This window comes from Hyperolius riggenbachi, chromosome 3 (genome assembly GCF_040937935.1).
Source record: "Hyperolius riggenbachi isolate aHypRig1 chromosome 3, aHypRig1.pri, whole genome shotgun sequence".
In the NCBI taxonomy this organism is placed as follows: Eukaryota; Metazoa; Chordata; class Amphibia; order Anura; family Hyperoliidae; genus Hyperolius; species Hyperolius riggenbachi.
In genome coordinates, this window is record NC_090648.1 from 188,365,148 (window position 1) to 188,509,326 (window position 144,179).

At 43.5% G+C, this 144,179-nt stretch overlaps 1 protein-coding gene across 1 annotated transcript; it reads left to right on the forward strand.

Moving 5' to 3' along the window:
• Window positions 1-24,382: 24,382 nt before the first annotated feature.
• TNFAIP8L3 (TNF alpha induced protein 8 like 3) lies at window positions 24,383-110,882 on the forward strand. Its single transcript, XM_068275440.1, has 2 exons — window positions 24,383-24,556; window positions 109,786-110,882. Exons 1-2 carry the CDS (start codon window positions 24,511-24,513, stop codon window positions 110,346-110,348), a joined length of 609 nt encoding a protein of 202 aa, XP_068131541.1. The 5' UTR covers window positions 24,383-24,510; the 3' UTR covers window positions 110,349-110,882.
• The last annotated feature ends 33,297 nt before the right edge of the window (window positions 110,883-144,179 follow it).

Here is a 144,179-nt window from a genome sequence, read left to right on the forward strand (position 1 = left end):
AGCCCAGATCTCTCCTCCTCTACCATGGACAAAGTCTCTGCCTGCCTCACATCCATTTCCTCCTGGATGGCTGCCAGGTACCTGAAGCTTAATTTGGACAAGACTGAGCTTCTAATATTCCCACCCCGCACAGCTGCACCCCTCCCAGATCTGCACGTCACTATTGAAAATACTACTATCCACCCTACCTCCCAAGCCCACTGTCTAGGCGTTACTCTGGACTCTGAACTTTCCTTTACAGCCCACATCCAAGGTATTGCGAGATCCTGCAACTTCCACCTTCGTAACATCTCCAAGATCCGCTCCTACCTGTCCCCTGACACCACTAAACTCCTTATGCACGCCCTTGTCATCTCCTGCCTAGACTACTGCAATTCTCTTTTGTCTGGCCTCCCCTCTAACCGTACTGCCCCACTTCAATTGGTAATGAATGCAGCAGCCAGACTGATACATTCTTCTCACCGCAGCGTCTCTACAACACTGCTCTGTAAAGCACTACACTGGCTCCCCATCAGCTTTAGGATCAATTTCAAAATCCTGTGCTTGGCCTACAAATCAGTGCACAAGACCTGCCCGACCTACATCTCTGATCTGGTCCACAGGCACATACCAGCCCGCCCCCTCCGATCCTCCAATGACCTGCGCCTAGTCGCACCACGCATAACTCAGTCACATGCACGATTGCAGGACTTCACCAGGGCTGCCCCTACTCTCTGGAACTCGCTCCCACCAGCCGTCAGACTCGCCCCCACCTTTAATACCTTCAAACAAGCTCTCAAGACTCACCTCTTCATGCTCGCATACCCCCCTACACCAGCACCATAATATGTTCTGTTAGACACCCTCTCAAAAGATGCACCTATTGTCTCCACCCCACCCTTTAGATTGTAAGCCTCTGGCAGGGCCCTCCTCCCTAATGTATCCAGCTTGATTATGCAATCTTACTCACAACCACCCCTCTTGTAGACTCGAACAGTCTCTATTTTGACCTATGACACTGTATTGTTATCAAATCATTTGCATGATCTTGTTTTGTTGTGAGTTTCCATATGTTCTACCTTGTATGTTAACCCATTTATCTATTGTGCAGCGCTGCGTAATATGTTGGCACTTTATAAATACAATAAATAATAATAATACAGTGCCTTATGGTAAATCTGGCCCTGACAGCAGAGAAACTGCACACAAATCTACAAAACACCACGTACATCTCTGAAATATTTAAGGCTCTCCATCTATAAATTCCATGCAATACTGAAGGAAACTTACTAGTTTAATCCCTCATTGCTGTAAAATAATACTCTCAAAACATTTGCCAAAGGCCCTGTCAGCTATTGTCCTGAAATAAAGAGCAAGCAATGAAAGGGAAAATTAGTTTTCGAGAGAAAAATATCAAGGGTTAGTTGTTTGAAAATGGCTTAATTACTTATAGTCATCTGAAGCAAAAGTTATTTCATGCATCAGTGACACAGGGTGTATTTCTAAACTTCATTGGAAATCTTAAGTTACCGGTATACATATATATTATTATAATAATAATGATGCTAACATTTGTATCTATAGTGATTTTCTCCTGTCAGACTCAAAGCATTTCATAGCTGCCGCCATCCCTTAAAGGGAACCTGAGATGAAAGAAGTCTCAGGTTCCATACTAACCTGGGGCTTCCTTGAGCCCCCTTGAGGCCACTCAATTCCTCCCATCTCCCCGGGTCACTCCTGTGGTAGATCAGTTCCTGTTCTGTTATTATATTGCTCATCGCTGCATTCACTTTGTGCAATTTCTGTCTGTTGTCTGTGGATGGTTCAGGGCATTAGTCTTGCTGTGCCCCACAGCTCCACCTGCTGGCTGGATTTGTTCCTCCCCAGGTGTATTCCATTACTGGGCTCCTCTGTCTGAACGCTTGTGGAGATCTCCTCATAGTCAGCGTACACGCTGTGCGCTGACTGTGGAGGTCGTTCCCGCAATCGTTACATTATGTCGGGCCAAACCCAAATTCCCAGGATGGAGGGAACTCCTGACCTGTATGAATTTGTTGAATATGGGTCTTGTACCTTTAAGCTTTTTAAAAAGCTTAATTCTGAAACCAAAGACGACTTTCTTTCTGAATGTGTAAGATTTGTACTTTTTTTTTTAAAGATTCTTTTTATTGAATTTTAGCAAATAAAAAACACTTAAGACAATAAATCCCCTAGAACAGATGGGGATACCAACATTTACAACCATAAGAAGAAGATTTACATCCATAAACCCATATTTAGAATATAATACACAGCTAACAATGTATTAGGGTATTAAACGCATAGCAATAAGTTTACATCTTGTACATCATAGTGAATAAACAAACTTCCCATGTCACTTAATATTGTTTTAGTTCAATTGCCCCGGATACATTTGCTAAGTAGAAGCACAGACTCACATTGTTCAGTACAGCGGTTAAGTTATGCTTACATCAGTATATCTATAGAGATATGCACTTTGTTGTATGACACCATAGCACAGCAGTTACTATCATTCCTGTAGTAGGTGAGACCCATTGACAACATCTTTTGGCGTTTAACCTTTTTGATATATATAGTTTTAGTCCGAAACAGCTGTGTCCCGATTTTTGACCCATACGTCCCATACCTTATGAAATTTAGAAGCACACCCTCTAGCGATGTATGCGGCTTTGTATAAATGTAGAGAAGAATTGATTAAGTTTTTCCAGTATGGGAGTGACGGGGGGGTCCTGTTGTTTCCATTGTAGCAATATGCATTTTCTATAATAATATAATAATAATCCTACTAAAGATCTCTGGGCTCTTGTTGGGGCCAAAGCTGTTACTTCTCCAAGGAGACAATGTAATGGTTCCGGGTGTACATTTATTTTTGTTGTATGTGTAATGTATTTGCATAATTCAGTCCATTGTGTGGCTATTCTTGGGCATACCCAGAAGATGTGGTCAAAGTCTGCTGACTCTTCCCCACATCTCCAACAGTTACCAGAGTCGGCCAAATTAAATTTAGCTAGTTTAACTGGGGTCATGTAGGCCTTGTGTAGAATTTTAAATTGTATAAGTTTGTCCTTAGTGGCAATTAAGTATTCGAACGGTTTTATAAGGGCATTCTCCCAGTCTTCGTCGTCAATAGTGGGGATTAGGTTAGTCCAAGGCTGTTTATATATAGATGAGTGAGGTTCTGTAAGAAGAATTATGTGTTGGTATAGGGCGGATAAAGCTTTTTGTAGGTCTTCTTTTTTAAGGATGTCTTCTAATTCTGTGGTTTGTAACCTGACTATACCATCTTTATATTGAGTGCGAAAAGCATGTCTTATTTGGATGTATCTAAAGAAGTGTGAGTTGGTTAAGGAAACATTTTCCTTTAAAGTATTAAAGTCAGTTAAGTTATTATTGGAGATAATATGTGACAGTTGAAAGACTCCTTTTTTTTATCCAGATAATTGGATCCGGGATAGTAAAGAATTGGGGAAGGATTGGATTATTCCATAGAGGTGTGTTGGGAGAAATTCGGTTGCATGGGGCTTTGTACCATGCGTGCACAACATTCCAGGCCCTAATAACGACTCTCATATTGGTTAGTAGTGGGTATGGTGCTTTTAGGCCTCTGTATAAAATCTGTGCTAGTGCTTCAAATGAGCCAAGGTGCGCCGCCTCCAGAACCATGGAAGAGTTAGAATGGTCCTGGACCAACCACCAGTGAGCTGTAACTAATTGGCTAGCTATAAAATATTTGTACAAGTTAGGAAAGGCTAAGCCGCCTTCGGTCCATGGCCGTTGTAATTTTGTAAAGCTGATGCGCGAGGTTTTATTATTCCATATAAAAGTGCATATTAATGAGTTAATTTGCATAAAAAAAGTTTTTGGGATCCATATGGGGGAGTTTCTAAATATATACGTGTATTTGGGCAAAAGTTTCATCTTAATTAAGTTGATCCTTCCTATTAGCGAAAGGGGGGACGACATTTCCAGGCAGCAAGTTTTTGCTTGGTATACTGAAGTAAAGGAAGGAGGTTGTCTTGGTAAAAGTCAAGCGAATCATGAGATATCCATATACCTAGGTATTTAATTTTGGTGACTGAGTCCAAAGGGGTTTGTATGGGAGTATTTTGGGTGAGGAGTAATAATTTAGACTTAGTCCAGTTAACATGTAAACCCGATAAAGGGGAATAATTTTTAAAAACGTCAAGTGCACCTTTAATTGAGCTGGTAGGGTCTTCTAAATAGAGTACCATGTCATCGGCGTACAGGGACACCCTCTCCTCCAGCCCCCTCACACGAAAGCCCTTTAGGTGAGTGTGTTGGCGTAAAGCCGCTGCAATCGGTTCTATGGCCATCGCGAAGAGGGCCGGAGAGAGAGGGCATCCCTGCCTTTTGCCTCTGTATAAAAGTATGTCGGGGGAGATCATCTGACCTATTTTAATATTGGACTTAGGGCTATTATATATTAACTTAAGCCAGGAAACAAATTTTGGGCCAAAGCCAAACTTATCTAAAGTTTTCCAAAGATATATCCACTCGACCGAATCGAATGCCCTCTGTATGTCTAGGAAGGCAATTGCTCTCGGAGTAACTATATCAGAGGACATCTGAATGTGAGTATATATACGTCTTATATTTATATCTGTTGTTTTCTGTGGCATGAAGCCTGTTTGGTTGGGGTCTATTATTTCTGTTATATATTTATTAACTCTGGAAGATAAGATTTTAGTAAGTATTTTTAGATCATTGTTTAGCAACGATATGGGGCGATAGGAACTACATTCAAGCGGGTCTTTCTCCGGGTTAGGTATTAAAATTACATGCGCTTGGGAAAAGGAGTCCGGTAATCCGCTGCCCGATAAGCAATAATTGTACAGTTTGGTTAGGTGTGGGGCCAATATTCTTATGTGCCTTTTATAGAATTCGATTGGTAACCCGTCTGGGCCTGGAGATTTCTGGGAAGGGAAGGATAGGGTTGCATCCACCACTTCCTCCTCCGTAATATCTTTATCTAATGCTTGAGATGAATCTATGTCTAGTGTTGGTAGCGTTAACTGGGAAAGGAGACTAGCAAGTTGCGTTTCATCACCTGCGAATTTGGAAGTATATAGGTTCTCGTAGTAACGCTGAAATTGTAACATAATTGCAGAAGGGTTAGCTATCACGTCACCATTCTCCAGCCTAATTTCTGGAATGTTTGATTGATCAGAGGGATTACGGGCTATGTTTGCTAATAATTTCCTGTTTTTGTCTCCTTTTTCAAATACAGCTTGTTGCCATTCTGTGAGAGATATTTTAGTTAAATCCGTCATGTGTAAATTTAATAGTCGCTTGCTTTGCATCATATTAGAATAAGAGTCATCGTCAGGGGTGGATGCATATGTCGTAGTAGCTTGGTCTTCCTTTTGGGTTAGTTGCGTTAGTGTACGATCGTGTTCTTTTCTACAGGCTGAAATCCGATTAATGTATTCCCCTCTAATAGTGGCTTTACAGGCATCCCATGTAATTTGGGGAGTGGCTGTGTCTACATTAATGTCCCAGTAAGTTTGGATGGCTGAAGAAACTGCCTCTCCTATATCTTTATCTGAGATCCATTTTGGATGTAATTTCCATAAAGATTTATTGCGATATGCACCAATGTGAAGAGTGAGCTCAAGTGGCGCATGGTCAGATAGACCACTGGGTAGGTATGCGGCTGAGGAAACATGATTTAATAAATCTGTGTTACCAAATGCCAGATCAATACGGGCCGCAGATCTGTGAGTGGAAGAAAAATGGGAGAAAGCAACTCCCCCAGAGTTCTTCCATCTCCAAACTTCAGTGAGCGACATAGCATCTGCCCATTGTATTAACTCAGCATTCGGCACTCTAGAGCGGTTTGTGGAGTCTTTCTGAGCTTCTAGTATATCATTAAAGTCTCCTATAAGGAGCAGCTTTGCTGGGAGATATTTTTGTAATTTAGTCATTATTTGATGTATTAATGCAGTTTGTAATGGGGGAGGGGCATATATTCCTACTATACAGAAAACAGTTCCAAAGATTGACATGTGCAAAATAATGTATCTTCCCTCCGAGTCAATATACGTGTGCAGCATTTTATATGTTAGTGTTTTACTGATTAGGATTGAAACCCCTCTTGAAAAGGTGGAGTAGGTTGAATGTATAGCCCTGCTCACCCAGGGTTTGTGTAATGTTTTCACCAGGGGACTATCTAAATGTGTTTCCTGTAGAATAAGAATGTGCGGTTTGTATTTATGAATGTACTGAAACATTAATGATCTCTTGAAAGAAGAGCGTAACCCCCTAACGTTCCAAGAGATGACTTTAACCGGTGTTTCCATATTTTAGTAGCAAAATCATCAGTACATGTGAGTTAAATTTAAGAAATATGTTACATATCACAGGCAAATGAACACTAGGATGTTTCAGAATGTATATAGATGTAGCATGGGAATTACGTGCATGGAAAAACTTCTTCTTATACATACAAACATATAAACAATACCCTGCTGCGGTAGTAAAACCAAACATAAACAGAGAAACAATTACCACAGCTTCTTCCCTAACTTATATAACACCCAGGTACCTAGATCCGTTTCAGACCACAGGTATCTATGTAGACCAGGACAACACCTGTGTGTGGGGGTGAGTCGGGTGACGGTAAGAAGAGAGCAGCTCCGCTGCCCAGCAGCACCCGGTTGTGTATTACTACCAGGAGTCAAAAAACTTTAATACTGGCAGTTAACATTTCTGTTGAATCAGGCAGGGGTCACATTTGTCTTTCAGTTTCTACACTTTTCAGAAAACTAAAAGACAAGTGTGACCTCTACCTTACAACAGCTAATGTAATTTATTGAGAAAACTGACAAATTGCGCAAGATGTCAGTTTTTTTTCTGCAAGCGAAATCTGCATTCAAGTGTGACCTAGCTCATTGATTAACATGAGTTCTCAGTTGAAAATAGTTTTTCTGTGCAGAAAACGCGTACGAAAGCTGACAAGTGTGACCCCTGCCTCACTGGGATAACTGTACCTTATGTATATACAATATGTGAGTATACTCTATATTATATAATGTATGTGTGCAGCTGCGTGATGAGCTATGATCACCCCTCCTGCATGAAAGAAGCGCAAATTCAAGGTGACTATCAGCGGGCCCCTGCCGGAGGGGCCCCAGTGACGGGGCCAGGGGAGGGTGTAAGATTTGTACTGATTTGTACTGGCTCTTCAGATAGCTTATAACTTATTGCAAGGAGACCTGTTTCAGTGGGCCTATGAGATTTTGAATAGCAATTATTGGAATGGAAAGCCCCGTCAGTTTCTTACGTTAATTTGTTCACACTGGTTTAAACGGTCTTCCTTACCATCTATTTTCAATGAGTGTTTTCCTGGAAGTCAATCAGCTGTTCTATACACTCCATGCAGAACCATTCAGTTTGCAAAGGACTGCACTGACAGCTCCCTTTCATCCAAACAGCAGCCACCCAAAGCTGCTAAGACTAAAAGGGTAAAGTCTAGGAAGGCTTCCCAGCTGAAAGATCTGTTAGCAACTACAAATAAAAAAATTATTACTGTAAAGTCGGAAATTTTGAACACAGTTGAATGTGATAAATCCAGAGAAATCAATCAGTTTAATGTTTCATTACCCAAAGCAGCTGAATGTGAGATAGCTGATGGTGTGAAGTGTGACTCTGTGCAATCTCAGTTTCCCTTGTCTATGAACATCAGATCTTCCTTTCCCAGCAATTGTTTGAGAAGATCCATTTATGATTCGGTTAAGGGAAAAGTCCCTAGACAGTGCAATCTGCATAAGATCTCTGATTATTCATTACCAAAGGAAACTATACATGTTCCTGTCTCAGTACCAGCTACAAAATTTGTCCAGTATGAATGCTCAGACCTTGCCTGGAGTGAATGGGAACCCCCATTTTAGAGATGTCAGCTCAAAGCTCTGGCGTATAAATTAAAGAATGATTCTAAATCGTTTTGTGATCACTACATTGCCAAGAGTGAATCTGTTTTGAGAGCATGCATAGATTCTGTTTCTGGTTTAATTGAAACTGAGGTATGGGAAACCGACGTTGGGAACTCGCTGATTTGTATGTGGAAGATGATTTTGAATGAACAACGTATACTTCACTCAGCTGACACCAGTGAGGACACTGGCGGCCTGAGGCTGAATGCTTTGTGATACTGGACTGTTGTGAGTACCTGAGTCTGAGATCTTTTTGAACCACGAGAATGGTAACTTGCATGATGATGAAGTGAGCTTGAATTTCAACATTGAGTTCTCTGAGGCTGACCGTGAACCCCTGTTGAGGCTGACCGTGAACCCCTGTCTGAATCCAGTTTACAGCCTGGCAGTGACCAGTTACCTCAGTCTGATTTATGTTCGGACTCTGGTACTCATCAGTTACCCCACACAGAAAATTGTTTGCAACCTGATGTCAATTGTTTGAGCCAATCTAAATCTTATGTGGGTGAGGATATTAGTCATTCCATGCCATATTCTGGTTCTGGTCAGGCTACGGTGGGTTCTGAGGTCCATAGTTCCTCAGCGTGCCCAGAGGTTATTACTGTGCCGGTGTGCCCAGATGTGTTCTGTAACCCAGTGTGCCCAGATGTGCCCTGTGTGGTTATGTGCCCTGATGTTTCCCTGGTGGTATCAAGTCCTGAAGGCGTCGATAGCGCCACATGCCTGGATACGGTTCTGAAATATGTAAACTCTGTTGGTGACAATAGTTTTCCTGAGTCTGGCTTGGGAACTTCTCCTGGTTATGTGGGGGGTTCTGTTGATTTTCCATGTGGCTATTGGGGAGGTTCTCGTCGCTTGGAGTCTCTAGGTGTTCTGGGAGATCTCTGAGGATTCTTGCCTGAGTGCTTGGAACTGGGTCAACAATAAGTGTTTCAGAAAGGACCGTTGTGGAGGGCATAGCTTTGAAAGCTTCTGGTTCTGTGGATATGACCTGAGGGACTGTGGGTATCATGCCAATGGTTTCTGTGGCTTCTGTTATGATGGTTGCAATACTGATGGGTATCACTCTGGGACTTGTGGTGCTGATGGGCATGATTTTTGGGGTTCTGGGACCGACTGTTTCCATCGTGATTTGGCCAGTTCTGGATTTTTCTCTGTTTCCCCTACTCCAGCCTCCATGAAACATCGATCTGATCATTCTACTGAAGGGATTAGTTCTGGCAGGCGTCTAGAATCCGCCTTTAAGGGGGGGGGGGGAGGTAGTCTAATAATCTCCTCTGTGAGGTCTGTTTTGTCTTCAGACACTACTGCAGCCAGACTATGCTGTCTGCTGTCTGCAGAGATTTTCTGACATTTACAATGAACGAATTGTCCATTTGCATCTCATTCGCATTCCATTGTGGTGTGGTCTGCTATTCTGGATTCAAGTGCTATGCTGTTTGCATGGGGATGCATGAACTTATGAGATGCAGATTAAGTGAATGCAGATGGCTGCCTTGTCCTTTTGCATGCTTCTCTCTGATTGGTGTGTTCATCCATAAAAGTCACTTCCTGAGTCTGCCTCCCGGCCCGACATATTGCTAGTCTATAGGACTGCAATCCTGGGTCTTTGTTCATGCGAATACTTATTTAATATATATATATATATATATATATATATATATATATATATATATATATATATATTAATATTTAATATTTTTATGGTGAAAAGCTGCTGTATTACGTGCATTTTCTGGTGAAAGGCCACATTACGTGTATTTTCTGTAGAAACTGCGCAATTATTTTCATGTACTTTATGCTTCATTGTATGTGTCACAACGTACATGTAACACATGATGCATCTTTACCCCTCCTAGTTTTACAGGATGTGCAAAGAAAGGCCCCAGTGTGAAAATAACCTTAAGGTTATTTGTGGATTTTATTTGCATATGATATGCACCCGATTCGATCATTAGATCATATCTGATAGAAACTAATGACACAGACAATTCCAGATTGACCGATTTCCATCCGAAGTTGGTGAGTTCAGTCAATTGTGCAGGATAGAAAATTGTGGTTGATCAGCGGTGGGTCATTAGTGGCATTTGTTTCGATGGCCGACAAAGCTACTCTCACCTGCCCACAACACGGTTACAGTCTCTTCTTTCCCTGCTTCTTCCTCTCTTTGCTTCCAAGTCCCGGGGCACCTGTGTGACATCCCAAATGCTTGAGGCCAAAACTGCATCCGTGTATTGTATGCCGCTGGTGAGCTGGGTGCAGAGTAAGCCAAATGATGGCTCACCCTGCTGCGCCGGGACTTGAATTCCCCTTAGTATAACATTACTGCAATGGCGGTGCCAGGGTTGCCACCTCATCACTTTAAATACCGGCACATATGACTTATACAGGTTTTGGGGCTACTCACACATAACCAGTGCCTAAACTGCATCTAACTAGCCACAAGGCATGTATAATTCATATGTGGCGGTATTTAACCATTTCAGCCCGTGGGTATTTTTCACTTTATGCATCAGAGCAATTTTCACCTCCCATTCATTCGCCAATAACTTTATCACTAATTATCACAATGAATTGATCTATATCTCGTTTGGTCCACCACCAATTAGACTTCCTTTGGGTGGTACATTTTGCTAAGAATTATTTTTTTTCTAAATGCATTTTAACAGGAATATTAAGAAAAAAATTGAAAAAATTCATTATTTCTCAGTTTTCGGCCATTATAGCTTTAAAATAATACATGCTACTGTAATTAAAACCTATGTATTTTATTTGCCCATTTGTCCCGCTTACTACACCATTTAAATTATGTCCCTATCAATATGTATGGCGCCAAGACTTTATTTGGAAATAAAAGTGCATTTTTTCAGTTTTGCGTCCATCACTATTTACAAACTTATCATTTAAAAAATGTTCGCAATATACCGTACCATCTTCACATGCATACTAAAAAAATCAGACCCTTAGGTAACTATTTATGTTTGTTTTTTTGTTTTTTTTATTGTCATTTTTTTTTTCATTAAAAATTTTATTTGGGTAATTTTTGGTGTGGGAGGTAAACATTTAATTTTAAATGTAATAATGTGGGTTTATTTTATTAAAAAATGTATGTAGATGTGTGCCTGCAGTATAGATTAGATAGGTAGGTGCCCCGCAGTATAGATTACATAGGTGCCCTGGAGTATAGATTAGATAGGTAGGTGCCCTGCAGTATGGATTAGATAGGTGCCTGCAGTATAGATTAGATAGGTAGGTGCCCCGCAGTACAGGTTAGATATGAAGGTGGCTGCAGCGGTGGGGAGAGGGCATAGTAGTTAAAACTCACGTGTCTTCCTCCGATCCTCACAGCTACCATCTATTTCCTCTCCCAGCAACTGTGTATTGGTAACAGTGCCCCCCTGTGGTGACATGCGGTCACGTCATCATAGGGGGCGCTGTTACCAATACACAGATGCTGGGAGAGGAAATAGATGGTAGCTGTGAGGATCGGAGGAAGACACGTGAGTTTTAATTACTATGCCCGCTCTCCCCACCGCTGCAGAGGGTGCGGGGCCTCTTCAGGTGCAGGGCCTGGGGCGATTGCCCCACTTGCCACCCCCAAAGGCCGGCTCTGTTCCCATTTATTGATCTCCGGGCTACCGGGGGCGTCGCGAGCACTCGCAAAGCTCTAGAGCAGCCGCCTGGACGTCAATCATGTCCAGGTGGCATAAATGGTTAAAGGGATGAGGTGGCAACCCTAGGCAGCACCTAGTTTTGCCGCTGCGCACCATGCACTGAAACTACCTGCTTTGCAAGTACTAGAGTCCTCTAGTGGTCACGTAAGATACATGCCACACTGCCCCTAGTGTTTGACCTCTGCTTTACATCACACATGTTCCCCGGGACTCAGGAACGAAGAATGAGCAGGATGAGCAGGCTGGGACCGTATGGCAGACAGGTGAGCTGGGGGAAAGGGGGGTTGCAGGGAGACCCGACATGTAGACACAGATTTTCAAAGATTTAATTGGAGAGAGAGCTATCTGTTGGCCATATCAATCAGTGTATTGCCACCTTCTGTCTGTTGTGATGGCTGGGGATAAGTAATGCACTTTGGTACTTCAGCCTTGGGTGCCTCCCAAACCTGGTTCACATCAAAAATCTAATGGTATGGAGGGACAGAATCTCTGTCCATATAATTGAATGTTTGAAGTGAATGTACACATCCTTGCTCCAGTCCTCACTATGCTGCTTCTATAGCAAATTATCCTCCAAACCGCTAAAGCCACTTTCACACTATGGGTTTGATTCACTAAACCCTGATAACTCATATCACGGCCGTTTTCACGCGATCACGAATTATCACGCACAATCGCAAATTACTCCGTGCAAATGCAAATTTTCACGATAAAACAATATCGATATCAAAAACAATTCATGATTGCGTGCAATAATTTGCGATGGTGCGCAAATGCGAAAAGGCGCGCGATTAGTGAATCAAGCCCTATATCCACTGCGCATTCTAAAAAATAGGATGAAAAGTGATAAAAAGTCGCATCTCAAGTGCAGACGTCCCATTAAAATATATTTGTATTGAGCTGTGATTATACTGTGTGTTGTACCAATGGACATAGAGCTCTACTCACAAAGCATTACCGCCTTCGGTAATGCTGATCAGTGTTGATCGGATACCTCATTATCCTATTCGAGTTTGGTCGAATTTGGATAGTAAACTATCCGAATTCACTCGAAGTTCGATATTCGAGTTAATCGAATATCCGACGTCACTATCCGAGTCTGTATTCGAGTAAAATATTCGAGCTGGCCTTAAATAGCTTTTAAAACTTGTATTGGAGGTCAATGATGCATGAAACCACCTTTTTTATGAAGAAAAACATCAAGTGATTATGTGGTGATGTAGTAGTTATAAAAAAGGTATCAAAAATAGTAAATGAACTTCATGAAAAGTGTTTGCATGAGAAGGTGTGTCCAAAATGGTTGTAAGTTGGAAGTCTTCATTTACGTCATCTTCATCTTCTTCTTCTATATCTTCTTCTTCTTCTATTTCTTCTTTTTTTTCTTCTTCTTCTATATCTTCTTCTACTCGAATCTTCTTCATCTTCTACTTCTTGTATCTTCTTCAATTATCTTTTTCTTCTTCTATATCTTTTTCTATATCTTCTTCTTCTTCTATATCTTCTTCTTCTTCTTCTTCTGTATCTTCTTCTTCTTCTTCTATATCTTCTTCTTCTTCGTCTTCTTCTATATCTTCTTCTTCTTCGTCTATATCTTCTTCTTCTTCTATATCTTCTTCATCTTCTATATCTTCTTCATCTTCTTCTATATCTTCTTCTTCTTCTATATCTTCTTCTTCTTCTATATCTTCTTCTTCTATATCTTCTTCTATATCTTCTTCTTCTTTCTTCTTCTTCCTCTTCTTCTCTATCATTATATTATGTGTCTTGGTTTTCCTTTCTTTTGTAATATTTTTTTTTACTTCATTCGTGGAAATATTTTATTTTAATAACACCATAGTTATATTTGTGTTGATGGCATAATAGTACTAGTGGCACATTGCAAGCCACAGCGCCTTTTTCTGTGTACCCTGGTGGTGGTAAAACACAGACATCAGCAGGAGGAGGAAGTAGTTGCAGCTATTGTAGTGTGGTAATAGCTGGTAGGAGAGTGGGTGGCAGCAGAAAATAGTTCTTCTTCTGTTCTCCCTGGCAGTGGTAGCAGCACACAGACAGCAGAAGCTCAATGCAGCTACAGGAGGAGGAGTGTGTGTCAGGCAGTGTGATGTGACTGCTGACATAATAGGCCCTGGTTCCTAGCGGTGGTACCAGGGTCATAAATGAACATCATGAGGTTCCAGACAGCGCTCGTGAAGCCCACATTGTGTCCAATACACAATTGGGACAGCACAGTTTTCAACCCAGAAACCTCTAAAATAGTAAAAAAAAAAATTAAATAATGCAACTATTTGTGAGCGTAAATAGCTGGTGGCGCATGGGCAGAAGCACCTTGTAATGTGTTCCCTGGCAGTGGAGACACAGACAGCAGGAGGAAATACAACAGCAGGCAGCGTGAGGAGGATGAGTGTGTGGCAGACTGGCAGCAGGCAGCAGGAGGGCAGGCAGCGAGACATAATAGGCCCTGGTTCCTAGCGGTGGTACCAGGGCCGTAAATGAACACCATGAAGTTCTAGACAGCGGTCGTGAAGCCCACATTGTGTCCAATACACAATTGGGACAGCACAGTTTTCAACCCGGACACCTCTAAAATAATTAATTTTTTTTTGCAAAATAATGCAGCTATTTTTGATCGTAAATAGCTGGTGGCGCATGGGCAGCAGCACCTTGGGGATCCGTTGAAAAGGGCTCCTGAACTGCCTGTATGAAAAGGGCTCATCCATAGACATCAATGTTATTTCTGCAAATATGGGCTACAAGGTGGTGAAAAGGGCTCCCGAGTTTTGATATAGGCTACAAGTGGCACCCTTTTGTAGCCCCTGTTTTTTTGGGGGGGCTACAAGGTTTTCAGCTACAGTAGGGCACCCCTTTGTAGCCCATATTTTTTATTCGGCTACAAGGTTTTCGGCTACAAAAGGGGATCCCTTTGTAGCCCATATTTTTATTTGGCTACAAGGTTTTTGGCTACAGTAGGGCACCCCTTTGTAGCCCATATTTTTTATTCAGCTACAAGGTTTTAGGCTACAAGGTTTTTGATTCTGCTACAAAAGGGCACCCTTTTATAGCCGAGATTTTTGATTCGAGGGTGCAAGGGAGGTTAGGATTAGGCATCACAAGATGGGGGGGGCTTAGGGTTAGGCACCACCAGGGGAGTCTTAGGGTTAGGAACCACATGGGAGGGTCTTAGGGTTAGGCACCACCTGGGGGGTCTTAGGATTAGGTACCACCTAGGGGGTCTTAGGGTTAGGCACCACCTGGGGAGTCTTAGGGTTAGGCACCACCTGGGGGGGTCTTAGGGTTAGGCACCACCAGGGGAGTCTTAGGGTTAGGCCCCACCTGGGGAGTCTTAGGCACCAAATGGGGGGAGTCTTAGGGTTAGGCACCACCTAGGGGGTTAGGGTTAGGCACCATAAGGGGAGGGTTCTGTGTGAGAGTAGGGAGCAGTTAGGTCATAATAATCACTTTTCTTAGCTATATCAAGAGCCCTTTTATAGCCCAACAAATTTTGCCTACAACAACATCCTTTTAAATAAACTAAAACTAGCTTTTTCGGCTACACCAGGTGCACTTTGTAGCTGAATTTGGCATTTGAGCTAAAGCAGGCGCCCTTTGTAGCCGAAGTTGGCATATGGGCTACACCAGGCACCCTTTTTGTAGCCAAATTTGGTGTATATGGGCTACACCAGGAGCCCTTTTTTCCAGGAGCCCTTTTCAAATAGACCCGCAACTTGTAATGTGTTCCCTGGCAGTGGAGACACAGGCAGCAGGAGGAAATACAACAGCAGGCAGCGTGAGGAGGATGAGTGTGTGGCAGACTGGCAGCAGGCAGCAGGAGGGCAGGCAGCGAGACATAATAATAAAATTCAAAAATAGCTGCATTATTTTGAATTTTTTTTTAAATTATTTTGGAGGTGTCCGGGTTGAAAACTGTGCTGTCCCAATTGTGTATTGGACACAATGTGGGCTTCACGATCGCTGTCTGGAACCTCATGGTGTTTAGTTACGGCCCTGGTACCACCGCTAGGAACCAGGGGGCCCTGGTTCCTAGCGGTGGTACCAGGGCCGTAAATAAACACCATGAGGTTCCAGACAGCGGTCGTGAAGCCCACATTGTGTCCAATACACAATTGGGACAGCACAGTTTTCAACCTGGACACCTCCAAAATAATTAAAAAATGTTTTCAAAATAATGCAGCTATTTTTGAATTTTGAGCGTAAATAGCTGGTGGCGCATGGGCAGCAGCACCTTGTAATATGTTCCCTGGCAGTGGAAACATACAGACAGCAGGAGAAAATACAGCAGCAGGCAGCGTGAGGAGAATGAGTGTGTGGCAGACTGGCAGCAGGCAGGAGGGCAGGCAGCGAGACATAATAGGCCCTGGTTCCTAGCGGTGGACCAGGGTCGTAAATAAACACCATAAGGTTCCAGGCAGCGGTCGTGAAGCCCACAGTGTCCCCAATACACAATTGGGACAGCACAGTTTTCAACCCGGACACCTCTAAAATAATAACACAAAATTATTACATTTTTTTTCAGAAATGCAGCTATTTTTGAGCGTAAATAGCTGGTGGCGCATGGGCAGCAGCACCTTTTAATGTGTTCCCTGGCAGTGGAGACACAGACAGCAGGAAGAAATACAGCAGCAGGTGTTATGTGTTTGTGCCACTTCATGTCCCCCTCTCGCCGACAACAGAGGCCAGGAATTCGCCTTCCACCCAAGCCTGGTTCATTTTGAGAAACATCAGTCTGTCCACAGACTTGTGAGACAGACGAGATCGCTTCTCAGTGACGACTCTACCGGCTGCACTGAAGCAACGCTGACAGTAAGCTAGAAAGGGGGGCAGGAGAGCACTTCCAGGGCGTACTGCGCAAGCTCGCTCCAGATCGGCAGGTGCTTGACCCAATACTCCATGGGATCAACAGGGGCAACGCTGTCAAGCCCGCTTAAGGACCCCATGTAGTCAGCCACCATGCAGGTCAAGCGATGTCTGTGACTGGAGAAGGATGCTGCTGCTGGCACCTCCTCTCTAGTCCCTGGCAGCTCTACACTCATGTAGAGCTCGTTGGTGAGAGACAGCAGGTCTGTGGTGCGCATGCGCTTGCTGCTGGTGGATGCAGGCACCTGCTGCTGCCTCTGTGCTGGCTGGACAGTGGTGGTGGATGGCTGAGGGAAGGCTTCCTCCAAGCGCTCAAAAAGGGACAGCTGCAAATCCCTCATTTGTTGCGCACGGTCTCCTCCTGCAGGCAGGAACTGGCTGAGCTTCCCCTTCAGACGTGGGTCCAGCATCATGCAGATCCAGATGTCCTCCCTCTGCTTCATCTGAATTACCCTTGGGTCCTTGCGCAGGCACCTCAGCATGCGCGCTGCCATTGGGAAGAGTCTGGCCACGTCTGCTGGCACATCATCGGCAGCCCCAGAGCCGACAGTGCTGTCCTCCTCATCCTCTGCCTCCTCCACCTCATCCTCTCTCCACCCCCGCACCAGTCCAGCTGCGCTCTGCTGCTCCCCCTCATCAGCAGCAAGGTCAGGGACCTCCACCAACTCCAAGCCATCCTCCTCAGAGGTGGCCTGTGAAGCTGCCTGCAGCTCCTGCTGGTCCAAGGCTGCCGCTCCCTCTTCTAGCAGTGCATACAGGGCCCTGTCCAGCACACACACCAAGGGGACCCACTCGCACACCATTGCATGGTCCTTGCTTACCATGTTGGTGGCCTGCAGGAAGGGTGCCAGCACTGAGCACACCTGCTGCATGTGCCCCCAGTCCTCCGTGGAGATGATGGACGGGAGGTTGGTGGCGGCACGCCCAGTTGCAGTGATGGCGGCAACTGTTGCTCGTGCAACGTACTGGCTGACAGCCTGCCTCTGTTAAACCAGACACTCCAACATCGCCAGGGTGGAGTTCCAGCGAGTTGGAACATCGATCATGAGCCGGTGCTGTGGCAGGTGCAGCTCCTTCTGCACCTCTTCCAGGCTCGCTACGGCTGCAGCCAAGTGCCGGAAATGACGCACAACCTTCCTTGCCGCTTTAAGGAGTCGGTCCATCCCCTGGTAGGTCCGCAGGAACTTTTGGACTACCAGGTTCAGGACGTGCGCCAGGCAGGGGATGTGGGTCAGGTCTCCCCTGCTGATTGCAGCAACCAGGTTTGCCCCATTGTCGGACACCTCCTCTCCGACTCTGAGGCCTCTGGGGGTCAGCCAATTCCTCTCCTGCTCTCGGAGTTTGGCCAGGGCATGGTTCGCCGTCAGTTTGGACTTCCCTAGGCTGACCAATTTCAGCAGCGCTTGGTAGTGGCGGGGCTTCACACAATGTGGGCTAGTGTGCCGGAGGATGGAAGCGGATCAGAGGAACCTGCTGCAATTCTGCTGACCCTGCATGGTGGCACCACCCACTGCGTTGTTGCTGCTGCTGCTGCTCTGACAGTGCCCGATGCTGCTCCCCCCTCCTCACCCCCTTCCACCAAGCTGACCCAATGCGCGGTGAAGGACAGATAGCGGCCTGTCCCAAACCGGCTGCTCCACGAGTCCATGGTGATGTGGACCCGTTGACCCACCGCGTGATCCAGCCCTCTCCCGACATTGGCTATCACAGAGCGGTGAAGTGCAGAGATGGCCGTGCGTGCAAAAAAATGTCGGCTGGGGATTGGCCAATCGGGGGCTGCACACATCAGGAGCACACGCATGTCGCTCCCCTCCTGCACAAGGGAATAAGGCAGGAGTTGGGAGCACATGGCCTGTGCCAGCAAGCCGTTCAGCTGACGCACGCGACGGCTGCTGTGAGGCAGAACCCTGACCATCCCCTGGAAGGTGTCGCTGAGCACGGTCTGGCGACGCCTTTTGCTGGCACGGGAATCAGTGGAGGGAGCAGAGGAGGCCACTGAGGACTGGCTGCCAGAACAGGCCTCAGTGTCGGCGGCAGGAGTTGCAGAGGGAGGAGGAGCAGTGCGTTTCTGACGCACTCCTGCTGGTGCTGCTGGAGGAGGTGGAGGAGGGCGGGTGGCTTCTGCCGACGACTTCGCAGTGGTGGCGGGTCTGCCACTGCCACTGCCAGCTTCCTTCAACTTCATGAACTCCTCATGCTCATGAAAATGTTTCCCTGCCAGATGGTTCACCAGAGAGGTGGTGCCATATGCAGAGGGCTCCTTCCCTCTGCTGAGCTGCTGGCGGCACTGGTTGCAGGTGGCATACTTGCACTCCACATATGGCAGGGTGAAAAAATTCCAAATTGGGGAGGTGAAGTTGCCCCTTCGGCTGGAAGGTGCTGCTGCCGCTGGTCTCCCTGTGGTGGTTGGGGGGGGGGGGGGGGGGCACTGGCAGAACTCTCCGCCTCCGGATCAGCACGCTGTGTGGCTTGCATACCACGCCAACTTCTGATCCTGCCTATGTCTGCGATGATGATCCTTCTAGCAGACGCATCCTCCTCCTCCTCCTCCTCAGAGCTGATGACATCCCCAGGATCTGCCACCCAGTCTCTGTCCTTCACCCTGTCATCATCATCCTCCCCCTCCGCAAACATGTCCTGCTGGGATGACCCCACAAACTCCCCTTCTGCATGCATGGGCTGAGGGACAGTCACCACTGTCTGACTATCCAAAGCATCCTGCCCCAAAGTGCCCATCAGCATTTCTTCCTCCTCCAATTCTGCCGCAACAGCACTCCATAGCCCCGCTGTGCTTGGGGATAAGAAGGTGCTGAGTGACAGGATGCTGGTGTTGCCCGCTGGGGCTGGAGAACTGCACTCCTCCTCCCCAGGCAGTGCTGGGCGGCTGCTGCTGCTCTTGCGAACAGGAGTGGTGGCGGCGGTGGAGGATTCGGTTCCAGAGCTAATGGTGGCCTGCTCATCCACCATCAGTTCCACCACAGAGTCTGCGTCCTTCTCCTCAATAGGACGGCTACGACCTGGCGGTGGGAGGAACATCTGCGCCACACGCTGCTGCTGCGTATCTGCAGCGTGACTCCCAGCTGTTGGGCGGCCAAGGCGTCCACAGCCAGTGGCTAATGGCGGAATAGCCACTGGTGCAGACGCAGAACTGCGCATGGTGGTGGTGGTGGCGCGGCTGCCACGCCCACGACCTCCTCTCTTGCCGATACCCTTGCTGCCCCTGCCCAAACCGCGGCTGCCAGTGCCAGACATCGTATATTTTTTAATATTATACAAATGAAAAAAAAAAAGTTATGTATAGGCGGGTGGGACAAGTGGGGTACTTTAATGGGGTGGGACTGGTGGTGGTGGTGGGTGTGTGAGGTGACGGACAGGTGTACTCTACAGCAGAGATCGGTGTAGCGCTAACGAGAGAGTGCGCAGTGTGCACACAAAGACCCTAGCTGACGCTGACTGACGGTGTCCCTATACACAGACTACAGTACAGTACAATTCAGCGAATACACAATACAAGTAATATAAACAATAGGACGGGTGTAGCACTAACGAGAGGGTGCGGACAGCGCAGACGTGCACTGCGCACACAAAGACCCTAGGTAACGCGGTGACGGACGGTCCCTATACACAGTGTAAGGGATTAGTAGGTAGCGGGGTGCTGAGCTCCCTGGGATGAACTTGAAACACAGGCACAGCAGGCTCCAATGGTGTTCAACAGCAAACGTGGTGTTTATTTACAGCTTTATACACTATATACAGGCAAGTAGTAAAAATTGTCAAAACAAAACAGTAAATGAAATCCTGCCACTCAGGCTGCTAGTCTAAACACAGGTAACTTCCCTGTCTAATCCACTGTGAAGAGCCTAACACTCCCCACAGTATTATAACTTTCAGTCCAAACAAAGTAGCTTTCCAGATTACCTTGCCTTCAGCAAGCTCTCCAGACCTATCTAGGTCCTTCCCAGGCAGAGAGCAACTTCAAACTGACAGCCTGCAGCCTATCAAGGTTTTTTTTTTTTTTTTTTTCCTCTCTGCAGGAGATCCAGCCCTGCTCAAAAGCTGGCCTGGATCAAGGGAACAGGGATGCAAATGACCTGAACCTAGGTGAGACATAAATCCCGTCCTGGACTTTTCCACCCAAATCCTCCCGATATCTGTCACAACAGACTAGAGTACACTATAGTACTAACTAAACAATAGAAGAATCTAGCTAAACAATAGAACAGGTGTGACTAGATTACAGAGAGCAGATACAGGACAGGTATAGCAGTAAAGCTGGGCCTTGCTAACTACAAAATAGTACAATAATCTATCTAACACAGAAGTAGTAAAGTAGAGTAGGACAGGTGAGAGCACAGGTAACTAGAGCACAGAGCAGGGCAGGCTGCCTTGCCTAGGCCTTGCCTAGGCACAGGGCATAGCTGCTGCAGCTGCAGCAGCACCAGTGACAGTCTCCCTCCCTAGTCCCTAATCACACAAACTAAACTGCCTAAAATACAATCTATCTACAATACAAAGCAATACAGGTGAATATCAAGTGTTGGAGTGTAAAAACGCTTGGTGTATTGAGCAATAAATGCACTTGCACAGACAAAAAGCACTGGAGCAATCTCTCAGTACAGTCAGTCAGAAAGTCGCAAACAGGACGAGTGAGGCAACATGGCGCCCGCTATTTATAGAGGGGGGCTTGGCCACGCTCCCCCTCTGTGATTGGCTGCAGTCAGAGGGCTGGGAGCCCTCTGATTCGCTTGTGAGGACTCGAGGTGACGTCTGACGTGACGCTATCCGAGCTGATGACGCTATCCGAGCTCGGATAGCTAGGATATCTCCGGATAGCTGATTGCTATCCGAGTGCGCTCGGATAGCACAGCCCGGATAGCTAATACTATTCGAGTTCGGTATTCGAGCTCGAATAGTGAAAAAAGAACTAGGATATCCGAGTATCTCGGATATCCTAGCTCGGATGAGCATCACTAAGATAACAGCAGATTTTACCGATCAACTTCCCTAATTACAATTCACTAAACTGATTACCGCACATAAAATGAATTCCACCGACTAGTGAGGTAAATTACCGATGTCAAGAAACTGCGATTCACAAAGATTTCTGCATTTGGTTTAGTGGGCAAAAGTGTTCTGTATTTTTCTCCAGCTCATAGCAGCCGATAACTCGCTCTCCCCATGCTGTCTCTGGGCTGGTGCACACCAGAGCGGTTCTGAAGCCTTTTTTAAAACGCTTGCAGGGGGAAAACCGCTTGGCTAATGAAAGTGAATGGAATGGTGCACACCAGAGCGGTTCGTTTTTTCCACAAACGCAAACTCAGGCACTGCAACCTTTTTTTATATTTCTGAGGCGTTTCTGCCTCAACGTTAAAGTATAGGAAAGTGGAAAACGGCTCTGAAAAACGCTAGATCAGAGCGGTTTTCCAGGCGTTTTTGTTACAGTAGCTGTTCAGTAACAGCTTTACTGTAACAATATATGAAATCTGTTACACAAAAACACTCCAAAAACGCTAGGCATGTTTAGAAAACGTCTCTAAACATGCCTAGAATCGCTCTGAAATCTGTTTCAAAAACCTCTAGCGTTTTGCAGATCTGCTAGCGGTTTTTGGTGTGCACTGGGCCTCTGTGTGGTAAATTTGACAGACAGCATTAGGGGAGAGCCAGGCAGCCAATAGGGAGAGCCACACAGCCCTGCTTCTCACTCTGATTTGATGCGATGGGCCATCAGGTGCGTCTTTCACTGTATCAAGGGAGAGGAATGTGGAAGGTGACATTTTGAGGGCTTTTCTGCATCCCTTTAGATGTGAAAATCTTGTATTCTAACATACAGAAGAGCTCCCCCTGGTGGCTGCAGCACATCTAAAGGAATGACAGGATACACTGCAGAGAAAACCCCCGACTAAGGCTCAACACACACCATACAATCTTGGTTGTTCAATCTTACCACTTTCATGTAGTATAAGAGCTTATCCAATCAATCATTCAAGGTATTTTCAATCTGTTGGCCCTTATACTACATAGATTTGGTAAATCTGTACAACCAAGATTGTATGGTGTGTGTTGTGCTTAACACAGCTCCCTGCCTCACAGCTGACCTGCTCCATGCTGGTAAGTGACATTTACAGAGCAGGGCTTAGTCAATTGAGGCAATAGTGTGAAAGGAACCTACAATTGGGTACACACCTTTGATGGATGTTGCCCATCTGGGAACAGGAAGGATCTGATCCCCTTAGGCGACATCACTGAGCCAGGGTGCACAGACACCAGTCAGCTTTGTAGCTGACATGCTGTGTTGCTATGCAGGGTGGCAGAGGGATGATGGAGTGGCACGTGCATGATGTCACGCGGCAGATGGGGGAGTGGCATAGACAATGGGATCGGCCATCCGCCGGGCAGATTGCTTGCAGGTTGGGAGTTGCGAGCCACTGTACACACGCCTGATTATCGGTTGAGATGGTTATAATCTACTTTCATCAAGCGTGTGTATGAGCCTTACGTAATAAGCAGAACAGCCAGTTGAAACGATCTCGACGTGCCATTCACAAACATGCAGCATTCACATTTCTGTGAGGACAAATTGATTTTAAAAGCTAGCAGACTGCATACAGGAGCAGGGCCGGATTTACCATAAGGCACTGTAGGCACGTGCCTACAGGCGGCTGATGATTGAAAGGCGGCTCACTCCCCTTCCTAAGTGCCTCTCTCACTCCTTCCTTATGCAGAGTCCTGATGAGAGTCTAAATGAGAAGTTACTCACCCTGATCTCAGCATTCTCCTTTCAGTCAGGGGCACCTCTAGCTATACTAAGGTTCCTCTAGCTACCTAATACTTGGGGGCCCCTCTAGCTACTTAATATTGAGCGTACTACTGGCTGTCTAATACTAAGGGGCACCTGTAGCTACCGTTGACGATCAAGGGAAGTAAGGGAGAAGTGACAGTACACTTCTAGCGCAGTTTGGTGGGGATTTGTGGGTTCATAGAGGGTGAAGTCTAGGGTGCCAGGATATCTGTGCCTATAGGCTCCTGTGAGGTAAATCCAGGCCTGTACAGGAGGTTTGCATACAAACGGTTGCCATGGTTTTTGTCAGAAAAATGTGATGTATTAACTTTTGCATTTACTATTCTACTAGAATATTGCTAGATTGCAAGATTGCATGTGTGGGGAAATCTGCTGCCATAAAGATTGCATGTGTGGGGAAATCTGAAATCTTCTGCGAATCTGATTGCATTTTGTGGCTGGCCGGCCCTCCACCATGTGGACTATTGTGCGCCACTGTCATCGGTACGATGTCCTCCTTTTCAGGGTGTGATGTCCTCCTTTTTGGGGTTCTGCAAGTGGCTACCCTATATTCTAGTCACATTACTTAGTTTTTACCATTACTTTAGAATATATTAGTTAAGAACTTAGGACTGACAATAAAATGCCATGTTCAGCAGCTCTTTCACTGCTCGGACACTGCCAACACATCGCTGACTCACTTTTCCTATTTCTGGTAACAATAAGATAGTGTATTTCAAAAGGTATGTGAAGATGGGATTGAATGCTCCCTATCCGAGTGATTTCAGAGCTGGAAAGAGACCCTGTCCTGAATTGGAAGGTTAGTGAGCTAATGATGGAAGTGGCTGCAGCGTGACACGTCTCAGTGCAGGAGTGCAGAGGCTGGAGGGATTTAGCCATCACTAGCGGAGTATAAGGAAGCTGGGAGCACCAGAGACGGGCCAGCCACATACTGAGCACAGCACTGACTTCTCACATTCTGCGGGAAAAGAGCAGACACCGCTACTGCGGCTTCCAGGAGAACAGCGAGCTCTTATTGGCGGGCACCTAAAGGCGGGGACAAATCTCGGGGTTTGATTGGCCTTTGCGTGCTCCCTTGTCTGGATCGTTGCGAAGCTTTGGAGATGCTGGTCGGCACTGCTCAGCCGGAGCCAGAGGCGGCGGAGCTAAGCGCTGTCACTCGCACGCAGGACGGGGCCACCAGTCCGGGGAGGCACAAGCCCGACTCCCAGCCATGGACACGGACTCCGGGGACCTCAGCGAGGGCGAGCTGTCACCAGGTAATGGCCACGAGGGAAACTTGTATAGAGAGTCCCCTGCAGTCTGACAGCTCCCCGTCCCACTCATTGTGTATGGGCGGGACCCTGCCTAATTTTCCTACAGCTTCTTCACGTGTCCACTTACTTTGGTGGTGTTCAGGCGCCCCCCTCACCTCTGTGACACCTGGTGACTCTATGATGGGCTCTAACGGGATTAAAGTTTAGTGTTATAGATGGCAAGGTTGAGCTGGACAGGAGTGCGAGGAGTAGCTTCACTTCTTATTCAGCATAAGGTGGCCACACACACACACACACACACCATACTACTTTTTAAATATGAAAGTGACTATCCTTTTTTCTGATTCATTGTAGCATGTGATGAATTTTTCCTATGAATGTTAAATTTTTCCCCACTTATGAAAAGGGGAAAAAAAGAAAAACTCTGAAAACATTTTTTGGGGGATTTTTCTTAACAACCACTTTTATTTTTTATTGAGTTGGTGTAAGATCGGATCCTTCTGTTGTATGGTGTGTGGCCACCTATAAAGCTCCATCACCTGCTTGCTCACTGGTACCTGTGGCTTGTTTTCTAAAGGGAATCCGACATCTCTCCCATGCTAATGACATTGTCAGCATGCCCATGGCTGCAGGGACTGGGGACACTGTTACAGGGGCCAGCCTTTATTATTGATCCCTTTACTTCTATAACATGGTTCCTGTACAACTAATTACATTCACAACAAGTCCTGTCTAGCCAATTTTTTTTATAATCATGCATTTTTGGCAGTGCTTTACCAGGCACAATGATGAAATGGATGTAGCTAATTGTTCTTTAGAAAAGCAACAATGTAACAAGTTGCCAACACAACATTTATGTACCTACCACAGTCTATGGCCATTTTGCTCCGCAGGAAGCTGAATTCCTGTGGGCAGTACTGGATCCTAGCAGAGGGCTGATCAGTTTTGAAACTATTTTTACCCCTATAGCTCAATCAAGCTGACCAAATCTGATCAGCCCTGTGCAAAGTTCCTATTAAGCCCAGGGCAGTTGACATCTATTGTAGAACAAGGGAAACTGGCTAAATGAATTTCACATCACTTTCAAGGGACAATTTAGGGACAAGACAGTTAACCTGCGACTGTGTACTTCAGATCTGAGAAGAACCCCCTCAAGCGTGGAGACATGCACAAACTCCATGCAGATAGTTTCCTGACTGGGACTCAGGCGGTATCTATGTCATTACCATACTGTCCCCATTGTCAAGTGTATCATTTAGTTATGTTACTAGGAATCAAATCCTTTGCTCAAGTCTAATTGTGATGTATTTAATGTGCTCTGTGAAGCATTGCAGGAAATGTGTAAGCACAATATACATTTTGTAATGACTGAAATAAGAGCAATTATTGTTTTGCATGTGTCTTATCTATTTTGGCTTTTAAAATATAATAGGTCACTGTGTTTTCGACTCCTACTGTATTTGAAATAGACTATTGTAACATTATTGATTTACTACTTTGTGGTGTTCAAAATAGTATTACGGGCACACTTGGCAGAGGGGATCTGGACAAATTACCAGCAGTATAGAACAGCAAGTACAGAGTACGGTAAATAAACCTAATTGTGTTTATACAGAGGAAGACCATATGTTTCAGGACACTTTCAAGTATTTTAGTTTAAACTCCCCTTGCTGTTGATTTTTCTTTTCTGTCCTAAAGTCTAGTGTTGTATGAGTAGTAAATGCACAATTTTTATATATGACAATGGGTTTGTTTTCTCACCACGGAAAGCCTCGTACACACACCTTACTTAAGTCTGTTAAAGCGGTCGATGGTGACTGCTTCAGCCGATAATTAGGCGTGTGTATGGCAGCAGACGACCCCCACCCTGCGAGCGATGAGCGATGACCCCCCCCCCCCCTGAATCAGCAACATTAAAGTCTGGTCACTAGAACTGAATCAGCCACTTGTCATGATCCTGAAACCTTGTACACACACTAGATGGCTCTTGGCTGAGGTGGCCGATAATGGCCGCGCCTACTGAGAATTTAGCAAATGTTCAGCGCCCCTATTCGGCCCCCTTAAAGTATTCTGCTTTTAATCATATTACTGCCACAAACATGAACTGAATCAATTTTATTGGACTTCCATGTGAAAGACCAATACAAAGTGATATACACGTGAGAAGTGGAACGAAAATCATACATGATTCCAAACATTTTTTACAAATAAATTACTGCAAAGTGGGGTGTGTGTAATTATTCAGCCCCCTTTGGTCTGAGTGCAGTCAGTTGCCCATAGACTTTGCCTGATGAGCGCTAATGACAAAATAGAGTGCACCTGTGTGTAATCTAATGTCAGTACAAATACAGCTGCTCTGTGACGGCCTCAGAGGTTGTCTAAGGGCTGGTGCACACCGAGCGGCTTTTTGGGCGTTTTCAGATCCGCTTGCGGCTGCGGATCTGCTTGGTCAATGTATCTCAATGGGGTGGTGCACACCAGAGCGGGAGGCGTTTTGCAGAAACGAAAAATGCCTGGGTGAGGCATTTTTTGGATTTCGGATGCGTTTCTGCCTCAATGTTAAGTATAGGAAAAACGCAAACCGCTCTGAAAAACGCCTGTTCAGAGCGGTTTTGCAGGCGTTTTTGTTACAGAAGCTGTTCAGTAACAGCTTTACTGTAACAATATATGAAATCTACTATACTGAAAACCGCAGCAGCAATCCGCAAAACGCTAGCAAAACGCCATAGAAAAATAAAAAAAAGCGTTTCAAAATCTGCTAGCGTTTTGCGGATCTGCTTGCGGTTTTTGGTGTGCACCAGCCCTAAGAGAATATTGGGAGCAACAACACCATGAAGTCCAAAGAACACACCAGACAGGTCAGGGATAAAGTTATTGAGAAATTTAAAGCAGGCTTGGCTACAAAAAAGATTTCCAAAGCCTTGAGCACTGTTCAAGCGATCATTCAGAAATGGAAGGTGTATGGCAAAACTGTAAACCTACCAAGACAAAGGCGTCCACCTAAACTCACAGGCCAAACAAGGAGAGCGCTGATCAGAAATGCGGTCAAGAGGCCCATGGTGACTCTGGACGAGCTGCAGAGATCTACAGCTCAGGTGGGGGAATCTGTTCATAGGACAACTATAGTCGTGTACTGCACAAAGTTGGCCTTTATGGAAGAGTGGCAAGAAGAAAGCCATTGTTAACAGAAAAGCATAAGAAGTCCCGTTTGCAGTTTGCCACAAGTCATGTGGGGGACACAGCAAACATGTGGAAGAAGGTGCTCTGGTCAGATGGGACCAAAATTTAACTTTTTGGCCAAAATGCAAAACACTATGTGAGGCGGAAAACTAACACTGCACATCACTCTGAACACACCATCCCCACTGTCAAATATGGTGGTGGCAACATCATGTTCTGGGGGTGCTTCTCTTCAGCAGGGACAGGGAAGCTGGTCAGAGTTGATGGGAACATGGATGGAGCCAAATACAGGGCAATCTTGGAAGAAAACATCTTGGAGGTTCACCTTCCAGCAGGACACCGACCCTAAATGTAAAGCTAGGGCAACAGTGAAATGGTTTAAAACAAAACCTATCCATGTGTTAGACTGGCCCAGTCAAAGTCCAGATATAAATCCAATCGAGAATCTGTGGCAAGATCTGAAAACTGCTGTTCACAAACGCTGGTAGAGACATACCCTAAAAGACTGGCAGCTGTAATTGCAGCAAAAGGTGGTTCTACAAAGTATTGACTCGGGGCTGAATAATTACGCCCACCCCACTTTGCAGTTATTTAAAAAAAAAAATGTTCGGAATCCTGTATGATTTTCGTTTCACTTCTCACGTGTACACCACTTTGTATTGGTCTTTCACGTTGAATTCCAATAAAATTGATTCATGTTTGTGGCAGTAATATGACAAAATGTTGAAAACTTCAAGGGACCGAATACTTTTGCAAACCACTGTACATACATACAAACATGACTTCCTGGTTAGCGGCCATGTTTTTTGTTTGTAAACACTGCCTAAAACTGGCGATTAAAAGCCAGCCAGGATTGCGACGGAAATGGCAAAGAGGGACCCAGGAGATCACAGTGACTCAATTGGTGTTTTATTGTACAAATTGGACAGTACAGATTCTCTTTAAGCTATACCAGTTCCCTAGCAGCCAAGCTGATCTAATTGGCTGCAGTACTGTCTTAATCACATCAGAAATAAGCATGCAGCTAATCCTGTCAGATCTGACAATAATGTCAGAAACCCCTAATCTGCGGTATGCTTGTTCAGGGTCTGTGGCTAAAAGTATTAGAGACAGAGGATCAGCAGGGATGCCAGGCAACTGATCTTGCTTAAATGGAAATGGATATGGCAGCCATTCCTTGCGCTTCAGTTGCCCTTTAAGGCTGAAATTCTAATTGCAGCTAGACGTCAATACATTTTAATAGTACTGTAAACAGTAATAATTGGTCACTAACACCTCAGTTGCCCAAGTGACATGATTTCCACTGCCCCCCTGCTACTACTCCAAGATTTGTTCAAGGAGCTCACTGCAGGCCAATTCTCTCCTAGCACATCCCTCGTTGTTCATATTTAATATCATTGTGTTTGCTACTTTTTAAGGCTGGCACTCGTGAGTGGCGAGGCATGGTTGAAAGTAAGCAGACCTGGTGTACTGTCACATGATAGAGGGTGGAGCTAGTACTGCACTTCAGGGTGGGTTTTTCTACGTCTTATGATCACAGATATGCAAATTCTTCCGAGTTGATGCAAATTTGTATGCAAATGTATGCAGCTTGAAAACTGCATTCTTTGAAGAACTATGTTCAACACTGGCATTTTTCTATATACCGGTAGGCCCAATGTATTTGGCAAGTAACCAGTGTGTGTGTATATAGGCACAAAACATAAAACCTTGTAGAAAAAGAAAAAACTGCATATTTAACTAATTAACTTTGATTTTTGCCTGTGGCTCCTCCCCACATTCAGATGCATTGGAGACTAGATATGATCAAAGAGATGCAAATACTTCAGAGTAGATGCACATTTATGCAAAATATTATGCAAATATATGCAGTTTGAAAAAGGACCAATCAGTTTAGATCTGGGTTTAAATTGAATGGTCCTTTTTCAAACTGCATAGATTTACATAATTTGCATACATTTCCATCTACTCTAAAGTATTTGCATCTCTTTGATCATATCTAGTCTCCAATGCATTTGAATGTGGGGAGGAGCCACAGACAAAATCAATTTCATTAGTTAAATATGCAGTTTTTTTTTTCTTTTTTCTCCAAGGTTTTATGTTTTGTGCCTATATATACACACACTAGTTACTTGCCAACAACATTGAGCATACCGGTATATAGAAAAATGCCAGTGTCGAACATAGTTCTACAAAGAATTGGAAAAAGTTAAATTACAGCTGCTGAGACTGTAATGAGTGCCTGTAAGGCTAGTTCGACATTGACCTTGCGTTACATTGCATAATAACCAGGGCTGTGGAGTTGATGCAAAAATCATTGTGATGGCATGCAGTGCAATGCGGACTAAGAAGCAACTGGCCAATGTGCATCCTCATTGACCAACATTTTGCATGGAAATGTGTGCGATTCTAGCAACGTACTGCATGTTCTGCGCTATAACAATGGAATCCGTTACATAGCAGCTGATTAGGTGTGGACTGTTCATAGACTTTAAAGCACACTTGAACTAAGAGGGATATGGAGGCTGACATTTATTTCCTTTTAAACCATGCAAGAGTGCCTTGTTCCCCCGCTCCCCCTCCAGCTATTAGCGCTGTGTGTGTCAGGCAGTGGGCAGGGAAGGAATGACTCTCCTCCTTCCACGTTCCAGGTGCTGCGTTCCACAACTCGTCTCCTCTTCAATGCTGCCCACTGTACTTGCAGAAGTACAGTGGGCGGCATTGCAGGAAGTGATGAGCTGTGGAACGCAGCAGTTGTAACGGAAGGAGGTGAGTAATTCCTTCCCTGCCCACTGCCTGACACACACAGTGCCAGGGGGACCCAGGTGAGGGAGGGGGGTTCCAACACCCCCACCCCACCGCTGTATCCGCTGCCCCCGGCAGGCCAGGCACACTTCCTGGTCCTGCCTGGCACTGCCTGAGGAAGACTCCTCACTTGGCGTCATGGGTGGGCTGGGCCTGCATGTCATTGTCCAAGTTCCCACCTTATACTACTATGCTTAATGCAACAAAAGCTATAGAAAGTGTTGATTGAGCACCACACCGGGGCCCATATGCAATTAACTTTTTCACCTGAGTTTTCTCCAAGGTTATATTTTTAAATTTGTCAATAAAATGCCTTTTAAGCCACCAGAAAGCAAGAAAATACTCAAAATATTTTTCACAGTACCTTTTTTCTTTTACTTGAAGAATGGTCTTACCCGATCAATGGATATCCTATGACATGATCCTAGTTGCCAATAGGTTTTCATTAGGTTCAGTTGTTTTAGGCTGGGTGTACACATAGCAGAAACGCTAGCAGAAACGTTTTATGCAGCAATGCTAGTCAATGGGACGCAGAAAAAAACGCAGAGGCCTGCACTTTACAGTATGCGTTCCGAGAACGCTGGTTTTGTTGTAAATTATGCAAGAACTCTGCAAAAACGGACATAATGGAAGTCAATGGGAATGCAATGGTATGCGTTTGCCTGACGCCCCCCCCCCCCCCCCCTCAAAAAAAAGTGGTTTGCATAAATGGAAATATATTAATGTGCAAACGCATTAAAACGCATTGCAAACGCACCAAAAAATGCTAAAGAAAAGCACACAACATTGACATAAAACGCAGCCTTTCACGCTATGTCATATGTAAACCCAGCCTAACACTTAGGGCTCATTTCCACTAGTGCGGTGCGAATCGCGGGGATTCCACCACTGACGAAATCGCATGCGGATGCGATTCCGCGTGCGTTTTTGCCCCAATTTCGCATGCAATTTCGCATAGGCAGGGTATATGCGAATTTAACCATGTCACTGCCTGGTTCAATTTAGATTACTTTTGGTGCGAATTCGCATGCGAAATCGCGGCAAAAAACGCATGTGCGATTTTCCACTATTAAATACATTGCCTGCGAATCGCCTGCATTCCACACGCAGGCGAATTCTGCAGGCTCTACCATGCAGAAAAATCCTGCACAGAAAAACGCACCAAAAAACTGACAAGTGGAAACAGGGCCATCCACTTGTATTGGTTATGCGAATCTGCATGCAGACAACGCATGCGGATTCGCTCTAGTGGAAACGGGCCCTTACACACTCCGTCGCCCCACATTACGCTTCCCTGCCGCATCCCTGCCACAAGGGCCTTGCAAGTCTATGGGGATCACTTAACGTGATGCATCGAGGTGTGACTGAAGTATTCAAATTGCTGCATTCCTGACGCAAAGTCTGCAGCACCTTGCCTACCGCACGGATTATGAAGCAATGCATAAGTGTAAACGACGGGAATGTGACGCAGCGCACATGCATGGACTGATGGGGATCCCAGTGAGGAAGGTCATAGAGTGGAGGGGGGACAGGAGGGGAGGGGGTTGCTATGCATATGACCCTGTTGTTACACAGTGGTGCAGGGTCATATGAAGGATGGTTTCTGCAGTGCTACTAAAAAGTGTGAAACCAGCCTGAATCTACTGTCTAATCTGTGTATATGATCTAATAGTGTATAGTGGCCTTCTAGAATTTTTATTTATTTTTATTTTTTTACTACTTCTTTTTAAGTCTTCTTTTGCAGATGATTCTTCCCAAAGAGCAAGTTTGGTCTGGAAAGTTGTTTTATTTTAATAAAAGAACAAAAGCAACATGCATTAACTTGTAGTGGCAATCATCTTTCATTGTACCAATTGCTTTAAATTGATGTCAGAGTACCGTGGTTGCTATGGGTCACATATCAGTGCTTGGCTCCCTGCCTTGTTAAATGAGCTTAGTTATTATCTTTCATCTTCCACAATTTCAGGAGGAGCAGCAGCTTTTGCTAGTGCCTTTATGGTCATAGTAGTGCATACCCCATAGTTTCATAGCAATACTAAATGTCTTTGTGGCAGTTTTTTTTTTCAAATCTATCATTAGCACTAATCAGGAAAAAGGAGCCTCTTGCCTGAGCACTACTTGTCTAATTATACACTATGTTTGTAGCTTGACAATGAACATTCTTTCTGTTTCTTATTGAAGAGGCCTGGACTACATAAGATTGTCACACATAACATGCTATCATACAACAAACTTAATTAGTGGTTTATGCAGCAGAATTCCACAGGGGAACCCGGTGCGGTCAGTCTCCGTCATCTAGGAAGATATTGCCGGGGGCATTCGGGGAAATATTTTCTGCAGCTCACTAGATCATTATCTTGTTCAAGTAACTGTTAACCAGTCTAAGCATCTCTCCCATGATAAATAATGCAGTCAGTTTGACAATGTATGGCCATAAGACATAGCCTCCATTTACGTTATGCCTCTGAGCAGGATACAGTTTGAATTGTGTTTTATGTTTGGCTTATTTTCTGTTGGGGAGGTCGGACTGTTCCTATCCTTACTCCAGGAATGATACAATGAGCTTACTATGATGGCAACAGGCAATTTACATGGATAAGGATACTGAGACATATGACACCACTGAAGGCTTGGGATTGACCTATATATTAGTTTCTCCACCTATTTACTGACTGCCCTGCTATTACTAGTGTTTTGTATATAAAATGTTATTTTTTGGCAGATGGAGAAACCGTTCTGAGTAGCCATTCCCAGTTAGGTTCTGTTTTTGTGCTATGCATTAGGGAATGAGGACAAAAAGAGTAGAGTTAATATAATGGCATATCCTACATCCTTTATTTTATAAATTAAACATTACATTAAATAAATCAAATTGAATAAAAGACTATCTAAGCTATGGCCTTTACAATCTACAGTACAGACCAACAGTTTGGACACACCTTCTCATTCAAAGAGTTTTTTTTCTTTATTTTCATGACTATGAACATTGTAGATTCACACTGAAGGCATCCAAATTATGAATTAACACATGTGGAAGTATAGTACATAACCAGAAAGTGTGAAACAACTGAAAATATGTCATATTCTAGGTTCTTCAAAGTAGCCACCTTTTGCTTTGATTACTGCTTTTACTGCTTTGCACACTCTTCGCATTCTCTTGATTCGCTTCAAGAGGTAGCCACCTGAAATGGTCTTCCAACAGTCTTGAAGGAGTTCCCAGAGATGCTTAGCACTTGTTTGCCCTTTTGCCTTCGCTCTGTGGTCCAGCTCACCCCAAACCATCTCGATTGGGTTCAGGTCTGGTGACTGTGGAGGCCAGGTCACCCCATCACACTCCTTCCTGGTCAAATAGCCCTTACACAGCCTGGAGGTGTGTTTGGGGTCATTGTCCTGTTGAAAAATAAATGATGGTCCAACTAAATGCAAACCAGATGGAATAGAATGCTGCAGCAAGATGCTGTGGTAGCCATGCTGGTTCAGTATGCCTACAGTTTTAAATAAATCCCCAACCATGTCACCAGCAAAGCACCCCCACACCTCCTCCTCCATGATTCACGGTGGGAACCAGGCATGTAGAGACCATCCGTTCACCTTTTCTGCATCGCACAAAGACACGGTGGTTGGAACCAAAAATCTCAAATTTAGACTCATCGGACCAAGACTCGTCATGTAGCATTGTAGTGTGTTGTGTTGGTGGTATAATGGTTAGGATAGCAGCCTACAGAGCGGTAGGCCTGGGTTCTATTCCTGGCCAATGTGAGTTAGCTTTTGACATATTACAAATCCTTAAACAATTTTCTCTTGGATATATCATAATGGTACATGCTAGGCTGGCTTCAGCATGTAGTGGTGGTATAGTGGTGAAGTGAGCTACCTACCACGCACTCAGACCTGGGTTCAATTTCCAGCCAAGGTACGTAGGCTGGAAGACGAGACCCTCCTCCCTCCGGGAGGAGGGAGAGAGGGTAATATAAGGAACAACAATCGGCTAGGAACAAACCTACAAGAGCCTAACTAAACTCTCCCTAGCATAGTCTGTCAGCAGCTGTCCCTTAACTAATTACTGTAGGCAGACGAGTGAGTAAAACGACAGGAGAACCTTGCCTTTTTATAAGGGGGGGGGGAGGGGCTCCAGGAGTGAGTACAGTCTGATTGGGGACAATGTGCCTGCTGACTGTGATGTAGAGGGTCAAAGTTCTGCTCAATGGAGCATTATGGGGGCGAATTGAACTTCCGCAAAAGTTCGCCTTCGCCGGTGAACGCGAACCACCTAAAGTTCGCCTGGAACCGTTCGGGCCATCTCTAATGGTGAGTTACTAAGAAGAACTGACAGCGAGATAAGTATTTAATATTCATTTGCAGGTACGTCATGTGTTTATTTTAAATAAGTTTACTCGGTTCAGTTTCAATTTAAATCTACTCAGCCTGTTAAAGTGAACCAAGCACCATTTTTATCACCCAGGGCATCTCAATAATGGGCAGCTAGAAGGGGAGGGGGAACATGGCAGCTCCTATAGCTATTAGAAACCTGGACAAACCGCAGAAAAAAAGTGATGCTTGGTTCCCTTTAAGGTGGCCATACATCTAGCGATTTGGCAGCAGCCCGTTCAACCAACCGATTCAATAATTTTATCGAATCAAGTGTGTTCCAGTATGCGTGATCGACAGTAATTGACCAATATCTGACTGAATCGCATACATTTGTCGAGCGGGATGGAAGCTATCGGTCAGTCATAAAGGAATCGGCTACTGTTCACATGATTTCGATATGCAAAGATTTGATTTTTGGATTCAGAGCAGCCTCCAGCACAACACCCTTTAGATCGATTAGGGAAGGTGAATCGCATGGGCTATCTCTTGTAGTGGGTGGGCCACTGGTCGATCGACTTTTGATCAACCACACTGTAGTTACATCGTCCAATAAAGTTGAGACAGAAGGTTCTGAGTCTTGTAGAGCCTTCCCGTTCCTCTGACTGTCCCCTCGTTCCAGCGATGTCACACTCGTTCAAATCTGCCGCCGTGGGAGGCTTTGGCATCTAGGAGAGTACTAGACATTACGTGGCTAGAAACAGAGGGGCAGTGCTGACATGCCTGAGGCTTTTCCTAAAGGAACATCCATTTAAACCCATTTTTTTAGAAATGCTATGGCTCCTGCCATGTATTATCAGAAGGTTGGGGTTGTGATGTGCTAGAAATTAGGCTTTAAGGTTTTTCTGCACTACTGTTTGCATTTCATTTGCATTTTAATTTAAATGCACAGCGCTTTCTATTACATCTCAAACATGCTGGTGGGTTAATTGGCTTCCTCCAAATTAGCCTAGACTGTGGAAGTGATATTACATTGTAAGCCCTGGTGAAGCACAACTAATGACATCACTTGTTCAATGTCTTCTCTACATCACTTCAAAGAATATATGCAAGTGCTATATAAAGCTTTATTACTATGAAGTAATATTATTACTAATATTTTTAACTATTAATAATGGGCATGCTTGGTGTAGTACAGTTCTTTGTTTATATTGGTGAAGGTATTGGCAGATTTACATTAAACTAGTTAGTGCAACTATGTTTAAAGTAAACCAGAGACCTCCCAAAGTAAAGATATTTTTTTACTTACCCGAGGCTTCCTCCAGCCCCATGAGCACGGATGCGTCCCTCGCCGTCCTCCCGTGGTCCTCTGGCAATCATCCCCGACAACTGAATCAGTCGTGTCAGTCCAGGTATACTGCGCGTGCACAGGAGGTCCGCACATGCACAGAAGATCAGACTGGACCTGACTGAGTCAGTTACTGGGGATGATTGCGGACGAACTGAGGACGGCGAGGGACGCATCCGCCCTTATGGGGCTGGAGGAAGCCCTTGGTAAGTAAAAAATCTTTACAATTGAAGGTCTCTGGTACAATGTAAAGAGGAACTTATAACTTCATGAATAAGATTGCTTAGTTTCAGCATTATTACTTTACAAATTATTTAGTCAGTGTTTGCCCCTTTCCTCATCCATTTACATTCTTAGTGTACCTGACGTATTTTTAAAATGTACCTGAGATGGGGAAGAAAAAAACTATAGACATGCCTGGGGCTTTCTCCAGCCCTCTCAGGCCAACTGCTCTCTAGTCGTCCTCCCAGACCACCTGTATCCTGCGCTAGGCTGCCCGGTAAATCTGCCAGTCGGTGCATGCACAGTTTGGCTGTGCGTGCTCCCGTGGCTGCTTCAGAGCTTTGGTTGGATAGTGTACTGGTTAAGGGCTCTGCCTCTGACACGGGATTAGGGTTCAAATCTCAGCTCTTCCTGTTCAGTAAGCCAGCACCTATTCAGTAGGAAAACTTAGGCAAGTCTCCCTAAGGGCCCGTTCACACTACACGCGTTTCCAGCCGCGTTTTGGAAACGCGTGCGGGTGGCCCGACACGCAGGACATCAGACAGTGCATAGAGTGCACTGTCTGATGTTCACACTGCATGCGTTCTGGACCTGTGCGGTCCGGGAGCGCATGCTGCACGCAGATTTTACAAAAACGCGCGGCTGTCCCATTCACTTTTCAGTGATGGGATCAGCCACGCAATGCATACGAACGTGGATTGCGTGCGTTCGTACGCGTTGCGTTCTGCATGCGTGGCCATCCGCGTTTTGCAGTCTGAACGGGCCCTAACACGGCTACTGCCTATAAAGAGCGTCCTAGTGGCTGCAGCACTGGCGCTTTGAGTTCGCCAAGAGAAAAGGGCGATATAAATGTTTGAAGGAGTCAAAAGGAAACCGAGAGCCCAATATAGTGTAGTATCTCAGTGACAATTAGTCAAGTGTACAACAAAGTAATGGTTATACTCAAACGTGGGTCGCCACAAAGGCAACCACTGAATAAGCGGGCGGGGAGAATTTTATGGGACGTTACTCACAGTATAAAGTAACTTTTTATTAAAGGCTCCAAAGTTGCAATGCGTTTCACGGGACACAATCCCGCTTCATCAGGCAAAAATTTTTGGAGGGTGCAAAATCGGGTCAAAGGCCTGGCTGAGCGCCTCTGTCAGACCATTGACCCGATTTTGTACCCTCCTAAAAATGTTTGCCTGAGGAAGCGGGATTGTGACCCGTGAAATGCGTTGCAACTTTGGAGCTTTTAATAAAAAGTTACTTTGTACTGTGAGTAACTTCCCATTGTCTGGTCTTTCTTTCTTTCTACGAGCGAGGTGAGTCCACCAACTTCCCCCTTTTAAACTGTTTTGACTGTTTTTTGAGTCGATTTTACTCTACTTGGCACCTCTGTGTTAATTCTTTACAAGAAAGCGATATAAATGTTGTTTGTCTTGTCTTCAGAGATGTACCAGGCTGCCCAGTGGGGGATTGGAGTGGCCCGGGGAGACAGCGAGGGATTGAGGGGGCTGGAGGAAGCCTTACATACATATAGCATGTTAGAGATTTTTGCTCATTGCTATTATTATTATTATTATTTATTATTATTATTATTATATATATATATATATATATATATATATATATATATATATATATATATATATATATATATATATATATATATATATATATATATATATATATATATATATATATATATATATATATATATATATATATATATATAATTTTTTTTTTTATTTTTTTGTGTTCTTTTTTTTTTCTTAATTTATAAATTTATATAGCGCCAACATATTCCGCAGCGCTGTACAAAGCACAATAAGTCGACAAGGGGAACATAGATACATACTGCTAGACCTTTCTGCAGCCTTTGACACAGTTGACCATGACATCTTGATAAACAGGCTACAGGAATACTGCGGCATTGATGGCATAGTACTTCAGTGGTTCCAATCCTTCTTGAGTGGCAGAACCCACAAAGTGTCTATGGGGCCCTTCCTGTCCACCCCTGTAACACTTAAGTATGGGGTGCCCCAGGGCTCAATCCTCTCTCCCCTGCTTTTCACGATTTACATGCTACCGTTGGGAAAACTAATCCAAAAACATGGCCTGACATACCACTGCTATGCAGACGACACCCAACTATATCTTTCCTTCAAGCCTGGTGTGACAGACCCAACTCTAACTATAAACGCCTGCTTACGTGAACTACAGCAATGGATGAATGACAACTGGCTGAAACTAAATGCAGACAAAACTGAAGTCCTTCTGATTGGAGGGCAGAGCATGATAACAAAACAACTTAACTTGCAGTCTTCACCACTGGGAATAGGAGGCACGGATCTACGCAGCTCTGATCATGTGCGTAGCCTGGGAGTTCTAATTGATGGGGATTTAAACTTCAGAACTCAAATCTCTGCTGTGGTGAAATCATCCTATTTTCACCTGAAGAACATTGCAAAAATCAAGCACCTCATACCCCCAGAAGATCTGCCAACCTTAGTCCACGCCTTCATCACATCCCGACTGGACTACTGCAATGCTCTCTACACTGGCCTTCCAAAAAAGGCCTTGTACCGCCTACAGCTGATACAGAATACTGCTGCCAGACTGCTAACCAACCAACCCCGTCACTGCCACATAACGCCAGTCCTGCATTCCCTTCACTGGCTACCTATAGAATGGAGGGTCCTATTCAAGATCGGCCTACTGACATTTAAATCCCTGAATAATCTAGGCCCTGGATACATGAAAGATATGTTACAGCTGCGAAGCAATCCCCGCATTCTCAGATCCACAGGTTCTAATAATCTAGTCATACCCAGAGTCCACTTAGAAACTTTTGGTCCCAGAGCCTTCTGTCATGCTGCCCCTACGTTTTGGAACTCCTTACCTCAACAGATCAGGACAGCCCCATCCCTGGCCGTGTTTAAATCCAGACTGAAAACCCACCCGTTCAGTTTGGCATTTGCAGAAATATAACTTTTGTTGTGTGAATACTTCATCCTACTAATTACTGAATCTGAGAGAGCCTAAGCGCTTTGAGTCCTATGGGAGAAAAGCGCTATAGAAATGTTATTGTATTGTATTATTGTATTGTAACTAACAAATGTACAGCAGAGTTCCAAGCAGCACATATATTGTTACAAAACAGTAAACATTAGGAGGATGACCCTGCCCTTGCGAGCTTACAATCTAATGGGTTGTGGGGGACACACTAGGTAAGGGGGTGGAGCCTAATGCCTAATGAATCTCCCTGTTGCATTATGTGACTCTTGAACTGCTTAACTAAACTCAGATTTTAGCAATCCTATAGAGAGCATTTTAATACTGAGAATCTTTATTGAATAAGTACTCTGGAAGCTGGTAGTTATATAAATCTGTACCTTGTGGATTTACAAGATGCCACTTCATATTCATGAGATCAGACATCTGCATACTGGCCCAATCAGAGACACGGGAAACTGCAGCGCAATCAGAGGCTCAGGCAGGTGCTGTTTGCATCTATAAAACTGAGTTTGTGGAAAACGTGTATGCCTGTGGCATGGATTTAGCTGCTCAGTAAAGAGTAAAGCAATGGACACTCCAAACATTGGGAGTCTTTTGTTGCTTTGCTGTTGCGTCTGCCACTGATCACCATTTTTAGCACGGAGAGGGCCCTAAAAAGACTCTTATTGTCAGACACTAAGGCCTCAATTCACGGAGCTTTATTAAACACTTTATAAAACGTTTGATAATTTACCTCATGGCTAAAATCTAATTTTGAATTCACTAAGGTGTTATATATTTCTCGAATGTTTTACCGATAAAACGTTCAATAAATATATAACACCTTAGTGAATTCAAAATTAGATTTTACCCATGAGGTAAATTTTATCAAACGTTTGATAAAGTGTTTGATAAAGCTCCGTGAATTGAGGCCTAAGACCTTCTCAATAATAGCAATAGGATTTAATGCATGGCTTCTATTTTTATGATTTTGAGCACAGACCGGGGTTTCTTTTCACCTTTGCTTCATTCTGTAGAGCAACCTGAGACTGTCCTTTTTGATTTTAAAAAACAAAACAAAAATAGAACATGTCATTACTATATGAATAATTTTGTAATTTATTGCTATAATTGACCTTTCCATGTGTTTCGTCACTTTGCCAAATAAACTGTACGGATTCATCTGTATATATGTCTAGTATTTAACAAGCTGCATTAGAAATGCGTATCTGTCATTGCTTTGGTTTTTGGCCCAACCACAGCTACGAAGCTTTGCATGTTTCACTGTGCATGGCTGTGTCTGTTATGTGAGATTGCAATGACTACTACTAACAGTGCTTATGCAGAGCCAGCATCCCTACAGATAGGATCTCTCATAGTCGATCTCTCCTTAGCCCAGCAAAGCTATTGTGATGAAAAGTATGGCTATACATTTTTTTTGTCCTGCTTTGTGCAGATTTATGAATGGAGAGAAGAAGATACTGGTTATCTTTAGTACCAAGCTGTATACTATTGCCATGGTTATCATACCGCCGGCTCCTCCTAGCAGTTTACCACACTTCCCAGCCACAGAGAAAGGAATTGTCAGTAAGGTAGTGGTAAGAGGTCAGACGTGTGTGTGCCTGGTAGGTACGCGATAGAGACAGGGTATTTGGTAGAGGTTACACGCAGGTTGAGATGAGGGGTGAAGAAGATTTCCATCAGTAGTGTTTGTTGTCAAGTCCATGCAGCAATTGTTTGGCTGGTTATCTGCTTTGAAGGAGCAAGTAAGCCCAATATGTGATTCACAGCACATCTTACAATTGTCTGATTTATCTGCCCAGCAGGTCTAAAGGCGCGATTTCTCCTGCAACCGGTGTGCTGTGTTGACTCTAAACTGTGCAACATGTGCTTTCATATTTTGTTGGGTTCTGGGGTGCATTCCTGTGCTGTGCAGATTGAACTGTGCATCGCTGAGCTATATGTGCTAGATATTGCTGTATCGGGTTGTACCACTGCTTGCGAGGGCATGCTCTCTATGCCATATCACATAGCCCACCTCCCAGAGACATGCCACACAGAACCACCCTGTCCAGAGAGGTGCTCCTAAGATGGGACCCCCTCGCCAAGGATCCCCCCCTCGACAGGGACCCCCCCCAAAGACTCCCCCCTGTGGAAGGCAGTCAGCGCCCACATTACCCATCTGGTCAGGGAGACCAGATACTCCCAAAGTAGACGCCGCCATAGAGGGAGAAGGGCGGGAGCCCAGATGAGACTCAAGAGGAAGGGCCTACGCTCTCCCATCCCTGCCATCCTGCTAGGGAACGTCTGCTCACTCCCCAACAAGGTCGACGAACTGCTCCTACTACTTGGCAGTAAGCCCTCGCTAGGCAGCTGCACCCCGGTTCTCTGCTTCACCGAGACCTGGCTGAATGACGGTATTCCTGACAACTCCATTGGGGTGCCAGGCTATGACCTCCTCCGCGCAGACCACGACCAAGCACTGTCTGGGAAGAGAAAAGGAGGAGGCATATGCTTCTACGTTAACTCCACCTGGTGCTCCAATACCACCACCCTCAGTATATTATGCTCCCCTGATGTGGAGTTTATAGCCATAAACTGCAGGCCTTAGTATTCCCCCAGGGAGTTCACCTCAATCGTACTCTTTGGAGTCTATATCCCTCCGGACGCAAATACAAAGAATGCCCTGAGTGCACTCAGCGACAGCATCATCAAGTGGGAAACTGTCTTTCCAGAGGCCCTTTTCATCATCCTGGGAGACTTTAATAGCGCAAACCTGCGTCAGGAGATGCCCCGCTTCAAGCAACACATATCCTGCCCCACCAGGAACAGCAACACCCTGGATCATTGTTACACGACCATTAAGAATGCGTACAAGGCCACCCAAGGTGCTGCACTGGGGAACTCAGACCACAACCTAATCCACCTGATCCCCACCTACAGAAGGCACCTGGAAACTACAAAGCCCGCTGTAAAGATCGTAAAAAGGTGGACAGCCGAGGCTAAGATGGAGCTACAGGCCTGTTTCGATTGCACTGACTGGGCGGCCGTAGAGGCACCCTCCCTGGAGGACTGGGCAGAGAACATCACCTCCTACATCAGTTTTTGCGAGGAGATGTGCGTTCCTTCAAAGACCTTGAAGATCTTCCCAAATAGCAAGCTGTGGTTCAACAGCAAGCTGCGCCACCTCCGGAAAGTCAAGGAGGAGGCGCACAAGCACGGATCCCCAGACGAGTTCAGGGAGGCAAGGAACGCTCTGAATCGTGAATTGCGGGTCGCGAAGAGGGCCTACTCTGACAAGCTGGGCCACTCCCTCCAGTCAAACAACCCACGCGAGGTGTGGAAAGGCCTCAGAGCAGCTATGAACTTCAAACCACCCCCCCAGCATGCGACCCCCAGCGCCTCACTGGCCGAGGAACTAAACAAGTTTTACTGTCGATTTGAGCACCATCCCGAGCAACTGGCCAAACCGGCACCCTTGGCAAAGCCCTCCCCACAGGGCAAGGTTGACCTAGTGCAAATAGAGGTCCAGGTAGCAGATGTACTTCGTGTTCTCCGCAGACTCAATGCCAGGAAAGCAGCCGGCCCGGACGGCGTGTCACCAACTTGCCTGAGAACCTGCGCAGACCAGCTGGCCCCCACGCTCACCTCCCTTTTTAATAGGTCCCTGGCGGAAAGCAGTGTCCCCTCCTGTCTCAAAAGGGCCATAATCATACCGGTCCCAAAAAAGCCAGGCAACACAGAGCTCAACAACTTCAGACCTGTGGCCCTCACTCCCATAGTCATGAAGGTCCTCGAACGTCTGGTCCTTGCCCACCTGAAGCGCCTCGCCAGCCCCCTCCTCGATCCACACCAGTTCGCATACAGGGCCAACAGATCCGTGGATGATGCCATCAACATCAGTCTGGCGTACATCACGGAACACCTTGAAAGACCAAACTCCTACGTTAGGATCCTGTTCTTGGACTTCAGCTCGGCATTCAATACAATCTGCCCAAATATATTGATAGACAACCTGGCACATCTTGGAGCCGGCACCACACTCTGTGCGTGGGTAAAGGACTTCCTCTCAAACAGGACACAACTGGTGAAGCTCGGCAACTGCTTCTCAAGTGTGAGTACGACCAACACAGGTGCTCCGCAGGGGTGTGTTCTGTCACCTCTCCTGTTCTCATTGTACACCAACAACTGTACCTCCTCCGTGGACTCCGTAAAGGTCATCAAATTTGCGGACGATACCATTATCATTGGGCTCATAGGGGAGGCGGGGGAACACGATTATCGCAGCGAGACCGAGAGAATCTGCAGATGGTGCGAGGACAACAAGCTCGTCCTAAATGCAGCCAAAACAGTGGAATTGATCTTGGACTTCAGGAGACACCCCTCCCCCCACACACAACAACCAATCTTCTTCATCAATGAGATTGAAGTGTCCAGGGTCTCCAGCGTTAGGTTCCTGGGCACAACCCTAACGAGCGACCTAAGGTGGGCACAGAACACCACCAAAATCCAGAAGAAGGCTCAACAGAGACTATTCTTCTTGCGCCAATTGAAAAAATTTGGTATGCCTCAGAAGCTGCTGTCCAGCTTCTACACTGCCACTATTGAAGCTACTCTTTGTTCCGCCATTATCGTGTGGTATGCAAGAGCAACCGTTAGCGACAAGTACAAGCTTCAAAGAGTTATCAGCTCAGCGGAAAGGATCATCGGCTCTCCTCTGCCGCCGCTAGACCTCCTCTACACCACCAGAATGAAAACAAGGGCTAGCAGGATCTCCCAGGACCCTTCCCACCCAGGCTGCTGCTTCTTTAAGCTCCTCCCATCAGGCCGACGCTACAGGACCACCCGCCCTAAGACTAACAGGCGTAGGGACACCTTTTTTCCCCAAGCAGCCCTCCTGCTGAACTCCTGCCTCTCGTCGGCAAGCCAGTCACTCAGGCCAACTTAGCCAATCAGCCTGGTCAAGGCACACTGGAGCCAGGGCCTGTAAAGAGCCAGCTATCGCCCTGGTGCTCTTCTTGGACTCTTTCATCTAACCTACTTATCCATAGACCGTTAAAAATGTGTAGGCACTGCCTGTCTCATTGTACTATTGCCTGTCTTGCTTGTATTATTGCTATTCTCTATGACTGTCTCGCTTGTTATGTTTGTTATGCTTATGTTACTGTCTATTGTCTGTTGCCATTGCCATGTGTACCACAACCAATTCCGCGTTCGACCTCGGTCACACTTGGCGAAAATAAATGATTCTGATTCTGGTGTTTTGTTTTTTTGTTTGCACGACGAGCGATGGTTTCTGTGAATTTGCAACATGGGTATGTGTGCATGATTTACACGAACAATTTTTTTGTGCGGCGGTTACGACCCTCACGGCAGCTTATATTGCTCAGATCCCCAATGACTTTTGTGATAGTTTGAACTCTTTCATACCCATTGTGTGCCTTTGCGTGTTCCAGGGGTAGGAAGATGGACCGGGGAACACTTGTTCTTCAGGTCGTGCCGCCGTGGGTTCCCCAATCCATTCTCTGGGGAATTTTTTGGTACAGTTGATGCTCAGTGCTCTTTTGATAGATCATGATCTATACCCAGTGCCCTGTTTTTTTTTGTTTTTGTTTTTTTTGTGTGTTTTTTTTTATCTTGTCTATCTGCCTTTTAATGTTGTATTTGTGGATGGTTTTCGGGGGAAGGGGGGGGGGGGATAAAAGTGGGAGGGGTGTCCCACCTATTTAGCTTGGCTTTTGCAGAATAGCCCAGACATTACACATCAATGGCTGCTGATGCAGAGTCTGTCAGCAATGTTTCCCCAGTTTTGTTTTGAAGAAGAAGCAGTGCATGAAGGTTCCTCATTCACGGCCTGATTATGTGGTGTTCAGTGCTAACTTAATATTTAACCCCAAAAAATCTGTTCTGTGATGCCTGGTACACACCATGCAATTTCCTGCCCAATAGATGGGTCGAATTTATTATTTCCAACAGGTTATTTCCAATCGGTTTTCTGATTAATTCTAAACAAAATCAATCAGAGAAACGATTGGAAAACAGATCGGACCTGTCAGAAATAATCGATTCCACTTGTCTGATGGGAAATTGCATGGTGTGTACCAGGCACTAAAAGATCTTTTGTCCAGCAAAAAGAAAGGGCTTTTATTTCAGATAGACAAAACATCTACACAGAGTAGGGACACCAAGAGCCACCTGTGTGCCTGGCTCTTCTACTGACCACATATGCTCTGCGAAACGCGTTGCATTGAACTTTATCCCAATGCGTAACTGATACCCCCTTTCCCTTGAGAAATCTTCACCTTTTTCTCAAATAGATCACCAGAAGGGTCTGTATGGCTGATATTGTGGTGAACAACTCCTACAGTGTGATGTCACGACCTAGGTCCTAACAGTTTCCTGTCTGTGAACTTTGTTGCATTGTGGGAAATACCATCTGTTTCCAACTGCCAAGCAACCAGTATGTGCCTCTTTGCATATATGTATATCTATAAAATAACAACCCTTTAGCCTATCGCAATGTCAGTAAGTGTGTTTTCAAATAATGGCAATTGGTGCTGTCTAGTTTTTGTCTTGTCTGCCAGTAGTAAAGATGACGTGCAGGCTCATTGTAGACCAAACTGTATGAACAAATTACATTACCTCTATTTTTTTAACGTCTCACCTTGCAATGTATTGATTTATTTTTTCCATTTTAAGCCCTGTTTGTCATCATGCCTACATTATCGCCACTACACAACAATAAATCAAGGGTATGTACAAGTAACAAATCTTTCCTGTCAAGCCAACAACTGATGTTCCAAGAAGAAAAAAATCTCTAACTTTGGAACATTTCATATTTTTCCCTTTTGTCAAAAATTCATTTGTTACGAAACATAAAAAAACCCTAAAATTTAAAGAAAAAACCCCAAACTCTTCATATTCCATATGAAAACTCCACGATGCTTAGTTTGCAAACAATGCTGGGCACTGTCTTACAGTGGTACAAGCTTGCTTGAAGATGACAGCTGTGTATTAACTATGCCTGTTCGTTTCCAGACTGTTCTCTGATATTATGACTTTGACAGCAGCATTTCTGCTTTCTCCAGGACCCGTCATGCTAATTGTTTGTGTATGTTTGTCACTTCACTACTTGCTATCTTTTCTGTGCAGTGCTGCAGGATATGTTGGTGTTATTTTAGCTCCGGTCACAGGGTCAAATGAAAGGATTGCTTAGAATACCAAAATATCTAATTTAATAGTCATGATTTCTTCATCCAGTAAGTAAATATGCTGCTGGCTTGACAGCTTGCCTGTAGCATCTCAGTTATGATAACAGGTTATTAAAATCTTCTTCTTATAGAGGCGGAATTCTGCCAGTGCCTCGACAAACACAATTTTTGATTTGTTGAAGATAGACTTAATGTACTTTGTAAATGTGTGGCAGACGGCGTGTTCAGTAATCTCTGTAGGCATTTGTGTAGTGAATGTAGTGGTTTGCCATGCAGGGTGTCCAGCTTATTTCTGTCCTAGCCTGTCTGGCTCAGACTAAGGAAAATTCTCTTCAACTGCAGCTGGAAACGTGACCAACTTGCTAACGTTTGGCAATGTACGAGCCTGTTTTCTTTGTGATGAATCAGATGATGATGTAAGGTTAGAACTGACTGGAGGCTTTATGGTTCTCCTGATCACCTCTTCACACTTCCAGAGAATATGTTCCATGGACCAGCTTCTGGGACCTCTCGTAGCCAACATGCTTAACGAGAATCAAAACAAAAGGCCTGCATCAACTTTGTTATAATCTGGTATATTCACTAAACTGCGGTAAAGTGCAACTCATGAGAGGTGGGTAAGTTATGCACGGTATTTATTTAGATGTGTAAAGCAATACCGCGTGTAACTAATTACTGGTTATTATGAACATGCAGTAATACATTCCTTGTATAAGTAACATGCTATCTGTAACTTAAAGGAATACTATCGATTCACATATTTTTTTTCAATTGACACAGGAATTGTTTGGGAAGTGCTGCTAAGTACTGGTGTATACATTTTAGTAGCAACTTCTTTGTTTACTGTTAGCAAAATACTTTCAAACTTTACTGATGACAAAACTGACGGCTGACTGAGCCATGAGGAGAGGGGAAATTCCCCTCACACTTGATCAGTTAACTTATGTGTAGCTCTGTGTGTGACAGAGAAGAGAGCTCCCAACAGCTGCAGCTCCTGTGTCCTGTGTTTCTGACTGATGTGTCTGAAGAGAGCAGAGGAAATGTAACTAATTGTCACAGCTTTTTCATACTGTTTTTGCTTTCAGAGTTTGATATGTTTGATATTTGCTTTCTGTAGTCTGATATGCAACTCTGGCTGTGCATTGAAGCAGACACCCCTTCTGCAATTGATTTGTCCCAATATAGCTAAATCCTACCCTCAATAAATTACAGCTTTTGCCTCTGATATTTAACATGAAAAGTAGGAAAAGGTTTACACAGCTACATAGACATTATTTGCATATTGTCATTTTAGAACACTTGGGTATCGATCGTATTCCTTTAATTTATGTCTTCATTAGGTGTGCTTGCATCTGTTGCGAATAATTTACATTTGCATTACATATAATATTATGATTGTGTGCGTTAAACCCCATTACCATATTGCATTACCTTCTAATTATGTGTAAAACTTTACGCATGCTGTGCTGATTACTGCAGTTTAGTCTCCCAAGGGATTGAGTCTTGATCTGTGGAGGGCATCAGTTATTGTAAGTCTATATGAGCATTGAAGGGGAGGTTGCGGATATTGGTGAGAAAAAAGTTAGATTGCCCTTTAACCCGATCATGAATAATTGTTTTAAACAATAAAAAGCTGCCTTTTCCAACTACGGACACCAAAATAAGAATGAGGGATTTCACAAAACTCCTGTTTTTTTTAATGATTTTTTTTTTTTTTTTTTTTTTTAGAGATAAAATAATTGTATCTCCTCTAGGGACCTTTTTGAATTGCTAGGGTGGCTAATTTAACATAGGGATCATGAAAAGTGTTGTCCACTATCTCGATTCAATGTTTGCTAAATCACATTCGCTTTTTAGATCGATTTTTGAAGCGATTGTGGCATTGTGCTATACAGTAATGTTTAATGTTAAGTTCAAATTCGCAATCCAAAACAAAATTGATGAGAAAATCGCTATCGCTTGCGTTTTTGTGATTTTTTTTTTTTTTTTTTTTTTTTTTTTTTTTTGTGGTTGCTAGTGGAAAAGGGCCCTTAAAGTCCCTTCGGGTTTACTTTATGGGGAGTGCAAGTTAATGCCTGAGAGTGAGTTCCAGATTATGTACAGACAGTTTACTCTTGGCAGCATGGAAAGCACAAGTGGTGGCCATTCCAGAATTATTTGGGCTATTTGCTTTTATCTCTGGAATTCTGTTTGGTCAAAACTATCATTATTGCTTTGGCTGGCAGATCAGCATCTGTACAGGACTTTAGGCTTAGGGGTAAAGGCAGCCATACATTGGTCGATTGCCACCAGATCGACCAACAGATAGATCCCTCTCTGATCGAATCTGATTAGAGAGGGATCTAATGGCTGCCCATACACTGCAGACACATTTTGAATTGATTTCACCATGTAATCTATTCACAATCTGTGGAGCTGCCGCCTGCCTCCGGTCACTCCTGCACATCCCACCAGCAGCAATACATTACCTGTTCCGCCGGTGCAAGTCCCCAGGTTCCTGCAGTCCCTTTCTCCGGCTGGCCGCTGTCTTCTCGTCACTTCCTGTCCCATCCTGTGAGAAAGGGAAGTTCAAACAGTAGTGCGCCCTCTGTGTATAATCAAGTACTCTTTGATGCATATATTTAAGCGTAAGAAATAATTGTTTATGAAAGGCCCATACACACGTCCGTTTTTTGCGAACGACGGGTCGTTTGAACGTCCAGTCGTTCGCCCGCTAAATCGGGCGTGTGTACAGACTGTCGTTCGCGTGATAAGAGTGAGTCTGGGCGATCCGCCGGGCGGATCACTCAAACTCACTCTTATCACGCGAACGACAGTCTGTACATACGCCCAAAAAACGGATGTGTGTATGGGCCTAAATGCTTACATTCCTTGATGCTTCTATTTAACTATAAATACTTGTTTAACGTGCTTTATCAATTTTTTTTTTAATCACAAAACTAACGTATAAAGGATTGACTCTGACAGTTGCCATCACCCCCTAGGGTATGCAGACCACATGATGAGAACCTAGGATCTAAAAGAGCTAACTGCCTAATTTATTATGCCCTGTGACAGGTTGCATTGTAACAAGATAATCTGTTGTTCTCTTCACCTGCACCTGTCAGTGGTATAGAGGGGGATAACTGAAAACACTGGAGATGAGTGTGCGTATGCTCCCATTTATTTATTTTTTTTATCTTTTTTTTTTGTATTTATGTATATTTAAGGGGCATTTCTATGAGGTTATAAAACTTCCATGAAAGTTATTTTTTTTTATTGCCAATTATCTTTCAATAAGTGCTTTTAAAATTGACAGTCTGTGGCTTTGCGACGGGTCCCGTGGCATTTTACACTTGTTGTGTGGGAAGCTTAACTATAGTGTTATATACTACAGGTTTATGTTAATGAGGAACTTTGCTGTGCATAACTTAATGAATAATATTGCTTATTTTTGCCATATACATTTATGAATTATTTAGTAAATGTTTAGCAATGGCATCATCACATCATGGCTGAAATCTTCCAATAGCCTATTGATATTGGAAATTTCTTCATTATTTCCTGAAAATGGGGTGTTCAGATTAGTGCACAAGTAAGTGTCCCCTCCCGCTTCTGACCTTATCTGTGAGGTGTGCACTGCTATGCTCACCTCTGTGGGGTATCCCTGCATCGTATTTGCTGGTGCCTTTGAGAAATACTTTGAGAAGACTGAGAAAGTCTCTTGAGAGGGATGGAGAGGAAAGGGAACACCTGCAAGACATTTTTTGAAATCTGCGGAGCTCAGGCAGCTGTGAATCGGGGACACAAAAATAGAATTTTAGGTCTGCACTCTTTATCATTAATGTATTTGCATTTGCAATAGTAAGAAAATCTGGGAAACTGTCCTCACTGTGAACTGTTGACACACTTGGGGTCCCCCTTCACACTACACAAAAAAATGCAGCGTTTTCCAGAACGCATGAAAACACAATCGTACAGTGAATGCATCATACGTTAATATATAAATACTGACAAACGTAACACGCATGGACTGGACTGCAAATGCAAAGTCCGGACCTGCTGCATTTTTGCACAAATGTAACTCGATCACACCACAAATTGGATGCAATGTAAGCCTATGGAACTTCGGCTTCTTGCTGTATGCAGAACGCTTACCTGTCCTGTGAATTTTTGGTTTCACTGTCACTGTTCAGTCCACTGCAGGGGATCAGTGACCAGAAGTCTCATGGGGCACCTCACTGGTTTTCCAAAACAAAAACCCCAAAGGGAATCCTGCTGCAACATAAAAAAAATCCTTATCGGTTCATGGTGGACCAATGTGAATCCCCCCTGTTGCTATGTAGGATTCCCATGGACTTTTATTTTCCAACAAAGAAGCCTCAAGCATCCTGGTCTCTGGGACAAGTGGTGGATTATGGGGGATGTCAGCAGACAACAGGAGAGGCGGCAGACCATAACTGAGGATGGGTGGTGACGCAAACACTGCAGGTGGAAATGGTAGGTAATAGGAACGACGCCAGTGCATCTTAAGCAGATTGACTTACCACATTGTTTCCGCATCTGCTGCGTTTCCGTTGCAGTGTGAACCTGTCCTAACACTGTTTGACTTTAGTGGTGATGTCACCACCATGTTGCACACTGCACTGTAGCCCCATAGCGTAATGCTGTATCAGATAGCAGCATCAGATAAGGGCTGTGCACACGTTTGGTCCCTGATCCCTCTGAGCATCACAGCAGCAGATACTATTTATAGTGACTGGATTCACACTTGTAATACAAATGATGATGGCATGTAGCGTAATTAATTCTAGATGTAATTGGCAAAACACAGAAATAGATAGGAGGGAAATGCACTGGGGATATTATGTCAGTAAAACTATAGGGACACATCAAGCGAAAATAGGCCTTTATTTCATTTTTATGTCTGATTTTAAAATCAGAGAAGATGGCACTGAACTATCCCTGGAGCTCTCCAGAAGCTCTACGTATAAAGACAATTACAGTGAAATGATGGAGAACTACCTGGGGTTCGCAACAGCCCAATAAGAACTTAAATTGTAGTCTAGAGGAAACACTGAAACATGCTAGATGCAGTATAGTCATCTTAGGCCAGAAACCCACTAGGAGCGATTTTTATGAGCGATTTGCGATTTGAAAACTTTTGCTAATGTAATGCTATGTGTGTGATCCCACTTAAGCGATTTTGATTTTATAAAAATTCCCCATAGCATTGCATTAGCAAGAGCTTTTTCAAACCGCTAGCCATTAGAAATTTCTCTTAGTGGGTTTCTGGCCTTAAAGTGGACCTAAACTCTTGCACAGGACAGAAGGGAAAACCTAGAGAAATGCACCCTGTGTGTATTTTAGAGAGTTTAGCCTGTTTAATTTCCCCTCATTTGTGTCTAATCCCGTGTCACACGACTGCCAGATAAGCAGTCAAATGAAAATGGCAGATAAGGACATTTGAAAGCACACGTTGGTAACAATATGTCTGCTTCCATGAATCAGGAAGTAGAAACAGTGCAGATTTATTTTAGGATTTGTTTCAGCTGTAACAAAGAAATGTTTTTTGTTTTAAGGCCTCTTTCACAGTGCGATATTAAAGTCGCATGTTAGAAAATGTTTCAACGCAGACTAATGCACAGCAATGCAAAGTCTGTGCGCCATTCACAGTGCACACGTTGCGTTGTAACATGTAGCAATATTTAGAAAGTGCTGCATGCTGTGCGTTTAGCAGTACATTTGCTGCGTTGTGTGTTGCACATGCTCAGTAAGGGTTTTATTTATTTATTTATTTTTTTTGAAGATGGAACATGTTGTTACTAACCCTCCTTTTGGTTGCATTAGGCTTGGTTCACACGGGTGACTGCTGTCGTTCAGGGACGTCATTTACCTCCGTGATTGACCGATGCCCGCATTGAGATGAATGGGAGCATCTCTGACAATCGCTTGCCAGAGATTGTGCAAGCGTTGCGGTTGATCAAAGTTTCTTGGCCACTTCATGTAGTGTCCTACTGCAGTTGTGTTTGGCAGTTCCGTGAATGATGGAAACTAATCCCAACCGCTTTGCAGAAAAGCATTTAGCATTGGCTAAATGCGCCCCCTGTAGAAAGCCCATGTGGACTGGCCCGTATAGTGCAATAGAAGGCGCTGACTCATGGCGATTGGCTAAACACTGTGAAACCCACAGCACCTGAAACTTGACACTCATTTCAGTACTTCCAGTGATGGGATCTAAGGCTTCAAAAGCCTAATTTCACACAAAAAAAAGAGCTTTCTGAATTCAAAGTTTATTAAAGGTTATTTTCAGGTCTGTTACTGGAGATGGGAATGAAATAAAAAAAAAAACACCCATGATTTGCTTCTGGGCAGTAAGTAGAATATTTCTTTATGTCCTTGAGAGCCAGGTACACATCTTAACCGCTTCCAGACCAATTTTATTGACCCCATGATCACTGTGAGCCAATCCCTGTGATCCCTGCTCGTTTCTCAATAGAAAAGTCTCTGGACAACTGTTAGGAGAGGGATATGGAGGCTGACATATTGATTTCCTTTTTAATCGATACCAGTTGCCTGGCTATCCTGCTGATCATCTGCCTCGAATACTTTTAGCTATAGACCCTGAGGAAGCATATGTAGATCAGGTGTTTCTGACATTATTGTCCTATCTGACAAGATTATCTGCATGCTTGTTTATTGTGTGATTCAGATACTACTGCAGCCAAATAGATCAGCAGGACTGCCAGGCAACTGGTATTGATTAACAGAAAATAAATATGGCAGTCTCCATATCCCTCTCCTTACAGTTGTCCTTTAAAGCGGAATATAACCCTGCATTTCAACTTTGCTCTAAAACATTTACAGTATATTATATGCAACCAGCATTTTTTTTTTTTTTTTTACTAGACCAGCATTGGAAGGGTTACACAGGGCTTTAAAGTTCCTGGAGATTTCTGCAGAAGCATCCGAAGCTGACATAGATACATTTTGTTTACATAAATGTATCTAAGTGTGGCATGTGACTCATCTCTGACTGAGAAGGAGCTGGAGGACAGCCAAAGAGTGTGTAACATTTCTCAATAGATACATTTAACTAAATAGAATGTAACAATCTGAACTTCTGCATATCTCTCCACGGAACTTTAAACCTCTGTGTTTAACCCTTCCAATGCTGGTCTAGTAAAAAAAAAATGCTTTTTGCATATAATATGCTGTAAATAATGTTTTAGAGCAAAGTTGAAATGCAGGGTTATATTCCGCTTTAAGGGGCTAGAGACGGCAGGTCTAAATGTGGTGGACAGCAGATTTAAGGCTGATTTAACCTGTGGCATTGCAAGGTATGGTAGGCTTCTGTGATAGTGGGATGTGATAATAGTAATACAGGAGAGTCAGTTAGCCTGTGGCATTTCTTAGATGTTCAATGAACAAACATATCTAAATATAGCATAAATGAATATTTGTTGTAATTAGGTGATCAGTATGGAAGATGGATGAATGGATACGTTAATACAGAGTCTATGTAGAAAATGCAGCACATCAAACCATATAGGAATCGTTTGATAAAATAAACTAAAAATGTATTAGATGCTATGGCTTACAGCAGTCTGTATGTAGTCATTGCATTGTATTATTCCATATGCTTTGTGGCGCGTAGTAAATGGCTACATGCTCTTTTGAGGAATCGCAGACATACGTGTAAACTTCCATGTCAGTTGTAAGCTGCGACGACTTATGAAAACCTTACTTAATGAATTCCAGCCTAGAGGTCAGAGGAAGTCTGTTATACACTGCAGATGTTGCCGTAATGAAAATGTTTATAGTTGGTGCAGCCATTAAGACCCAGTGCATAATATTCTAATTGGCACATGGTGAGTGACTCGTAAACTGTTTTAAGGCTCAGGCTAATCGAGTCTTTGTGACAATTGAATCCATTCAACTTTGTGTTTGTAAAATACTTATGCACAGTGTCATACAGCAGCTGTAAAAGCAAACACCCTTTTGTGCTTGTTATCATATGAGTGCCAGGGGAAACGAGCAGAATAAAAACGCTACTATCACAAGTAATGTATATATTTTAAGAGTGTTCAGTGGCCTATGTATATTTCATATTTCTTTAAAAGGAACTTCATCTATATGGAAAGTACACAAAGCAAATGAACAAAAGTGAATCTGTAGATGGAAATCACATTAAATTTCAGTGTTTATTTGTTCCAGAGTGGTAGTGATAACTTTCTAAGTTATTTAACTGTCCAGCATTCTTATACAGATAGTCTGCCCCCCCCAACTCACGAACGCCTGACTTATGAACTTACCCGCCAATAGGCATGGCCCAAAAATGGAAATTAGTCAAACGATTTTCAAAAATTCAATGAAAAAATTATGTTTTTTGAACCCTGTAAGATTACATTTTGCTGTGGTGCACTATACTATATACTTTAACGAGTTCTGCATATAAGTTTTGTACATTTTAAAGCAAACCTCTGATCCAGAGCTGGGACCCTCTGTAAGTTTGCGTGGATTTCATTACATAAATTTAAAAATCGTAATTGTAGAATTTTACATGAAATTTTGCGCAAGCAAAATTGGTACATTTTTGATCATTGCTAGGACAGCCAAGGGTGACAGAAGGAGGCACTCAGGACAGAGGGACACAGTGTAGGCAGAGTTGGCTCAGAGGGGGACAGTGAGAGACAGGGTGACAGAGGTGACACTTGGGGGACACTGGAGGCACAGAGGGGGACATTGGATGCACAGGATAGCACAGAGGAGGTACAGGGGACAAAGATGGCATTGACTTAAAGGAGTTATCAGGCTTCTATAAGTAAAATAAGGGCTACTTACCCGGGGCTTCGTCCAGGCCCAAGCTCCCAGCACGCCTGCGCGGTATGCTCCGGTCCACGTGGCGGTGATTGACAGCACCGCTCGCGCAGACACAGTACAGGCCGACCTCCAGGTCGGCCTGACGTCATTACCGCGGACCAGGAGGTAGAAGCAGCGAGCGGCTGTGTGCAGAGCTGCGGCGAGGAACGTGCTGGGAGCTTGGGGCTGGTCGAAGCCTCGGGTAGGTAGCCCTTATTTTACTTATAGAAGCCTGATAACTCCTTTAAAGAGAATCTGTATTGTTAAAATCGCTCAAAAGTAAACATACCAGTGCGTTAGGGGACATCTCCTATTACCCTCTGTCACAATTTCGCCGCTCCTCGCCGCATTAAAAGTGGTTAAAAACTGTTTTTAAAAGTTTGTTTGTAAACAAACTGGCCACCAAAACAGGAAGTAGGTTGATGTACAGTATGTCCACACATAGAAAAATACATCCATACACAAGCAGGCTGTATACAGCATTCCTTTTGAATCTCAAGAGATCATTTGTGTGTTTCTTTCCCCCATGCACTGAAGTTTCAGGCTGCTCTTTTCTTCCTGCAAACAGCTTTGCCCTTGTTTGTAATTCCTCAATATGTGAAAGCCCAGCCAGCTCAGAGGACAATTTATCCAGCTTGTAAAAGATAAGAGAGAAGAGAGAAGCTGCTCTAATCCTAAATAACACACAGGCAGTGAACATATAGGGGCCTGGGAGGGGGAGTTCATAGCAGAACCACAACACTGAAGAACTTGGCAGCCTTCCAGACACAGGCTGACAAGTCTGACAGGGGAAAGATACATTGATTTATTACAGAGACAGTGATAGTATAAAGTGCTGCAGTAGCCAGAACACATTAGAATAGCTTTTGGAACTTGTAGGATGATAAAAAACAGGATGCAATTTTTGTTACAGAGTCTCTTTAAAGGGAACCAGAGAGGAAGCACCCTTGTGTATTTTACCATGTATATCAGTAAGAACATTAGAGAAAACACTTACCATGCTCTCTGTTTCCTCCTCACTGCTAAAAGTGTCTGTTAACAGCAGTCACAAGAATCCCAGACTGAGCAATTAAATCTGGCTTTGCTGGGAATGATTATTGCTGAGTCATTATAGCAAAGCCACAAGGGGGCAGGCTTGGGCTTGAAATAACACCACAGAAGACAGACTTAGCTATAATCTTTCTGTAGCAAAGCTAGACAGAGCAGCCTGACTTCTCAGTCGGGGATTCTTATCAGACGTGATAACAGTCGGATTACACAGAGAACAATGAAACAAAGGGCAGATTAGGTGTTTACTGTCATGTTCCCACTGATTTATAAGGTAAAATACAAGAGGGTGCTTCATCTCTGGTTCTCTTTAAGAATTGATTCAGGTTAAAGGGAACCTAAACTGAGAGGGATATGGATGTTTCCTTTTAAACAATACCAGTTTCTTGGCAGTCCTCTTTGGCTGCAATCACACACCTGAAACAAGCATGCTTGTTAAGGGGCTGTGGCTAAAATGATTAGAGACACAGGATCAGTTTAGTTTCCCTTTAAGAACAAACCTACAGTCCCTATCTTGTTTGTTAACCCGGGTAGAGCTTTTATTTTTTTTTATTTTTTTTTTATTTTTGCTGAAATGAACATCTACTACAGCCACTTATAATTAGAACTATGTTTCATAATCTAATGAAAAGAGCTGAGATTTGCTAGTGTGTTGCAATACTAGCCACAACTAAGGAAACTGACTAATAGTGAAAGGTGCAGTTTGAGGAACTTCTACTTCCAGTGGATTTGGCCATACAGCTGCAGGCAGTCATGTGAGCTGGTTGATTTTCAGATTATAATTAAGGCTAACATTACTGTGAAAGTTGTTTTCCTTTGTAGGGCAAGACTGCAGGGATAGATGTAATCCACCAGATTTTGTAGGTTTTAGACAGGGATAGGACAGCGTGATAAACGTGTCCTTAGTTTTGTTATACAAAAAGCAGGCATGGTACTGCTGACGAAGCTAGTTCATGTAGTTAAAGAATGTGTGTAATTAAAGCATCATTATAGTTTATTGCATTTGTCCTATTTGCTCCCTTCATGATCATTCATGCAGTTATACACTATATATGGCATTCACCCCAATTACACTCTCTATAATCTATTATAATATTATTATTATTATTATTATTATTATTGAACGCTGACCTCTTCCGCAGCACTTTGAGTAACCGTAACATGACTATATACTCATCAGAGGAGCTCACAATCAAATCCTTACCTCAGTCAGTCAGTCTGATGTCCCTAACATTGTCTAAGGCCAATGTTTGGGGATCCTTCTAACTTGTTAGTATGTTTTGAGATGTAGGGGTTATGCAGTATTATAATTATTTTTTTTGTTGTTTGTACAGGGCCGACATATGTTACATAGTGCATTATAGCTTCAAAGAATTTATTGCACAAACTATACACTGCATTAAACTTTCCCTCAGTAGTGCTCACAATGTACTGTTTCAGTGCTCATGAGGGCAGGGTTTTGGGTAGCTATGAGTGATTGACAAATATGGGGCTTTGTATTTCGTGGCTCAACAACGGTTCAATTTCAGATAGGTTTTTGCCAAAATGTGATTGAAATTGAGTGGTGCAAGGTGGTAAAACAATAATTACTCACTATAATTTAGTAGTAATCGGCCATTTGCCAGACTTGCTTAGAAGAGAAGCGAGGCTCTGGATGGCATTGCTCTAGCATCGGAGCTTACAGCTTTGGAAATAGATTAGTAATGTTGGTTCCAATATTTTTCTCATCAGACTGAGAGGAGTGTGTTGCCTCTAGGACATTAGTACCATGTATGGAGGATTGTGAAATGGCAAGTATGACGATCTTCACAATTGAAACATGAAGCCCATTGTCTCCAGAAATGTTTGCTAGTGTTCTGTTCATTATTATTTATTTATTTTAGTATTTATATAGCGCCGTCATCTTCCGTAGCAATGTACAGAGTATATTGTCTTGTCACTTAACTGTCTCTCAGAGGAGTTCACAATCTAATCCCTATCATAGTTATTTGTCTATGTATGTATTGTGTAGTGTATATATCGTAGTCCGGGGCCAATTTTAAGGGGAAGCCAATTAACTTATCTGTATGTTTTTGGGATGTGGGAGAAAACCGTAGTGCCAGAGGAAACCCACACAGATACAGGGGGAACATATAAACTCTGTGCAGATGTTGACCTGGCTGGGATTCGAACCGAGGACCCAGCACTGAAAGCTGAGAGCGCTAACCACTACGCCACTGTGCTTCAGTGATTTCAGCTGTGCCCTTAACGCTAGAATTATACCATTGTTACACAGAATCTCTCTCCTGACTATCTGTGGATCTCTTATTTCCTGACTGATGGGAAACCCCAGATTAGGCAGGTGAAGCACATTTCTTGCTCTCAGTGCTGTTGGCTGTCTCCCGCTCTACTCACTCTTCACTAACATCACTACCTCCACAGAGACCGTCTGTGATCATTGAGAAGTTTGCAGACTATACAAACACAGTAACTGAATTTCTTTATAATAATGACGAGTCATACAGGCGTATAGACGAGACAAATAACATTTATATTGCGCTTTTATCCTGGTGGATTCAAAATGATTGAGTAATATACTAGCATACATGGCATTTTGACGCCTGGTCACCCAGTGTGCAGGGTGAGCCAAATGATGGATCACCCGAGCTGCCGCTGAAATACTGGGCAGTGTGCAAGCGGAATATAACCCAGCATTTCAACTTTGCTCTAAAACATTATTTACAGCATATTATATGCAACCAGCATTTTTTTTTTACTAGACCAGCATTGGAAGGATTACACAGAGCTTTAAAGTTCCTGGAGAGAACTGCAGACGCATCCGGAGCTTACATAGATACATTTTGTTTACATAAGTGGGGCAGCACTGTGGTGTAGTGGTTAGCGCTCTCGCCTTGCAGCGCTGGGTCGCCGGTTTGAATCCCAGCCAGGTCAACATCTGCAAGGAGTTTGTATGTTCTCCCCGTGTCTGCGTGGGTTTCCTCCGGGTACTCTGGTTTCATCCCAAAAACATACAGATAAGTTAATTGGCTTTCCCCTAAATTGGCCCTAGACTACAATACATACACTACACAATACATACATAGACATAGGACTATGGTAGGGATTAGATTGTGAGCCCCTCAGAGGGACAGTTAGTGACAAGACAATATACTCTGTACAGCTCTGCGGAAGATGTCGGCGCTATATAAATACTAAATAATAATAATAATAATCTACCGTAAGTGTTGAATGTGACTCACTCTCTCTGACTGAGAAGGAGCTGGAGGACAGCCAAAGAGTGTGTAACATTTATCACTTGCTACATTCTATTTAGTTAAATGTATCTATCTGAACTTCCGCATATCTCTCCACGGAACTTTAAACCTCTGTGTTTAACCCTTCCAATGCTGGTCCAGTAAAAAAAAAAATGCTGGTTGCATATAATATGCTGTAAATAATGTTTTAGAGCAAAGTTGAAATGCAGGGTTATATTCCGCTTTAATTACTGTTCCCTCTGAGTCTTAGCAAATCAGGCGCTGGCACCCGAATTGCACTGCTGTGTGTACATAGACACATTATGTCTATGGCTGCACCCAGGTGGGGTGCAGCATGGGGCAGAGCGTGAGCCAAAATGACCCACCTTGGTATAGTAGACCAGTTAAGTGCCAACCACAGTAATAGTCATGTATGGAACCTTCAATGGTTGCCATGGTACTTCTTTACTGAATATGGAAAATGGAAATCAACTGTTCTTGCATTGTATCAAAAGGAGAACAGTCATAGTAAGTGTCATTGTGCTTTGATATTTAATTTGAAATGCACAATTTAGGTCTTCTTTGATTATAAGAGCAGTAGACCGTTATATCAGCTTTAACACAGCTGTCTGTGACAAGGTCAGCCCATTGCAGTTGCTAAAGATACAGTATTTATTCTGCCATCCTGGAATAAGTATTCACATCTTCAGTGTCTGGTCTGGTTCGAGAACAGTACATATAAAACTGCAGAGCATTATCTGATCAACAGGAAGGGTCATGGTCTACAGCCTGCTCTACCTACAGGACCTCTACAACAGCAGGTTCAGAGAGAAACCACAGGATGTCACTAACCTCTTTCTTTGCCCATGACATCTTACAGCTGCCCTCTTTAGGGGTTCAGAACTGTCAAGATAAAGCGTCCAGACAGTGAGGATTTTTTTTCAACCCAACTTATATCTCTAGTGCAGTTTTACGGATAGCAGATGCATTGTCATATATCCAATATATTAGACCCAAAGACCTGAGGACAGGTTTTACTTCTCTGTTCACACTGGTGGTGCAATCCACTCTTGAGAATAGTTTTTCATAAGACCATACACCCCGGATAGTCCTAACTACTTCACTACAAAGGGCTCCTGTGTCTTTAAATTATGACCTCAAATATAGCAGGCAACACACCACTACACTAGAGAAAGATGCAAGTCAACAGTTTTTTTCAGAAGGATTCTTTATCATTTGGCACCCCTGATAAACATGACGTTTGACCTTTATGCTGTGTGCATGTTAAACAATTAAAAATGCATTAGCACACCGGGCAAGAGAGCAGTCACTTCTAATACTGTGGAGTCAAGGTTCAAGTGAGAAAGCTATAGCAGGGAAAGAAGCATGAAACGGTTACTTGTGGCATTGTTCATGAAATAAAATGTTTAGATCAGGGGAGTCCAAACTTTTTAGGCTAAGTGCCATATTGTCGTTCTTGAGAGCACTAGGGGGCCAAACTAGCGAAATTAAAAACTTTTTTTGGGATGGGGGGAGGAATAGTTATGTTGACTAAACTGAGATATGCCTTTGACATTTTGTCAAAGAAAACTTTTCTATGGAAAATAACCCATATTTAACCAATAACTGCGGTGGCAGCTGCTAATCAGTGGCTGTTACTGCTACATGCACAGCGGCAGCTGCTAATCAGTGGCCGTTACTGCTACAGGCACAGTGGCAGCTGCTAATCAGTGGCCGTTACTGCTACAGGCACAGTGGAGGCTGGTAAGAAAACCTTTCTATGGAAAATAACCCATATTTAACCAATAACTGCGGTGGCAGCTGCTAATCAGTGGCTGTTACTGCTACAGGCACAGTGGCAGCTGCTAATCAGTGGCTGTTACTGCTACAGGCACAGTGGCGGCTGGTAAGAAAACGTTTCTATGGAAAATAACCCATATTTAACCAATAACTGCGGTGGCAGCTGCTAATCAGTGGCTGTTACTGCTACAGGCACAGCGGCAGCTGCTAATCAGTGGCTGTTACTGCTACAAGCACAGTGGCAGCTGCTAATCAGTAGCTGTTACTGCAACAGGCACAGTGGCGGCTGGTAATCAGTGGCTGTGAGGCCCAGTGCACACCAAAACCGCTAGCAGATCCTCAAAACGCTAAAGGTTTTTGGAGCAGATTTCAGAGCGATTCTAGGCATATTTAGAGAGGTTTTCTAAACATGCCTAGCATTTGTGGGAGTGTTTTTGTGTAGCAGATTACAAATACTGTTACAGTAAAAGCTGTTACTGAACAGCTTCTGTAACAAAAACACCTTGAAAACAGCTCTGATCTAGCGTTTTCCAGAGCGGTTTGAGCTTTTCCTATACTTTACATTGAGGTAGAAAAGCTTCTGCAAACCGCAAAAGTGCTGCAGGTCCCACGTTTGCGGTTTGCACCAGTGGTGTGCACCAGCCCATTGAGATACATTAGCCAAGCGTTTTCCAAGGCGGAAGCGGTTTGTGGATCGCTTCAAAAACTGTTTGGTGTGCACCAGCCCTTACTGCTACAGAGTAGACACAGTGGTGGCTGCTAATCAGTGGATGTTACTGCTACAGGCACAGTGGCAGCTGCTAATCAGTGGCTGTTACTGCTACAGGCACAGCGGCAGCTGCTAATCAGTGGCTGTTACTGCTACAGGCTCAGTGGCGGCTGCTATTCAGTGGCTGCTACTGCTACAGTGGTGGCTGATAACCTACAGGCAAAAAGGGGTGGAGACAGAGGGGTGACACAAGGTGGCCCCTGCATGCAGCACCACAACTACAGCCCGCGGGCCACGTGGAATTAATGACTGTAGACAGCTTTAGGGGCCACCAGAAAAGGCTTAGCGGGCCGCATCTGGCCCCCGGGCAGGACTTTGGACATGTCTGGTTTAGATTTTGCATTAGTGTAAGCAGACCTTTACACCTCCAATGAACATTAAAGTAGATCTTGTGCTGCAGCCCTAAGACAACAAGTTATACAGAAGAAAGGGAAGTGGTACTCGGTTGTCCTTCAGAATTCATTACTGTGCTGTTTCTCTGGAAGGCTTCTGCATCGCTCTGGTAACAGTAAAGTTGCATCTCTTATCAGTCTCACAGGAGGCAGCTCTTCTGCACAGAGCAGCTGCTGCCTCACACAACACTCTCACACCGCTGCCTCTGCACAGCAATGTACAGCCTTGACAAAACTAAAACAGACCAGAGACCAGAAATGTATGTAGATATGTAAAGTGATGTTGCTGTGAATTGTCATTTATGTGGCAGGGCAACTATAGCTATGTAGGGCTAGAAAATTTCTATAGCTTATGTAGCTGCTATGAAGCCTTGAGGCAAGTGAGTGGGAGAGCCAGACTCTTCTGTATTACATATGAAGCCTCTTTGTGTCTCTTCTCAGGCAGCTTTTGCCTTGTCAGGAGTAATGAGGAGGTCTATCATCCATCTCTGTGTATTTAAAGTTGTAAATGCACTTACAAACTGCTTTACTTCAAATGATTCAAACTGCAGTCCTGATCAATAGTGCAATATAACTGCATTATTGATTTTGGCACCTTGATTAAATACCAGGATAGAAGCTGCTAAAACGTGTACACTTGCTGTACTGCTCCCTTACATGCTACACCATAATAACATTTTAGTAGAAAGTACCATATGTTTGGAGCATTTAATGAGGGAAATGTTTGCTTTAGCAAAATTATCAGTATGTGCCGCACAAATTGTCATAGCATTAGTAACATAGAAACTGTGCGTGTAGTTGAGGAACACAGGCACATGTATGGTACATATCACAAGGCAGAAGATGCTAGCCTACAGTAGTGGGAAAACCAGTGTGGTAACCCTTAAGCTAGAGTAGTCCTAAAAGCAGATATTTATTTGGAGAGATGTTATTTCAATTAAATGCTGTTTGATCAACAAGTTGTATCACACAGACAATTCACCTCCCTGGCGTTCAGTTTCTGCTGGATTTCTGTGCAAAATAGGAACCAGCTAATTTTCATAACTATTTTTCCTGTAACTTATCACAATTTGTCAAGAAAGGGTCTAGTATACATTTTGAATTTAATGAAAGCTTGAAACACAAAATCAAAACTAAAATTTCAAAATTACTCCCCAAAACATCTGATCAATTATAATTCCAAGCTACAGCTGCTCAACCTGCACTAATACAAATGTGAAGGTAACCATACATCTAGCAATGATGGGCAGATTCGTCAGAGACAAATCTCTCTCTGATCGAATCTCATTAGAGAGAGAGATCTGTCGGATGCCCATACAATGCAGGCCGATTCCCGATCAATTTCAGCATGAAATCTCTCAGGAATTGGCAGAGCTACCCGTATCTATCGCTGCCATCCTAGTGTATAAGTGTACCCCAACCGTGTGTGCATTTATACAGTATCTTCTCAAAAAATTAGCATATTGTGATAAAGTTCATTTATTTTCTGTAATGTACTGATAAACATTAGACTTTTATACTTTTTAGATTCATTACACACAACTGAAGTAGTTCAAGCCTTTTATTGTTTTTTCTTATTGATGATTTTGGCATACAGCTCATGAAAACCCACATTTCCTATCTCAAAAACATTAGCATATTTCATCCGACCATTAAAAGAAAAGTGTTTTTAAAATAAAGTCAACCTTCAAACAATTATGTTCAGTTATGCACTCAATACTTGGTCGAGAATCCTTTTGCAGAAATGACTGCTTCAATGCGGCGTGGCATGGAGGCAATCAGCCTGTGGCACTGCACAGGTGTTATGGAGGTCCAGGATGCTTCGATAGCGGCCTTAAGCTCATCCAGAGTATTGGGTCTTGCGTCTCTCAAATTTCTCTTCACAATATCCCACAGATTCTCTATTGGGTTCAGGTCAGGAGAGTTGGCAGGCTAATTAAACACAGTAATACCAAGGTCAGTAAACCATTTACCAGTGGTTTTGGCACTGTGAGCAGGTGCCAGGTCGTGCTGAAAAATGAAATCTTCATCTCCCTAAAGCTTTTCAGCAGATGGAAGCATGAAGTGCTCCAAAATCTCCTGATAGCTAGCTGCATTGACCCTGCCCTTGATAAAACACAGTGGACCAACACCAGCAGCTGACATGGCACCCCAGACCATCACTGACTGTGGGTACTTGACACTGGACTTCAGGCATTTTGGCATTTCCCTCTCCCCAGTCTTCCTCCAGACTCTGGCACCTTGATTTCCGAATGACATGTAAAAGTTGCTTTCATCCGAAAAAAGTACTTTGGACCACTGAGCAACAGTCCAGTGCTGCTTCTCTGTATCCCAGGTCAGGCGCTTCTGCCGCTGTTTCTGGTTCAAAAGTGGGCTCATGCTCCTGATTATAAGTATGAAGGTATAGGTGCTGCAATATAGATATCCAGGTATAGGTGCCAGCAACATAGATAGCCAGGTATAGGTGCCTGCTGTATAGCTAACCAGGTTTAGGTGCCTGCTGTATAGGTGCCTTCTGTATAGGTAGCCAGGTTTAGGTAACCTGCTGTATAGGTGCCTGCTGTATAGGTGTCCCAAGCATAGCCAGGCATAGGTGCCTGCTGCATAGGTGTCTCCAGCATAGCTAGGTATAGCTGCTCCAGTATAGTCAGCTATAGCTTCCCCAGTACAGGTGCCCCAACCAATTCTCCCCCCCCCCCCCCCCCAGCACTGTGAGTTTCTCACCAGGGCTGTGGAGTCGGAGTCGTGGAGTCGGAGTCGTGGAGTCGGGCAATTTTGGGTGCCTGGAGTCGGAGTCGGGGAAAAATGCACCGACTCCGACTCCTAATGAATTTGTAACTGTAATTAAAATAGAAAATATGATAAAATGTTCTATTTCTCAGATAAAAGTCATTAAAAATAATGTGTATATATACAGTATATATACAGTAATAGCTGTGCTTAGTCTACAAAAATGAAATAAACCAATCAAAATTAGTTACTTGTGCTGCTTCAATAAAGCAGTCCCCGTATTTTTAAAGTCAGATATACATATCTGATTGTGACTGTATATATGATGTGTACACAGGAATCTCTTATATATACTAAATAACATCTATGCTGTAAGAATAAAGCCTGATGTGTAGCTGTGTCACTAATACAGATGGTCAACGAGATGGAAATAATTCTGCATTGATGCTGATTTATGCAAATGTATGCACTCCCTTTGCTGATGAAATCAAATAATTTGATATGTTATTAAAATTTGGTTTGGTGACTACAAATTAAAGGGAAACTGAGACGGATGAAAAGTAAAGTTTTATACATACCTGGGGCTTCCTCCAGCCCCCTTCAGGCTAATCAGTCCCTCACTGTCTTCCACCACCCGGATCTTCTGCTATGAGTCCTGGTAATTCAGCCAGTCAGCGTTGTCCGGCCGCATGCCGCTCCCACAGCCAGGAACATTCTGTACCTGCGCAATAGTGCTGCACAGGTGTAGTATGCTCCTGGCGGCGGAGTGTGTGCATGCGCACTACGCCTCACTGGCTCAAGTACCTGGACTCATAGCAGAAGATCCAGGTGGTGGAGGAGGACGACAACGAGGGACTGATTATCCTGAAGGCGGCTGGAGGAAGCCCCAGGTATGTATAAAACTTTAATTTCATCTGTCTCAGGTTTACTTTGTTACACAGTAGTACTATACTCTACATATGCACTCCCCACAGAGCTGCAGGGAATCCACTGAGAATGCTGTCCACATTGAACACAGATGTGTTGTCTGTTTACAATCTCCTTCTTCCCCTGCAGAGTACCTGCACATCATTCTTACATGTACCCACACTTACATTGCCTAGGGCCTGATAGATGTTCTTTGTTCCGGTTTGTACCTTTTACAAGTACTCTTACCAAGGACTAGTTTTAGTCTAAAGGGAATAAATATAGTAGTCTACATATCCTTCTCACTTCAGTTGTCTTGTAAAATTCCTAAGCGTTGGCAGTTAAGAGACGAATTTCATGTTACATACTTTTAATCAACAAAATTGTAATATGCAAATTAGAGGAGTCGGAGTCGTGGAGTCGGAGTCGGTGGAATCCTAAACTGAGGAGTCGGAGTCGGTGGATTTTTGGACCGACTCCACAGCCCTGTTTCTCACCATGCCTCTAGCCAGCACCGATCACATCCGGCCTAGCCTTAATTTCCCCCCAAAGGTGCCTAACCTTAACATCTTGCATCCCTTTCAGGTGCATGTATGCATTTACAATTGCACAGCCTCTGTTTCACTCCCTTTCCAGTAGTGCTCATTTTAATCTCACAGGCTCTGCACTGCTCTCGAAGTTTAGGAAATCCGAGGAGTGTGTGCCGTTATGTCTTCTGTGGGATTTTATTGTTGACTTCAATGAGCGTGAAATATGTCACAGTGTATATAAGTTTGTGCATATGTCCCTCGAATGCTGAAGGCACTTCCTGAATATGAAATTATGGATAATTTCATAATCCTCCATCACTTTGTGGAAAAACAGAGCTTCTGAGTTTGGGTTAATGAAATGTCGTCTGCTTTAAAGCAGTACATATTATGCCAATGCTTAGTGTTTGGCTCTGCATGCCGACTAGTGCAGAGGCTAAATGTGTGTAAAAATCCCACCATTAATGGTGCTACTCCAAAGTGGCTGCCTGCTATGCAGAATCCTGCTAATCGATGTCCAGGTAGAACATAAAACCCATTTTGAAGATGTTAAAGCCTTCATTTCTGAAGAAAACAGTAACCTTGTAAAATGTTGGAACAAAATAAAATTTACATACTGTATGTATAGCAAAGGAAGTATTGGCAAAGAGTAAAATAGAAGATAAACGGTGGATTTCAGAATTTACATGGAATGAAATTAAAGAAAGATGTTTGAAACCACAAAACCTGAGAACCAACAATGAAAGACCATTGTATAGACAAAACAAGGAGGTGAAAAGAGGCGATAGAAAAGATGACTCTCATTTTATTGAGTCAGTTATTGAAGAAGCTAGGGAAGCAGTGAGGAGAAATAACTTTTAAAAACTTGGATATCGCTAAGAAACTCTAAAGGAGAGGCTTGAAGGGAATAGAACTATTAGAGATAAAGCCAAAAATGTTTGGGAGATGAAAGCAACCAAAGGGAAATCTGATGAGTGAATGTAAACACAATGTAAAAGGAGACATGGAAGATGGCTAACTGGAAAGAGCAGTTGTAGCAAAAGAAAATGACCTTAATATACTGTATATACAGAACATAGAGCAGAAGCCTTTGAAGCCCTAGTGCATGTACATTTTATTATGACCATTAATAGAAATGTAGTTAAAGGACAAATGAACTGAGAGGGATGTGGAGGCTGCCATATTTATTTTGCTTTTTAAACCATATCAGTTGCCTGGCAGCCCTGCTGATGTCTGACTGTTGTAGTGTCTGAATCACCCATGAAACAAGCATGCAGCTAATCTTGTCAGATCTGACAATAATGTGAAACACCTGATCTGCTGCATGCTTGTTCAGGGTCTATGGCTAAAAGTATTAGAGGCAGAGGATCAGCAGGGCTGCCAGGCAACCGCTATTGCTTAAAAGGAAATAAACATGGCAGCCTCCATATCCCTCTCACTTCAGTTGTCCTCTTATAGAACATGGCATTTAAAAGTATATATAACAGAAACTTTAATCTTACATTTTTGGCTTCAAGTTGTTGCCAGTTACCTGCACTATGGGCACTAGGGGCACTATGGCGAAAAATTGTAAAATTTAAAATATGTGCAAACATAAACAAATAAGAAGTACATTTTTTCCAGAGTAAAATGAGCCATAAATTACATTTCTCCTATGTTGCTGTCACTTACAGTAGGCTGTAGAAATCTGACAGAAGTGACAGGTTTTGGACTAGTCCATCTCTTCATAGGGGATTCTCAGCAAGGCTTTTATTATTTATATAGATATTCCCTAAAAAGGGTTTAAACAATGATGCTGGCCAGATTCCCCGCTCCCTACACAGTTTTTTGGCAGTTGGACAGAGCAACTGCCATTCACTAAGTGCTTTTGAAAATAAATAAATCCCTGAGAATCCCCTATAAAGAGATTGACTAGTCCAAAACCTGTCGGTTCTGTCAGATTTCTACAACCTACTGTAAGTGACAGCAACATAGGAGAAAAGTAATTTATGGCTCATTTTACTCTGGAAAAAATGTACTTCTTATTTGTATATGTTTGCATATATTTTCAATTGTACAGTATTTCGCTGTAGTGCCCCTTTTAATGTGTATGTAAATGCAGTCCGAAGCAGTGAATTTGGGTGTGAGTTGTGGCCCAGGAGTTTGGCCACTGACATAGGTGAATTGCCCAGCCACAGTCAGTATTTGGGCGCAATAGTGGTGGAGATGAAGCAGACTTTGCTTCCACTATAGGGAAAGCGCTGGAGTGCACATGTAACGGGGCACCTGGGATCATCTGGGTGCAATAATTATTAGGCTTTGAGGGGGGGGGGTGTGTTAACTATTATAGCCTGGATGGGGAAGGGGGTAAATTATCAGCTTGCATGGGGAGGGGATTATCGTTTTGAATTGCTTTATAGTCGCTCACCATGGTGCAGCAATAGGGGATGCAAAGGTTGCGACCGCACCGGGGCCCTTGGACCAGAGAGGCTCTTCTTAGTGGACAGATAGTGATGCGGCTATGTAAAAAAAGCACTGTGGAAGAGGTCGGCACAATATAAATATCTTTGATTATGGTAGGGAGATTAGATTGTGACTGTGGTGAGGGATTAGATTGTGAGGTCCTCTGAGGGACCAGTTGGTGACATAAATAGTACAATCACCCTTGTAAAGTGCTGTGGAAAATGTCTGTGCTGTATAACAGGATAGAAAGTATACAGGATTTACAGGAAACTCATAAATTTGATTGAAGTGATGCTAATTAAGCTGGAACAGATGTGTTCATTCATAGCGCTGGAAGAAAAATATTGCCAAAGTTTGAGCACTTTCTTCCACTTCATATCAGTGGTATTTGCCTAAAGTCTAAACCAGCTCTAAAACACTTTCAAAAGTCATTAATAATGTGTACGGCATAAAATAAACAGCAATGAGCCAGTTACATCTCCGCCGCCAAGAGATTAATATTTGGAGGAAAGGCCAAGTGTAACTAGTGTCTTCCAGCTGAAATCAGTGGAGTAATAAACCATGCTTTAATGATGAGGATGGCCGGAGCATCCAAGTGGATGTTGAACTGCATTGGGTTGAATTGTTATGGGAATTGAGTAATTCATTGCTACAATGAGTGCATTTATTTTTATGTATGAACTTCAAGTTTCTAGATGGGTTAATTGGTTCCATCTGGAAGTTTTTCAGGTCAAGCATTAAAATCTATTGGAAAGAGTCACAAAACTCCCACTCTGCAATTTCCATGGCTCTGAACTGCTTAACAAGTTTCAGGGCACAGGATATTTAAGGAATAGTGTACCTACCACTGGAAAATCTCACAGTACCATCTATTATCCAAGCATTAGGTGCCATAGTGTGTATCTATCTACTACTGGAAAATCTTACAGTACCATATATTATGAAAATATTAGGTGCTGTTGTGTTTTGCAGTACTTGTGGCTAAACATGTGTGCTACAGTTTTAGAATATAGAATTACAATTAGCTGTATGTTTTGTATCATTTTGTAATAATGCAGTAGTTACAGTGTTCTATATTGTGCTCACTTTAATGGGGTTAAAGTCACTCTTTTACACATAGGGCCTGATCCAATTCATTTATTCTCTTAAAAGATGATCTTTCATTGTCTGTTTCCAATAATGTTTCAGCTCTCTGCAATTGAAAAAGTACTAAAAAGTAGGTGAAAAAGTACTGTTAAAAGTATTCTGTTTTCTTGCTTGCTGGTAGCACAAAGGGCAGTATATCAATAAGAAGTGAAAATATCACTTAGAAAACTTAAAGAGAAACTCCGACCAAGAATTGAACTTTATCCCAATCAGTAGCCGACACCCCCTTTTACATGAGAAATCTATTCCTTTTCACAAACAGACCATCGGGGCGCTGTATGACATTGTGGTGATACCCCTCCCACAAGAAACTCTGCTGAGGACCGTGGTACTCCTGGCAGTTTCCTGTCTGTGAACCTGCCAAAAAAGCATTCAGCAGCTACATCACCTTCTAACAGTAAAAATGTCACCATGTAATGTCTGAATGTAAATCAGGGATTTAAAAGATTTTACAATGGGCAAACACTTACTAAATCATTCATACATAATTATTGTAAAAATGAAGCACTTTTGTTATTACATTATTTTCACTGGAGTTCCTCTTTAAGAGGAAAAGTGAATTGGATCAGGCCCATAATGTGGTAAAATTAAGCAGGCAATCTGCACTTGTAGATCTAGCATGTGTAGGTAACTTAGGATAGAACACTTCCCACAGGTATGTTTAGCTCACCAAACACATTTTTCTGTTTACAATTTCAGACCCAGTAAAAAAGCAGCAAAATGTCAGTTAAAATAAGTTTACAGAGTTTTTACTCCACAGGGCAGAGTGTTCTGACATGGAATGTGCAGCCAAGTTAACCAATGTAAGCCAATCAAAATCTGATGTGTGTGTGCACCCTTAAACAAAGAAAAGGTCATTACTACGTTGATCAAACTGTAACTCCAATGTATTAAATGTAAAATGTTCCAAGATAATATGATTAGTGATGGCTGGTAGACATAACTAGTCTTGATTGACCAATTTTATCACTTCCATGCAGTATGAAGTCCAGCAGAATTTGAATACCTGAAAAGATTGTGTAGGTAAGCTCTCACACCACATGGAAGTAGTTGGAAATTGACCAATCCAGATTCAATGTCTGTACACACCTTTAGGGCTTGTTGACAACTTACAGTATGTGGTGCCGTCAGTTTTGAAGGGTTGCACATGGTATGCAATCGACACCGTAACAGTAATAGTGGCATTTAAAATATGTGGTTCCATTTGGCAGCCATTTGATATCTTTGCCAATAAGTGCTGTTTTCTCCAAACATTCTGGAAATAGGGACTTCATCATGCGTCATGCTCTGGCACTGAATGTATATAATTATTAGATGTGCTCATATTTAGTTTTCCCTCAATGTGTCCTCCCAAACTATGTCTGTGAGTGAGATGGTCATTGTATCCTTCTGCTATATTTAGGAACTAGACCAGGGGTGTCAAACTCAAATACAAAGTGGGCCGAAGTTGTACAGTGGGATCTAGTTGAAGGCCAACCCCAATGTCTACTGGACGTCTTCCTCCCTTGCAAAAGTTCCCTGGTGTTTAATGCCCCCCCCCCCACCTCCAACCCCTGTACAGTTTCCTGTTGTCTAGAAGCCCCCACCCTCCCCTATACAGTTCCCTAATGCTTTCCCCCTACCTTCCCCATGTGGCTTCCCTGGTGTTCTAGGGCTTCACCTCCACTATTGCTTCCCTGGTGGTCTAGAGTGGGCCAAACATAATGCAAAGTGGGAAATGCACTTGAGGGCCAAATTTAATAGCTCTCAGGGCCAGATTTGCTCTGCGGGATGGCGTTTGATATGTATGAACTAAACTAAGCACTGTTACCATATAACCTTATCACCATATACCATTTAAATAGATGTTTATTGGTAATAAGCAAAAACTTCTCCCAGCATCCAAATATCCACTGACCATGGGCACGATCTGCTGATTAATTAACTAGCTGTCATTTGATTGGCTGTTGTTGGCTTTGATAGGCATAGTCGGTGGAAGTATCATGTTTGGACTTTTTTTTTTTTTCTTAACACTACTGCTTACTTTTATGTTAACATTAATAATATTATCATTGTCATAAGAATTATGGCTGCTGCTTGTATGGCCTGAATGAAGTGCCAGTGATTGCAGGACTACTGTCTATCACTATAGTGTAAAGAGACGGCACACACTTTGTTGTAGGATTCTGCTCCAAGAATAAAAGGTGCATCCAGCTGTTTTGAATGGGTTTTGTGTGTGAGAAAGGTGCTTTCCCTGTCAAAGGATAACAGGACAACATCCCCTTTGTAGCAAATCCACACATCAAAATACAGAGACGGGAATCCATTTCTTTCCCTTTTCTTATATTGCACTGCAGGTTTCAAGAGCACAGCTAGAGTGGCTCTAAAAAGAAGACTTTGTATCTGGATGGTGAAATCCCACATCTGCTGTAATGCGGATTTGGCTTAAACTGTTAATTATAGCATAATCAAATGGAGGTGGTCCAGTTTCTGCTCAGAATGTCTTCTTTGTAGCAATATTGTACTATACATGGCATGGAAAAAGAGGATCAGAATCAAACGTCCATAGTCTAGACAAATCCAATTGATTGCCCTATGCTAAATCTGTACCTGCCCTTTAACGTGCTGCTAATTATATTTGTGTGACTTTGTGAAGGGTGAGCCTCACCCAATGTCATTGTCACATTATAGAAGGCACGGATGATAGAAAGACAATACTTTTCAGTAGCAGGTGATGTGTTGCTGCTTGCTTGTTAATGTTAATCTGAAAGCTGTTCACCTAGTTTTTGATGCTAATGCTTTTATTCATATTTTTTAACTGTGTATTAGTGTTTTCCAAATTTTCGGGCACCACTATTACAGCTTTTACTCCGCCCTCCTGGTGGTCCTAATGCATTCTGCAATTCACAATGACGTCCTTACACTGTGCATCTATCTGCCAGCCATCCTCTCAGCAGTGAATGGCTTCTGTATTTCAGTAGTTCTGCTAGAATACAGAGCACCCAACACAAATACAGAGGAATATTTTACTAAAGGACACTTGACAAGAGAGCGATATGGAGGCTGACGTATTTATTTTCATTTTAACAAGTCTTATTGCCTTGCTTACCTGCTGATTCTATACCTCTAATACTTATAGCCACAGACCCTGAACAAGCATGCAGATTAGATGTATCTGACTGAAAGTCTGAGGGCTCATTTCCACTATCGCGAATTCGCATGCGTTTTTCGCATGCAAATTCGCATAGCAATACAAGTGAATGGGACTGTTTCCACTTGTCAGGATTCCTGTGCGTTTTTCTGTGCAGAAAAAAATCGGATGGCAGAGCCATCAGAATTCGCATACCGCATACCGCTATGCGAATCGCATGCAATGCATTTAATAGGAAATTCGCATGCGGTTTAGGTATGCAAATTTTCATGCGAATTCGCATAGAAACAATGGAAAAAGCACTCCAGCACTGCCAAGGTTAAATTCGCATGCATCGCCATCCATGCGAATTCGCATGCGACCTCGCATGAAAATTCGCATACACCCGCATGCGAAATTCGCATCCGCATGCGAATTTTTACCGCGGCGATTCGCACCGCACAAGTGGAAATGCAGCCTAACTGGATTAACTGCATGCTTGTGATTTAGACACAACGGCAGCCAGGTCAGTAAGACTACCGGGCAACTGGAATTGCTTAAAAGGAAATATGGCAGCCTCCATAGCCCTCTCACTTTAGGCGTACTACTTTTTATTAAATAGACTCTGAAGTCTCCAAAAAATCAGGTTTTTACTTTAAAAACTTCTTTAACATAATTGCCCCACCTGAAACGCTGCATACCGGCGGCTGAAAACTCTATTAATCACCCCAAACTCCCTGAGGCTGATTTTGGGGCTCCTTCCGTGCAGAGGCAGAGCTTTGGGCAGTAGCTCTGCCTCTACTTGCGTCCATCTGCGCTAATCGAAATAGAGAAGGCACACCAATGGCTCAGCAATAAACATTGGAGCAATAAAAATGGTGCACTACATGTTTCTAGCATAGCTTTCTCAGGTGTGCTTGAAACATGTTATGTACCATTTTGCTTGTTACAATACAAGCCTATTGCTAAGCCATTGTTGAGCCGCCTCCATATTTTCATTTTGTGAAAGTGTTGCAGGAGTCTGACCCCAGTAAACTGAGCACTCATAACTGAACATGTTTTTATGCATGCATTTTAAAAAGTTGTATCCCCTCACAAGAGAACATGGGCTGCTTGCACATGTGTATTCCTGTGTTGCACATAAATAAAAGCATGGTCTCTGCCTAAGAGTCTTTTAACACAGCAAATGCATTTAACAGTGCACCCACTATCCATGGTGTTCATCTGGTGGCTGATGTACTGTGGGTGCAGCACTACATTCTTTGGCATTGGGTGACTGGCGAGTGACAGGAAGGCCAACTAGATTCTCTCCTTTCAACATCGAGTGATGAAATGCACACGATAGAATGCCCAGTGAGCTCATGGTAAACCAGAACTCTTAGGAGTGTGTAAGGGGCTGCAAAGGACCAAAAAGCCCTCTCACTAAAATGCTATGCAAAATATAATTTTGCCTTCTTAAAGCAGAAGGTATTTGCCATTCTTTAGGTTGGAGTGAGCATCTGATGTCTTCCATGATATTTTAGGTCCTTTTTAGCCCCATAAAAACTCCTGGGAGTTCTGGTTCACCATGAACTTGCTGGGAAATCTGAAACTTTGGACGTTTCAAGTCCTACCCCATACAGCCATATTAATCCATGCCATGCACTGATGAGGACCAACTAGTCTATAAACAGTCTATACGTATGTTGGATTAGTGTGTTAACAAGCTGACACATCATTGCAATCCAGCGGATCTGGAGGTGTGTTTGGCTTACAGGGAGAAGAAAGAGACACTTTGTATATTAGGCAGTGATGCACTGTGGGATACCTCATATGCTCACTTCAATATGAATAATCACAAATACCTTCTGTTTTCAGAAGGCACACTTGTGTTCTGCGTAGCATAGAACAGAGAGGAGCATTGCAGCTCAGGCACCATTCCCATATGCAGGTTATAAATCAGAATCCAGGTCAGAGCTTTGTAGTGAACAAGATCCAAATGTGCTTTAACTTGTTAAATGCTTGTCTGCATACAAAGTGTTTTGGTCTGCAGTGTGCATCATATATCCATTATTGTCCCCATTTACACAGGCACAATAATAGATCATTAATTGATAGTCCTAATGATAACAGATGGAAGACAGCAGTGGGAGAACACATTCCCAGGAAATTACATTTTTTGGCAGATTCTTCATTTATAGTGTTTTTTCCAATCACCGAAACATGCAACAAAACACTACTGTAATAGAAAAGGAAGGTTGCATTGTGCTTTGCTGTCCTTCAGTGTCGGTTTTACAGCAGTGCAGCACTCAGTAGCCTTGCAGCATGAACGGATCATGAATATACATGCAAACGGTGTGTGTGTTCTCAAGCCTTGGCTTTTTCTGCAGCACCACCTAAAACTCACAATGAAATATTCATGCTGCGCACACAAGAACAATGGCTTGTGGAATACAGTGTGTGGGAGACACACTTGGCCTGAGGGTCTCTCCTGCTGATGATGATGATTGGAGGAGAGCAGACATCTGTGACGGCTCTCATTTATCCTGCTCTAGTGTAAACAAGCTTGTTTCAGCCATACTTAGCTTTTTATTCTGGAAGATGTTTTATCACCAGTAAATGACGACCTATTCTCCCAGCAAGCCCGACCTGGTTGTATTCAAGGGAACCTTAACTGAGAGGGATATGGGTGTTTCCTTTTAACAATACCAGTTGCTTGTCAGTCCTGCTGATCTCTTTGGCTGCAGTAGTGGCTGAATCACACACCTGAAACATGCATGCAGCTAATCCAGTCTGACTTCAGTCAGAGCACTTGATCTGCATGCTTGTTGAGGGGCTGCAGCTAAAAGTATTTAGAGACACAGGATCGACAGGAGAGTCTGGCAACCAGTATTATTTTAAAAGGAAAAAATCCATATCCTTCTCAGTTTAGGTTTCCTTTAAAGGATATCCGAGCTGAAAGAAAAAGTTGAGCTTTACTTACCTGGGCTTCTTCCAGCCCCTAAAAGTCTCATCTGGTCCAGCTCTGCAGTTCCGCTTCCCTCCAGTGCACCGCTAGCCCCTCCGTAGGATCACCAACCACAGCTGTGATCGCTGGCTTCTGTGCATATGCTTCTGCATGCCGATTGCACTCTCATAGCTGAGAAGATTCTGGGCTTGCTTTGTTCACAAACACGTAAGCTCTGCAAGTGCAGAATGCACCTGTCCATGGGAGCCTAATCTTGAGGTGCACGGATGCACCTGTACAGAAGCCCTCGACCACAGCTTTGGTTGGAGATCTTATTGAGGGGTTAGTGAGCGTACATTTAAAATGGCCTTGGGAGAATTTGGGCGCAGGGTGAAGCCAAAGAACGGCTTACCCATCTCCTGTTGGAACTCGTGGCCGTGTTAAATACTATTACCCCTCCGAGTTGTGGCAACTCGGTGGGGAAGGGGGGCCATGTAATTCATGCATCTGCTATTGCCAGCGGCTGCCTTACCTCGTTTTTTTTTTTTTTTTTTTTTCTAATTTGAGCTTCTGCAATCACCGATGCCCAAATTAGTCACAGAGCGCCACTATAGCTGTAATTCTCATTATGGTCTATGGTGTTACCTAAACGATCACTGCAGCCCTGCACAAAAATAAGCTGATCTGGTTAGTGGTGCACTGGAGGGCAGCAAAACTGCAGCACTGAACCAGATAAACTTCTAGGGACCGGAAGGAGCCCAAGGTAAGTAAAGTAGTTTAACTTTTTAATTTTAGCTCTTGCATCTAATGAGTACACAATCACTAATACACTAACCTTTCCCTAAGACAGTGCATTGCCTTTAAAGTCTCATACACATGCTAAATGAATCTCAGCCAAGGCGACTGATACGGAGTCTCTCTCTCTCTCTCACTCTCTCTCACTCTCCTTGCCCTGTACCTGTTTCATATAGCATGTGTACAAGGCTTAACCTTTACTATGCACAGTATGACCCAGGGGAATGGTGGGAATTATTTCCATCTAATGGAACATAATCCTACCTAATAAAGTACAAGTGTCAGGGGCCAGGAGGCGGGCTGAGCATGTGTGTGTTTGCCCGCACGCAGCGGTCAGGCGCGGGGCGGCGACAGATCTAGAGCCCGTTTTTTAACGGGCTTAGGTCACTAGTGTTTAATAATTCCACTTCAGGTAGGAGTCTTCCTCTGCGGAGTCCAGTATATGTCAAGCAGTTGGTTAGTTGGTGTCTTAATAAATTGGCTATAGCATGATTGTTGTGAAGTGACACTGAAGAACTCCTAGAAAGGACAAATGTGAATGGTTCTGTGAAGAACTGTGTAATATGTTGGCACTGTGTACATACAGAAGGTAAAAACGCTGTCACATTAATCCTTTTATTTATAGTCCTGTACTTGGGGCCAAATCACATAAATGGTGGATGTAGACAAAAATTGCATTGGTTCTTCCTGCCGCGTTTCTTCTGCAATTGAAAATAAACTTTGTTGATGAACATAGTCCAAGAAAGAGCAGATTTCATTTTGATTCAGCCATGCAGGGGTGCCAGTGATAATTTGACAAAAAAAATAGCATTGGGCTATTAAACTCATCTATTGTAATTTTTTTGGGTGGGAGGAATAATGTGACGGAAAATTAAGTTTAGTTTAATGACTTTGTTTTGCTAGAGCTCCGCTATGAAATCACTTCTAAATAATGTAAGCTAGGGCATATTGCATCAAATGTCATGGCTTTTTCTAATTTGTAGGCAGACAGTCCTAATATTTCCTGTGGCAGATTGGAAACCGGACCTTGGAGAGTTATGTAGAAGCTGATACGACACCCGAGTGCCCTCTTGGCTGCAGTCCTAGTTATAGATTTGGTGGACATGCAGTAATCCTATTAATTCATATAGACGTTTCCCTACAGACAGGAATTTGTGCTGAAAAGGTTAACCCCACCAAGACTGGCAGTAATGGAAACATGACATCCTTGCGTTCTTGTTGTGACAAATGATTCCCCCCTCAGGTTATTTTGCAGTTAGAGATGTGAGTACTGTCATCAGAAAATATCACAATGTTGTTTATGAATATGTGTTTAGGATTCATTTCATTGTCAAATGAGCGCAGCAGATAACTTTCCCCTAAGCTACAGTTACAGGCCTACTTTTAAGAAGTTTAAAAGCCTGACAGATCTGTCACCACTACAAACAAACAAAATTAGCATTACAATCTAGAAAGTGGGGCTTTGGTAGACCTCAGTGTCCTCCAAACACAAGCATAGCAAAAGGGGTATGTCATGACAATGATACAGTTATTGTTTTATACCAGAAGCAAGCAAGTTTCATGTACTATAGAGGAACAGATACTAAACTTGTATTTTCTGTTACTAATTTCTGTATATTTCCTAGATAAATATGCAGTTGCATTACTTCTCAGCAGTGAACATTCATCAGAGGCGTAGCTAAGGTTTTCAGCACCTGGGGGACAAAGACCACTTTTGCGCCCCCCCAACCAACGGTGGGGAAATGCATCAGAATGTGGGTGTGGTCATAGGTGGAGCCAAATTCTGTTTAGATAGCCAGATGTCCCACTGTCTCCTCTTTCCCCCATTTAAATAGCCAAATGTGCCCCTTCCCCGTTCAAATAGGCAATGCGCCCGCTGTAAATAGTCAGGTGTGCTACCTTACCTTGTTCAGATAGCCAGATGTGCCTCCCTCCCCTCATTTAGATAGCCAAATGTGCCTCCTTCCCTCAGTCATGTAGCCAGATGTGCCCGCCTTTACATAGCCAGATGTAACCGCAGAAGACTCACTGGCTCCAATGTTCCAGCGATTCCATCATCTCCCCTCTGCAGTGTGCCCAGTGTTCTCTCCTTGGTAACAGAGGCATCTCTTGTCACATGACTGTGCTGTTACCAAGGAGAGATGTCCTAGTCGATGGAACGTCAGAGCCAGTGAGTCTTCAGCTGTTGTTAAAGTTGACACAATCCTCTGCAAAAGGAGGGAGAGAAGTGGGGACTGCGCCTGGAGACATATGTCTACCTTCCCCCTCCCCTCCCCCCCCCCCCCCCCCCCAATAGCTACGCATCTGTCATTCAATGCTTCATATTCAGATCCTCCCACCGGTTTAATTACTCCGATAATGTGCTGAATAAAGATGGCAGCATTTTTTATATTATTCATTTATTTACCAACCCTGGTAGTACCTTATGCTATGTGAATGTAGGCTTCCACATCCAGCCCGGAACACGAGGGCTGTACTGTGAGTTAAACAGCTCTCACTGCATTTATACAGGGCTGGTAGCTGAACTATCCTTACATGTGGTAAGAAGTAGAATGAGGATTATTTAGCTGCTGATCTGTACTGTCCAGTCAGCAGTCTAGGGGAGAGTCTTTGCCCATGCTTAGCTGTTGAAGGAACAGATAGAGAACACATTTGCTTATGCTGAATGTTTTCTGTAGTTAGGCCTTTTAAATCACAAGATTGGCTTGGTATAGTCACACACATTTTGGTAGTCTAAATAGTTCCCATACACTGTATTTTCTTAATGAATTTAGCTGTGTACCTGAAGTCCATCGTTGACATTCTGCAGGATGGGAAGAGTGCTACTTCACTTATATTTAACTTTGTTTCACCTAATATGAAAGTGTATTTCTCTCTCTTTTTGTGGAAGCTCAGTTGGAGACGTTAGCTGACCTTCCTTTCACTACCTACTACTAACACTAACATCTCTATACCTACACCTAGCACTAACTTCCAGTGACCAATATGAGGGAGTATGAGTACACCAAATTTCACACCTGCTCCCCGTTCACACCTGCTGCTTCCTGGGTGGGTCGACTCAAACAGAAAAATAGAGATCAACAAAAATGTGGCATTTACGTAAATGGGGGGGAACAACTGTACTAGCGCTGCACATTCACTTGAATGGGCAGCACTTAAACCATGTGCAAGCGCCCGTGTGAATTGGTCCTAAATAGTTTAGATTGTGTTTTAGGATGGACTGGGAAATGAAAAAAATGTGTTCTACCTAATGATCCACACCTTTCCTGATTAAGTCTCATCAATTAGTTTGATCTGTGCCAAAAATGTGTGAGGACCTTGGCCCCCGAGGACTGGATTTCGACACCTGTGGTTTAGATCCACTTTGTTGTATTAGGCAGAGCCTGAAGTACTGGAGGTAAGGGTATCACCCTTTTTGAAACTGTTCAGTCAATAAAAACACACATAATAGCTGCTGGTATCCAGTTCCAACCAGCACGGCTTAACTTGGCACCAAAGCTGTTGTAGTTAGTGGTCAGTAAGCAGAGGCTTCATTCCTTCTGCAGTTCTGCTATTAGGCTTCTTGCACACAGGGACGTTACAGGCGCACGTAAGTGAAGCCTGTACCGCTCCCCCAACGCACAGCAATGTAACACAAGTGGGCTGTTCACACTGCCCACGTTGCGTTACATTGTAACGCAGCAAAGTGCTGCATGCTGTGCGTTCTCCGTGGCTAAGCCGCGTTAGACTGTTTGCACATGCTCAGTCATGTTGTGGAGGAGGGGAGAGCGGCCGGGCACATGGCTAATTAATATTCACTGCACTCAGTGACGTGCAGTGTTTACTTCCTGGAGCGGCCGATCTGTGCGGCGATTGGCCGGGCGGGACCACGTGATGCCGCATGCGTCTAAGAGTACGCATCACGGCATCACGGACGCCAGAGTGAGCTGCACAACGCGGCTCACTCCGACGTCCACACCAGAGAGCGCCAGGCATTGCGTTAGGGGCACGTTATGTGCTCTATAACGTCCCCTAAACGCAACGTCCTGGTGTATAACTAGCCTTACTGTGCTGTTAATGACGAGATCAATTATTCCCTCATTTAACTTGTTTTAGTTGGAGAAGCTGGATAAAAGGCATCCTCCAGTGCAGTTTAAGTAAGGCTTCACTTTTGTCAAGGAGGGGAAATTCTTCGTGCACTTTACACATTGAAAGCATATTACAAACTCTATTTCTGACAGCAAATTCTTAAAGGAAAACTGTGACAATAGGGTTATGGAGGCTGCCATATGTATTTCCTTTTAAATATCACTACTTTCTTCTTCATCCACTAGGTTATTTAGAAATACATTGAAGAGTACTGGACCCAATACTGACCCTTGTGGGACCCCACAGCTATCAGTCACCCATTTTGAATATGAGCCATTGACCACAACTCTTTGTTTTCTGTCCATTAGCCAGTTCCCTATCCATGCACACAGACTCTTCCACAGTCCCTGCATCTTCAACATTTGCACCAGACTGTTGTGGGGAAGAGTATTGACTGTAGTAACTGCAATGGAGACTGGCCATAAACTTTAATACAAAGCATGCATGCAGTGAGTTAAAATAATGTGATCAGTTACAACTCAGTACTGTGAACAGGCCCATAGAATTATATGGGCAGTGAGTTGACATGCACTATTATTCTGCAACGCAACTGAGCACTGTGAACAGGGCCTTAGGGTTTCGATTTGTTTTGTAAGCTATGTTTGTGTGTGTCTTGCTTTGAACAATACTGTGGAGGGTATTGGCACTACATACAGTAAATTAATATTAATTTACCACAGAATATGTTGGCGCTTTATAAATGAATAATAATGATCAGTTCTACGTAAGCGAGTAATGTGTTCGCAATCCTTGGTGCTTCTGTAAACTGCCTTACAACACCTCTGTAATGTGGTGCCCTGAAGAGGCAGCAAGGGTTTGAATTATTAGATTATGCTCTGAAAGATGCAGTTCACCTTTCTCAGTTATTGAATAAAATCAATGTTGCTGTGTCAAAATCTGACTTTTGTGACAATTTAATTGCATTTTTTTTTCTTTCCGCTTTATTTTGCTGAAATTCCAGGTCCCCATCTGGCCTAATTCATTTATATATGAAGTTTGTTGCTACAGGACATTTTTGTAAGAGGGGCACCACGAATGCTTTATGCAATGGCTAAATCCAGCCTCCAGTCACATAACACACAGGAGCTCACAGCTCAGGACAATCCACACTCCCTGATACATTAGTAGTGGAAACGGACCCTTACATAGAAGCTCACCTTCGCTTTGAACTTGTCCCTTTTGTCGCACTGTGATATACAGTACTTAAGAAAGACATGAGTTTTCAAGGCATCTAATAAATGGCAGAGGACATGTCATGCCTTATTATCTGGACTGAAGGGTGTGCCACACTGTAACAAAAGGGCTTCGTCTTTTACAGTGAGCCCAAATTTTTCTCTTCTTTTGTGTAAATCCAGCCCTGACCATAGTGTGGTTGATATTAAAGGACACCTGACGTGAGCGGGATATGGAGGCTGCCATATTTCCTTTCAAGCAATGAAAGTTGCCTGGCCATCCTGCTAATCCTCGGCCTCTTAAGTCCCGTACACACACTAGTCAGCTTAGGCAGCCAATAAGGACTGCTTCTGACAATAATCTGGGGGTTTACAGAAGCCCCAAATTTCCACCCAGCCAGCTGAGCAACAGCGGATAGCTTCCCCCCACACCACATAACATCACACCTGTGCCGCTCTGTCAGCCTCCCCCCCCCATCGACCATAGTGTGGTTGATATTAAAGGACACCTGACGTGAGCGGGATATGGAGGCTGCCATATTTCCTTTCAAGCAATGAAAGTTGCCTGGCCATCCTGCTAATCCTCGGCCTCTTAAGTCCCGTACACACACTAGTCAGCTTAGGCAGCCAATAAGGACTGCTTCTGACAATAATCTGGGGGTTTACAGAAGCCCCAAATGTCCACCCAGCCAGCTGAGCAACAGCGGATAGCTTCCCCCCACACCACATAACATCACACCTGTGCCGCTCTGTCAGCCTCCCCCCCCCATCGACCATAGTGTGGTTGATATTAAAGGACACCTGACGTGAGCGGGATATGGAGGCTGCCATATTTCCTTTCAAGCAATGAAAGTTGCCTGGCCATCCTGCTAATCCTCGGCCTCTTAAGTCCCGTACACACACTAGTCAGCTTAGGCAGCCAATAAGGACTGCTTCTGACAATAATCTGGGGGTTTACAGAAGCCCCAAATGTCCACCCAGCCAGCTGAGCAACAGCGGATAGCTTCCCCCCACACCACATAACATCACACCTGTGCCGCTCTGTCAGCCTCCCCCCCCCATCGACCCCCCCCCCCCCCCCCCCCCCGGGGATGTCAACTAAACACATTAGCCTGAAGGCTAACTACGTATCTATACAGTCTTGACCTGTCGGCCGACATCCATCTGGCATGTGTACAGACCTAAATAGTTTTAGCCAACAAGCAGATGTTTGTGGTGTTTCAGGTGTGTGATGCATGAATGATCAGCAGGATGCCTGGAAACTGGTATTGTTTAAAAAAGAAATACAGATGGCAGCCTCCATATTCTTATTATTTCAGTTGTCCTTTAACCGGGTTGTGACCACGGGAGTTAGAATCTACACCGCACCTGTGGCTCTCTAGTTCTGGTGCTGCATAGAATTCCTGAGCCGATTCCTGCTCGCCATGGCCGCAGACATGTGACAGCCGAGCTTCCTCCTATGGGTAAAGGGCCAGTTTTATTGGCTTCTTTCCAAGTGATCACTGTGAGCCAATCCCAGTGATCACGAGTGGCAAAATGAAAATAATTCTTTGGTTCTTAAGGGGGTCAGAGTCTGCCGTCCCTAATCAGTTAAGCAGTAATTACAGCTGCACCATGACAGCCTGATGTAAAATCTTCTTCATTTAGTTGCAAAACCAACACAGGTGATGAAACTTTTTTTTTCAGCAGTGCAACCTTATCCGTATTGTTTCCTGAGCCAGATAAGAGCTTGTTTTGCCTTCTATTTACCTTTCAAGACAACACAGCTAAATGTGAGAAGGCCATTTTCATTGATAACTGTAGCATAACGGTTGCCTTCCAGGAAATCAGAAAGGGATGTCTGGCAATTTATTTATAAGACCAGTACTATATATACCTATATTTCTCATCACGGGTCTGATGCATGAAGCAATGGTAAAATTCCCATGTGCAAACAGCACACAGCAGTTTTACCAGTGGTAATGGCAAGGGGGCAGCGCGCATTAACCTATTTGCATCAATTTTACTATTACTTTGTGTATCAGGCCTAATGTCATATTCCACCATGGGCGTAGCACTCACCCCTGCTATCGCAGTGGGGCCCAGAGGCTTTGGGGGCCTCTCCTCCTCCCTCTCCCCCACTGCAAGTGCAGTTAATTAACAAAAAAAACTCCCGGTTTGCTCACAAAAACCGTGTGCAGAAGCATGTGTAATTTTTTTTTTCCTGCTTCCAGCCACTGCTTCACAGCAGAACACTCTCTGCTGCCATTCACTGGCTCCCAATCATGTGACCCGCATGGGGTTTGAGGACCAAGGGGGCCACATGCTATCATTTTTGCAGAGGACCCCATTAAGTCTAGTTGTGCCCCTGTATGCCACTTTAGCTATGCTTACATTTTCTTGTATTTTGCGGTTTATACCCCAAAACAATATCCAATAGAATGTCTTGTTTGGCATATTACAAATTCACACACTGATTTAATGGTCACAAACTAGGCTCCCTTTTATTAGAGCGTTTTTTTATGTCTACTTATAGGACATGATTATTCTAAATTATTTTAATGGACTCGGCACTTGCTCTCACCTGTCCATACCTGCAGAATCGTACAGTGTTTTTGTTTATATGTGGTACCCCTCCCTACTCACCCTCCTTTCATCACTTACTGATGTGGTGCAGCAGATGGCAGCCAGCCACTCACTGTTGCTGCACAACAGATGTTTTTCCTTTTGAATGAATGGCTTGTCTACATTGTAGACAGAATCACCTGGAGAGAGCATTGGCCAGTAGTAAATACACAGCATGATTACAAGTACACAAGTAAACTTTACAAGTACACTATACAGCAGCAAGCTTTGTGATGGGCTGATGTACGAGCCACTGCACTGGAGTCCACAAGAGACATTAACCACTTAATGACAATTACGTTTATAAATCTCCAGTGTATTTGTGAAGAGTACACCACCAGTAACATTTTAACTGTGATAAGTAGTAGAATAGAGTTGAGAAAGTTTTTGGGTTGAGGCCCCTGTCCTGTGTATTCTTTTTTTAGTCACAAACTGAATCAAAGGCAATTCAATTTTTGCATATTCTGTACTAAAATAAAATGCTTGTAAAATGAAAACAAAGTGACAAAATATGAAAGAAACAACATATATAGTTTACCTAGGGAACTTAGCTTTTTAAGTGTATGCCTTGAGGGTATATTACTATTATTTTTGCAAATAAGGTCTCATAATCCTCAATAGTGTACAAGAAAACAAAACAAAAACTAAAAACAGAAAAGACACCTTTATTTCCAAATACAATATTGTAACCATACATTGTGCTAGGAACATAATCTAAACATTTTTATAGCCAAGATGATTAAGCAAATAAAATATGTGTGTTTAACTTATAGTTAGCACTGTTTTATTGTAAAGCTATAATGGATGTATATGGAGAAATAGTGTGTTTTTTCCCCCTTTCCCTTTAAAATGCATTGAAAATAAGGTAATTACTAAACTAAATTATCACACACTAAAAGCCTAATTTGTCCTGAAAAAAAATATATATAGATCATTTAGGTGTGATTAGTAGTACTAAAGTTATTGGCGCATGAACGGGAGCAGTGCTGATATGTGAAAATGTGTTTGGTCCTGAAGTGGTTAATAGCTGACAGGTAATTTTCACTCACCACTGTCATTTTAAATAAAGCTGCTTTTACGAGTCTAAGTTTGGAGTCAATACAATCCTATTCAGTAACTCATAGCTACCAATTTGCATCCATATTTCACTGATCTGACTGTCAAACTGAAATTCTTTCCGTTACTATGTGCAGTTTAAGAAAATACTACATGGAGCACACTAATATATATAGTAATCTTTTTTGGAGGATGTCTTTAATTGGGTTGTTACTAAATTTGCCTTAAATGTATTTGCAGTTGGACAGCTTTGAGAGACATTAAATGCTGTGCTAGCTCTGCTGTGGTACAGAGTGAGGAGGAGAGAATTTCTGCAATCATTCTGGGAGAGACATGAATAAAGAATCAGAGATTACAGCTTAGGCTTGAAGGATTCCTTCATGTGTGATTATAGAGGATTTACCAACTCGATGGACTCTGTACAGCTGCCTTATAGAGCCACACAAATATAGATATACAAGTGGACAGTGGTGTTCTTCTGCAGTGTGTCTGCAGTGTATAATTATATGCCAAACCCTAGTTTATAGATCTCTACTGCTCCACCAATCAGTGACCAGCCTGCTGATTTGTAGTGTCTCACACGTTCATCTAATAGAAGCCTTAAAGGGACACTGAAGTGAGGAAACTCTATTCAGGTTATATCCTTGCCTAAGAAGAGGAAAGGCTCTGGATAGTACAGTATAGAGCCTTTCCATCTCTCAGTTCAGCCTGTCATTCCTCTGGTGTCCGCTGGTAAAGCTGTTAAAGGGGTTCTGTGGAGTCCTGCAATAAAACAAACAGACACTTACCTGGGGCTTCTATCAGTCCCCTGTAGCTGTCATGTCCCACGCCGTCCTCCTCCGATCACTTGTTCCCCGCCGCCTGCGCCGGGCAATTATTCATCTAACAAGACTAATAATGCGCGCTCCCGCTCGCGTCTCCGGGAGCTTACTGCACAGGTGCAGGATGTGGCTTTCTTGTACTGCGCCTGCGCAGTAAGCTCCTGGAGATGGAAGCGAGCACGCACGTGGCCACGGGCGCGCAGACGTGACACGCGTAATTAGACCGAGACGGGGAACTAGTGACCGGAAGAGGACGGCGCAGACATTACAGCTACAGGGGGCTGCTAGAAGCCCCAGGTAAGTGTCTGTTTATGCTTATTGGAGGACTCCACAGACCCCCTTCAGAACCACTCGTCCTAGTTAGCTATGACTAAGTGTGTACTTTGAGCCTGACACGTGTCAGTTTGATACTGTGGATGTTCATGTCTCTGTGTGGATTATTTTGAATAAAGAATACCAGCTTTTATTTACTTCACTGCAGTTTGCGGATCCCTTTTTGTCGTTTGTTAAAATGTATAGTAAATGGGGAACCTTTATGAGGCTTTATATGTCCTGGCAGTTATTGGGTTATAATTAGCCGACCGAGCATAGAAGTATGGTCCTCAGTAGTATGGCTTTCAGCATGATATCCTAGTGGATAGCACTGTTGCCTTGCAGCGTCCCAGTATGTATCCCAGCCAGGGCTCTATCTGCACAGAGTTTGTATGTTCTCCCTGTGTCTGCGTGGGTTTCCTTCCATATCCCAGAAACCTACAGGTAAGCTAATTGGCTTTCCCCTAATTGGCCCTAGACTATGATGAACATATGTCTTTGTTAGGAATTAGATTATGATTCCCTCTGAGGGATATATAGTGACATGACTATAAACCCTGTAAAGCGCTGCAGAAGGTGTCAGTGCTATATGAATGCTAGATAATAGCTACACAATGAGCTCTATTCACAATGGCCAGTTTGGTAAAATAATTTTGGATGGTAAAATACCTCATGCGGTATTTTACATTTTTTTTTTTTTTCCCAGATTCACTAAAGTTTTCTCTCATGAGGCAGAAGTTTGGTAATTTAACAAACAAACATGCCTCAATTCACTAAGCCCTGGTCGGTAAGTGTCACTTACCAGCTAGGGAGCAGGTCAGCAGGCAGGCAGGGAGCTGCGTGTATCACTCTGAGGGTTTATTTACTGTGCATCTGTTATCCCTTGAGATGTGCTGCAGCCACTAGGGGGAGCTCTTCTGTATGCTACAATACAGATTTACACATCTAAAGGGATACTCTCAGTTTTTACAGCTTCCTCTGATTCCATACACTGAAAGACCCAACCGATACCCTATTGCATCAAATCAGAGTGAGAAGCAGGCTGTGTGGCTCTCCCTATTGGCTGCCTAGCTCTCCCCAAAGGCTGTCTGTCAAATCTACGGCACAGAGACAGCATGGGGAGAGCGAGTTATTGGCTGCTATGAGCTAGAGATAAATACCAAACACTTTTGGCCAGTAAATGAAATGCGGAAATCTTTGTGAATTGACATTTCTTGAGGTAATTACTTCACTAGTCGAAAACTCAGATTTTTTTTTTGTGTGCGTTGATAGGTTTAGTGAATTGTAACTTGGTAAGGTGATCGGTAAAATCAGCTGTTATTAGCATTACTGAATGCGGTAATGCTGTGTGAATAGAGTGAACAAGTTATACTTACATTTATCCAACCTCATATTGCTCTAGCTACTTTACACCAGAATAGCTCATGTAAATAACGGACTGTGGGGTACAAGTCTTTATCTCACTTTCTGTCTGAAAGGGCCACAAATGCAAAGTAGACCATATATAGACTTGGAGATATGTCTGACTGGGTGGCGGATTACTGGCACAGCTTTCCCTCTCTTCGCACTTCTGTGATCACATGGAGAAATTTTACTTTCATGATTTTAATCCAGACTTTGGTGGTCCCAAGGACAGCAATATAAAATCATGGGGATTAGAACTTCCCACTCCTACAAAATAAAAAGGAAAAAATTACAGTGGCCAGTTAGAGTACCCAGGGCGCCATGTGACATGAGATACACATGTGTATGTACAGTGAAAAACATTAATAACCAGGCTCTTTTACGTGTTTTATTTTTCTGCCTGAAAGAGTTAATTTTTAGGCATGGAAGTGACAGCTTCTGTCTTGTCGGTACCTTGTTGGGAATGTAGTAAACATCACTGATAAGCAAATTACAGCCATAGAAGTTTTCCTGGCAGAATGCATCTTCTGAGAGCAAAGGGGGATAGAAAAAGGTCAATAGTTCATGTATTTTCATTTAGGGACACTTAAAGAGAGCCCAAAAAAGTGTAGTAAGTCTTGATACCAGATTATAGGTAATCACAAAGAAGTAATACTCACAAACCAGGGTTTCCACAAAAGGAATCACTGCAGTGGCAGATTAGCCCTGACCCCACTCAGGATAACAAGTCGATCCCTGTAGATCGGAAAGGTGGGGCAACACCCCTCCACCAAGGGTGGACTAGACATTATACATCCTAACAAAACATTCAATCTACTTTTTAAATGTTTAAATATAAAATAAATCCATGGGATAGCTAATAAGCCATTTTTAGGAGGAGGAGGATCAATACAATTGTTTATCTCATCAGTTTATTTTCACCTCAGGTTCACTTTAGTGAGTAGAGTGATGTTGATGCACTGGCTAATCTATAGCCTCTCAACTCAAATGAGAACATGATGTGGCAGGAATTTTAATAGGAGTCTCCTTTTTTTATCCTGTTACTTTAGAAGAGTAAGGAAAGCTTCTACTTTAGCAAAATCAGAAATAAATATTTCCAAGCTTTAAATACCTGATAGCAAAGTCTGTTAATGACATTCTTGGCTGTCTACATCTGGGAGGTACTAGATCATTAAATGGCACTTCCTTTACTTGCAGTAATCTTATTACAGGGCAGCACCATTATTGTTCACACCTGACAAGGCAGTATGATGCCTCACATCACTTGTCGTGTGTCTTCTGCACTGGACAATGTAGGCTTCTGCTGCAGATCTTTTTATATCCCTACTTTCTATTCAGAATGATTTAACAAAGGGTAGCAGACCAAGATCCATCTTCATTTATCTGCTGTTAAGTGTAGTGCTAGAGAAGTGAGTTGGGTATAAGCTACCTTATTTTTATACTTGGGATGTAGCGTTGGTGAGCCCATCAGCTGTTTTCACACAGGAAATGAGCGGCATGGAATGTGCATCCAAACTGATGCTGAATAATATTTCTATGGCTTTCATACTGTGGATCTAGCTAGTTTAATGGGATGTACAAATTCAAATAGCCCTTGCAACAGAATAGTGTTATCCAGTAAGCTACATGGACTAGATTTATAGCAAGTTTGTATTCACCAAAGGCTGTAGATTCTTTCTGTGTGAGACTGGAATGACATAGCAATTGAAATCGCACTGTCCTACCTGTCAATTACAGGCGCTGTACATCACTATGTAAGAAGGGGAATTGCAGGCGGCAACTCATGGAACTGGATGGGGAGGAGTGGTACTAATAGGAGGAAGGAGGGGGGAGAGCTTGTGCCAGCGCTGCAGCACAGGACAATAGGCTATCCAAGTGCCATACCTGTTACTGCTTATGCCAGCTGCTGCTACGCTGGTAGCTGCACAGGGAACCATGATCAATAATGCAGTTCATTTGCATTATGGATCACAGCAAAACTTGGCAAGTACAAAATGTACTAAAAGTAGGTAAGAAAAGTATGTGACATTTGGGACAGGTTGTTTTAGGCCCTTTTTTGCTTTCTGATGCCAAATAATGCAAAATCATAGATAATTGAATTAGATGATTAGATGAGTACCACAGTTCTGCAATCACTAAGGCCCCTTCTCCACATTGCATTTCTATGCGATTCTCCTGATAAATGTGTGATTTACATTCATTAATAATGAATGGAAATAGCAGTTTGTTTGCAGGAATTTGTCGGCAACCATGCATTGCGATTCAGCAGTAAATGACAGAGCATGGATGAGGAGATCAGACAGTGCAGTCTATGCACTTCCGATGTCCCTGCAGATCATGTTGCTTAAATTGCATCTGAAAAGGCAAATGCAGTGAAGGGGCCTTAGCCAGTCATTCAGCCTATTGAAATAGAGAAAACTAGTCACTGTGTGCTCCATGCTCACTGTTGGACACACTGTGATCCTACAGAAAGTAAAGAAGAGAGAGTTGTATGAGGAGATCAGAAAGAAAGTTATAGACAAGCATGTTGAAAGCAAAGGTTATATGCCGTTATTTTAAGCCAATAGCACATTTCATAGAATGATGGTCCTTTCTATAACTTCTACTTTTCCTTGATTTTACCCTTTGTACAGAAGTGTAAAAGTTCAATTTAGTGACACTTGGAGGAGACTCAGTTCTGTTTTGGGGGCTGCTTTGCTGATTATGGCAAGTGATGTAGTATTCTGGAGTGAAATGTGCTGCCCAGTCTCTGAGAGCCCTTTCACATGTCATAGATCCTCCAACAGGACAATGATCCAAAACACACAGCTAAAAGCACCCAATAATGGCTAAAAACAAAACATTGGACTATCCTGAAGAGACCTTTGACAAGCTCTAATATGGTTTGATTTATATTGAATACCACCCTTCAAAACCAGGAGCAATTTGATAGGTATTGACCGACTCATAACAGCCAACAAGTTCAATGTATAAGATACACGGAGTCAACTGTTTGCAGTCATTTTTTTCTATTTGTAGTATTAAGAATATTTTTTCCAGTAACCTCCAGGACAGGTCCACCATGAGATGACATAGGCTTCTCCCAGGAACAGGAAACGTCCAAACTAGAGCACTCTATAAATTTTAAACGGACCCCTCCAGCCCCAGTTGACGTTTCCTGTTCCAGGAAAGAGTACTCTGTCGCTTGCCGGTCCGTCTAGCCAGGTGTGCTGGGGACCTTGGTTGGCGACGCATGGGGACCTGCCTGGAGAGGATTGAGGGTCCGGTAGGAGAAGAGCGGTTATCTACCTTCTCCAGAAGCGTCTTGGCTGCCCGGGTAGTGGTAGATCCGAGGACGCGAGCGGCGTCCATGATTCCCTGATGGCGGAGGCTGTGGCGCGCCGGAAGTGACGAGGGGGATCCTGGGCCTCCGGAGGGTTGGCAGAGGTTTTGCCCTCAATGGCGGCGCTCGTGAGCGTACTTCCGCCCTTACGTGACGTCACTTCCGGAAGCGTGGGTGAAGAGACACCGCAAACCTGCATTGCTCGGCATTTCGTTTTGCGAGCGGAGCAGGATGGACGCTAAGCAGGAGCCGGGAAAGGTAAGGTGGCGGAAGGCTTGGGGACCTTTACGGTATGAGCCGAACGCCTTGCACCGCGTCTAAGCTGAGGTCTGACTTTATTTTTTGTCTAAGACAAGTGGCAAATTTCTGGCAGCTTAGCGTCTGATCTGAGGTCTCTACATAGACTATATATTACTTTATATTACGTCTGTCTGAGGTCTGTGTGTGATGATCCGCTCAGCTGGCTGCACAGGCAGACAGCTGTTTGTCCATTCCTCTAGTCTGTGGGCTGCAGGTCTCTGGAACAGAGACCTGTCTTTCCATTGCAAGTTTCTGGTCTGTTCTCTTGCTGGGGAATTTGCATACATTCGTTATGCAAATCCCCTACCTGCCTTCTTTGATGACTGGCACTATAAGAGCTTTATGGTTCCCAGAATGCTTTGCTGGACATTTCCCTTCCATGCTCTGTTCCTGATGGACACTGCTGGAGTGTCAGCCATTGCTATCTAGTATAGTTAATTCCTGGGGGTTGCTTTAGGCTCCCCTTCTAGCCCAGTCAGGTTGTATTATCTGTATTGCCTGTTCTGTCTTGTCTTGCCTGTTGCCATTGTCCTGCCCCAAAGGTGGTCGACAGGAAATGGTTCTGATCTCTGTTCTTGGAGTATAGCTGGTGCAGCGGTTGCTACCAGCTATCTCTTCTGTTCTGTCTCCTGGGATCGCGCCAGCTACTTTTCGCTAGCGCTGGGGATCCTTCTGTTCTGTCTTCTGGGATCGCGCTAGCTACTTTTCGCTAGCGCTGGGGATCCTTCTGTTCTGCTACTCTGTACCTGGATCACGCTGGCCACTTTTCGCTAGTGCTGTGGATCCTATCTCTCGTTTGTCCCTGTTTTCGTGTGTCTGTCTTGTCCGCTACGCTTGCTGCAGGCTCGGTGAGGTAACCATTAAGCAAGCGCTCGCGTCCTCTGTTTCATGTTTGTCTGTTAATGGTTAGTTAGGCGTGCTTGTCTCTATTGTGCTTATCACGTGGAGATCGCGCATAACCGCGTGCACTGTTGCGAATGAGTGCGGTGTTCGCGGTTAGCTAGCGTTTATTATTTTCCATATCTCCTTATTGTATTTGCTGTGCCTTTGCTACCCTCGTATTCTATTCTGATCTGCCTTGTGTCACGTCTGGCGATCGCACCTCTCGCGATCGCGTTCCTATTACGTATCTGCTGTTGTGTGTGCGCGGTCGCGGGGTGGCGACTGGATTGGCGCACACACATACAACCTATCCCTTTGCTCAATCTCATTCGCAATCGCCTCTATTGCGATTGCGTTCTGCGCTTCGTACAATTCCTGTCTGGCACTTGTGGAGGTACAGAGGATTGGTTCCTCTGCACTCCCCAGCGCCATCTGCCGACAGGAATTTCCCTCTACAGGTGCGTAGCACCTTTTGCTGGGTGCCTGCAAATATACGCTTGTGGAGGATTTCCGCCGTGTCAGCGCACGCGTTGTGCGCTGATCACGGAGAAAGTTCCACAACCGTTACACTGTGTTATTATAAAATGGATATATTATCCTAATATGTACTGGATATAGGGTATCATTGCGATTTGTGGGCTTATACAGATACCCTTAAATATGTAGTTGATGTAATTGCTTACATATTTATCCAGTGAAAACTCATTTAAGGTCTTTTGTATATGTTATACTGTAATACAAGTACCTTTTTATATCCCTGTCTGGTGTAGGGAATCTTTTTTTGCTCACATTCTGACATTAGTTCACGAAGGTGTTCTTTATAATAAACTTTATCAGATAGACTGGTGACACTGTTTTGTTTATTGTGTTTTATTATAGGGCACAGAGTCTACTGACCCTTCAAGGCCTAGGAGGCGTTGCCCGCTCTGTGACACAAAACTTGCCCATACTTATACTAAGCAGTTTTGCCAACCCTGTTTTGTAAAATTGATTCAGGAACAATCAGGGGGATTAAAGGAAGAAATTATGTCAGCTGTTAAACAGGAGATGTCTGATACAATTAAATCCTTAAAAGAAGTTTTTTTCTGCTGCCATGACCCTAGCTACAGATACTATTAATGCTGGCACTAGTGCGGCGGCACTGGCAAACCCAGTACCTAATAGTGATGTTACACAACCCGAACAACCTGCAAAGAGTAAGAGTAAAAGTAAATCCACCACTAAAAGACCTATTATTTCGTCCTCTGAGGAAGAAATGGAAGGAGAAGGAGAGGAGGAGGATGATGATGAATCCGATGCATCTACAGTTAAAAGTATGGAGAGTCAGTCAGAGATGAGAAAGATTTCTAGGTTCAGGTTTCCGGCTGATGAAACTGACCAACTTATCTTGGCGGTTAATAATACTTTGAAGATTGAGACAAAGAAATCTGAGGACGTATCACTACATGATAAATTGTACCAGGGAATGGAACCTGATGAGGCCCTTACATTTCCTGTGCATAAGTCTACAAAAAATACTATTCGTAGTCAATGGAAATACCCAGATAGAAAGTTATTCATGTCTAAGGGGTTTATTAAGAGATTTCCATTTGCAGAAACAGATGCCAAGATATGGGATCGGTGTCCTAGGCTGGACGCAGCATTTTCTCAAGTGAATAAAGATAATGAATTAGCTTTTGAGGACCTTGGATATCTTAAGGATCCACAGGATAAAAAGGTGGAATTTGCTCCGAAGAAGGCATGGACTTCAGCGGGGGCAAATGTTCAACCAGCAGCTGCAACAACATGTGTATCAAGAGTATTATCATTATGGGTTAAGAAAGTTGAAGAAAAGGTAGAAAAAGGGGCATCTAAGGAAGAGATCTTAGAGTCACTGGATGTAGTTTCAAAAGCCACAGACTGCATAACGGATGCGGCAGCAGAGAACATAAGAGTAAATGCAAGAACTACTGCCCTAATTAATTCCGCCAGACGTAATCTATGGATTAAAAATTGGGATGGCAGTCAGGCTTCTAAAGCTAGAGTATGTAACATACCTTTTGATGGGGAGCTTTTATTCGGGGCCCAGCTAGACGAAATATTAGAGAGAACAAGCGATAGAAAAAAAGGGGTTCCCAAAGAAGAAGAAATATATACAGAATAAGAGATTCTTTAGAAGGAATAGACAGGAAAACAGGGATAAACCTCAGCAAAGGAGGAAACCCTGTGCCATCAACAGAGAGGGAACGAAAAGGAATTTTCTTTTTCGGAACCCAGAAAACCAAGAGAAGAAGTGACGCCAAAGAAAGAGTTGGGGGTCGTCTAACAGGATTCTATTCCCAATGGACGGACATAACCAGAAACGATTTCATCCTCAATCTTGTAAGTCAGGGGTACAAAATTCAGTTTCGTTCGCTTCCAGGAAACAGGTTCATTTCCACTCCTCTTCCAAGAGACAAACAAAAGCGTCAGGCTTTGCAAAGCATCAAAACATGACAGAGGAAAGCGTGGTAGTTCCGGTGCCTTGCGAACAGCTTCGCAGGGGATTTTACTCGACCATATTCATGGTAAAGAAACCGACGGGGAAATTCAGGTTAATTCTGAACCTAAAACAATTAAACCCTTTTGTGACTTATCAAAGATTCAGGATGAAATCAATCTTCTCTGTGAGAAACTTACTAACCCCCAACTGTGTAATGACGAATATAGATCTAAGAGATGCCTATTGGCACATTCCAATAAGAGAATCGTCACAAAAATTTCTGAGGTTTGCAATAAAAGAAAAGGAATCAATTCAACACTTCCAGTTCAGGGTCCTGCCCTTCGGAATTTCATCAGCACCTCGCATTTTCACGAAGGTGATGGGAGAAGTGATAAAGGACTTGCCTGTAAAGGGAATCCTTGTGATTCCCTATCTAGACGACTTATTAGTAGTAGCAGACTCGTATCAACAAGCGGAAAAAGACACAAAGCGAGTACTAGATCAACTACAGACTCTCGGGTGGACTATAAATTGGGAAAAATCGGTGCTGGAACCGAAGTCAAGGATACAGTTTCTAGGAGTTGTGATAGACTCGGAGAAAGGAAGACTGTATTTAACAGAAGAAAAGATGACGAAACTAAAGAATATAATACAGGACTGTATAGGAAACCCAGTTCTGACAATAAGAGAAGTCATGAGAATACTAGGATTTCTGACATCGACATCTCCTGCCATCCAATGGGCACTGTTACACACAAGACAGCTTCAGAGTTGGATGATGGAAGTTTGGAGCAAAAAGCAGGAAGATTTAGAAAGAGAAGTAAGATGTCCAGAGACCATACTAAACTCATTGGAGTGGTGGATGTCGGAAAAGATCCTAACCGAAGGAAGATTATGTACAATCCCAGCACAAAAATGCATTACCACGGATGCAAGTCTCCTAGGATGGGGTGCTCATCTAGAGGGGAATATGTTTCAGGGTCTCTGGTCAAAACTAATAAGAGATCAATCATCGAATTACAGAGAGCTAAGAGCAGTGAGGGAAGTACTAGTACAGGCATTACAGTCACTGAAGGGACAACATGTTCAAGTAAGAATAGACGATACCACAACAGTGGCCTACATAATTCGTCAGGGGGGAACAAGATCAAGAAAACTTCTAGACCTGGCGATGGAAATTCTAATGATAGCGGAAGAAAACTTCCTCTCGTTGACAGCAGTCCACTTAAAGGGATCTTTGAACTGCATGGCGGATTTCCTGAGCAGACACAGACTATCAAATTCAGAGATGGAGATATCCAACAAAGTCTTCAGGAATCTAGTCAAAAGATGGGGCCGACCTCAGCTCGACATCTTCGCGAACAGAGGAAATACAAAATGCAAAAGGTTCTATTCCCTAAATCCAAGGGAGGGAGCAGAGGCGGTGGATGCGCTCAGTCAAAAGTGGACATTCAGGAAAGCATATGCGTTCCCACCAATTCAACGAATACCTCGAGTTTTGCAGAAGTTAATGCAGACCAGAGCAACATTGATCATGATAGCCCCAGATTGGCCAGGGAGAAGCTGGTATCCGATTCTCCTGAAGATGAGACTAGAGGGTCCGGTAAAACTGCCTCACAGAGGAGTACTATCCCAGGTAGAGAGAGGAAGTATAAGTTACATACCAAATCTAAACCTGTGTGCCTGGCTTCTGAGAGGTCTCCTTTAAGGAAGAGAGGTGTCTCAGAGAGAGTTATCAGTACGCTCCTCGACTGTAGAAAGAAGATAACTAGAAAAATATATTTAAAATACTGGAAGACTTTCAATTTGTGGAAGGAAGAGTCAGGATTTTCCGGAGAAGTAATACCAACAGTATTAGAATTTTTACAGGATGGTGAGGAGAAGAACATCGCCTTCAGTACCTTGAAGGTACAGGTTACAGCGATATCTACCTATTTGGATCTGAAATTAGCAAGTGACTCCCTTATCATACAGTTTTTTAGATCCATAGAAAGAAGGAGACCTATAATAAATAAGAAGGTTCCTAGTTGGGATCTGTCTTTAGTATTAAAGATCTTGAAGGGAGACCAATTTGAACCAGTATCAGAAATTCCATTGAGACAATTAACAATGAAGGTTATTTTCCTAGTAGCAATTACTTCAGCCAGGAGAGTGAGCGAACTGGAGGCCTTATGTTGTGATGAGCCCTTTTGTCTCATGTTTAATGATAGGGTGATATTAAAAACCTGTGAAGAGTTCCTTCCTAAGGTAGCGATGAAGTTTTTCATAGATCACAGGAGATTGTATTACCCTCCTTCAATGAAGAACCAACCTTAGATGTCAGAAGATATCTTATAGCTTATTTGGATAGAGTAGTAGACTTTAGGAAATCAAGAGCTCTATTTATCAATTCCTCAGGAGCTACTAAGGGCATGAGGATGTCAAAGAGAACTATAGGCAAGTGGATAAGACTGTGTATAGAAGAAGCCTATAAGTTGACGGGATCTACTTTATTGGGTGCAATTAGGGCTTATTCAACTAGGGCAGCTGCTACATCATGGGCCTACAGAGCGGGTGCTACGCCAGAAGAAATTTGTAATGTCGCTACGTGGACAAGTATGAGCACCTTTTCAAGACATTACAGGGTGAATCTCTGATGACTGCAAGACAACAATCCTTTGGGAGAAAAGTTCTGCAGGCAGTCTGCCCTCTCTAAAATTGGTAAGATTTCTTGCTCATGGTGGACCTGCCCTGGAGGTTACTGGAAAAACCAGTGTTAGTTACCTGGTAACATCCTTTTTCGTAACCTCCAGGACAGGTCCGTAACCCACCCGAATGACGGGATATATGTATATAGATTAATGTGTACAATAATATGATGATGCCTCTTTATGGTTAACAGTTCTTATGGTTGACTGGGGCTGGAGGGGTCAGTTTAAAATTTATAGAGTGCTCTAGTTTGGACGTTTCCTGTTCCTGGGAGGAGCCTATGTCGTCTCATGGTGGACCTGTCCTGGAGGTTACTAAAAAGGATGTTACCAGGTAACTAACACTGGTTTTGGATGTTACTGCTCAAGTAATGGAATTGTTGCACAAACAATCGAATTGCATTAGACTGTCGTTAGCCCTTAAAGAGGAACTTTAACCAAGGATTAAATCAGTAGCTGACACTCCCTTTCCCGCAAGAAATCTTTACCTTTTCTCTAGATCTGTGTGGCTGATATTGTGGGAAAACCCCTCCCACTGTGTGATGTCATGACCATGGTCATGACAGTTTGCGGTCTATAAACCTCATTGAATTGTGGAAAGTAGCAGCTTTTTCCAACTGCCAAGCAAGCAATATCTCCCTCTGTACACATCAGCAGAAATCAAAATTCCATGAAAATGGTGTCCTCTTTGACAGCATGATGTACATAAACTACTGTATTCCAGTTACATTTATGATGATGAGATTCAATTTGTGGTTAACATATTTTTAAAAATCTGGAATTTTCCAATTTCTCCTTGATTAACTATTATTTGAATGTGAAAAGCTGACTTGCTCTTTTTTCCAGACCACCTAGAAAAGAAAATGTAATTTGAATTAAAATGTTCTTTGACCATCACTTTTAGAATGAAGACTTTTTGATTTCATTAGTAATCCAGTGTAGTGGTAAATGTTTACACTTCTGCATAGAGCCAGCTGCTTCCTGCCTTCTATATGTTGCATTGTTCTGTGTGTTAGTAGGATTGTAAGCAAATAATATTGCTGTGTTTGTCATTTAAAGTGCTCTGGAAATATAATCACTTGTGTTTACTTCTGAATGTAGTTTAAACCCTTATAAAGTCAAAATATTGTAGTTAGAAAGCCAGGAGGGTGCCGTTGCAAATGATGCCAGTCTTTGAATCTTGCCTTTCATGTAACTAGTCTCTCTGGATATGAATGTCTGTTGCATGGTACATTTTTTCATTTATATACAGTTTTTTTTTTCAAGCTTGCTTTGTTTGTTGCAACTTGTAATTATGGCAAATGAGAGCCTTTTGAACTGGGAATTCTCATTTGACTTCAGTGAGGCTAAGGATTTCTAAATCAGACTGATACAAACTCTGGTCTTTGCCAGCTGGATCCAGAGGCATAGGAGCAGGGTGGCGGAGGTCAGAATTATAACTAGGCCATCATCCTGGGCTGCCTGAAGGCTGCTTTTAGCTTCCATGATAACATTTCTCCTTGATGGGGTTCCTGAACTGTACAACTAAAGACAAGATCCGTTATATCATTGAGTGACATGCCACCTTTAAATGAAATTAATGTACAACAACATTAAAGTCAACCTAAATTAATGTGTTCTGAAGTAGAGCAAATAAAGAAAAAACCTGCTGCTATTATATCTTGTTTAAAGTGAACCCGAGGTGAGAGTGATATGGAGGCTGCCATATTTATTTCCTTCCTAAACAATACCAGTTGCCTGGCAGCCCTGCTAATCTATTTGGCTGCAGTAGTGTCTGAATCACACCAGAACCAAGCATGCAGTTAATCTTGTCCGTTCTGACAATCATGTTAGAAACACCTGATCTGCTGCATGCTTGTTCAGAGGCTATGGCTGAAAGTATTAGAGTGAAAGGATTAGCAGGATAGACAGGCAACTGGTATTGCTTAAAGGATACCCGAAGTGACGTGTGACATGATGAGCTAGACATGGGTATGTACAGTGCCTAGCACACTCCTAACTATGCTGTGTTTTTTTTTTCTTTCACTGCCTGAAAGAGTTAAATATCAGATATGTAAGTGGCTAACTCAGTCCTGACTCCGACAGGAAGTGACTACAGTGTGACCCCTCACTGATAAGAAATTCCAACTATAAAACCCTTTCCGAACAGAAAATGGCTTCTGAGAGTAGGAAAGATATAAAAAGGGTCAATAGTTCATAGATTTTAGCTGTGGCATACTTCAATGAATGTGTCATTAAGCAAAAACAATAAAACAGTTAAAACTTAAAAGTAGATTTAAACATAAAAAAAAAAACTGTGGAAAATCCTAAAAAGTCATTTTTAGGGGAAGGAAGATAGATACAATAGTTTATTTCATTTGTTTATTTTCGCTTCGGGTGTCCATTAAAATGAAATCAATATGGCAGTCTCCTTATCACGTTCACCTCGGGTTCACTTTAAAGTTTGTTTGTTTACAATGCTAGTGTGAACCTGTGCTGCCTGTAGGCAAAGTGCTTCTCTTATTTTAAAGAGACTCTGAAGCAAAAAAAATATATGATATAGTGAATTGGTTGTGTACTATGAATAATTACTAGAAGATTAGCAGCAAAGAAAATATTCTCATACTTTTATTTTCAGGTATATAGTGTTTTTTCTAACATTGCATTATTCTATAATATGTGCAGATTACACAACACTCGGCATTCAAAATGAGTCTTTCAGAGCAGTCTGTGAAGTAATGACCTCTCTTCTAGCAGAGGAAAAGTAAATAGTCCAGGAACAGTTGAGATAATAAAAGTCAGATAACAGCCCTCTCCATGACTAACTTAGTCGGAGAGCTTAATGGCTTGTTTGCATAGAGATAACAACTGGAGTTTCTCAACTCTTCCTGTACTGGAAACAATTACACTGATGTATCTGATCTTAATGTTTTATTTCTTAGCTGTGCTACACATACAAATCATAATATCATATTTTTTCGCTTCAGTGTCTCTTTAAATCCACAATAATTCACAAATGGGGAAACATGTCTCCACCCATATCTTTGTGAATTAAAGTTTTCAACACAACCAAAGTAGTATAAAATGGCTTGCAAAATGGTAAAAGAAATGTTTTCTATAGAGCATTAAGCGAAAAGGATTGCCCTTCCCTGTAAGGATGGCTACACTCTGGCCATATCATTATGCTGTTATGCAGAGATGCTGCCTCCTGCTGGTTAGTGTCCATTCTCTTCCATAATGATCAGTGGACAGTTATGTGCCCACACAGCACAGGTCAGCACTGCAGGCCATGCTGACACACCAGCTACATAGACACATCTCTGTGATCTTATGAAAAGAGAAACCATATTATTCTCATTCATCATTGCTCCCACTCTGCAGGCTTGTTTGTTTTATGTATGGGGAACATATTGTAACCGCTAAACATTGCACTAAGCAACATTCTGGATAAAAAGGAAATGAGTATCAGGTGTATTTGTTCCTGCTATCATGTCTTTTAATACCAGGGTCATGCAGAGCCGGAGATGAACGCTGGCAGATGTTGGAATCAAGAAAGCGATAAGCTGTACAAGCACCAGATTCTGGCATTCAGCAATGTGAGCCCTCTGCCACAACAGGGAAAAGCAGCACACACATCAGGGCAGCGACTGTGCCCCGTCCTCATATCAGTGTCCCATCTCTCCTCTTAGCCATCCTCCTATTGTGCTGAAAATTCAACCAAAGGCACACACACATAAATGTAAAACCTTACATCTGAGAAAATGCTTCACTCCACAATGCTACATTTATTAACTGAAGAACGTGCTGATCAGCAATACACAATTAATTGTGAGCAGTGCAGTGGCTGTGTGGTTAGCACCCTCACCCTGTGGCCCTAGGGGCACAGGATACAATTCCAGCAACAAGGATACAATCTGCATGGGCTTTGTGAGGATGGGTTACTTCACGTTGCTGTGGTTTCCACCCTGACACCATAATGAACTCCTGGTTGGTTATTTGTTACTCGCTACAAAAATCAGCACTAGACTGTGTTAGGGATTTTAGGTAATGTGAAGGACAATAAATTGCGACATTGTTTGATGTATTTGGTAAAGCACTGCAAAAATAGTGGCAGCGGTATGTGAATAAGTAACGATACTGTATGACAGAGCTAAGGGCTTACTCACAAGGGCGCTTTCAGTTTTTTTTAAGCGGCTGTGATTTTAAAAATCTTTGTGAAAAGCGCTTGTGCAATGATTCCCTGTGATTCCCTGTGAGTGTGTTCACATGTGAGCGGTTCGATTCTGATCCGCCCACCAAAGCGCTGCCTGTACCATTTTCAGGGTGATTTGCCTATAATGGCAGGTATAGGGAAATCGCAAAGCACTTGAAAAAGCGCTTTGTATGGCGATTTCCCCAGCGCTTTCAGGAATAAATACATTGTATTTATTCATTTCCGGGTGAAAGAGTTTACTTCCCGACTAACGTCAGAAAGTGAAAAAAAGAATCGCTCTGCAAAAAGCGCTTAGAAAAACACCAGCATAAAAGCGCTAAGTAAGTGACAGGAGGCACTGAAAAAAATCGCCCACAAAAATGCAAAACGCTGGCGTCAGCGATTGCAATTTATGATGTGAACAAGGCCTAAAAGTGTGTGGACACACTAAGGCCTGGTGCACACCAGAGGAGTTTTTCTGAGCGTTTTGAGTTTTTAAATCTGCTGCTAATGTTATCCTATGTGTCTGTGCACACTGGAGCAATGAGGTTTTGTAAAAAACCCCATAGCATTACATTGGGAAGAGCTTTTAGAGGTTTCAAAAGCTCTTCCCAATGTAATGCTATGGGGTTTTTTTACAAAACCTCATTGCTCCAGTGTGCACAGACACATAGGATAACATTAGCAGCAGATTTAAAAACTCAAAACGCTCAGAAAAACTCCTCTGGTGTGCCCCAGGCCTAAGACCACACTCCTATGTGCTTGATGAATATTTAGGCTGGTTTCACAGTGGGACGTTAAAGTCCCACGTTACAGCAGTCAGTAACGCAGCCTAACTCACAGCACTGTAAAATCAATGTGCTGTTCACAGTGCACACGTTGCGTTAGGGTATAACGCTGCACATTAAAGGGAACCAGAGAGGAACGGGGGGTTGAAAAAAGAAAATGATTTTATACATACCTGGGGCTTCTTCCAGCTCCATAAGCCTGAATCGCTCCCACGCCGCCGTCCTCAGCTTCCTGGATCCGCCGGTACCGGGCCCGTCACTTCCGGCGGACGCGGCCAATTGTCCGCATCACAGGGGCTCCCTCCATACATGTACGCATGCGGCAGCGCAGTAAGCAGCCACATGCGTATCTGTATGGAGAGAGAGCACCCTGTAATGCGGAGAATTGGCCGCGTCCGCCGGCCGACTTGCCGACTCGCGGCAATGACGGGACCCGGTGGCGGCGGATCCAGGCAGCGGAGGACGGCGGCGTGGGAGCGATCCGTGCGTATGGGGCTGGAGGAAGCCCCAGGTATGTATATTGAATCCTCTCTGGTTCCCTTTAAATGAAAGTGCAGCATGCTGTACGTTATACCCCTATAGAGCTGCAGATTGTTTGCACATGCTCAGTGACTACTACCCACATGGCTAATATTCAATGCACTGTGGTGACTGGTGGAGGGTCTCCTAGTGTTGTCCGGATCATGAATTAATTAATTTGATCCGGATCTTTTTTGTGAGTCAAATCATCCAGATCATCACAATGAAAGATTCGGTTCAAAGTGGATGTCTGTCTGGAAGAAACAGGAACATACAGAATGTACAGTGCAGGGAAAGTCCTGTCCTGCTAGTCATTTCACCCAGTCTGCTTCCCTAGTAAAATGATTCAAATGATTCGGTTCAAAGATCCGGATCTTTTCAATGATCCGATTCGAATGATCTGAATCCTTAAAAAGATCCGGACTTTATATCACTAACCTGGAGCTGCTGCTTTGAGAGCCGCATAATGCGGCTCAATCTGACATCCAACTTCAACACCACCACGTGTTGCGTTAGGGACACGTTATGCGACCTTAAAGTGAATGTTTACCGTTTCCAAAAAGAAAAAGTCAAATACTCACCTAAGGAGAGGGAAGGCTCGGTCCTAATGAGCCTTCCCTCTCCTCTCCCGGTACCCGGTCCCGCGCAGGATCCCCCGTGGCAGTATTCGATCAGTTCGGTCAAATACTGCCACTTCCGCATGCCGAAGGGAGCTTTCGGGAGCACTCGGGCTCCCGATGACGCGGCCGCTCCATACTACGCATGCGCGAGCACCCTCTATGACGCGCTCGCGCGTACGTAGTATGGAGTGGCGCGTCTTCGGAAGCCCGAGTGCTCCCGAAGACCTCCGAAGTCCCTGCGGCGGCGGATGCGAACGGGGGAGCCAGCGCAGCACCGAGGGCACCGGGAAAGGAGAGGGAAGGCTCATTAGGACCAAGCCTTCCCTCTCCTTAGGTGAGTATCTGACTTTTTCTTTTTTTGAAACGGTACCCATTGGCTTTAACGTCCCCTAAAACGCAACGTCTTGGTGTAAAAGTAGCCTTAATGTAAAAGCCGTAGGTGTTAACCTGGTGTTTGTCTCCTCCACCAGTAGAGCAACCTCTCTTCTGAGAAGTATTTTTTAGTACATCTGTGTGGATTGAAGGTCTATAACACTGTTTGCACAAGGCAGTGGGGAGGACATCCATATTGTAACATTATCACTTCTGTGTGTCACGTTACACATGTTGCATTGCATTCGGTATACTACATTACTATACAGGTTAGGCCCCTTCCACACTTCAGTCTGTCTGATCAGTGCAATCATACAGTGAGGCACACAGTACAAATGAAAGTATGCCTCACTTACAAGGTACACTGCATGCAGTTTGTTACTGTGTTGGAAGCTGCTGCACCACACCGTGATCAGTGTGATAGCTCCTTAGGGCTATCGCTACTTTACACAACACAGCGTGCTAAGGGCTTGATTCACTAAACCGTGATAACTGATATGGTAGCGCTAGCGGTTTTCACAGAACATTTTTCACACGCATTCGCAAATTTTCACGTGAAAACAGCTGCAAAAATTCACAATTGCGCGCAAAAAAAGCTAGTGCGACCGTGATATCAGTTATCACGGTTTAGTGAATCCAGCCCTAAGTGTGAAAGGGTCTAAGGGTGTTTTCACCTCTGTCCTTACCAGCCACATTCCTTCATTGTGAGTACATACAGGAACTCATTTGTCTTTTAGGACTTGTTCTAACATTCTCACATTAAATCACACTACCTCCTCCTATTTGGCTGTTCATGCTTAGCAGCCCAGTAGTCATGTCCAGAAAGCTGTCTCTTTTACACACACAATTGTGCATTTGGTATGTCATTTTTTTTGCGCTCTTTTAATGACTTTAACCTAAATGCAATTGCTGGGAAAAATGCAGCGGGACAGTGTTTGCATAAAAATGTAATTGCATGGTTTCAACGGTTATGTCAGTGTCACAAGTGGCCTAATCTGAGCAGGATCATCCACCAGGCAACCTGGGCAGGTACTTGGGGCCTAGTGGGAGTCCAGGGGCCCTCCTGCCACCTTTTTTGATCTCTCTCTCCAATTCAACTTACCAAAAGGACCACAAGGGCCCCAAATCTACTACCTTGCCTAGGGCCCAATTACTTCCTAATCCATCTCTGGGCCTAATGCTTTTGTTACAACACTCAGAACGGAGCGCTTACAGTGGGAACAGAGGCTCTAGGAGACATTTATACTACATGTGCTTTTTTCTGGACACGTGATTTCTAATGACAAGAATTCTGTCAGGATAATGTCAATTTCTACTACAGCAATGTCTCCCCAAATCCAATACCTGCTACATTTTTGGTGTTGAATAATTGGGAGAGTCAAACAAAATTGCATACAAAAGCTTCTATGTACTTATCTTGCTATTTTTTTTTTATTTTCCCTTGACAAACCAATCAAAGTTGCAAAATGCAAAAACAAGCATGAAAATCACAGACAAAATGCACAACAATCAAAGAAAATTGTGGGCCTAATTGAGCAAAAGAGCGCAATCAAATAGCAGCACGTTCACGATTTGCGATGTAAGAGATTCCTGAAAGCTAAGCCTGTTTCATGATTATTCTCTGCACACAAGTATACACAGTGCTCAGCTTTTTGTGACCACAGAGTTGCGATCCTTGTAAAAGATAAACTGTGCAAAATATTTACATGAAGTCTTGTGCATATTTATAAATATTGGCTTTGACATAAATGCGTAATAATCAAACACACAGCATTCCAAAGATGACTACAGAAAGCTGAATAACATGCATTGTTTGGGGCCCTTGATGGCAGTGCTGGGATGCAGCATTGTCATAGACTGTATGACGGGTTTACATGATTGCCTTGCTGCTACACGATGTACCTTGTCTCTGTTCTGTCATTTCCAGTTGAACCACCATGTACTGTAACTATTGAAAAAATACAGTGTCTCTGCTGTGTTTAGATCACATTATTTTACCTCCTATTACTGCCATACATTGTTTAGCGTAATCAAAACAGTTCTACTTTCTATTGAAATATATTTCCCTTGTATTTCTCAGAAGTAGAATAGGAGCGGTGCTTTAATGTGACTGAATGTAAGACTTTATTTATCAGCTAATAGAGGCAGCAGCGCTGTCAGATTATGGCCTTTTCCTGAGTGTCAGCGAGCAGAAGCCGCCACAGAAAATCATAGGCAAGTGTCCCTGTTGTTGTGAAGATAAAAGCCTGTGCTGAAAAAGACAGCTGTACAAGCATGACAACTTCCTGAGAATGAATGTAATATATTTCAAGTGTCTGTTTTGAAAATAGAAATAATGACATGTTTAGCAGTGAAAGCCTTTTCTGCAGACACGTGCTGTACAATGATGGAAAAGCACGCTGAACACAGAACTGTAGCCCTCTGGAAATTGGATGTAATTACAAAGTTAACAAGAAGGAGATGAAAAGTTTGGCCAGCTTCATTATTTACTTTACAGGACATGACTTCTCCTCCAGTGATCATGTCTTCTGGGTGCAGGGATTTGTGCTGTGTAATGTCAGCTCTTCATTAGCACACTTCATACAGAGCCTCCTTGTTAATGGAGGAGTTACAAAGTGCTCTGACTTGCTTCTTGATTCAGAATGAAGGCGAGACATCCGATTAATTCGGAAATATGGGGATTGCTGTATATTGTCTCAGTATAGATTGTCATTATTGATCATAGTCTGTCCAATTCCCCCATATAAGTACAGTATTGTAATAGCAATTGGAAAAAAAGAATCTGGCATGCAACATAAGTCAGAAAATCAGTGATGTGACACTCCGATCAGCTAGCTTTATTACCAGTGGCCTTATTATCCATATCAGTGATGCATGTATGTGTGACATCACACGTGTCCTTGTTACTCTGGCAACAACATGGGGTGGGTGTATGGAGCAAAAAGTGCACCTGGAGCCAGCAGAGGGCAAGGTGCAGCCAAGGACAGGTAATGTACACTGAGGGGAACATTACACATTGGGGGGGGGGGGGGCAGCGTCTGGGGTTACGTCGTGTTCGTTGCACATCCTGATATCGCTCACCATTCCTGCTGCGCACCCGATAAAGCAAGTCCGCTGTACATCTTGCAGTATGTCCAACCGATTATTGCGAGCAATTTCGGCCGGAAATTGGTTGCATTGTTGATTGAACATGCACTTTAGCGGCACAGATTTTCATCCGATTCCAATAATAATCGAATCGGATGGTCGATCGGCTGCCAAGTCAATAATGGGGTTGCTTAAAAGGTTATTGATTAAAGCCTTGTATACACATCCAATTCTGATTGGCCAATAATTGGCTAATTTTACCACTTCCATGTAGTATAAGCGATTACTACACAATCTGTTCATAGTATTCACAATCTATTGGCCTTCATATTACATGGAGGTGGTAAAATTGGTCAGTGATTGGCCACATAAAATTGGATGTGTGTATGCACCCTAAGCAGTTGAATGCAGTAACACAATCTCTAATCAGTCTTTATCTCTCACATATCTCCTCACTAGTTTCCATATATCACCACAATCCCAACCTCCATTCTCCACACAACCGCTGTCCTCCACCAGAATCATCTTCTACTCACATTTGTACATACAAGATTTCCCATGAGCTTCTTCTCTGCTGTGGAATTTCTTTCCAAGAAACATCTGTCACTCTACAATCCTTGAAACATTTAAGTATACCCTTAATGCACACCTGAAGTGAGAGGGATATGGAGGCTGACCTATTTATTTCATTTTTCAACAATGAATATTGCCTGGCTGTTCTGATGATCATCTGCCTCTAATACTTTTAGGCTGGGGACACCCTTTGTAGAATTGCATGTGTTTTTTCAGTAATGCACTCCTGAAAAATGCATGCAATTCTGCAAATTGTGCTCCCAGCTTTGCAGATCAGGTATTCTGTCTGAAGTCCGAGTGGATTAGCCGCATATTTGTTTCAGGTGTGTAATTCAGACACAACTGATGCAAGAATGATCAACAGGATCAGGCAACTGGTATTGTTTAAAAGGAGATGAATATTGGAGCCTCCATATCCCGCTCACTTCAGGTTCCATTTAAAACTCACCCAGAAGCACACAATCTAACCTAGGCCATTCCCTTTAAGTTTCTGACCAAGCTCTGCTTTTTCTCTGGATATACTGTACACCTTCTGTTTTGCCCCAGTTCTTGCTTCCTCACTATTAGATTGTAAAGTCTTAAAAGCATGACTCTCCACCTTTTGTTTCTTGTAATTTGCTGTACATTTTGTTAGTCACTATGCATTAGTTATTGTGACATTTATGATATCCATCAACTCTGTGCTATGTCGTATTTATTTATACTGTATTTGCATGTTGTCTTAGTCTGTACAGTGCTATAGCAGATGACGAGGCTGTACAAATAATAATAAATAATAATAATAATGATGATGATGTACAAGCTTTCAAGCTCACTATGTTTTGATGTCAGGGTAGCAGACATCTTAAGGGAAAACACTGTAGGCTTGCTGGATCTCTTTAGTTCTCCTGTATTTTCCATTCTACAGCAGCCATAATAAATCAACCCCAGGGGATCATATATCAGAAAGCGTATTAGCTTCCTATTATGGTAGAGATCACGGGGAGCTTTTATTATTAGTCACAGATATAAGCAACTCTTCAGATTCTTGTTAAGAAAGGGACAGTCTTAGGATGGAAATGCTCTTTAAAAACAAACTGGAGAGTAATGTTTGGTAAAAGTTGATTAACCCTCCATTACGTTGTTTTTGTGCTGCAAAGAAACCTCTAAAGGTTATAATTTTCTTGTCTGTATTAAGGGCAGGCTCAGACCTATTCAGCACTACATTAGATGACAATCTCTTCTTTTTCGTACACAGGACCAGAAGCATTCAGCTCAAAGAGCTTTGCAGTTCAGGCTCAGAAGAAGATTCTGGGCAAAATGGCCACAAAGACAATGGCAAACATGCTGATAGACGACGCAAGCAGCGAAGTCTTTGATGAGCTCTTCAAAGCCACTAAGGAATACATGCGAAATAAAAAAGAAGCTCACAAAGTCCTGAAGGACCTTATCAAGGTTGCTGTAAAAGTGGGTATTCTGTACAGAAACAACCAGTTTAGCCCGGAGGAACTGGAGATCGTGGAGAAGTTTCGGAAAAGGCTGAATCAGACTGCCATGACAGCGGTCAGTTTTTACGAAGTGGAATATACATTTGATAAAAATGTTCTCTCTGGACTTCTACAGGAATGCAAAACTCTTCTTCATGACTTAGTGCAGCGACACCTGACACCAAAGTCCCACGGTCGCATTGACAGAGTCTTCAACCATTTCTCTGATGTTGAATTCCTTACTTCCCTCTACAGCCCAGATGGCACTTGCAGGCCGTACCTCAAAAGGATTTGTGAGGGAGTCAATAAACTGCTGGATGAAAAAATCCTTTAAAAAAATGCCTTTTTTTCATGGTTGTGCGTGAACAAGATGGCGTCTCAAGAACTTGTGGATTGTAGACAGCCAGACTGAAGCACAGCAGATGTCTGTATGGGGTGTCCTTTATATTTTGTGCTTGGGGTATTTTTCTGTTATGCATAAACAGAATGAGGCCTTTATCTGCAACCATAAAAATGGACTACAAATAAAACCATTAGATTCCGGTGGCCCTTATAAAATGGAGTAAACAGTGCTATGAGGCATATCAGCTACTGTTCGAACAAGGTACTGAATTCAAGCCTGAATTTTGTTCTGTGTAACATGAATAGAGCTTTCCTTGTGTTATGGCAGTCTTTAAAGCATGGCCTCACCTGCTGCTGACACAGTGTTATGCTTTGATCCAGTATTTTGGCAAAGGCAGTGGGCGGTACTGCATGACCTTCTCTAACTTACAAGTCTGTCAAGGAGATTTACGTGCTTTGAAAAATCAGATTCTAAAGCCTTAAAAAGGTGAAAAAGTTATGCATAGTCAAAAACAGCATGCTGGTTCAGAGACTAATTCATTAAAATCAGGCCAAAAGATATTTGATTTTAGGTGGAACATTGATTTCCGAGTCACGCCCTGGCTTCTTCCGTTTAGCAGCAGTATCTGTTTGACAAAGCCTTCAGCTCCACCCTTGTTCTCCTTGACATTTGTGGCAATTGCACCCATCTGTGTGTTCCCCTTCTACCATATTGCAACAGAGAAGGAAGGTAACTTATAATGACTGAAGCACATAGGCAAGACAGGGACAGAGATCACACAAGCAGGGTACCTGGGCACATATTATAGTGAATTTAACTCTCCCATGCAAACCAAAAACCTGAAATATCCATTAAACATTAATTTTACAGTTAGGTTCACTATGTTGTTTAATAAGTTTTTCAAAAAATTCCACCAGTCTATTAGTCAAATTTTCTGGATTATAACTTGGCCATAACATACTTTATTGTATGTTTAATATATATTCTTTTTATACTTTTCATTAAAATTTTCACTTTAGTGCGCTAATTTTCTTCCAGATCTCTCGAAGCATGGAGTGTTCCACAAGCAATAGGACAGTGACCAACCTGAATAAACTTAACATAAATAACAATATAGCACAAGTCTTATTATAAACGCCTCATAATGGGCAACTGATCCAACTGGCTGGTCTATGACAAACTGACTTTCACTTACAGCAGAGTTCCCCAACCCTTTCCTCAAGGCCCACCAACAGTACATGTTTTGCAGAAAACCACAAACATGCACAGGTGAGGTAATTAGTGTCTCAACAGAGCTGATTAACTGCCTCTGTGGATTTATACAAAGCATGCACTGTTGGTGGGCCTTGAGGACGGGGTTGGGGTACTCTGACTTGCAGTATCGGCTGTCCATCATAGTCTTTGTCTGGTACACATTGTGGATTGTATGGCTGTATTGTTATTTGAATGACTGTCTATCCATGGACCAATCTGGCTTTTTTTTAATATAATAAAGATGCTGTTTTTATCATAAGCATTGGGCTATATTGTAAACCTATTTTAGTTGCTCATTACTATCGGTAACAGTTTTACTGTTGCTTGAGAATCTATCCTCTGTTCTCAGGTGATTCATTTGGGGTAAAGCTCACTTTTTGACACGTGTATCCTGTATTATTTTTTTTCCAGAAGACCAGAAAAGTCCAGCTTTACTGTGAACTTGGCTGTCTTTACTTTGTGCGCAGCACACCAACAAAGATGGTTTATTGGCAAAAAAATGACTACAGTTAGGCTAGCTGTACAGAAACTGGCAATCCAGAAATTGATTCCTCTCCCTGTCAGAAATGTAATGTCCCTAAATCTGAGGTACTAGTGATCGATGTATTTGCCTTGTCCCACACATCAGTAGAAATCTGACTGAGGTTGGATCAAACCGCTAGCGTGGTACTGAGTGATGTACAGCAATGATAATCTGGATGAAGTGCATTGAATGGTTGGTATGTTGAGGACAGAAGATCCCATGCACATTTGATGAAAGTGATTAAATCTGCTTGAAAAAGATACAAACCCCTGTGTGTCACATTTTATGGAAACATTAACACTTAAAGATCATCTGTACATTTGTAATAAACCTAATGTCATGGAGGGAGAGGCTAGGTGATGAAGCCCCGTACTTGGTTCATCAGTTGGTAAATATTTTAGGGCCCGTTTCCACTAGTGCGACGCGATTTCGCCGGCATTCCGACGCTTGTAAAAACGCATGCGGGTGCGTTTCCGCATGCGTTTTACCCGCGATTTCGCGTGCGATTTCGCATGGCAGGGTGCCATGCGAAATTAACCATGACACTGCCAGGACAAAATAACATTGGGAAGGGTGCGAAATCGCACGCGAAATCGCGGGTAAAAACGCATGTAACAAACGCATGCGTTTTTACTATTAAATACATTAGCGGCGATTCGCACGGATTCCCGACGCAGGCGAAAACTGTGGGTCCCGCCGTGCAGATTTGGCCCGCTGCCAAATCGCTCCCGCACGCCGCACAGGTGGAAACAGCCCCATCCACTAACATTAGCTATGCGAATCCGCATGCAGTGCCCGCATGCGGATTCGCCCTAGTGGAAACGAGCCCTAAGTATACTTTGTAAGTACCAATTTTGTAACCTGTTTTATTGCTGTGTTCCTCTAACGTAGAATGGTCTTATTACCCTGAAGTCTTATGCTGGATACACACCATGCGTTTCCGCGTTCGATGCGTCCGTCGATACGCATCGATTCGATTATTTCCGACATGTCCGAATCAAGCTTTGATGGATCGTTAGGTCGATTTGCCATGCTTTACATGGCAATCGACCTAAAAATCATCGAAATTCGTTCGGAAATGCTCGGAAATAATCGTATCGACGGATGCATTCGACGCGGAAACGCATGGTGTGTATCCAGCATTACCATCAACTGTTTTTATGTTAGGTCAACCAAACTGTATATTATTTGAATACATCATATCCTTCACCTGCCCACTAATGATATAATCTTGATTGTGTAATCGTACCCTGTCTATGTACTATGAAGAACTATCTAATTTTAAGTATTTTCACTCAGTTTACCCTTCTAATATATAGATTTAGTAAGATTGAACAGTCAAGATTGTACCATCGATGGGCATCTTTAGACTTTACATGGTAAGCTGGATTGATGCAATTAAAGTTATAAGATTATTATACTGATTAAAATCCCACCCTATAACTAATAGGGATTTATTGCAGGTTTCCAATAAAGTTGATAATTTGACAATCACAACCTTTCAGTTACATAAAATCTAAAGTAAACTGGTATGTCTTCATATTATTTATTTTATGTCCAATGACTGTACGTACAATACCACAAGAAAAAAACGTCAGCAAAAGCTTTATAATTGTGGCCAGCATAGGTCTATAAGATTGTACAATCAGATTGCATGAGTGCCCAGCATTATAATATTTGCATACCACAGGCACACATTACAAATTGTTGGGAAGAATAGCCACAGTTTCCAACCAAACACCGCAGAAGACCTGGACATATAATGTACAGCTGCGGGTCAGGTAAGTAACAACTAATATGAGCTCTGCAATACCAGATATCGGGTATACCCATAGATCTGTTAAAATCTTGAGTTTTTGCCTCATGCTGTAGGTTTTTAATTGTGGTTCTACAAGAGAGCCTGCCATGTGATAGCAAATCCCTTGCTGTTGGCATTTCTAAATTTTGAAACCGGCTCCCTCTAACCCGATTCTGGTATCCTATTAATTACTTTTATGTGTGAGTGATCAATGGATTAGACATTAGATTTGATATAAGTATTGAACCTAATTTATAAAGAAGACCCCCTTTATTGAGGAGGCATATGAAGGCAAGGCTCCTTGTCTTTTTTTTCTGCACTGAGCAGTACCGGCTAGAGGTTGCTGTGGGGAGAGGCTAATTGGATTGGGTCACTGCTGGGATCTGGTTGAACACTGGGCGGGTCACAGCACAAGGTGTAAATAATTGATATCTGGTAACGGTTGATATCAATTGTTTTATTAAATATTCGTTGTATGCCTAGCTTAACCTGCTAATTGATAAATGACACTGAAGCTTTTATGTGAATAGTATTAGTAGTAGTGCATTTCAGCATGCTGCAATCATAAACCCACAAAAATGTATCATAATACCAGTTCCTACTTGATCTCAGCTTACTGTTATATTCCATTTACAGCAGACTTCCCACTCTCCCCGTGCCCGAACATCACATAAACAGCCAGCAGATCAGATCATTTGGGCTCACAGCCTGTCGGCAACAATAGGTGCTGCCAAAGACCGCAATGTACGTTTGTGGCTATGGTGCAAGGTACTTCAGTTGGATGCTGGTGATTGGAAAACAGTGCCAGAGCTTAAAAAAAAAAAAGTAAGGTCTGGATATATACTTTAGCTTTTATCCTGTTTGGAGGGACAGTGCTAGGTGAGATGGGGTAGAATGGAGGTCATAGTTGGATAGGATGTTAGGCGTCGCGTAATAGCATATCGTTAACATCAGACACCCGAATGAACAGATGCCTGACTTTGAATGTACTCTATTGCCAGACTTGCTCCTGCCCTCTGCCACATGTTTTCAATTCAAGCCACATTCAATCCTATGGGAGACTGCAGTAGTGAGGGTATGAGTAGCAGTCTGGGTCATGCCCCCTCTTTGTAGACACTCACTTTATGGACAGCACACACTCTCACAGCTTGTGGTGTGAGGTAAAGGCAAGCTGTGCTGAAATCGTGCTCAGAGGTTGGGGGTGAGGAGGCAGAAGAACCCAACTCTTATACTTACACACACTAGATTAAATAAGGCCAATAAAGACTGCCATGGGCAAGAATTTAGCATGTGTATGGGTGTCCCCTGATGTCACTTAAAGATCCGGAATGGTTGAACTTAAGTGACTTTTGATGCCTGCGCACCTCTCAGTCTCATTTTGCTGCTTCATTATGCATTGCATGTTGTCCATCCTCAACCATCCATAGCAACATAATGCATCACTAGCCTGTAGCATCAGCCCAAACTGCAGCCAAAAAGGATTAGAGTCACAATGACTGTAGCCTGGCTGGGATCGGAAGTGTGTACTCAGGTTTGGACCTGTCAACATGGGATAAATATCATTTTCACTTTACTAAGGCAATACTTGGGATGAGCAGGCAGATCCTAACCCGAGTTCCTTGAAATGCTGTAAAGTTCAATTCCCCAAAAAATTCCAGATGGTCCGGTAAAGTTTGGCATGATCTGTGACCTTTACCCTCCAATAAGGCTCTCTGTGGAGGTTCTTGGCCTTCATCACCAACATCAAATAGTGTGCTGCCTCTAAGCCTCATATACACTCGTACACATGTACAAGGACTGACCTGCAGCAGGGATTGGGACTCGATCTCTCAGGCTGTATCGATGTGTTGCTAGCCTGTAGGGTAGTGATCATTCTGTTACTGTGCAGAGTGGGCGAGATGAAGCAGAAAACCATGCCTTTGTCCAGCTCTTGGCTGAGTTGATCCTCTAGGCGGATCAAAAACCGCGGTGGGGGGCTATGAGAGCTGCTGTACATACATGCTAGGTTCTCGGCAGAGGCGGCCACAGCCAAGAACCATGTAGTGTGTGCCGAAGCTTAGAGCTTGAAAGAAAATTTGTTGCATTACTATTTGCTGCATGGCAATGGGGAGGATTTTTTTTTTTTTTTCTGTGTACGGTTTTGTTTCATATTGCATCTGCTGCGTCCTTTTGTAAATGGGGTTGGTCAATCAGATGCAAATAATTCCAAACAGTACTGACACTGTTATGTCACTAGTGTGCATCACATAATGATAATATGACCAAATATCAAGTGCTCATAATTCATCATCTTTCCAAGGTCATGTGATGCATACCAGGTTACAGCAGACTACAAAAGCTAAGACATTGCACCCATCTGACTAAAAGGCTTTCTTCACACTGGGCTCTATTCACAATAGGCAGTTTGGTAAAATCATTTTGGATGGTAAAATACCTTATGCCGTATTTTACACTTTTTAAGTTTTCCCCCATGAGGCAGAAGTTTGATAATTCACTGAACAAACCAGCCTCAATTCACTAAGCCCTGATCGGTAAGTGTCACTTACCAGCCTTTTAGGAGGGCAGCAGGCAAGGAGGTGTGTGTGTGTGTGTGTGTGTGTGTTTTTCTGTCCAATGCAACCTGACATCCCTTTAGATGTGCTGCAGCCACCAGAGGGAGCTCTTCTGTGTGCTACAATACAAATATGCACATCTAAAGGGATGCCCGCAGAATTGTCAGCTTCCTCTGATTTGGTACAGTGAAAGGCCCCCCCGATATCCCATCGCATCAAATCAGAGTGAGAAGCAGACTGTGTGGCTCTCCCTATTGGCTGCCTGTCAAACGGACACTTTTGGCTGGTATAGAAGTAAAGTAGGTAATTTACCTCACTAGTCGGGAATTGTGATTTTCTGTGCAGAGATAGGTTTACTGAATTGTGCCTGGGAAAGGTGATCGGTAAAATTAGCTGTTTTCAGCATTACCAAGTGCGGTAATGCTTTGTGAACAGAGCCCACTGTGTGGATGATGTAACATGAGCATCATAAAGGGTGTGTACTGTAATACCCACTGCACACATTGTAATGTACACACACATTATTTTAATGCCTGGGCAATCTCTATGCATTGTGCCCATATTTGTGCCCATATTTTCAATTATATCCAGAAACACATTGCCTACGTGTTAGAATTTCATTACAACACAGAGATATGAACATGCCCATAACATTGTGCAATGCAAGGGATGTAATGTGAAGGCACCCTTACCCTCATACCAAGTCGTGCATCGAATTGCTGAGCATGTCAAGTATTTGACCCGGCATTGTTCTAAGATCTGGCTGATCTCTGTTGAAAGAAGATTACCTGTGATCTGCTGGCTGATCCATTTAGTGGGATGAGTATACTGCAAGCTCTGTGCTGTGCACTGTAAGCAGGATGTACATAGAACAGGTGCAGGCTCTAGTTGCTGGTGGATGACTGGAAGCACCTGGAATGTGTTACAAAAGTAGTATTACCAGCAGTTATAACCTCCCCCACCTTATTAGAAAAGGATTTTTACTTATTGCTAACGATGCTGGTCCTGGGTGGCCTACAGAGGAATGACGCTTGGAATTGGACCAAATGCTACATCTGCTGCATGTGATTGGTCTATTTCCAAGCTTTGTAAATACGCATCAGGTTGGAACTATTAGCATTTAATTGACCCTCTTCGCTGACAATGAGGCCTATAAAGGATGTGAGTGAGGGCTTAGGCTTTGAACAGCACAGGGTGCAGATTTTGGTGAATCTGACCCTCTTAACCACTTAACGACCAGCTAACGCCGATAGGCGGCGCCTGGTCGTTGGTGGTATAGCATGGAAGCCTTTCCATGCCAGTTCACGGAGGGTGCCTCTGTGAACAGTGTGCAAGCCGCCGATCGCGGCTCGCACGCGTAATGTAAACACTGTTCACATCATACGGCGCTGCTGCGCAGCAGCGCCGTAAGGCAGATCGACGATCCCCGGCCTCTGATTGGCCGGGGATCACCGGCATATGATAGCCTGAAGCCTATCCTATCCGTCCTGCGCCACCTAGGGAAAGGAGAGAGGGAGGTAAGCGGAGGGAGGGCGGAAAACGTTGCGGAGGGGGGCTTTGATGAGCCCCCACGCTACTCACTAATGGCCGGCGGCGATCAGACCCCCCCAGCAGGATATCCCCCTAGTGGGGAAAAAAAGGGGGGAAGTCTGATCGCCCGGCCACAATCCTGATCAGTGCTGCGGGCTGTAGAGCCCACGCAGCACTGACCATTAGAAACTCCCCGGGTCCTTAAGTGGTTAAGCAGGGCTGTGGAGTCGGAACAATTTTGGGTACCTGGAGTCCGAGTCGGTGGTTTCATAAACTGAGGAGTCAGATGTTTTTGTACAACACCCACATCCCTGGTAAGTATTAGACTAAGGAGTCGGAGTCTGAGCCATTTTGGGTACCTGGAGTTGGAGTCTGAGTCGGCAGTTTCATAAACTGAGAAGTCGGAGTTGGACTATTTTTGGACCGACTCCACAGCCCCGCTTTTAAGGCCTCTTGCACACTACATGTGATTCCAATTAAAAAAGTACTGCATGCTGCTACGTTTTTTCATCGGAATCAAAAATCAGGTTGTATTAAAAAAAAAAAAAAAAAAAAATAAATGGAATTATATGTAGTGTGTAAGAGGCCTCAAACCCATGTTTAAAAAAGAAATCTGTTCCCTCCAGGACAGTTGCACACCTTGCAATTATTTAAGCAGATTTAAGAAAAAAAGCCCTGTCTGGTGTTGTGATGGAAATTAAAGGATAACTGTAACGAGAGGGGTTTAGAGGCTGCCATGTTTATTTCCTTTTAAGTGATACCAGTTGCCTGGCTGTCAAGTTGATCGTTTGCCTCTAATACTTTTAGGCATAAACCCCTGAACAAGCATGCAGCAAATCAGTCATTTCTGACATTGTCAGTTCTGACCAGATTGTCTACATGCCTGTTTCTGGTGTTAATCAGACACTCCTGCAGCCAAATAGATTAACAGGGCAACTGGTAGTGTTTAAAAGGTAATAAATATGGTAGCCTCCATATTCCTCTCACTTCAGTTGTCTTTTAACAGACAACCGCTATGTGAGACAGATATAAGCTGACTGAGCACTTGACTAGAAAGTTACGGTAACTGGGTTTGAAAAAGAGGTGACTTGCTCAAAATATTTGGCAATGGGCGTTTGGGGCGAGCAATTCACCAGACAGTGGCCTGCAGTGCGGAGGCCTGAGGGAAGTACAATGTGGGGGGCAGAGGAGTGCAAATCTCACAAATCCTCCCTGTCCCTGATGGGATATGCTGGCTCACATCTCTGTTGCACCTCAGTTCAGTCGCAAACAGGAATTTATAGATCTAAATCTCCTCTATGAAACTGCTGGAACAGTTAAGCTTTACTGTCGTGGAACAGATGTTTCTCGTGTCTTTTAATTACACTGCCTTTCCACAGCTCTGCGCACCTCAGCTGTGTATGAGGTTAGAAGTATCCCGCAGGGTGTCTGTTTCACTGCCTGACTTCAGTGCTTTATTCCAGTTATGAGTGAAAACCTCTGGCAGCTGGTAAGACCCCTACTAACAATGTAGAGTGGTTCTTGAATCAGGGAGTGTATGTACGCCAGGGAAAAACTAACTAAAAACTTATTAGACATTAGACGTGATTTGACAGCCAATCATTCATAATCTGATGTGTGTACAGATATCCAATCTTCCACTCCCCTCCCTCTACATAGGACAGTGCATGCTGCTAGGCTGAGCTATGAACTGTCATAGGCTGTCTGCTGGCTGAAACTCCTCAACCTGCTTTCAGCTGCTAATGTCTAGTGTTAGTATGTGGCTTAAAGTGGCCATACACTATACAATCTTGTTTGTACAATCTGGTGCAATTTAACCTTATGCATTTCAGGGTTATTTTGAGGCTCTCACACTATGACCATATGATAAGATTGGAGAAGATTGTTCAGTGTTTGGCCAGCTGAGTCTGGTTGAAATACTTGTGTAGATAAATTGTGCAGTAAGTAAAATGAAAAATAGATACTCCTATATTCTGAATCCAAGTTTGACTTTGGTAAAATGCGTGTATGCCTAACCTCCAGTCACTTTCACTGAATGTCTTCAGCTGCTAATCTAAGGAAGCCTTTATTTTACCGGACTGTGCAAATAAATTGCCAAATGTTATAAACTGTAGTGATGGCAAATAAAGTCTATCTGTGCAAAGTCTGTATGTGGTAATGGCAATACAACCTGCTGATTCTATCTGCTGTATGTAGAGTCCTTATGATTTCCCTTTGTATGAGTTGTGAGAATCTGGTGTAATGTGCACAAATGTATATGTTGCTTTGTTAAAACATGGCTCATAAACAGTTATGTCTATATACTGTCTCCAGTTATTTAGTCTAAGTGTAAAACTGGCGTTCATTCTTTACATCCAAATGCCACACAGTCTAGCAGGGTTTTTTGTGTTTTCTGTTTTGCTGCTCTTTACAGATGCCACTTGAAACCCTACAGTGTCCTTCCATATGACAGAGTAACCATTTAACTAAAGTCACTATAGGCATGTAGGGTCTGAATACCCGCAGTTGTTTTCTTGCCCAATTATCGCAGGCAAAACTTACGGGTGGTACGGTGCCAAAATTTTGTCAGGAAGCGCGGAGTGGGCGCCTGCTAAGCAAATCATTTGTTTACAGGGCACACAGAAAGTCCCAGCAGCCAATGAGGAGAGACCCTTCCACAGGCAGACATAAAGGGAGATGAAGGGACAGGTTTTTCACTCTTATCTTGTGTTGTCTGTGTGGATAGCAGCTGGAGAGATGGGAAGAGAAGTGTGTGGTTCAGGGGAAATGGGCTGATAGTTATGTCTGTTTTACCAACTGTGAGTTTTAGGTTGTATTGTGTACATAGGTTACATAGGTTAGAACTGTGTGTGCTTAGTGACAAATTACAGCAAGGTACCTGCAGCCCTCCAGCTTGTTTGCTAGCCACACACTGCACCTATTACTGTGAGAAGGACTGTCAGCTATAGCATTATTTGAATGCTGCATTACTGAGTAACTGAAATAGAAGAGTGTGCACAAATTGGTTAGGCACTATACTACTGCAGGGTCACATTGTCCCTTAACTAGCTGTATTGTACTATTAACATAAAGAACTGTCATTCCTGTGAGTTACTGCATACTGCTTTAGTACATATTTACTTATTGTACAAGTCCAATACAGCAGTTGTGTTATAGTGTGTCCATTACGCACCCCAATTAAGTTACCTTGATTTTATTGAGTGTTGACTTTTTCATTTAAGGTGACTGACTGTTGCCAGCTAGCAATATGGTTTCCTGCTGTTTTGACGGCAGAGACTGCTGCTAGTGGGCTGAGGTGACACGCAGCACAATAGTTTCTCAATCTCAGGTTCCACTTCCATGGACTAATGTTTCCACTGCCTTTTGTACGCTGTCCATCATGCAAAATTCCAATTTGCCTACTGTCATTTTAGCTGTGTTTCTGAAAACCAGAAGGTCTTTTGGAACTTTTGCCCCTTGTTGCCACTGTTCTCCTAAACATACCTAGTAAATGTAGTGATTGTACCATGTATGGGGGCTTTGCTATTAATCTATCAATTCAGTTTATGGGCTTCAATGCAATTTGAGAAACCGTTTTGGTGAAAAAATTTTGTGAGACTACCAGAGGTGTTCCTGCTCACCTCCTATTCATGTTCAACAGACAAAAGGTGCTAAAAAAAAAAAAAAAGGAGCAAAAAAGGGTTAACAGTGCAGGTGTTTGGATAATAAATATATAGTGACTTCAGGTAAATGGTTAATATACAGGTATTAATGGCATATTCCTTTCTAGTGAGATTTATCAACAGAAACCGAGCACATCTACAAATTGCCACCGGTCATCATTTGGTAAGCTGATGCTGACATGGACACTGCTTTTCTAACGCACAGGCAGTCCTCTACTTACAAACAACTTGCGTTACAACGTTTCAGAGATAGAAAGTTGTCTTCATGTACAAAATATACAACACTGTTTGTTATTGCATATTTTTGTTCTTAAAAACACATTAAAAAAATAACAAAAAACATAGTTTATACTATGTGTCCAAATCCAGAGTTGTCTGAAAATAAATCATCTACCTACATTTCACCATGTATAACCCCTGGATTCCACTTACAAACAATCTCCCAGAACGGAACCAGTTTGTAAATAAGCGACCGCCTGTGCATAGAGATAACCCAGGGGAAAAAAAAGGGTAATTTCAGCGGAACACCTTTTTGTGTTAAGGCTCATATCACATTGGGGAATTGTATTATACCACAACTAAAAAACACTTGGGTGGCATGCCATGTAACGCAGGCAAACGTGACCAATGGGCACTCTCCTTGACTAACATTGTGGAATTTTAGCGTGTTCTCCTCCTGCAACAATGGAATCCATTGTATTGCAGAACATCTCAGTGGCCTCAATTCACAGAGCATTATCGAACGTTTATCAAACACTTTATCAAACGTTTGATAATTTACCTCATGGGTAAAATCTCACTTTAAATTCACTAAAGTGTTATATATTTATCGAATATTTTACCGATAAAACGTTCAACAAATCTATAACACCTTAATGAGTTAAAAATGAGATTTTATCCATGAGGTAAATTATCAAACGTTTGATAAAGTGTTTGATAAACGTTTGATAATGCTCCGTGAATTGAGGCCAGTTCTGAACTTTTCATAGACGCTGAATGGCAGTGCATCGGTGTGCAAAACAGTGTTTGCTACAACACAACACAATCAGCCAGTGTGAAAGTACTCTTCTAGAAACAAATGCTTGCTTTGTCTTAAATGTGATGGATAAACGCAAAGGTTTATTCCTGCAGATAGTTCAATCATCAGGGATCAGAGAGTAATTGAAATTCATTATGCAAATATTGTCCACAGAAGTTGTAGCAAGGATTTTTCCTGTGAGCCCCGCAATTGGCCAGGGAAAACTAAACATGGCCTTAGCCTAACACCTCCCATGGTGAATTGCATTTACTCACTGCTTGGTCTTCACAATGTAAAATCCTTGCACTACTCAGTACACAACTTCAAAAAGGTATCTTGGACAACTGATATCTGCACGTTTCAATTAGGCTAGACTCTTTGTTGCCTGGAGCAAATTAATCATCTGTATATATAAAGTCCTTAAAGGTAACCTAAACTGAGAAGGATATTGATGTTTCCATTTAAATTAATACCAGTTGCCTGACTCTGCTGCTGATCCTGTACAATATTTTTAGCCAAAGCAGATCAGGTGGTCTAACTGAAGTCAGACTGGATTAGTTGCATGCTTGTTTCAGGTGTGTGATTCAGCCACTACTGCAGCCAAAGAGATCAGCAGGACTGCTAAGGAACTGGTATTGTTTAAAAGGAAACATCCATATCCCTCTCAGTTTCGGTTCCCTTTAAGGTTTTGAGCAGGCACACCATCTATTCTAGCAGGTCTGAGTGCTTGAAGGATTGGCTTAGACAATGCCACAGAGATCCATAGAGTATCAGCACACCAGTTTTCAATGAATAGCACACTTTATAAGTGCTTCCTTTACATGTTAGAATTTTGCATTTATCGGCAACCCTGGTTGAATATAATCTAGTGTGCGTGTACTCCGCTTTAGGGAAGGAGGTGTGTCCCAGTCTTCCATGATGCAAGACTCTGCCAGGAAGTCCAACGATAAAGATATCTTGTTAGACTGCTCATAGTAAGTGTGCTTGAGATGGTATAAAATCGACTGTTGCTTCAGTGCTAAAGGATCTCTGTCGCGAAAATCTTAAAACTTAAAATACATGAAAACATATACAAATAAGAAGGTTTCTTCCAGAGTAAAATGAGCCATAAATTACTTTTCTCCTATGTAGCTGTCACTTACAGTAAGTAGTAGAAATCTGACATTACCAAAGACTAGCCCATCTTTTCATGGGGGGTTCTCAGGGTTTTCTTTATTTTTAAAAGCACTTAGTGAATGGCAGTTGCTCCGTCCAACTGCCAAAATAGTGAGCAGGGAAGCTGGTCAGCATCTTTGTATAAATCTTTTTCAGGGAATGTCTTTATAAAGAATAAAGGTCATGCTGAGAATCCCCTATGGAGTGATGGACTAGCCCAAAATCTGTCAGTAATGTTAGATTTCTACTACCTACTGTAAGTGACAGCAACAAAGGAGAAAAGTAATGTATGGCTCTTTTTACTCTGGAAGAAATGTACTTCTTATTTGTATGTGTTTTAAATTTTAAGATTTACGTGACAGTTTCTCTTAAAGAGATCCCGAGGTGGGTTCTAAGAATAGCACACTTGCTAGCCAGCTGCTGACATCTCCACTGTCACTCTTGCCGCTCCCCCACCTCCTCTATATCCCCACTTCCTTTGCCTGCATCCCTTCCCTCCAATCAGCGGGGAGTGGCGACAGAGGAGGCGGGGGAGCGGCGAGAGTGACAGTGGAGATGTAAGCAGCCGGCTAGCGATGTCGCTAGCACAGCGTTTGATTTATGGGGGACAGCAGAGTGCAGGGGGGGCCTGGGGGGAGACAGTATAGCAACAGAGGCTGGGCATTATATGCAGACCCAGCCTCTGTGTGCTAATAGGATTCTTAAAACCCACCTCGGGTTCTTTTTAAAGAACTGTATTCAATAGTGAATACACAACTATTGGTTTACAGTACTAGACTGGATTAATCCCTGGAGCATATGTACTGTATATTATGACACTCTGCTGAACTTCACAGAAGATGGAGATTTCACAATCGAGCCATACATACTTCCTGACACCAAATATCCTAACGAAGCAAATGCGTGTTGTGGCTGTGTGACTGCTGTGTGTGAAGCACAAATAAGCAGTTCCCATGTTAGCTACAGACATTGGTAAAAAAGGATAGTTCTAGCAGGCAATATCTGGCTAGCTAGTTATATTGATAGACGCAAGCTTTTGGAAAAATTTGCTTCTTCAGGGACCTGATATTTTCATTTATATTTACAGAGCAGTGAGCTTATAGTGAACTACAACCACTAGGATATTACAAGGAGCTTAAAGGACATCCGAGGTGAAAATAAACGGATGAGAGAAAATTGTATCTGTCCTCCTTTTACTAAAAATGACTTTTTTTTTTTTTTTTAGATATCTGACAGTTTTATTTTATATTCAAATCTAGTTTTTAAGTTTTTACAGTTTCATTCTCTGCTCAATGACACCTTCACTGAAGTAAGCCAGAGCTCAAATTTATGAATTATTGACCCTTTCTATTTATTTCCTGCTCTCAGAAGCCATTTTACTGACAGGAAAGTGTTTTATGGCTGTAATTTATCAGTGAGGTTTATGCTACTTGCATACCTGATGTTTAACTCTTTCAGGCAGAAAAAGAAAAAAGGAACACAGCATAGTTATTTGTGTGATTGGCAATATACATACATGTCTATCTCATCATGTTACGCCACCTCGGTTGTCCTTTAAAGAGACCAAAAAGCCCTCTTAATTTAAAAACAAAACAAACAAAAAACTTTCTTTCTTAAAGTGGAATTCACACAGTCTGCCCACATTATTTGTGTGTAAACTGCCATGGATACTGCACACGTTATAACATACACAGTAATGCACAGCCTGCATGCAGCGAGTTAGAATAATGTGATCCATTGTAACACAGAGATGTGAACCGCGCCACAGAATTTTATGGGCAGTGAGTTGACCTGCAGAATTATTCTGCACTGCAACTGATACAGTGTGAATGCATCCTAAAACAGAAGGTATTTGCAATTATTCAGCTATATGCAAGCAAGAAAAATCCATGAGACATCACTGGCTAATATGCAAATCAACTGTGTGTCCATGAAAGCCAGGCACATATCCAGAACTGCTGAAGTGTTCAATGTGCCTATAATTCATTTCACATAAAAATCCAACATGCGTACAGCTGTTTGGGGTTTTTACCACTCATCAGTGCAAGGCATGGCTTAATATGGCTCTAAAAGGTATGACTTGGGCAGTCATGTGTTACAGTCAGACAGCTCATAGAGATCCAGAACCACAAGGATACTATATTGCTTGTATATTTTATTACCAGCAAATGTACCTTTCTAAAAAGCTGTGTAAATATATTTAGTCAGCCAGTAAAAGTAAAGCCTGGTGCAACTGTACTTCTTTATGCTGAAGCACAAGTACAGATAGCCCATTAAATCATTTTTTTTTTCTTTAAACCAGACTGCAGTTTATTTGCTGTATGGACGGTGGTAGATTGCTTTAATGAAATGGGGAAGCTAAAATTTGTGTTGCTATAGCAGCCAATCACGTTCACATTTTAAATGTGCCATCTTTAAAATGCGAGTTTGGATGTGACTGATTGCAAAACACAGCATGACTCGGTGCTTCCCTTGTACATGGTGGCAAGTGAGGTCCAGCACCACGCATTTGGGTAAGTTCTATGAATGTGTATGAAAGTGGACACATTGCACGGTTTTCTCCTGGAAGCTATAGCAGAACATACAGCTGCAGAGCTGAAGCAGAAGTATGACTTTATTGTGAAGATCATATTCATATTAAACCCTTCCTGATTCCTAACTCTATCATCCCCCTTAAAAAACTCACGAGGCGAAATACTCAAAACAATTAAATACCTGCATGAAATTTTAATGCACGGAGGATGCCATCCACACCCTCCGTGCCTATCAGCCGGGTTCCCGCTGCTCATTAGCCCCCCAGGCCGGCTCCCGACCCCACAGCCCGGGTCGGGCTCTCCTGCCTCCACTAAAATGGCTGCCTGAGCTTGCCGCGGCTGCGCAGCTCTAGGGCCTCTTCCACCCCCCCCCCCCCTCCCGATCCACGCTACAGGAGACAGCCTGTGGCGTGGATCGGGTGAAGGCCCTAGAGCTGCGCAGCCGCACTCTCGTCTGCTGACTGCGCAGCCACGGCCAGCTCAAGTGGCCATTTTAGTGGAGGCGGGAGAGCACAACCCGGGCTGTGGGGTCAGGAGCCGGCCCGGGGGGCTATTAAGCAGCGGGGACCTGGCGGAACGGCGCGGATGGTGTCTTCCGTGCATTAAAATTTCATGCAGGTTGTCACAGACCACAAGGGCCGGTCTGCGAGCAAGGTCAATCGATCGGCGTCAGAAATCCTCTCACACTGTCATTTTGCTCATCACGAAGCGTAACCTGACTTCGCAATTTGATGAGCCAACTCGCAGAGGGAGCGTTCAGACGCCAAATAATTCACCACACACATACAATTCAAAGATCTGCCACCATGCGGGTTACACAGCCCGCTACTGTAATCATGCTACTACTTCGAGAACGCTCTGTTAACCCTTTGCAGTATGCAGGAATCTGGGTCAGATCTGAATATCTGAGCCGGATTCACGCATAAGGGTTATAAATGTACACTTCTATTAACACAGGGTAGCGGTTTCAGGAGAATGGGTATGATTGTGTATGTTCAGCAACGGGTCATAAACTCTAAACGATTTTTAAAACGTTTAATAACAAAAATGTATTACATACAGTTATATATGTTACGGCCAGAACCCGAAGTTTGGCCACTTCTAGTTCTGGCCAGCCACTTCGGGTTCTGGCCGGCCAATGTGCGAAGTGGCCGCTGCGCTGCGGCCAATGTTAGAAATGGATTGATTCCTGTGACATTAATGTATCTTCTGGCCGCAGCGCAGCGGCCAAACATATAACCACTTAGTTAATTTAATGCAGAGAAAAAGCCGGCGGCTTGAATTGTTACATTGCCGTCGGCTTTTTCTCTGCCTCTCTCTCCTTCTCCCCCCGCCTCTCTCTCCTCCTTCCCCCCGCCTCTTTCGCTCTCCTATGGGCAGCCGGCGGGGACACGAGTGTCCCCCCCCCCCCCGGAGTCGTTCGTCGCGGCAGGGAATCCTGCCGTTCTTGCAGAGCGGGTGCTGGCAGAAGCAGTGTCTGCAGCCTCCCCGCTCTGCTGCCCTGCTGCGACGAACGACTCTTGGGGACACGCGTGTCCCCGCCAGCTGCCCATAAGAGGAGAGAGAGAGAGAGAGAGGGGCAGATAAAAAGCCGGCGGCTTGAATTGTTACATTGCCGCCGGCTTAATTGCAATAAATTAACTAAGTGGTTATACGTTTGGCCGCTGCGCTGCGGCCAGAAGGTACATTAATGTCACAGGAATCAATCCATTTCTAACATTACTTCGCACATTGGCCGGCCAGAACCCGAAGTGGCCGGCCAGAACTAGAAGTGGCCAAACTTCGGGTTCTGGCCGTAACATATACACCAATTAACATATACACACAAAGCTTAAAAATAAAAGGGATAAAATTAGCTAAGTTCTTACTTAGTTACGGCTGAGCAGTCCATTTGGAGAATAAAGAAACAGAGTCCGGTTTAAAGTAGGCATTAATGTTAAGAGTCCTTGAAACACAGCATGCGTTCGGTTCTCCGTGAACGCATGCCTGGACAGTCCTGGTCGATGGAATCTGGAGAACTGGGCGGGTTTGTTCCTGCCCCAACTTTTATAGGAACTGAGTTTTGGGCTGTCTTTACCTGGAAAGTAGGTGTGTTTAAGGCGGGGTTACCTTCTAATCAGCAGGTTGCTGCCCCCAGAACTCAGAGGCAAAAAATGTAACATTTATTAATTATGTGTGACTCTGCCCCAGATTGGCGCGTCGCAAATCCGAGACTATATTCATAAGCAGCCAGCGACCATGTACCAAATGAGGCTACACATGCCTATTCTATCGCGTTCGGTTTGCGCAGGCTGAATAAAGTGGTTTCCCGACTGATCCCTGACAGTTGGAAAACTGTAATTCAGGTGAATGATAGAACTGCTTTATAAGTATCAGAAAATGTATTTTTTGTCTTTCTGTGACAAGCCTATTTTGAATTATTAATACATAAAAGTTCTCTTTGTCCGGGTCTGAGATTTGGAGGGAATTCTTATCTGGGCTAGTGGTAACTGGTTTTGGGGCACGAGCTGTAGTCACAAACTGGTCTCATCAGGGGGTCAGCCACGTGTGACATTCCTTGCTGGCCTAACACAGGGCATGGGGGGAAGGTACTGTACTCTGCAATGCTCTCAGAGGGGGGAAATGAGAAAGGGAGAAACCCACTCTGTCATTTTTTAAGCGAGAATGTCACGTCTACTGATGGCGCAATCGATATGCCATTTTATTCATCACACAGGTATTTAACTTTTTTTTAGTATTTCGCCTCATGAGTCCTTTAACATCCTTGGCAGCAGTGTCGGACTGGGAGCTGGAAAAGCTGAGGAAATCCCACTTGCTGGCCAAGCAGCAGTAATCAGGTGTTGCTGCTCACAGTGAAGACTTGCTGCAGGTTTGTATTGGGAGTGATATCCTCTAGAATCACCTCCTCACATTCACGTTTACAAGATTTTGCATGCGCTTCACCCCTCCTCTGGAATGCCCTCCCACAACTAATCCGTCACTCGCCAACCTTTGTGACCTTTAAACGCTCTCTAAAAACTAATTTGTTCCGACAAGCATATGCGCTACCTTAGGCCACTTCCCTTTGTCCTAAGACCAAATTGCACTCCTACTAGGTATCTTAAAACACAAAGCCTCTATATATTTTATCGTATACTACCCCTCCTCTTGTTTCCCCCCATTCCCTTAAAGCCCCATCTACACTATGGGACATTGCAGCGATCCGGCGGCTCGATTAGCCGCCGGGTCGCCTCTTCCACGTGCCCGCCGCGTCCCCGCTCGCGCGCCGCATTCGATTCCCTGCTCGTGCCCGCTCGTCCCCGCCGCTAATCTTCCGCTCGATTCCCTGCCATTGTCCCCTCGCGGGGAGCGAGCAGGGAATCGGCGGTGCGGAGATCCGTCCTGTCGGATCTTAGCGGCTCGATTGATAAGGAGCATCGCGGCCGCATCTACTCACGTAGATGCGGCTTTAGATTGTAAGCTCGCAAGGGCAGGGCTCTCTCCCCTTTTGTGTCTTGGAAATCATTATACGTTTTACTCCTCATGTTACTTTTATCACTGTGATTACCATTTCTATATTTTATATTCTGTATTTTGTATCATTTTTGTATTTTGTCACTAATTATGTATCTTTTATGTTGGTGTACACCATTGTCTGTATTATTATGTACCCCATGTTTGTTTCTTACTTTGTACAGCGCCACGGAATATGTTGACGCTTTATAAATCAATAATAACACAGGGTTACTGCTGTTTGGCCAGGAGGTGGATTTCCCCAGTTTTTCCACCTCCCAGTCTGACACGGCTTGAAAGTTTTCTTGAGTGTAGCTCTGGCTTACTTTTTTAGCAGCAATTAGTGGCAACACCGAGCTACACTGGAAGATACAGCTGGGGGGGCTGTGTGCCCATCATTCACTCATGGCCATTAGACTATCTGCTTCTACTCTCTGTGCATACAAACAAAACCATAATATTTACAGAGAATTTGGGCAATGCTGTGCAATATTAGGATACCAGAAAAGGTAAAATTACTTATTAGTAGCAGCCTGATTGTGCAAATGACGGGCTTCTTTCTGGCTGGAAATCAATTGGAGAGCAATTGATGCACCACATTATAACATGCAGTCTACCTGCCACCTGCTCAGTGAAAGTAACTGCTGCTCCAAGTAATATTGTAGATCCATAAGCCAATCTAAAACCAACTGCAAGTTTATGGATCAGTAAGGTGAGAGGTCAGCAGATCCTTGGCAGATAAATCTGCCAAAAAAGAAATCTTTAAGTTTAAATAACTAGTGTTTCCATATGCAGTACATGTTTTGGCATGTATATTTTCTGAAGTGTACCCTGGGCATTTGTGGTGACCTAGAAAATACATTTTAATACAAAAACACTTACAGACTTGCAGAAAAGAGAGAGGAGCTTCAAGGATGGGAAACATATTAAATGTGAATGGGCCCATTGATGAAAACAGACCATCTGATGTTATGTGTTGTGATAAAACCACTAAAAACTGACAGTGTAATTCAGTCCTTACACATCATTATGCAAAAATGGCCTAAAAAAAGTGCATACCATTCTGTAATAACTGCCTTTATCGGTTACATGGTCTGATCTCACAATCATTACCAGTAGAGACAGGTTGCTGACAGGCCATGCTGCAAGCAGCACCTTTTAGGAAGATTAGGTGATTTGATACATAAGCGAATTTAAAAGGATTTAAGTGTAATCTGGTGTAATCTTCAGTGATTAAGTTAGGTACATGCTACTGTAACATGTATAGGTGAAAGGTAAAAATAGAGGTTTACTGACCTTTTGGCATTTCTTCACAAAATTAGATTACTTCACCACTTATGACAGCTTCAAAGAGACCTAAAAAAACTGGGATGGCGGCCAGCTTTCTGAATACTTCTTAGTATACATATGCGGTTGTTTAATATAATACATACAGAGTTGTAATGACATAAGTTCAGCATTAGTTAGCAAGCATTAGAAAAGCATTGCAGTCGGCATCTCTGGGGTTGCATACTCTTAACCAGATACTACATAAAACAAAAGTTTTATACATACCCGGGGCTTCCTCCAGCCTCGTGTACGGATTGCTTCCATGCCGCCATCTTCAGCCTTCTGTATCGCCATTACCGGGTCCGTAACTTCGGCCAGTCTGTGCAAGAGAAGTGTGCTCTCTACGTATCTCTCCGGCGGCAATTTGTACTTGGGAAGTACAAATTGTGGCTGCTCAGTCCTTCGCTGGCTCCCCGGTGGTGCATATCACCTGCAACACTGCCCGAAAAGCCTGGCCGAGTCGCGCTTCATCATGCTTGCGCAGCCTGGCGCATTCCCCTCGTTTTCGGAAGTACTTGGAGACCTGAAGATACAGCCAGATTCAGATTTGAATGGGGGCCCAGTGGTGGAATGAGGGGATGCAGAGAGCAACGGGAAGGCTCTGAAAGAGCAAGAGCCCTGCCTCCTCTTTGATGGCTACTTGGGACTGCTAGATGAACACATTTTGCACCATCAGTTTGTATGTGGTAGGGACATAGGAGCTAAAACCAGGTATAAGCATCCATGCAGAGGTATACCTGTAGAGTCAAGCAAAAACAGTGCTGGAAATTTAAGAAAACCAGCTACCGCCGTAGGCCGTAATGGAAATTCTAACTGTAGTTGCGCTCAGGCAGTAATTTGGGCGCCGTCAGGAGATGGAGTCCAAATTTTGATATAAAACAGCATAATTTGTCCGCCAGTAATAGTTGGCAGCCAAATTGCATCCTACCCCCCACTCCATGGCGGCATGGAGGGGGAATAGCAATTAATGCCACCCAGACTTTAGCAGGAGCAGGGTGAGCTGTTTTTCACCCATCACCTTAGTTACATGTATACATACCTGGGGCTGTCAGCAACCCACAGCTGCTGCAGGTACCGTTTTAGTTTACAAAAGGTTTTATTGAAGACAACAATAATGCACACAGATTGCATAAATCGTATAAAAAGGCAAGGTACACTGTTTTAATTGCATCCCTGGTAATCACCTTTGCACACAATAAAGCAGACAATTGACTTGCAGTGCCAGGAGTTTTCATCTGTTTTTGGCAGCACAAAACCAGGATGAGGTGCAAGCTTTCCAGTCCCTTTATAAATAGGAAAAGTAATTCAAAGCCTGCCTTAAAGGAAACCTAAACTAAAAAAAAAAAATATGAGTTTCACTTACCGGCTTCTACCAGCCACCTGTACCCTCAGAGTCACTCATGGCTCCTCCAGTCCCCTGCCACCAGCTAGTTTCGTTTTTGCCGCCACGCGTACATTTTTACACATTCCCACTGGTGCAGAAAGCTATTGAGGACATTAACATACATTTTTACGCGTTGGAGGTGCAATGCGTACAATACGCATTGCACCTCCAACGCGTAAAAATGTATGTGCTAATGTCCGCGATGGCTTTCTGAACCCGTGGGAATGCATGCAAATGTACGCGTGGCGGCAAAAACGAAACTAGCTGGTGGCGGGGGACTGGAGGAGCCATGAGTGACTACGAGGGCACAGGATGGCTGCAGGGGGCTGGTAGAAGCCGATCAGTGAAACTCATTTTTTTTTTCTTAGTTTAGGTTTCCTTTAACCCCGGCAGCAAAACCGCTATTCCTGGCTAAACTAAGCACATTATCATGTGTGCATGGAATGAGGCCTTAAAGGATACCCCAACTGAAATGTGACATAATGAGATAGACATGTGTATGTACAGTGCCTAGCACAGAGATAACTATGCTGTGTTCCTTTTTTTCTTTCTCTGCCTGAAAGAGTTAAATATCAGGTATGTAAGTGGCTGACTCAGTCCTGACTCAGACAGGAAGTGACTACAGTGTGACCCTCACTGATAAGAAATTCCAACTATAAAACACTTTCCTAGCAGAAAATGGCTTCTGAGAGCAAGAAAGAGGTAAAAGGGGAATTTCTTATCAGTGAGGGTCACACTGTAGTCACTTCCTGTCTGAGTCAGGACTGAGTCAGCCACTTACATACCTGATATTTAACTCTTTCAGGCAGAGAAAAAAAGGAAGGAACACAGCATAGTTATCTGTGTGCTAGGCACTGTACATACACATGTCTATCTCATTATGTCACATTTCAGTTGTGGTATCCTTTAAAGGGCAACTGAAGTGATAAGGTCCGTACACACGCCGGGCGGATCGCTCAGAAACAGCCGTATCAGTCCGCCGACAGACTGTACACACGCCGGACTGTCACTGAAACACCCACCCAGCGGGAGGTGACGACGGACCCATCGTTGCCTCCAGTCCGGCGTGTGTACGGACCTATAGAGAGGTGGAGGCTGCCATGTTTATTTCCTTTTAAGCAATACCAGTTGCCTGGCTGTTCTGCTGATCTCTTGCCTCTAATACTTTTAGCCATAGCCCCTGAACAAGCATGATCAGCAGATCAGGTGTTTATGACATTATTGTCAGATCTCATAAGATTAGCTGCATGCTTGTTTCTGGTGTGATTCAGACACTATTGTAGCCAAATAGATCAGCAGGACAGCCAGGCAACTGGTATAGTTTAAAAGAAGATAAATATGGCAGCAACCATATCACTCTTACTTCAGTTCCCCTTTAACCATTGCAGCCCGCAGGGATTTTTCACCTTATGCAACAGAGCAATTTTCACCTCCCATTCATTTGCTAATAACTTTATCACTACTTATCACAGTTTATCGATCTATATCTTGTTTTTTCCGCCACTAGTTAGGCTTTGTTTGGGTGGTACATTTTGCTAAGAATAATTTTTTTTATAAATGCATTTTAACAGGATTAAGAAGAAAATGTTGGAAAAAATTCATTATTTCTCAGTTTTCGGCCATTATAGCTTTAAAATAATCCATGCTACCATAATTAAAACCTATGTATTTCATTTGCCCATTTGTCTCGGTTATGATACCATTTAAATTTTGTCCCTATCACAATGTATGGCGCCAATATTTTATTTGGAAATAAAGGTGCATTTTTTCCGTTTTGAGTCCATCACTATTTACAAGATTATAATTTTAAAAAAATGTTCGTTGTATACCCCCTTCAAATGCTTATTTAAAAAGTTCAGACCCTTAGGTAACTATCTATGTCTTTTTTTTTTTAATTGTAATTTTTTTTTCCATTAAAATTTTTTATTTGTGTAATATTTTGGTGTGGGAAATAAACAGTTAATTTTTAATGTTATTATATGTTTAAATTGTAATGTAAAAACTATGTAGATGTAGTTTTACTATTTAACCCCAAGATGGCCACCTTGAATTTTGTTTTCCCTCCTTGTGCTTCTCGCAAAACGGAAGCACAAGGGGGATGCGGAAAGACTGAAGCCTCTTGAAAGAGCGCTTTGGTTTTTCTGCTGGGGACATGGATCGGTGATCGGGAACCATGTTCCCGTTCACTGATCCCAGGGGTACCGGGGGACACTACAGGGGCTCGCGCGTAGAAGCCACAGCAGAGCAGCCTACCGGACGTGAGCTTCACGTCCGGGTGCCAGAAATGGTTAGAGTCAGAGCATCAGCACAGAAGTCAGGCAACTGGCATTGTATATTAGTGCATAAAGATGGCAGTCTCCATATTCCTCTCACTTCACATTTACTGCCAGGTTTCCAGCCTTTGTTTCATAGCACATTTTGCTAAAACATGAAAATATTCAGTTTATATTGCGTCAAGTTCTTCAAAGTGTTCCAGAGCTGAGTAAACATAAAAGATTTATACATACCTGGGGCTTCCTCCGATCTGTGCGATTGTTTCCACGCCGCCGTCCTCAGTCTTCTCCAGCTCTGCTGGAGAGATCCGTAAACAGTGCACTTCTCTTGCTTCAGACTGGCTGACGTTACAGGACCCGGTACTGGAGCTGGAGAAGACTGAGGACTGCGGCGTGGGAGCGATTTGTGCGGATGAGGCTGGAGGAAGCCCCAGGTATGTATAAATCTTATGTTCTCTTGGCTCTGGTTTCCTTTAAGGCAACTTTCACACAATAAGCATTGTATTGCTTTAATAGCAATAGCAGGCGAGAGAACATGAGCAGGGTCGAATTCCAGCGAGTCGGGCTATCACATATGAAGCATCTCACCGGCAAGTTGTTTCTCCGCTGAATGTCCGCAAAAGCGTGCCATGGCCGTGTAAGACCACCTGAAATGCCCACACAACTTCCTGGGTTGCTGCAGGACGTCCTCTAAGCCTGGGTACTTTGACACAAATCTTTGAATGACTAGATTCAGCACATGTGCCATGCAGGGTACATGTGTCAGCTTTCCCAAATTCAAAGCGGAAAGGAGATTGCTGCCGTTGTTACACACCATGTTGCCGATCTCCAGCTGATGCGGGGTCAGCCAGTGATCCACCAGTTTGTTAAGAGCAGCCAGGAGAGCTGGTCCAGTGGGACTCTCCGCTTTGAGGCAAGACCTGTCTAAGATGACGTGACACCGTCGTACCTGGCATGCAGCATAGGCCCTGGGGATCTGGGGCTGTGTAGCTGGAGAGGAGATTGCGGCACCAGCCAAGTAGGAGGAGGATGACGACAGTGAAGAGGATGTAGCAGGCGGAGAGGAGGTGGCAGTAGGCCTGCCTGCAAGCCGTGGAGGTGTCACAAGTTGGTCCGCTGCACAGCTACGTACTCCCTGCTTGCCATCGGTCACCAGGTTGACCCAATGGGCTGTGTAAGTAATGTAGCGGCCCTGACCGTGCTTGGCAGACCAGGCATCCGTGGTCAGGTGGACCCTTGACCCAACGCTGTGTGCCAGCGATGACACCACTTGCCTCTCCACTTCACAGTGCTGTTTGGGTATCGCGTTTTTAGAGAAATAATTGCGGCCTAGCATCTTCCACTGCGGTGTCCCAATGGCCACAAATTTACGGAAGGCCTCAGAGTCCACCAGCTTGTATGGTAACAGCTGGCGAGCTAACAGTTCCGCCACGCCAGCTGTCAGACGCCGGGCAGGGGGGTGACTGGCAGAAATTGGCTTCTTCCGCTCAAAGATTTCCTTACCAGACACCTGGCTGCTGTGGGCAGAGGAGCAGGAACCGCTCAAGGTCAGCGGCAGAGTGGAGGAGGGTGGCTGTGAAGGTGCAAGGGAGAAAGTAGCTGAAGATGCTGCACCTGAAGGAGGAAGATGAGAGGGAGGGTGGCTTTTCTTTTGTGTGCTGCTTTTGCTCAGGTGCTCTTCCCATTGCAGTTTGTGCCTTTTCTCCAGGTGCCTTCGCAAGGCACTTGTCCCTACGTGAGTGTTGGCCTTTCCACGGCTCAATTTTTGGAGGCAGAGAGAACAGATGGCATTGCTCCGATCTGAGGCACACATACAAAAAAATTCCAAACCGCTGAGCCCCCCCCTGGGGTGATGGCACTATGGTTGCCTCAGCAGCTGACGTTGAAGGGCATGTTGGCTGGCTGTCCATAGGTGGCGATACATGGCACCAGACACTGCCACCAGCTGTTTCTGACGACGAGCTCCCCCTGCTTCTTTCAGCAACTTGTCTCCTCCTACTCCTCTCTGGCTCCCCCTCTGAACTGTCCCCTTGGTCATCTTGTCTCTTAGGAACCCATGTGGGATCCGTATCATCATAATCATTCAGCTTTGCTTGCCTCAGACACCTCCAAAACTGCACCAAAGGCAGGTACTTCATCCTCCTCCTCCTCACACGTTATGTCCATAGTGTCATCTAACTCCTAGGTTCTCAACGTGTGGTACGCGTACCCCAGGGGGTACTTCTGATGGTTCCAGGGGGTACTCAGGTTTGATATACCTAACCAAGAATAACAAATTTAAAGTTTCTGAAAATTGTAAACCTTATTTAAACAACACCAAATTAGTATTTAGCTAATTAAAAGCAATAGTAAATGCTTGGAAATTGTATAGAACCAATTATCATGTACTATGATTAAATATATATTTGTCAAGGTGTACTTGTGATAATGTTTATTATGCTAGGGGGTACTTGGTGAGTACAGGGTTTAAAAAGAGGTACACACCAGTAAAATGTTGAGAAACACTGATCTAACTCACACATATGAGGCGGTGTAACTTGCTTAGCGCCTTCATCTTGTTGTTGCAGTAGTGGCTGGGAATCAGTGATTTCACCACCAAATAACTCCTGCGAAGTGTCAAATGCAGCAGATGTGGTGCTTGTAGTAGCGCTGGTGGCTGCGAGAGATGAGGTGTTCTGTGTTAAATAGTCAACCACGTCCTGACAACCTTGGGAGTTGATGGCACGTGCCTTCTTCTGAGCACTGTACTTTGGGCCAGGGCCGCACAAAATCACATTAACACGACCTCGCACTGACCTGTCAGGTGGCCTTTTCTCTGGGTCTGCCTCTTCCCCTACCTGATTTGTCCATTTTGTCCATATCGGGGGTAGGAGGGGGGGGGGGGGGGTAGGCATATGCACTGATAAGGTGAGTTCACTCAACACAACAGGTAGGTATATGCAGTGAATAGGTGGGTGCACTCAACACAACAGGTAGGTATATGCAGTGATGACTCTGAGATAGGTTTACTGAACACAACAGTGATGAGGTGGGTTCACTCAACACAAAAGGTAGGTATATGCAGTGATGAGGTGGGTTCACTCAACACAACAGGTAGTTATATGCAGTGATGAGGTGGGTTCACTCAACACAACAGGTAGGTAGGTATATGCAGTGATGAGGTGGGTGCACTCAACACAACAGGTAGGTATATGCAGTGATGGGTATTACAATGTGCACCTGCTGTCACACACACAGGTAGTCACTGAATGTGCTGGGCTTGGTAGTGGCACACACACAGTATGAATTAGCAAGGCTGTCTATGCAACACAAGTGTCAGTGGGGGGCAAAAAAAAAGATCACAAGAACAGCTCTCAAAAGAGCTGTTGTGGGGTGCTATTTTAGCAATAAAAATCAGCCAGAAGCAAACTAACAAGCCTCTAACAGCCTAACTAATCTTTCCCTCTGAGAGTCTGCCAGCAACTGTCTCTTCTCTCACTATTGCAGGCACACGAGTGTAATGGCCAGCAGAGCCTGCCTTATATAAGGGGGGGGGGGGGAGTGGATCCAGGAGAGAGTGTAGCCTGATTGGCTACAATGTGCCTGCTGACTGTGATGAAGAGGGTCAAAGTTGACCCTAATGGTGCACTATGGGGGCGAACTGAACTTCCGGAAAAGTTTGCGTTGAATGGCGATTGCGAACCACTGGAAGTTCGCCTGGAACCGTTCGGGCCATCTCTAAATGTAATTGCATCATGTTGCAATGTGATTATATTGTCCATTGGGACGGAACACAATGGACGCAATGTGAAAAGAGCCTAAGGCTCATTTTAAAGGGAAGGTTCAGGGACAGTTGAAAAAAAAATAAAAATCCGAATCCACTTACCTGGGGCTTCCTCCAGCCCGTGGCAGGCAGGAGGTGCCCTCGGCGCCGCTCCGCAGGCTCCCGGTGGCCGACCCGACCTGGCCAGGCCGGCGGCCAGGTCGGGCCTCTTCTGCGCTCCATTATGCGTCGTTCCACGCCGGCGCGCTGACGTCATCGGACGTCCTCCGGGCTGTACTGCGCAGGCTCAGTAGTTCTGAACCTGCGCAGTACAGCCCGGAGGACGTCCGATGACATCAGCGCGCCGGCGTGGAACGCACAATGGAGCGCAGAAGAGGCCCGACCTGGCCGCCGGCCTGGCCAGGTCGGGTCAGCCACCGGGAGCCTGCGGAGTGGCGCCGAGGGCACCTCCTGCCTGCCACGGGCTGGAGGAAGCCCCAGGTAAGTGGATTCAGATTTTTATTTTTTTTCAACTGTCCCTGAACCTTCCCTTTAAGGTGGAGCTCCTGCCAAATGTTAATTTTCTGCTTATGGCAGAAAATACTGAATTGTTGTCAGTATTAATTGGTGCTCAATTTCTGACTGGGGAGATTTTCCATCAACAGATTACAGAGAACCTGAATTACCCCCAACAAGGTGACAGAAAGTAACAATATAAACAGTTTACTCTGGTTTTCAATAGGACTAAAACCAAGGTAAAAATTCAGTATTGAGCATTAACCCTCTGGGCGATACAATTGCATCGCCCAGGAGAAGGCGCAGCACTTTTTTTTTAATTTTTAATTTTTTTAAACCATGTAGCGAGCCCTGGGCTCACTACATGATAGCCGCTGCGCAGCGGCATCCCCCCACCCATTCCGATCGCCTTCGGCGATCAGAGTAAGCAGGAAATCCCGTTCAGAACGGGATTTCCTGCTGGGCTTCCCCGGGGCGGGATGACGTCACCGACGTCATGGACGTCTTGACGTCAGAGGGAGTCCCGATCCACCCCTCAGCGCTGCCTGGCACTGATTGGCCAGGCTGCGCAGGGGGGGGGGGGGGCTGCGCGGCACGGCGGGTAGCAGCGGATTGGCGGCGATCGGAAGTTACACGCAGCTAGCAAAGTGCTAGCTGCGTGTAACAAAAAAAATTTATGCAAATCGGCCCACCAGGGCCTGAGAAATTCTCCTGCGCGATATACCCCGAGCTTAGCTCGGGATTATCACCCAGGAGGTTAATACTATTGTCTCCTTTAAGGCCAGATTCACAGCAAAGCTTCAACTAAAATGACATCTCTAGTTCCTAAGATCTCAACATGCTGTACATGTACCCCAAGGGATATTTATATTGGGCTCTGGAGATACTTTAACCTCTTGCAGTCAATTCATTATAACAAGCTCTCAAGTTTGAAGAAAAAAAATATAAGGATATAAACAAACTTGAATAAAGGTTGTTTTTTTTTTTTTTGATAATTACCAGCATGAGAATGTTCAGCAAGCTTTGATTTACAATTATGGAGCAGCACTTCACACAAAGATACATGTGTGTCGAGGGGCACTTCAGCGATGTTTCCAATAAAATGGGGTACTTGGTAAACAGAGTCTTTCATGATGATAAACATGCTGTAATAATGCTGAGAGACTCTGCTCTAGATTACCAAGCTATTTCATTATACTGTAATCAATAACTGCAGTATGGCAGAATAAATCCTCATCACAATAACAATGTAATATCCTATTACAGACCTGTGACAGAATGACTGGTTTTATGTTCTCAGAGGGCTGGTGCACACCGAGCGGCTTTTTGGGCGTTTTCAGATCCGCTTGCGGCTGCGGATCTGCTTGGTCAATGTATCTCAATGGGGTGGTGCACACCAGAGCGGCAGGCGTTTTGCAGAAACGAAAAATGCCTGGGTGAGGCATTTTTTGGATTTCGGATGCGTTTCTGCCTCAATGTTAAGTATAGGAAAAACGCAAACCGCTCTGAAAAACGGCACTTCAGAGCGGTTTTGCAGGCGTTTTTGTTACAGAAGCTGTTCAGTAACAGCTTTACTGTAACAATATATGAAATCTACTATACTGAAAACCGCAGCAGCAATCCGCAAAACGCTAGCAAAACGCCTCATAAAAATAAAAAGCGTTTAAAAATCTGCTAGCATTTTGCGGATCTGCTAGCGGGTTTTGGTGTGCACCAGCCCTTAGGTGGATGCTATGTGACAATGACAAGTACTCTTCTCAGGCTGTTTAATGGTTTTCTTGTACCTGCTGCAAACAAGCCATTAAAGCTGGCCACAGGCGTACACTTAAAATGGCAGCGGGCAAATTTGGGCACAGGGTGAAGCTGGAAGACGGCCAAATTCCCTTTTTTCTCTAGTTTGAGCTCTGGGAATCCCCGGCACCTAAATTAGTCACTGAGCACCACTATAGCCATAATTCTCGTTACGACCTATGGCGGCGCCAAAAGGACTGCGACTGCGCCCAAATTAGCTGATCAGGGACATGGGCAGAGTTCACTTTATAGTACTACAAAGTTCCTGTGGAAAACTTGTAAGATTGAAGGTTAATGTTGGGACAAATACTGTGTATGAAAGGATTTTCTTATTTAGGTAATAGTTGAGAATGATTATAATCTACACAATTATGCTGGGCATTGGAAATCTACTTTATTTATAATCACTGGAAATTACTGCAGATTGTGTATGAATTGAATACTATTAGAATGAGTTCCACACTGTACTTTTTAATCCATCTTAGAAATGCTACCTACTGACTAGACTGCTTGACTTCAATATCCCTCAGAGAGACTGAAATCTACAGTACTTAAAATAAAGAGCATTACACAAGTGTAAGACCAGCATGCTTACATAATATTCTTAGTGTTTGCTTTTACATTATTACCTCATGTAACACAGCCTGTGGCTATTAAGCCTGCCCACTCTTTGCCTCAGAGAGCAAGGTGATCTCAGGAACTCTGTCACAAATGTAATCACAGAATCATTACATTAACACCAGGTTCAACGTTTATTAGGGTTGTTTTATGCTACATGCAATTTTGTTACGTTTGCCAAACGCATGTAAAATGCAAGAACATCAGCAAAATCCTGAAAATGACATGAACCCTTTTATAATAGTGTGAGTATGCGATTTTGCCTGATCGCAAGAGTCCTGCATTGTCTCTGCATTTTATTCTGGTCTTCCTAGCATCCAGTGAAAATCGGATTGTAAAATCGCCCTGAAATCGCATTGCTTTTGTGATTTGCAGTAAAAGTGGGCTCATTCAGCTATGGCACACCAGTCTGTCAGTTATGACGGTACCACACATAGGCCTGCTGCACACCAGAGGAGTTTTTCTGAGCGTTTTGAGTTTTTAAATCTGCTGCTAATGTTATCCTATGTGTCTGTGCACACTGGAGCAATGAGGTTTTGTAAAAAAACCCATAGCATTACATTGGGAAGAGCTTTTGAAACCTCTAAAAGCTCTTCCCAATGTAATGCTATGGGTTTTTTTTTTACAAAACCTCATTGCTCCAGTGTGCACAGACACATAGGATAACATTAGCAGCAGAATTAAAAACTCAAACCGCTCAGAAAAACTCCTCTGGTGTGCACCAGGCCATAGAGTGTGATCTGCATGGTATAAAATTCCAGAAACTTTCATGTCATAGTTCAGCTGTGTTTCCACACATACTGGAGCATTTTATCGCACAACGCATGTCATTTTCCATCAGGTTCTATTGTATTGTCGCTGTGGACATGCATGCTGTAACTCAAGAACGCATGCACGAAATTGCATTTCTGTGCATACGTTTCTTTTTACACAGCAGATCGGAAAAAACATCTCAAAAGCAATATTATTGTGATGTGATTTTCACTGGATGTTAAAGAGACACTGAAGCGAAAAAAAAATGATGATATTATGATTTGTATGTGTAGCACAGCTAAGAAATAAAACATTAAGATCAGATACAGCAGTGTAATTGTTTTCAGTACAGGAAGAGTTAAGAAACTCCAGTTGTTATCTCTATGCAAACAAGCCATTAAGCTCTCCGACTAAGTTAGTTTTGGAGAGGGCTGTTATCTGACTTTTATTATCTCAACTGTTCCTGGACTAATTTACTTTTCCTCTGCTAGGCCTAGTGCACACCGGAGCGTTTCCGCTGCTGTTTGCGATCTGCTTGCGGGTGCGGATCCGCTAGGGTAATGTATTTCAATGGGCTGGTGCACACCAGAGCGGGAGGCGTTTTGCAGATACACATACTCCCGGGCTGCTGCAGATTTTGGATTGCGGATGCGTTTCTGCCTCAATGTTAAAGTATAGGAAAACCGCAAACCGCTCTGAAAAACGGCACTTCAGAGCGGTTTGCCAGGCGTTTTTTGTTACAGTAGCTGTTCAGTAACAGCTTTACTGTAACAATACATGAAATCTACTACACCAAAACCGCTACACAAAACCGCAAAACGCTAGCTGAAACGCTGCAGAAAAATAAGAAAAAGCGTTTCAAAATCTGCTAGCATTTTGCGGATCTGCTAGCGGTTTTTGGTGTGCACTAGGCCCTAGAGGAGAGGTCATTAGTTCACAGACTGCTCTGAAAGACTCATTTTGAATGCTGAGTGTTGTGTAATCTGCACAAATTAGAGAATGATGCAATGTTAGAAAAAACACTATATACCTGAAAATAAAAGTATGAGAATATTTTCTTTGCTGCTAATCTTCTAGTAATTATTCATAGTACACAACCAATTCACTATATCATATTGTTTTTTGCTTCAGTGTCTCTTTAAGAACACAAGGAGAAAACACAGGAAAAAAATGTAGCATGCAGGACTTTTGCAATCATGCACAATTGCATTGCACCAGTATAAAAGGGTTCATGTGATTTTCATTGTTTTGCTGGAACCCACAAGAGCGATTTTTTGATCATTTAGGGAGCGATTCAAAACGCCAGCTATTTCCCTAAACGCTCAGCTAATGTTAATGGAGCGATTGCGATTAGCAAAATCACTATCACAGGACATGCAGCATTTTGGTGGCATTAGCGTTTGTGTTTCTGCAATGTAAAGTATATAAACACTGGCGTAATCGCTCATGAATTGCTACACATAGCGATTTGAGTGCAATTTTAAATGAATGCAAACTGTAAATAAAATTATGATACATTGAAAGGACCAATTAGAATTAAAATCGCAAATCGCTACACAATTGCTGGCAAAAAGCGTACACATTTTAAAATCGCTACCAAAATCACCAGAAAACACTCTAGAAATCGCTTGCAAAACGCTCATTAAAAACGCAGCGATTGCGATAAAAAAATGTAGTGGGTTCCAGGCTTTACTTATTCCTGCCCACTCAATTCAGCTTTCTTTGCAGCATCACTTTCTGGGGACATCGGCCTCCTTCCATCCTCGCCAAATGCCCAAACTGCCCCTCTGTGGCTGCTCTACATCCTCTTGTACAGGGACCACTTTCAGTAATGTCGGAGTTCCAGACTCACAGGCATTGGTCAAAATAAGTACAAAGATTTGTGTGGAGACCTTTAA

What these genes read in the sequence shown, in the direction of transcription:
- TNFAIP8L3 (XM_068275440.1), top strand. Translation starts at nt 24,511, where the DNA reads ATGGACACGGACTCCGGGGACCTCAGCGAGGGCGAGCTGTCACCAG. An exon ending in CGAGGGCGAGCTGTCACCAG is followed by an intron (nt 24,557 to 109,785) that starts GTAATGGCCACG and finishes TTTCGTACACAG; the next exon opens with GACCAGAAGCATTCAGCTCA.